Source organism: Bufo gargarizans, chromosome 2 (genome assembly GCF_014858855.1).
Source record: "Bufo gargarizans isolate SCDJY-AF-19 chromosome 2, ASM1485885v1, whole genome shotgun sequence".
Classification (NCBI taxonomy): domain Eukaryota; kingdom Metazoa; phylum Chordata; class Amphibia; order Anura; family Bufonidae; genus Bufo; species Bufo gargarizans.
In genome coordinates, this window is record NC_058081.1 from 306,124,336 (window position 1) to 306,268,514 (window position 144,179).

At 43.0% G+C, this 144,179-nt stretch overlaps 1 protein-coding gene and 1 long non-coding RNA gene across 2 annotated transcripts in view; both read right to left on the reverse strand.

Annotated features, from left to right (window-relative positions):
- Positions 1 to 6,288: 6,288 nt before the first annotated feature.
- On the reverse strand, positions 6,289 to 119,990 carry KCNMB4 (potassium calcium-activated channel subfamily M regulatory beta subunit 4). Its single transcript, XM_044277151.1, has 3 exons — positions 119,561 to 119,990; positions 72,895 to 73,022; positions 6,289 to 7,055 (listed from the first exon to the last, which is right to left on the reverse strand). The coding sequence occupies exons 1-3, from the start codon at positions 119,894 to 119,896 to the stop codon at positions 6,887 to 6,889; spliced, it is 633 nt and encodes a 210-aa protein (XP_044133086.1). The 5' UTR covers positions 119,897 to 119,990; the 3' UTR covers positions 6,289 to 6,886.
- Positions 119,991 to 141,750: 21,760 nt separating this feature from the next.
- Positions 141,751 to 144,179, reverse strand: part of LOC122926784 — a 5,242-nt gene continuing 2,813 nt past the window's right edge. The window contains exons 2-3 of the long non-coding RNA XR_006387719.1: positions 144,152 to 144,179; positions 141,751 to 141,935 (exon numbers count right to left, since the gene is read on the reverse strand). The exon at positions 144,152 to 144,179 is cut by the window's right edge and continues 10 nt beyond it. This is a non-coding gene — a long non-coding RNA (uncharacterized LOC122926784). The remainder of the gene's footprint in view (positions 141,936 to 144,151) is intronic.

A 144,179-nucleotide genomic window follows, 5' to 3' on the forward strand; every position in this document is an offset into this window, starting at 1 on the left:
TCCACTGTCTCTATCTCAAAGGGGGAATGGCTTAGGCTACTTTCACACTCACGTTTTGGCTTTTCATTTGTGAGATCCGTTCAGGGCTCTAACAAACGGTCCAAAACGGATCAGTTTTGCCCTAATGCATTCTGAATGGAAAAGGATCCGCTCAGAATGCATCAGTTTGCCTCCGATCAGTCTCCATTCCGCTCTGGAGGCGGACACCAAAACGCTGCCTAGACTGGTTTTCTGTCTGTGCTGGGATGCGGAGCAAGATGGATTCGTCCTGGCATATAATGTAAGTCAATGGGGACGGATCAGTTTTCTCTGACACAATCTAGCACAATAGAAAACGGATCCGTCCTCCATTGACTTTCAATGAAGTTCATGACGGGTCCGTCTTGGCTATGTTACAGATAATATTAAACAGATCTGTTCATGACGGATGCATGCTGTTGTATTATTGTAACGAACCATTTTTGCAGATCCATGACAGATCCGCATAAAACGTGAGTGTGAAAGTAGCCTTATTGAAAAGGCCGGTAGTTCACCATAATAATGAGAGCGGTCTAGGATATAATATTTTGCATCATAATTTTGGCATAACATTTTGTTGTAATGTAAGCCAACTAATAGTTGGAACAGAGTTTAACATAAGTGTCTAGCTCTGCACCAAATGTATCATCCAGCCTGAGCTACTGTGATAAATTTGGGGCATGTCTAGAAAACCTAAGTTTACAGTATCTATATGACAAGTGTACCTAGACCTGGAAACAAAGCATGGTAATCTGATAACTGAAATTTGCCATAGTACAGCAATGACTGCTGTAAATGAAAAGGTGATCATGCATCACTTGTATCGTTTATATAGTGTTACATAAAACGTCTGTAAATTGATAGGTTACATTTACAGTAAAAACGATCATTACAGGTCTAAAATTGTGAGCTTGGAGAGTGCATACGCCATATGTATCTCTAGGGACTATTTTCTATGCAGGGGAGGGGTTAACAACAGCTGATTGCAATGTATCCTGGGAGATATGTGGTTGACTGTTTCATGTGACAAGCTCCTGCCCACCCACAGAAAGGGAAGACCGAAGTCCTCCAGATAATGTGAATAAAGAGAGAAAAAAAAATGATAAAGACCCTGGAGAGAAGTGGTTTTTTTTTTCACTGATTTAATTAAAACAACAGTTCGCATTGCTCCAAATATTTCTCTATTTATTAAACTCATGGGATGATAACCACTTTAATATAACTGATGTCCAACAGGCTAGGTTTGCTGTTTATTGCAAAGCCATCTGGCAGTGAACAAGTTAACCTAATTCACTTCACTGTAAATTCAGCTGCAAGCCTAGAAAGGATTTTGCTAATCAGGTTTCAGGGAAAAAAAATTGTGCTATATTCATACTTACATTTCCGTGAAAAGGTAATGAATTTGCGGTGATGAAGATTCACAATGTTACTTTGCGTGATGCACTAATCCCACATTGACCATGAAGCTGAAATATCATTTTCACTCTATCCACACAATGGAGCCCAAAGGTGAAAATTTCAGCTAGATTTGAAGCGACAAGAAAGGACTGGACAATGTTGTGCCTGGTTGCTTAGCAACTGGCTCCGAAACTGAACATGGAATTTGATGTTAGGGCAATGTGCAAAAGCAAAAAAATAAAAAAGGTTTTAAAAGGTAAAATCAAATGTTAAATTATTGTTGTTTTTTATAAAACTTGATAAAGGTTATAAAAAGGTAATCTAAAAATCAATGAGCCTTTAAGAGAGACATTTAAAATGTGTGAATAATTAAGATGCAGAAAGATCAAAATATTACACATTCAGAAAGTTATTACTGCGCCACTAGGATTAATACATCAGTCACCGTGTATGTGACAGATTGGACCACTGCTGCATGTCAAAAGTAATTCAAATGTGATCGTTTAATAACTACCTAGAAGGGCTCATGCACACAAATGTATTTTTTGTCCGCATCTGAATTTTTTCAGGTCGGATGTGGACCCATTCACTTAAATGGGCCTGTAAAAGATGCGGACAGCACTACGCGTGCTGTCTGCATTCACTGCTACCAAAAAATATCCTATTCTTGTCCGCATTACGGACAAGGATAGGACTGTTTCATTGTGGGCCGGAAGCTCTGTTCAGCAAAATGCGGAACGCACGCGGCCGGTATCAGTGTTCTGCGGAACCGCAAATTGCAGAATGGAAAAATGGCTACGGCTGTGTGCATGAGCCATAATGAGAAAATTTGCTAGGGTTCAAGTTATTAAATGGATCCATATGCCAATAAGATTGCTTGCTTCATGACATCCACATGACAGGGGATAAATACCGGATCGGCTGGGGTTCGACTGCTGGGTCCCTGCTGTTTATGTAATAGAAGAGGGACACATGTTCCCCCATTTCAATGGAGCAGCCGACAGGAATGCGTGTGTGCCACTCCATTCCACTCTATGGGGCTGCTGGAGATATTCGAGTAGCATTAAAAAAAATGTTTTATAGTTGGCAAAATGGTTCTTCCTGTTCTGTATCTTTGACAGCCCAGTGGAGGTGTATAGATTGGTGGACAGGCACGCAGGTCAGCCATGCCATTCCATTCATACAGGCAAATAATAGTGATGGGCATGGTCCCCAGTGGTCAGACCCCCACCAATCAGTTACTTATCCCCTAGCCCTGTGATGGCTAACCTCCGGCACTCCAGCTGTGATAAAACTACGACTCCCAAAATGTACACTTGCGTGGCTGTTCTCAGAACTCCATAGAAATGGAGCATGCTGGGAGTTGTAGTTTCACTACAGCTGATGTGCCAGAGGTTAGCCATCACTGCTAGGGACTAGCCTGTGGATAGGGGATAAGTTATTGTCATGACGCAACTACTTTAATGAAGCCTACTTTTCTTATTTTGTTCCTTTTTTCTCCAACTTAACCTATTGGCAAAACTGATAGTGGAGAAACTGTACCTATACCTGACGATCAACATCTATGGTATCCGGATCTGGGACTCAACATCAAGTTACTTTCTGAAAACCTGGTCTGGGATCCACTGCGAATCGCCATCGGTAACCGTGAGTGGTAACAAATTTTTCTATCTAGTGTGATACACATTGGAAACACAAAAGAACCCTGTGAACTCTCCATGCTAGATACGAAACTGCAGCCAGTATAAAATATACTGCAGTCGTCATTTAATCTATATATATGTAAAAAGTATTGTTATTTGGGATTTATCTTATAAAGTATCCATTAAAAGTTAATTTTTAAAGTAGGTTTAATTTTTCAGTGAAATTTAATGAAGCCTACAGGGAGCAGAATGCTTTCTTTGAACTTTAAATTGTAGATATGTTGCAGATATCTCTGCAACTGTCCCATTCACCTGAATGCGGCTTGTAGAACTCCATGTGCTTTTGCCAAAACAACCCCACTCAGATGAAATGAAGTCAATTTTTCCATCACAGAAATTTCTGCAACAAATCTGCGTGAGAATATACCCTAACGGCTCATGCACACGACCATATGTATTTTGTGGTCCGCTAAAAATGGATCCACAAAAAATACGGATGACGTCGGTGTGCATTCCGTATTTTGCGGAACGGAACAGCAGGCCCCTAATAGAACAGTACTTTCCTTGTCTGTAATGCGGACAATAATAGGACATGTTCTTTTTTTTGTGGAACAGACATATGGAAATGGGATGCACACGGAGTAACTTCATTTTTTTTTGCGGACCCATTGAAATGATTGGTTCCGCATATGGTCTTCAAAAAAACGGAACTAACAGGGAAAGAAAATACGTTTGTGTGCATGAGCCCTAAGAGAGGATGTTGAACTAAACCCTATATTCATTTTCCATAAAAAACACACAATGTGTACAGATGCCATGTACGGTGAAGTATTTGCATCCCCCATTACAGTAGACGGCACTACTTTTGAAAATTTTCATGTAGAATTATTTCTGCTGTATATGTTATAATGGACAAAATGGTTCTTCCTGTTCTGTATACGCTGTGCTCATTGTGCGTTGGATATACAGCAATGGAGAAGGCAGAGACAGCAGGCTCCCCACTCCCACAGCTGCACAATCTCTGCAAAGATGTTCAGGGATGTCCTTGCACAGATAGGCCTCTTGCACACAACCGCCGTTTGGTTCCGTGTCCGAGCCACATTTTTTGCGGCTCGGGTGCGGACCTATTCACTTCAATGGGTCCGCAAGAGATGCGGAGAGCACTCCGTGTGCTATCTGCATCCGTTGCTCCGTTCCGTGGCCTAGCAAAAATTATAGATCATGTCCTATTCTTGTCCGTTTTGAGGAAAAGAATAGGCATTTCTATAATGGGCCGTCTGTTCTGTTCCGCAAATTGCGGAAGGCACACGGGTGGTATCCGTGTTTTGCAAATCTACAATTTGTGGACCACAAAACACGGCACGTGTGCAAGAGGCCTTAAGTGTAGACCACTTGGACATTTCTTGTCAACAGGTGATCCCCAAGTGGGGATAGGTTATCAATACCAGATCAGCGGGGTCTGACACCCGGCACTCCCACAATCAGCACGATGAGGCGGCACTCCATGCGAGCACTGCTTCCTCTTCACTACACTAAGCATTGTCTCCTGTGGAGCAGTGACATAGTGCAGTTACAAGTACTTGTCATTACACTGCACCGCTGTCATTTCCGAGACGACGGGCAATTTAATGACCAAGAAGCATTGCTCGCATGTAGCGCTGCCTCCTCTTCAAACAGCTTATCAGCAGGGGTGCTGGGTGTCGGACCCCTGCCGATCAGATATTGATGCCTTATCCTGTTGATAGGGAGAGGGTAGGTTTGTTCAGGAGCAGCAGCACAGACGGCTTGTAAAGAGCGAGAATGGTGGCCACGCAGCAGCTGGGCAGGGGATCGCAGATCCAACGCGGTCCAAGGGCATGTAGAGAAAATGGAAGGCCACAGCAGCGTCTCACCAATATTCTTCTTTATTTAGAACAACACCTCACAGCAAGGCATAAAAAATCTTTGCAGCAACGTTTCGGCTACAGATAGCCTTTGTCAAGCAAGACAGAGCTTGACAAAGGCTATCTCTAGCCGAAACGTTGCTGCAAAGATTTTTTATGCCTTGCTGTGAGGTGTTGTTCTAAATAAAGAAGAATATTGGTGAGACGCTGCTGTGGCCTTCCATTTTCTCTACTTATCCTGTTGATAGGTCATCAATATAAATGGAAGGACTATCCCCTTAAATTCATCCCCTTTAGATCTGTGTGAGACATTTGTGGGAACAGCCTGCCAGAGTTGTCCAGGTCCAGGATTGCCAGATGCTACCGGAATTACAGCCAGACCCATTAACTATAATAGGTCCAGGGGAGATCGTCCGCAACCTGCCAAATATGCCAAGAATTGGCTGGACAAAAACCACTGAGGTTATTGTCCAGCTGATTTCCTCTAAGAAGGCTGTACTGCGTATGTGAAAGAAGCCTAACCTGAATTAGTTATATTACCATTTGTACATCAGGATCAGTTTTCAGTATATTTCCATAAGGTGGATTTGTAGGAAGGTGAGCAAAGACATTCAGCCTGTCAAGTTCTGTACTAAAACTGTCTAGTAGATCGTCCTGGGAGCTGTAGGTGTAAAACGAGAAAGAGGGGAGCTCTGTCCCTCTATACCCTATGTATAGAAGTAACAAAATCCAAACCATCGTTCTTAACGAACGGTACAGGAAGCATAATCACGTGTAGTCTTATCTGTAAGTGGTCCTACTTACAGATGTTTCATCTTTGCCCTCAAGCTTCCTGTTCCTTCTTCCAGTATAAAAATGAGAATGGATAAAAAGGGAAACATAAATGACATAAATGTGTTTCAGTGTGTCATTATTAGTATTACCACACAAGGGCAAGTATTATTAAAGGGATTGTCAGGTATACAGGTATTGATGACCTATTCTCAGGATTGGTCATCAATGATCAGTTGTTTGATAGAGCCATGGTGCTCATGCGAGCGGTGCATCCTCTTCAGTGTTTACCTGCATGACGTCTACTTTTTAGTGCCAGTGCAGTGTAATTACAGCTCCCTGCCACATTTATGTGAATGGACACAATGGTGATGGCGTGCAAGTAAACTCACACGACTCCGAGTACCATGGGCCTTCAAACAGTCAATCAGCGGAGGTGCCAGGAGTCTGACCCGATACTGAGAATTGGTCAATAGCATGAAAGCGGACTAACCCTTTAAGTTGGGCTTTAAACCGAGACAAATATGATATGTAATGGTGTATTACACAATAAATAATGATAATAACAATAAAAGTAACTTCTGTAGGTATTTAATCGGCTAATCAGAAAATGAAAAGAACTGCATGTGTTTCTAAATATAAAGTATACATTATAGAGAAATATGCCTGATTGTCACTACAAGGACAAGAGAGATTTTATAAAGACATTTGTGTAGTCATCTCCGACCTGTAAAAGCAGATGAAACTGAGGGAAGGAGAAAGAAAAAAAAAAGAAAAAAATCAAGCCTATAAAAATTCTGTGCTAGGACATAAAAAAAAGCACACTTTAATATTTTAGAAGTACATGATACAAAATAAACTGAACTCTTTTGATATTTTACATACCAAATAAAAAATATTTTATCGCAAAGGTGAAATGAAACTTTTGGACTGCTTCACTTTACACTTGGCTAAGTACAAGTCATTACTTTTCTCCGTATATATCTGCCTTTGTCCTCAGCATTTCTGGGCATTCTTCCCACAGGGAGCAGTAATCTAGAAGACGGCTGAGAAAATATTCCATGTTCTGCGAATCATCAATGATCAAGTTCAGAAAAATAGTGATGAAGAGGCAACAAGAGGACTATAGGTATTTGGGGTTTTGGTTTGAACTGAAGCTTCCATCTTTAAACTCTATGAAAATTTTCTCTTCTGTATAGCCTCTGCCTTTACAGCCAGACTTCTTGCGCAAATGGTGAGAAGCACAATCAGTACACCCACCATGAAGGTGACTAGTGGCCACAAGAAACAGTGCAGAAGAACATTCTCATCGTGGGTCCGTTTTAGCAGGACATCTTCTGGCCTGAAAGACAACAATGTTGCAAAGATTACCCAATGAGTTAAAGGGAACCTGTCACCGGGATTTTCTGAATAGCGCTAAGGACATGGGTTGATAGATGGTCGCTAGCACATCCGCAGTACCCAGTCCCCATAGCTCTGTGTGCTTTTATTGTGTAAAAAAAACGATTTGATACATATGCAAATTAACCTGAGATGAGTCCTGTCCCTGACTCATCTCACATACAGGACTCATCTCAGGTTAATTTGCATATGTATCAAATCGTTTTTTTTACACAATAAAAGCACACAGAGCTATGGGGACTGGGTATTGCGGATGTGCTAGCGGCCATCTAGCAGCCCATGTCCTCAGCTCTATGCACAAAATCCCGGTGACAGGTTCCCTTTAAGTACAGTCAAAGAAAAAACAAGCTCTATAATAAATATTAATGTTATGTAGGGCTGCAGCTAACAATTATTTGAATTAGTTAGTTGTTGATAATGTCATCGATTAATCGGGAAAAAACACCAGAATGACAAGAAAAGGGGTTTATATGATTTTACTTTAAAAAATCTGTTCAAAGGCCATATTAAAACAAATTGTGGATGGCACTGTTATGGGGGAATCTGTGGATGGCACTGTTATGGGGGAATCTGTGGATGGCACTGTTATAGGGAGGATCTGTGGATGACACTGTTATGGGAGATCTGTGGATGGCACTGTTATGGGGGGATCTGTGGAAGGCACTGCTATGGGGGGATCTGTGGATGGCACTGCTATGGGGGGGATCTGTGGATGGCACTGCTATGGGGGGGATCTGTGGATGGCACTGCTATGGGGGGATCTGTGGATGGCACTGCTATGGGGGGGATCTGTGGATGGCACTGCTATGGGGGGGGGGTCTGTGGATGTCACTGCTATGGAGGGGATCTGTGGATGACACTGCTATGGGGGGGATCTATGGATGACACTATATAGCATCTTATGCTATGTGTCATCCACAGATCCCCCTGCCCATAACAGTGCCATCCACAGATCCCCCTCCCCATAACAGTGCCATCCACAGATCCCCCTCCCCATAACAGTGCCATCCACAGATCCCCCTCCCCATAACAGTGCCATCCACAGATCCCCCTCCCCATAACAGTGCCATCCACAGATCCCCCTCCCCATAACAGTGCCATCCACAGATCCCCCTCCCCATAACAATGCCATCCACAGATCCCCTTCCCCATAACAGTGCCATCCACAGATCCCCCTCCCCATAACAGTGCCATCCACAGATCCCCCTCCCCATAACAGTGCCATCCACAGATCCCCCTCCCCATAACAGTGCCATCCACAGATCCCCCTCCCCATAACAGTGCCATCCACAGATCCCCCTCACCATAACAGCCCCGGCCCCGTCGCTCACAGCAGTAGACTATTCCTTAACCGGCAGTAACTTTTACTTCAACTTTAAATCAGTGCTTCTTTATTACCTGACAATGAAGCTCCAGTAACAGGCAGACCGGGCAGTGGCGTAACGTCACTCACTCGCGTGACGTGCCTGCTCCGCCCACTTTATGAATGAAGCAGGTGGAGAAGGCGTGTCACGTGAGTAAGTGACGTTACGCCGCCCGCTCTGCTTGTTACTGGAGCTTCATTGTCAGGTAATGAAGATGCGCTGATTTAAAGTTGAAGTAAAAGTTACTGCCGGTTAAGGACCCGCAGGCCTTATCCCTGACCGCTCGCTCCCGCCCGCTTGGGATGCGATATTTTAAGGGAATTGTGCTAGAGGTCTATTTGCTTGGATTTTCAAGGCAAAAGCACACACATTACTGGTAATGCTGAAATGTAGTTATGCTCAACTCAAGAACTGAAATGCACAGTGTTTTTCAAAATAAAACATCTTTTACTAAAGTAAATAACATATTTGCTTTACTGCAAAAGTACAAAATACTAAACTTGCCATTTTCTTAATAGCACTACACAGAACAGATAAATAAAATAGAATAGACATAAGAACATGTGTTCATTAAAATAAGATTTTACGAACACTGAACAAACAGGAACTTTTTAAAGGACACCATAGTCAACAGCAGCAATATAAGGTAATATACCGTATTTTTCACCCTATAAGGCTACTTTCACACTTGCGTTCGGATCCGTCTGGTATTTGTACAGACGGATCCGCTCCTATAATGCAAACGATGGTATCCGTTCAGACGGAACCGTTTGCATTATATTTTACTAAAAAAGTCTAAGTACAATTTGTATTCAGAGGGATCCGTCCAGACTTTACATTGAAAGTCAATGGGGGGCGGATCCGTTTGAAAAATGCACCATATTGTGTCACCTTGGAACGGATCCGCCCCCATTGACTTCCATTGTAACTCTGGACGGATCCGTTTGCCTCCGCACGGCCAGGCAGACAACCGAACGCTGCAAGCAGCGTTCGGGTGTCCGCCTGCTGAGCGGAGGACAGACGGTGCCAGACTGATGCATTCGTTCGTGGCCGCTTGTGAGAGCCTTCAAATGGAACGCACAAGCGGACCCCCGAATGCTAATGTGAAAGTAGCCTAAGACGCACCTGCCCATAAGGCGCACCTAGGTTTTTGAGGAGAAAAAAAAATATATATATATATATTTTGAACCAAAAGGTGTGCTTTTGGTGGGTTTTGAACTAATGGTGGTCTGTGGATGACACTATTATGGGGGATCTGTGGATGACATTGTTATGGAGGGGATCTCTGGATGGCACTGTTATGGGGGATCTCTGGATGGCACTGTTATGGGGGATCTCTGGATGGCACTGTTATGGGGATTTCTGGATGGCACTGTGATGGGGCATCTGTGGATGACACTGCTATGGGGGGGATCTGTGGATGACACTGCTATGGGGGGGGGATCGATCTGTGGATGACACCTATGTAGCATCTTATGCTCTGTGCCATCCACAGACCCCCCATAACAGTGTCCCTGCAGTGTGAATGACCCCCAATACAGGGGCTGGGGGCCGGCATCTGGATTAGGAATGACAGTGGGGACCGGTGCAGTCCCTGTATTCTAATGCACCGGCCCCACTTACTGTTGTATAATCTTATCTAACCTGTAGGCATTGTTAAAATAATAATAATCATGTGTAATCCATATGGATGTAGATCCAATCCGTAGCAGAGAGGAGGCAGGCAGGGCAGGCGATGCGTCACTCACTACGTCACGCGCCCGCGCCTCCTGCTTCATTCATAAAGTGGGCGGCGCAGGTGCATGACGTAGTGAGTGACGCGTCGCCCACACGCCCTCCCGGCCTGCCTCCTCCCTGCTACAGAACTTAGTTGTATATAATACAGCTGGATTACACATGATTATTAGATCTTAACAATGCCTACAGGTTAGATAAGATTATACAACAGTTAGCGGGGCCGGTGCATTAGAATACAGGGACTGCACCAGGGACTAATCCAGATGCCGGCCCCCAGCCCCTCCTCCCTCTGTTGATACACCCGCCGACCGCGCTGTGTGGCATCGCGGCGGCCTTGTATCATTGTAGGTAATTGCAGCATTTTTGGGTCGGCCTACGGTAATCGCCATATCGCAATCGTCAATTATCACAATATGATTGCTTTGGTCATATATTGTGCAGGCCTAATTCCTATGGAAAAAAGTGCCAGATCCGGCATTCAGGTAAGTCTTCAGTTTTTTGGGCCGGAGATAAAACCGTAGCATGCTGCGGTTTTATTTTTTGCCTGATCAGTCAAAATGACTGAACTGAACACATCCTGAATGGATTGCTCTCCCTTCAGAATGCATGGGGATAAAACTGATGAGTTATTTTCGGTATTGAGCCCCTAGGATGGAACTCTATGCCGGAAAAGAAAAACTCAAGTGTTAAAGTACCCTAATAAAAGAAGGTTCCCACTCATCTATTATACAGTGTGCCGGCTGGCTATGAAAATGGCATTATGGAGATTAGGGACAACCTTTTTTAGCTTTGAGGACACGTCCACTCCAATAGTGAATTTTCAGCAACATTTTTAGCACCCTGTTTGAGTTACTTCAGTACAAAAAACGGTGTCACCACCAACTATTCCTCTCGACTTCTCCATACACATGCACACTCGACTGAGCGTGCATGTGCTGTCAATAGTGAGAGAGGAGTAAGCCAATGCCAGGCATTTCCCTTCAGAACAAAAGAAGTAGGCCTTGAAATTCCACATGCCTGATCCTTCTTTACCTCTACCAAAGCCTTCTTTCCCCTGACATCATTTGTCACAAAATAGTTGGGAAATGCCCAAACACATAAATAGCCAATCCTGACATAATTTGTGAGTTCCCCTAACTTTTTTCTTTTATGTATACTTTTTGCTATTATGGGACCTAGTGCTAATACGACAGCTGAGTAGTGCTGCAAAGAGAATAATAGAGATTTCAGGGGACATATTCTTTTATAGGTAATGCAAAGATGATTTTATGATGTAAATCAGAATTTAAAAAACACAGCTTCATTAACCTGCATGTTCCCTTAAAATATGAATAAATGTTAAGGTAAGCTACATATTTGAATGTAGTGTCACACATAAATGAACTGTGCTGCAAATAATGCCTTAACATCTATTAGTATTCCCTTCTAGAATAGCAGACGAGGGGGAAATCTAATTCCCCAAAGCTGCTGTCCCAAGCAGAACTATGGCAGGCACAGTTTATAGCAGCCTGTATTCTGTGAATGGAAAAGACTTATTGTTCCAATGTGTTGGGCTTTTGTAAAGCAGCTCCAGGCATGGAGAGACACATTACTCCCATTGTACTGAATGTGTTCACACTCTCTACAGCTACATCAATATGTTTCCACATAATGTAATGTACAGCTGACACAAACCAAGTGGCCTCTGGCTATTTACTGAGTGCAGTGGGAACATTACATTTAAAAGGTACCATAAACGGAGTAATATGGAGAACGTTTTTAGCATTCATTTCATATTCACCATAAATGTAAGAATTGTATTCACTTAAGCACTTGATGTTCAATGCTCTCATTTTCAGCTTGGGCTAATGATTGACAGCGGCTGCAGAATTTAAGTATCACATTACCATACGTCACTTTAAAAGGCATATATAATATACAGTATAATTCTGCACTATGCAAAACGGTAAAAAAAAACGCTCAATAAAGATTTTGTCCACAAAGCCCTGTGGAAATAAGAAGGAACATCCACAGTCTATGATGTATTTACCCACAGCTCTCCAAAAACGCTAACATTATATAAACCTCTATTCACATGTCAATAAAACCCCCCACAAAAGAACTGCACCTGAAGTGAAGACTCTATAACAGTTATTCCCAGCCAGAGGGTTCTGGAAACCTGGGTTTCTTGAAACCAAGTCACGGTTTCCCCAAAAAGACAGCAGCAGTAGTAGGAACTGTCACTTTTGCACAAAAGCTGTCAACTTGACCTCAACCTGTTTTCCATCTACAGGCTACATTTAGGTGCACCTGTGAGGCCTGGGCCATATCAGCCAGTCTTGAGTGGGACTCGCAGACTCCTCCCTCCTCCCATTGCTAGCATGGTTTCATGCTGGAGGTAACTGGTGAGTTGTCTGTGAGTCGGACCTCATGCTCCTGTAATTTGCCCACTGGCCCCTGGTATTGCCCATGCGGCACAGGTAGCTGAGTGTTAGGACCCGAGCTACTTGAGAAACCTTGGCGCGGTGCTCGGGCTCAGACATGTCCTCCTAGTAGGACATGTTGGCTAATCTCTCAATTTTATCATCAGTTTGAGGGCTTAGTAAGACCGCAGAGTGCACCTGTCTTTGCTATTATTTTATTGTTATATTGATCTCAACCTGTCCAAAGATGCCTGCAAGGCATGCAACTTATTACAGGCAGAATATAATATAAAATTAAAGATGAACCGTTTCTACACCAAGCTGCTTTGAGGAAGACAGGAAGAATAGGGACCCTCCCCTTTCCTAAATGATAGGATTGGAAATCACAGCTCTACGGTTTTGCATCTACAATAGGGGTCGCTTATAAAACTAACTTAAAGGGGTTATCGTCAGGATATCAGATCGGCAGGGGTCTGACCCCTGCTGACCAGCTGTTAGAAGAGGCCGGGTACTCAGAGCGCTGCGGCCTCTTCCTAGACCATGTGACGTCACAGTGCATCAGTCACATGGCCTAGCTGCAGCTCAGCGCCTTGGTGAGCGTCAAAGCTCCCTGAAACTCCTGATCGGCAGGGGTGACGGGACTCGGATCCCCACCGAGGATAGGTCATCATTATAATTTTTTGGATAACCCCTTTAATGAGCAATTATTAAGTAAGTCCACTATCTAGGGACACCTTAAACAGAACCTGTCACCACAAAGTGCAGTGCAATCTGAAAGCACCATGTAATAGAGCAGGAGAAGCTGAGCAGATTGATATATAGTTTTGTGGGAAAACATTTTATAAAACCTGTCATTTTTACATTGCTTTTTCTACTTCCTGTGAAGAGCTATCGGTACAGGAGGGAGGAGTTACCAGTGACTGACCCCTATCTCTATACACACAATGCCATCAGTCACTGATAACTCCTCTCTCCTGTAACGGTAGGTATTTACAGGAGGAGTAAAAAGCAGATATAAATGTATAAGTTACAGGTGATATCAATCTTCTCAGCTCCTTCTGCTCTATAACTTACTGCTTTCAGATTGCAATGCATTTTGTGGGGACAGGTCCTCTTTAAGGAACCAGCATTACAGCCCAATTTGTGCCCAAAAAAAACCTGACATACCGTACTGCCTTAGACCACATTCATTATGTGTTAGAGGCATTGTTTGCATCTCACTAGAAAAGACCGTAAGGTTTAAAGGGAGCAAGGTGTGGATAAAAATGGCAACCAATAGGAGGTGTAAAGATGGACAAAAGCAAGATGCACCAAACTCAAACAGCGTGTGCAGCTGTGATAATTAAATCTGGCACCTCTTCAGACGGCGTGTGCTAAATTTATGCTGTCTATATAATTACTGTAGACAGGATTAGTAAATCTGCTCCCACTTTTTTCTGAAAGATACAATAAATAATTCTCAACTCTGAAATTCCGCACAGACCTTGATTTAGAAGTGATGCAGTGGGGAGGCGCACTATTATTGCAATGAATAAACTGCACATAAATGACAAATAAATTAGCAGCGTTCTCAGATTCTATGGAATATATGGTTCTCACTTCATGTAATATACATAATTAGTATAAATACCGTACAATCACTTGCACAATGATTGCCATGACATAACCAGCTCGGATCAGCAGAAAGGTCACCAATAAATAGAACATCTTGGCACCTTTTACTCGTTAAATAATTATGTCTGTCATTTGTACTAAGTTTAACCTTTCCAGTGTCCTAAGAGGGCTGAGGCAGGGAGCTTGAAACTCCTACAAGTTCTTGCTGTGACTGGTATACTCTGTAAATAAGGAGGAGGCGGAGAACAAATTCCCAAAAAGAGTGTTAATCGAAGAACTTTTTGGATGGGAGTCCAAAAAAATCTTAAAGTAACCGCGGGGCGCCAAAGTGAGGAGGAACTATCACCAAGGGATGAGAGGTGGAAGGCTGCCAGTAGTGACTGTAAGCGTAGAGCAAACTATATGAATACAGAAAAGGAAGAAAAAGAAAATCACAGCCACAAAGACGGCGCCAAACCCATAGTAACCATTATGATAGGTGATCAGAATAGGGATTGAAAATAGGTGTGAATACCTATTTCTTAATTATTTCATGAATATTTTTTATTCCTATTTTCATAATGGATACTCTGTAAATAGTTGGTTTAACCACCTCCGGACCGCCTAACGCACGGATGTGTCCGGAAGGTGGTTGATTCATTCCTCCTGGACGCATCCGTGCGTCATCTCGCGAGACGCGAGATTTCGGTCACAGCCGGCCCGCGCATGCGCATCGCGGGCCGGCAAAAGTTAAAGGAGCATTTCGTCAGCAACCTGACAGCCAATGATCGCGGCTGGCAGGTTGCTGATTTTTAAAAAATCCAATCAGAAGCCACATAGCAGATCATATTAGTAAATATGATGTGTTATATGGCTTCCCTGCTCCTCTGCTGGTCCTTTTCGTCGGTTGGTCTCAGCAGAGGAGAAGGCTTCACAGTGAGTACACCAAACACTACACTTTAGCCCCAGATCACCCCCCTGCACCCCAATTAACCCTTTGATCACCCCTTTGTATACCCCTGTCAATCACTAGTTAAAAGAAAAAAAGTGATCAGTGCAAACTGTCACTTTTTTTTTCACTGGTATTGACTGATAGGTTTTAGTATAGTTTAGGTCCCTTGGTTAGGTAGTTTAGGGATCAGTTAGCGCCCAGCCCACCGCAGCGCAGTCCCTTATTCGCCGATTAGCGTATCGCTAATCAGCATTTGTACTTTTATAGTATCTGGAAGTGATCAAAACTGATCACGGTCAGATCTATAATAGTATTAGTGTCACTTTAGTTCTCCCTCCACCCAAAACGCAGTGTTTGCCCGATCAGGCCTGATCGGTCGCCCACACGTGCGTTCGCCCACGCCCGCCCCACCGCAGTGACAAAAAATATTTTTTTTTTGATCACTGCACATTCACTTTACACGCGCTGCGGCGATAAAAAAATCAGTTTTGATATTTTTTATCAACCGCAGCGGCCTCCGGTACTTCGCTAGCCTCCCATTTGTAAGACAGGCTTGCTTTTTTTCTTGGGTAGTCTCAGGGAATACCCCTAAATTTAGTTGCCCAAATGTCAAACAGGGGGTATTCTTCTGAAGAGGCCTACAGGCTTCTGACCCAGTCGGATGAGGAATGGGAACCCTCATCTGATGAATCTAGCGGGTCAGAATACGAACCTGTAGAAAGCAGTGGCTCTCTGACCCAAAGTTCGGACGAGGAGGCTGAGGTCCCTGATAGCACCAGGCGTACCCGGCCCCGTGTCGCTAGACTGCAGGTTGCGCAGGATCCGCTTCAAGAGCAGCAGAGTGGGGCTGGTGCTGTTGGATTACGTGGTGAGGCATACACCAGCAGCGCAGCCCTTCCTGGACCTAGTACCAGCACTGCCGTAGAACATGGTGAAGTAGCGAGCACCAGAAGGGCAGTTGAAGCTGGTACGGTGGCACGTGCAGTAGTTACCCCGTCGCAGCCACCGCAAAGACGTGCCCGTAGAGCCTCTAGAATCCCTGAGGTGCTGGCAAACCCTGATTGGCAGTCCCCAACTTCAGCCGCACCTGTAGTTCCCCCTTTCACCGCCCAGTCTGGAGTTCGGGTTGAGACAGCTCAGATCGGTTCGGCCCTGGGATTTTTTGAGCTGTTCTTGACTGCGGAACTCTTAGACTTAGTTGTGGCAGAAACAAATCGGTATGCCACACAATTTATAACCGCAAACCCGGGAAGCTTTTATGCCCAGCCTTTCCGGTGGAAACCAGTCCAAGTTTCCGAAATTAAATTTTTTTTGGGCCTTCTCCTCAACATGGGTCTAACTAAAAAGCATGAATTGCGGTCATATTGGTCCACGAACCCAATTCATCACATGCCCATGTTCTCTGCTGCTATGTCCAGGACACGATTTGAGACCATCCTGCGTTTCCTGCACTTTAGCGACAACACCGCCTCCCGTCCCAGAGGCTTTTGACCGGCTCCACAAAATTCGGCCCCTCATAGACCATTTCAACCAGAAATTTGCAGATTTGTATACCCCAGAGCAAAACATCTGCGTAGACGAGTCCCTAATACATTTTACCGGGCGCCTTGGCTTCAAACAATACATCCCAAGCAAGCGCGCCCGGTATGGGGTCAAATTGTATAAGCTCTGTGAAAGGGCCACCGGCTATACCCACAAATTTCGTGTCTATGAGGGAAAAGATCAGACCCTGGAGCCAGTCGGTTGCCCTGACTACCTGGGGAGCAGTGGGAAGACAGTCTGGGACTTGGTGTCACCCTTATTCGGCAAGGGGTACCATCTTTATGTGGACAATTTCTACACAAGTGTGGCCCTCTTTAGGCATTTGTTTCTAGAACGGATTGGCGCCTGTGGCACCGCGCGAACTAGTCGCGCGGGCTTCCCCCAACGGCTCGTTAGCACCCGTCTTGCAAGGGGGCAGAGGGCCGCATTGTGTAACGAAGAACTGCTCGCGCTGAAATGGAGAGACAAGCGTGGCGTTTACATGCTCTCCTCCATTTACGCAGACACGACAATACAAATTGAGCGAGCAACCCGTGTCATTGAAAAGCCCCTCTCAGTCCACGACTATAACCTTCACATGGGAGGGGTGGACTTCAATGACCAGATGCTGTCTCCGTATTTAGTTTTCCGCAGAACCAGACGCTGGTATAAGAAGGTGTCTGTATATTTGATTCAATTGGCGATGTACAATAGTTTTGTTCTCTACAGTAAGGCTGGGAGAACACGATCCTTCCTCAAATTTCAGGAAGAGATCATCGAGAACCTCCTGTATCCAGGAGGTTCCGTGGCCCCATCCACCAGTGTAGTTAGCTGTCTACACGAGCGACATTTCCCCAATGTCGTTGCCGGTACCTCAACCCACCCGTCACCCCGGAAAAGATGTTGTGTCTGTATCAGGAGTGGAATAAGGTGTGACACCCGCTATTTCTGTCCTGACCACCCTGCCCTATGCTTAGGGGAGTGTTTCCGGAAGTACCACACACAGGTACACCTAGCATAGGGATCACATCTCACCAGGACAGGCACACAGGGCTATTAGGACCCATTCACTCACACAGCTGCTGCAAACGTCTCCTTTCACCTGGGACAAAGTGCATAACGCACTTCGCCACATCTTTGGGCGATTTGCGCTTTGCACATTGACCCATGGGGAAGGAGATGTTTTTTCTATAAAGGTAAAAAAAACACCAGTAAGCAAAAAGGTTAATGTTTAGTTCAAAAAGTTAAAGTTTATAAGTTAATAAAATTATTGCGTTGCGGCCTGGTTTTTTCTTTTTTTTCACCTTCCAGGTGGACCAACCGATCGACTAGCTGCAGCACTGATGTGCATTCTGACAGAAGCATTGCGCTGCTGTCAGATTACACGCAAGTCGGTGTATGCGGCGCTGCAAGGCGAGATTTCTACTCTGCAGTAAAAGATACGTTTGCCAAGGCATACGAGCTGAGGAGGAGGTGGCGTTCCTATGCTTTGGCAAACACTTTGTATATAAAAAAAATAAAAAATCCCGGCAATGATTTATTCATCCACATCGATTGATGCGAATGGAGAAATCTGGTTTGCCAGGGCATACGAGCTAAGTGGGTATGGATGTTGGGCGGAGCTCCTATGTCCTGGCAGACACCTTTCCCCTCCTTTTTTTTTTGTTGGCAGAGATTTTTTCATCCACATTGATCGATGTGAATGAAGAAATCTGTGCCGTTCATTTTTTTCTTTCAGCCCAGAGGCTGAACGGAAAAAAATATCTCATTACCTGTATGCTCAATATAAGGAGAATAGCAGAAACTCCTAATGCTGGCCATACATGTAATGATTGCAGAGACCCTCAAATGCCAGGGCAGTACAAACACCCCACAACTGACCCCATTTTGGAAAGAAGACACCCCAAGGTATTCGCTGAGGGGCATATTGAGTCCATGAAAGATTGAAATTTTTGTCCCAAGTTAGCGGAAAGTGAGAATTTGTGAGAAAAAAATCAAAAAAAAAAATCAATTTCCGCTAACTTATGCCCAAAAAAAAAAATTCGATGAACTCGCCAGGCCCCTCATTGAATACCTTGGGGTGTCTTCTTTCCAAAGTGGGGTCACATGTTGGGTATTTATACTGCCCTGGCTTTTTAGGGGCCCTAAAGAGCCAGAAGAAGTCTGGGATCCAAATGTCTAAAAATGCCCTCCTAAAAGGAGGATAAATATCTTGTTCAAATGCCAACTTTGTATAAAAAAAATGGGAAAAGTTGTCTTTTGCCAAGATATTTCTCTCACCCAGCATGGTTATATGTAAAATGACACCCCAAAACACATTCTACAACTTCTCCTGAGTACGGCGATACCAGATGTGTGACACTTTTTTGCAGCCTAGGTGGGCAAAGGGACCCACATTCCAAAGTGCACCTTTCGGATTTCACCGGTCATTTTTTACAGATTTTGATTGCAAAGTACTTCTCACACATATGGGCCCCTAAATTGCCAGGGCAGTATAACTACGCCACAAGTGACCCCATTTTGGAAAGAAGACACCCCAAGGTATTCCGTGAGGGGCATGGCGAGTTCCTAGAATTGAAAAAAAGTGGTTTTAGAGATCCGCTCACCTCTGTTCCTCCACGGTAGGTGCACCAACCACGGTTTGAGTACACCCCTCAAAAATATAGTTTGAAATAGAAAAAATGTGGATGGGCACTCTATATGAAGGTAAATAGGACGTAATTTATTGATAAAATTTCATAAAATGCAAACAATGTATATACCAAAATAAAATAAAATATAATATACACACTCTATATCAAAATCTATAAAAATTTGGAAACAGATCAAATCATCAAGCTGCTTCCCGAAGCTGAGGCTAATATCCAATATAGATCTCACTTTTTAACAGAACTGGTTTGTTCTGAAAGTGAGGTTTTATAATGGATAGAATTGTTCGGACACACAGTCTCCGTTGTAAATGATAGTGTCTGTCCAAATATGCATAAACAAGTTAAAATAACATATATAATTTCATTAATACAAATATATGGTCCTATTAAATATAGCCACTTGAATTTCTTGTTTGGAATCCTTGATAATTTTAAATGCTATATATAACAAAGTCCTGCTCAAATTGAGACTCTTTGTGAATGGTGAACAGTCTCCTTTTGTATCCACATGGAGTTCGCTACAGATATGACCGGTCTTTCTAGTGTTAATCTTTAAGATAACGGCATCCAAGTCGAGTCGCTATAGTGAAAGTCCTTAATGGTACAATGGATCTTTCTTCCTCAATTGGTAATATGTATTGCGTCAAGAAAAGTTTTTTACCCACAATGTGGGCTTACCTTTGCCTATAGTTTACGGGAACTTGCGACTCAGTTTGTTCTCCACATAGTGCGCCGGCGTCCCGGCTGCAGAGTTGATCGCGTCCCACGTGTCTCTGCTGCTAATTTAGCAGGAGCTGGTTTGGTATAGAGAACACGTCTTTTTTCGGCGCAGGTAGATGACGTCTTTTCAATTCGTTCAAATAGGTTCGAAATATTCCTTTTTCTTCTTAGTGCACTTAAGTTCTTTGAGATCGGGGTATCTTTCAAGGTCCTACGCCAGACGCGTTTCGGGGAGATGCTATCCCCTTCCTCAGTGGCATACCCCAATCCTTTAGGTCCTCGTCTTTTATACCAATTTCAGGTATTTCTCAAAGTCCGTTCTGGATTTGTGTTCTGTGCCAAAAGACGGACTGGATCTATTCCTTTTTGTAGGATTCTGGCTTAGTTGCGATTTCGATGCGGTAATAGTGCGTTTTTTTCAATATAGCTGCGTTTTTTTCACATTATTTGCAGTTTGTTGTATATTATTAAATCCAGTGGAAAGAACTGTTTTTAAATGTTTTATTTTCACATTAATTGTAATAATCTGTCACTATCTTGTTTGTAGATAATTTTTCCAACAATCTTTTTGTTATGGATCTCCACAATATTAAAAACATAAAATATTCTAATGCAATATAAAAGAGTGGATTCCAAAATAGAATTAAAACAGACTAAAAATATAAATACATTTTCATATAAGTTTTCATACACATATTCACAGCCTTCATGGTTGGGATCATTTCTCCCTATAATGGGGTCTAATATGGGGTTATATGCGGATTTTATACACTTTATTTATACATATATTTTCATTGGTATTCCTACAGATTATTGGGACCCATTGAGGTATTTCACCTACAGGCAGATGCTTCTAATTCTAATTTGATAGATCTACACCATCTATCAAATTAGAATTAGAAGCATCTGCCTGTAGGTGAAATACCTCAATGGGTCCCAATAATCTGTAGGAATACCAATGAAAATATATGTATAAATAAAGTGTATAAAATCCGCATATAACCCCATATTAGACCCCATTATAGGGAGAAATGATCCCAACCATGAAGGCTGTGAATATGTGTATGAAAACTTATATGAAAATGTATTTATATTTTTAGTCTGTTTTAATTCTATTTTGGAATCCACTCTTTTATATTGCATTAGAATATTTTATGTTTTTAATATTGTGGAGATCCATAACAAAAAGATTGTTGGAAAAATTATCTACAAACAAGATAGTGACAGATTATTACAATTAATGTGAAAATAAAACATTTAAAAACAGTTCTTTCCACTGGATTTAATAATATACAACAAACTGCAAATAATGTGAAAAAAACGCAGCTATATTGAAAAAAACGCACTATTACCGCATCGAAATCGCAACTAAGCCAGAATCCTACAAAAAGGAATAGATCCAGTCCGTCTTTTGGCACAGAACACAAATCCAGAACGGACTTTGAGAAATACCTGAAATTGGTATAAAAGACGAGGACCTAAAGGATTGGGGTATGCCACTGAGGAAGGGGATAGCATCTCCCCGAAACGCGTCTGGCGTAGGACCTTGAAAGATACCCCGATCTCAAAGAACTTAAGTGCACTAAGAAGAAAAAGGAATATTTCGAACCTATTTGAACGAATTGAAAAGACGTCATCTACCTGCGCCGAAAAAAGACGTGTTCTCTATACCAAACCAGCTCCTGCTAAATTAGCAGCAGAGACACGTGGGACGCGATCAACTCTGCAGCCGGGACGCCGGCGCACTATGTGGAGAACAAACTGAGTCGCAAGTTCCCGTAAACTATAGGCAAAGGTAAGCCCACATTGTGGGTAAAAAACTTTTCTTGACGCAATACATATTACCAATTGAGGAAGAAAGATCCATTGTACCATTAAGGACTTTCACTATAGCGACTCGACTTGGATGCCGTTATCTTAAAGATTAACACTAGAAAGACCGGTCATATCTGTAGCGAACTCCATGTGGATACAAAAGGAGACTGTTCACCATTCACAAAGAGTCTCAATTTGAGCAGGACTTTGTTATATATAGCATTTAAAATTATCAAGGATTCCAAACAAGAAATTCAAGTGGCTATATTTAATAGGACCATATATTTGTATTAATGAAATTATATATGTTATTTTAACTTGTTTATGCATATTTGGACAGACACTATCATTTACAACGGAGACTGTGTGTCCGAACAATTCTATCCATTATAAAACCTCACTTTCAGAACAAACCAGTTCTGTTAAAAAGTGAGATCTATATTGGATATTAGCCTCAGCTTCGGGAAGCAGCTTGATGATTTGATCTGTTTCCAAATTTTTATAGATTTTGATATAGAGTGTGTATATTATATTTTATTTTATTTTGGTATATACATTGTTTGCATTTTATGAAATTTTATCAATAAATTACGTCCTATTTACCTTCATATAGAGTGCCCATCCACATTTTTTCTATTTCAAACTATATTTTTGAGGGGTGTACTCAAACCGTGGTTGGTGCACCTACCGTGGAGGAACAGAGGTGAGCGGATCTCTAAAACCACTTTTTTTCATTTCAATTACCAAATCACCCATTGAGATCAAGCTCCCCCTGTACCTACCATGGATATATGGAGTTATATGGAGACAAAACAGCTTAAGGCAGAAAGCTATATTTTTGAAGACATGGAAGGTAGAAGTAATGGTGATCAAGAAGAAAGACATATAGTGGAGTCATTTCGAGAATTAGAAGATCTAATGCATAAGAAACTAAGACAAATTTGGGAAATACGCTCTTTGAAGCTATATTTAGCTAACAATAAAATTCCCAAAGGCCTACAATTAACAAGAACTCCTGCACAAGATCTAATAGGAGAGGATTTCAATAAAGAATGGGGAGATTTATTAATCTCGCAATCTAAAGCTTTGATGGAACTCATTATTAGAAGGAGGACCAAAATATTAGACGATTTATCAGAAAAAATAATGAAATTAAAAATCAAAATAGAAAAATTCCCAAAAGACCAAACATATGAAACATGGCAAGAAAGACTACAGAAAAGTCTGGACAAAACAGAACAGGAAATTATAGCGAAAAAAAGTAAAAAATATAAAAATATCACTAGGAAAGAAGAGAAAAAATTCATTAGAGAAGACCATATAGAAATAATTCCCCAACCAAAAATAAATGAGTATAATGAAGGGAGAGGATATAATATACCAACACAAAACAGATATGAGACTTTAGCTGACAATGCTTTTTTAGACCAGACTCCCCCTCACCACTCACCAAGATTGAAACAGAGATCGCCTCAACCAATGGATCACGGGCGAATAGCGCCCCACATATACAGGACACCATACAATTTGAGACACAGAGCACTACAGGATCAGAGGAAATCAACACATCCAAAAACAAACACAGGGAAACACGAGAGATGGACACTGGAGACTCAGGAAAATCACAACCCAGGGAATACACGAGAGAATTATCAACACAGGGAAAACTATCAAAAAAGAGGAAGACACGAAGATCCCAGAGAAAGAGGAGAGTACAGGAATCATCACTGAATTTAAACGATAATATCATAAATATAAGTAAAATTAATCTTACAACCACACAGATTGCACTTCTTAATAAAGGCTTAAAATTCGCACCGTCAGCTTCCCTAAATAAATTTGACACCTATATAGGGATTCAAAAGTTCATTAGAAAAGTCTGTCTAAAGAAATATTTTATCAAAAACCCACCAATTATAGAACAACCTAGAAAAGATCCCTATATTCATACTGATCTAAAAAATAAATCAAAAAAATTCCCTAGAGCTGAAATCAGCCCAGAGATGTCTACATTCCAAAAAAATGTAGAAGCGGATTTGGAAAAACTAAAAATCAGAAAAGGATATAAAAATAATTTAACAAGTGGGGAGATAAAAGCTATAAGAGAACTACAAAAAAACAAAAAAGTAGTGATCCGTCCAGCAGATAAAGGGGGGGCTATTGTTGTCTGGGGAGAGGACCAATATAATATTGAATGCCTCAGACAATTAACAGACCAAACCACATACATCCCCCTAAAAAAAGACCCAACAGAGACCTATAGACAGTCTCTTAGTCTTTTCTGTAAAAAAGGACTACAAATGGGAATTCTGACACAACAAGAATATAACTTCATTATAAATACACCAGGTAGATTGCCCATTTTTTATTGTTTACCAAAAGTTCACAAGAATATTGTAGACCCACCAGGACGTCCCATAATTTCGGGCATTGGATCTCTAACAGTTAATTTGTCGCAATACATAGACACTCTACTCCAACCTGAAGTGAAAAAAATCAAATCCTATGTACGCGACACAACTGAAATCGTGAGCATCCTGGAGGGCCTGGACGCCCAGAACCATTGGATTATGGGTACCCTGGACGTCCAGTCCCTCTATACCATTATAGATCACGATCAGGGCATACTAGCCCTGAGAGAACAACTATCCCGAAATGAATCATGGAACATAGATCAGATAAACTATGTATTGGAGGGAGTAGATCATATTTTACACCACAATTACTTTCTTTTCTCTGAACAATTTTATTTACAGAAGAGGGGGACCGCCATGGGTACCAGGTTTGCCCCCAGCTATGCCAACCTTTTTCTGGCACATTGGGAATTAATGAACATCAATCCCAAGCTGGGGGCAGACCTGGTACTATGGCGGAGATATATAGACGATATCATTTTTATTTGGGGCGGAACAAAAGAAAATCTTGAAAACTTTATTAAAGAAATTAATGATAATAAAAATAATCTGAAATTTACTTCCAACTTTGGGAATGAAAAAATTGAGTTCTTGGATATTGAAATTGTACGGGTAGAGAATAAATACATGTGCAACACATTCCACAAACCCACGGCCAAAAATGGATATATTCCCTTCACAAGCTGCCACCTACCAAGGTGGTTAACCAATATTCCTTTCGGGCAGTTTCGTAGATTGAAACGAAACTGCACGGAAGAAAATAAGTTTGAGGAAGAGGCCAGTGCGATGAAAAATCAATTCAAAGACAAAAATTATCCGGAACCTATCATAAATGACGCACTTGAAAAAGTAAAAAAATTGGATAGGAAGACCTTTTTTGAACCCATAGAAAAAACACAAAAACAGGAAGAATATTTAAATTTTCGGATTATTCTACCATATAACACCCAGGCAAGACAAATTGAGCGGATCATAAAGTTACATTGGCATCACCTGCACAATGATAAAATTATAGGGGCATTCCTGCCACCTACCCCTAAAATAACATACTCAAAAGCACCAAATCTTGGAATTCAAGTGGCCCCTTCAGTAAAGGAGAAATCTAAGAAAGGCCCAACAACAAATTGGCTTCAGCCAAAGGGCTTCTTTAGATGTGGGAAATGTCAAGGATGTAGAAAAACTAAATTCCCAAGAAAAACACTATCAGTAACTTCCACACAAAATTCTCACTCAATGATGATTAAACATTTCCTCACCTGCAATTCCAATAACGTTATATACTTGATCCAGTGTCCATGTCGGAGACAATATATTGGCCGAACCAAGCGCACCTTGAAAGTCAGGATAGCGGAACACCTAAATAATATTGTTAAAGGTTATGACAAACATTCGCTGTCCAGACATTTCAAGGAAGCACACAACCAAAATCCGATGGGCCTCTCCTTCATGGCACTGGAAAAAGTTGACAGACATTGGCGGGGAGGCAACCAGATTGAGAAACTGTCAAGGGCAGAATCCAGAAAAATCTACGAATTTGGTAGTATGTTACCAAAGGGCCTCAATGCAGAACTTGAGATATTTGGCTTCTTATAGAATTTGGGTGGTCCATGTGGGTGTCGATGTAGAGTTGTATGTCAGGCTGCTTTTTCCAGCACTACAACTCTCCCTCTACCCCACATGTGCCCCCCCCCTTTCTCTACACCATCTATCAAATTAGAATTAGAAGCATCTGCCTGTAGGTGAAATACCTCAATGGGTCCCAATAATCTGTAGGAATACCAATGAAAATATATGTATAAATAAAGTGTATAAAATCCGCATATAACCCCATATTAGACCCCATTATAGGGAGAAATGATCCCAACCATGAAGGCTGTGAATATGTGTATGAAAACTTATATGAAAATGTATTTATATTTTTAGTCTGTTTTAATTCTATTTTGGAATCCACTCTTTTATATTGCATTAGAATATTTTATGTTTTTAATATTGTGGAGATCCATAACAAAAAGATTGTTGGAAAAATTATCTACAAACAAGATAGTGACAGATTATTACAATTAATGTGAAAATAAAACATTTAAAAACAGTTCTTTCCACTGGATTTAATAATATACAACAAACTGCAAATAATGTGAAAAAAACGCAGCTATATTGAAAAAAACGCACTATTACCGCATCGAAATCGCAACTAAGCCAGAATCCTACAAAAAGGAATAGATCCAGTCCGTCTTTTGGCACAGAACACAAATCCAGAACGGACTTTGAGAAATACCTGAAATTGGTATAAAAGACGAGGACCTAAAGGATTGGGGTATGCCACTGAGGAAGGGGATAGCATCTCCCCGAAACGCGTCTGGCGTAGGACCTTGAAAGATACCCCGATCTCAAAGAACTTAAGTGCACTAAGAAGAAAAAGGAATATTTCGAACCTATTTGAACGAATTGAAAAGACGTCATCTACCTGCGCCGAAAAAAGACGTGTTCTCTATACCAAACCAGCTCCTGCTAAATTAGCAGCAGAGACACGTGGGACGCGATCAACTCTGCAGCCGGGACGCCGGCGCACTATGTGGAGAACAAACTGAGTCGCAAGTTCCCGTAAACTATAGGCAAAGGTAAGCCCACATTGTGGGTAAAAAACTTTTCTTGACGCAATACATATTACCAATTGAGGAAGAAAGATCCATTGTACCATTAAGGACTTTCACTATAGCGACTCGACTTGGATGCCGTTATCTTAAAGATTAACACTAGAAAGACCGGTCATATCTGTAGCGAACTCCATGTGGATACAAAAGGAGACTGTTCACCATTCACAAAGAGTCTCAATTTGAGCAGGACTTTGTTATATATAGCATTTAAAATTATCAAGGATTCCAAACAAGAAATTCAAGTGGCTATATTTAATAGGACCATATATTTGTATTAATGAAATTATATATGTTATTTTAACTTGTTTATGCATATTTGGACAGACACTATCATTTACAACGGAGACTGTGTGTCCGAACAATTCTATCCATTATAAAACCTCACTTTCAGAACAAACCAGTTCTGTTAAAAAGTGAGATCTATATTGGATATTAGCCTCAGCTTCGGGAAGCAGCTTGATGATTTGATCTGTTTCCAAATTTTTATAGATTTTGATATAGAGTGTGTATATTATATTTTATTTTATTTTGGTATATACATTGTTTGCATTTTATGAAATTTTATCAATAAATTACGTCCTATTTACCTTCATATAGAGTGCCCATCCACATTTTTTCTATTTCTTTTTCGAGTTCCTAGAATTTTTTATTTATTTTTTTGTGGCAAGTTAGTGGAATATGAGACTTTGTAAGAAAAAAAAAAATATAAAATCATCATTTTCCGCTAACTTGTGACAAAAAAAATAAAAATTATAGGAACTCGCCGTGCCCCTCACGGAATACCTTGGGGTGTCTTCTTTCCAAAATGGGGTCACTTGTGGCGTAGTTATACTGCCCTGGCAATTTAGGGGCCCAAATGTGTGAGAAGTACCTTGCAATCAAAATGTGTAAAAAATGGCCTGCGAAATCCGAAAGGTGCACTTTGGAATATGTGCCCCTTTGGCCACCTTGGCTGCAAAAAAGTGTCACACATCTGGTATCGCCGTACTCAGGAGAAGTTGGGGAATGTGTTTTGGGGTGTCATTTTACATATACCCAGGCTGGGTGAGAGAAATATCTTGGTCAAATGCCAACTTTGTATAAAAAAAATGGGAAAAGTTGTCTTTTGCCAAGATATTTCTCTCACCCAGCATGGTTATAATATGTAAAATGACACCCCAAAACACATTCCCCAACTTCTCCTGAGTACGGCGATACCAGATGTGTGACACTTTTTTGCAGCCTAGGTGGGCAAAGGGGCACACATTCCAAAGAGCACCTTTCGGATTTCACCGGTCATTTTTTACAGATTTTGATTACAAACTACTTCTCACACATATGGGCCCCTAAATTGCCAGGGCAGTATAACTACGCCACAAGTGACCCCATTTTGGAAAGAAGACACCCCAAGGTATTCCGTGTGGGGGATGGCGAGTTCCTAGAATTTTTTGTCGCAAGTTAGTGGAATATGAGACTTTGTAAGAAAAAAAAATATATAAAATCATCATTTTCCGCTAACTTGGGACAAAAAATAAAAAATTCTATGAACTCACTATGCCCATCAGCGAATACCTTAGGGTGTCTTCTTTCTGAAATGGGGTCATTTGTGGGGGTTTTCTACTGTCTGGGCATTGTAGAACCTCAGGAAACATAACAGGTGTCAGAAAGTCAGAGCTGCTTCAAAAAGCGGAAATTCACATTTTTGTACCATAGTTTGTAAACGCTATAACTTTTACCCAAACCATTTTTTTTTTTTTTGCCCAAACATTTTTTTTTTATCAAAGACATGTAGAACAATAAATTTAGCGAAAAATTTATATATGGATGTCGTTTTTTTTTGCAAAATTTTACAGCTGAAAGTGAAAAATGTCATTTTTTTGCAAAAAAAATCTTAAAATTTCGATTAATAACAAAAAAAGTAAAAATGTCAGCAGCAATAAAATACCACCAAATGAAAGCTCTATTAGTGAGAAGAAAAGGAGGTAAAATTCATTTGGGTGGTAAGTTGCATGACCGAGCAATAAACGGTGAAAGTAGTGTAGTGCAGACGTGTAAAAAGTGGCCTGGTCATTAAGGGGGTTTTAGCTAGCGGGGTTAAAGTGGTTAAAAGTCACTTTATAAGCAATCTTGCATCATCCAAAGTGGACCTGAGATGCCAGGAGGATGGAAAGGTAAGTATTCTCTCCTTTTCGCACAACACTCGCTCCCCTCTGCAAAGGCTCCGCTGCCACCATGATTATTTATCTATCACAATTATGCATTCCTAGGGGAAAGTTCTCCTGGGAAATAAGCCACCGCCAGAAGTGTCTGGCAACGGCTTTCTCCGCTCTCCCCATTGTATACACATAATAGTTTGGCTGAGCTGAACATGTAAGTGTATGGGGAAGCCGAAAGAGAGTCAGGAGATAGTTCAGCAAACATATATTGAATGTTTATGGGCAGCTTTAGCCTTCTATGTTGTTTAGTTTTCTATTGCTGCTTAAATCTAATAGGAGCCTTAGACTGATAAAGAGGTGGGACCCGCACCTATCAGACAATGGGGGCATATCCTAGCGATATGCCCCTTTGTCTGTGATGGGAATAACCTAGGGGTGCGCGATATATGGCCTAAAATCTATTTTGCAATATAATTTGAAGCATGTGCGATATTCGATATATATTGAGATATATTATTTTCTTCTGTATGTATACAAAAAATACTAAAATTAATAAACTCTGCAAGAAATGTCATCAGCCCCATGCCATTTGCCATCAGTCAGCGTCAGCTCCATGCCATTTGCCAATTGACATCATCAGACATGTCCCCCAGAGCAAGTGCCATCAGGTGTCTTATGATGGCAAATGCTATGGGGCGCTGATCTGATGGCACTGGCTCACTGCTGGGGGACACATGTCTGATGATGGCAAATGCCATGGGGCGCTGATCTGATGGCACTGGCTCACTGGGGGACACATGTCTGAATAAGACATGTGTCCCCCAGTGAGCCAGTGCCATCAGATCAGCGCCCCATGGCATTTGCCATCATCAGACATGTGTCCCCCAGCAGTGAGCCAGTGCCATCAGATCAGCCCCATGTGGCATTTGCCATCATCAGACTCTGTGTGTCCCCCAGTGAGCCAGTGCCATCAGATCAGCGCCCCATGGCATTTGCCATCATCAGACATGTGTCCCCCAGCATTTGCCATCATCAGACTCCATGTGTCCCCCCTGCTATAAATTCAGACAGAGCAGCCGGTCTCAGTGCCATCAGAAGATGATCAGGTTCTGGCCCTCCTTTGCAAAATAATCCTTTCCTTATCCACTCCCCCCCCAACCCCGATCCTCCAGCAAGAGTCCCAGTCCCCCCACAAGAGTCGCTGTTATTATACTTACCTTTCCTGCAGGGTGCTCGGCAGCGGCTGGCTAATGGAGCCCGCAGATGTGGCGTCTTCTTCAAGCACTGTGCGGGACCTGACTGACGTCACATACAGCATCAGCAAAGCGGGCTGACGCTGTCTGCACAGCGCGGTGCGGAGTCGGGAGGCCAAGGAGCGGTGAGCCAGAAGCTTCTGCACAATCATTCACTACCGCTCCGTGGTCATATCGCGGGGCGGCTATATAGGCGATATACACAAAATCCATATCGTGGCACATATCATATCGCCAATTTCGCAATATCGCCCACCTCTAGAATAACCCTTTAATTTGTAAAAAAAAGAAAAGAGTTTACCCCTAAAATAAAATAAAATAATCCTGGCAATTCCTTAGATGTCAAGTAGTACAATAACTTTTCATTCATTCGCCTGCACCTCTGATCCAACAGATGCTAGCTTTCAAAAGGTGACAATAATGACAATAACAATATTCATAATTCATTAAACTCCCTCCCCCGTTAATCTTCTGGTTCAGGAACTAGAAAGTGAGGGATATATAACATAGCTACTACATAATGGTGTGGGTGCGATCACTGCGATGTGCTGTAGCGCAGGAAATTAGGAGAGGCCACAGAAGAAAAAAAAATATTCAATTGTAAATAAAAGTAAATGAATACATGTTTATGAGAAAGTAATCTTGCATCTATAGCGGCCATTTCTGGGGGCCTTATCTATGAGCACTGAAGAGTAGGCTGGAAATCACATATAAAGACTTTTTAATCACAGCCCAATAATGATATCAGTTCAGACAGTAATCAGACGGATGAGAAGGATTTAGGGCCCATTTACATGTTATTGCCTCCTGTGACCTAAGACAATGATCAATGAGGAACAACAAAAATATTCATCAGCGACTGAAAGGATAATCTATCATACATGGAAGCTGTTCTGCTAGACCACTACTAGTGTACAACTAGCTCGATTTATGGAGCCACGGAGGACGTTGTGCTTATTCCATTTTCATTGTGATAAAGTATATATAACAGACAAAAGAAAGTACAGTATCCTTAACCCTGAAAATAGCAAATCACTTTACAATGTAGCTAAAGAAAGGCATTATCTAGGGCTGTGCGAGGCTAGCGAAGCTTCAGTTACAGCCTTGTATAATGTATAACTGTGTAGGCTTCACTTACCTGTACACTCCGGATTATAATGGAATTTCACACTGCGCTCATAATGGGACACAGGTAAGAGAATAGAAGCCACCCAGACACATACACTATACGCCTTTATTTTAGACCAGGTTGTCTGTAATACATTTCACTTCAATCACATATATGTATTGGGTCTTGGAAATAACTAAATATATAAATTATATCTATAACTACAGTGTCTGCCACAAAAGGGAGATCTCATGTACATAGAGGAAATCAGTAGTGCCATTTCCCTGGCCGATTCTGAAAATATTATACAAGGTGAGAAGGCATTCTTGGATATCTGCTACCGCAGACAGCTCCATGCATTTTTAAAATGATAGCAGCTTTCTAAGACTGGCTGGCGACCTGAGCGCTCAACTCCCTGAGTGTTCACACAGCAGTCCTGGGTATACAAGAAATCAGCCAGTGCTGTGCGTCATCCTCATATCTTCCTCTATACTGAAGCCTAATAAATCAAGGTGATCGTGTTAAGAAAAAATCCCAATGATTAAGATTTTGCTAGCTCATTAAACTGCATTCTTTTACAATCACCTACCGGTAAGTTTTATTTTTAGTTTAATGAACATAGTTGTATAGTATAGACAAGGAGCGTACACAGATCTCATAGGGGCAATATTTATCATGCCCCCTGCAGTGAGATTTATGCTGAATTTACATTTGTCTTTATTAAGTGGAGGAAGTTTATATAAAAAAAAAAAAAAAAAAAAAAAAAAAAAAAGGGCCCTGCCTCACCTACCTTACCCTCACCACGCTACACCAGGACTACTCCAAGAGGTAGCGGCCTGGAGGCTCACTGCAGCGAAGTCGAGATCCCTGGGGTTAAACAGTGAATACCAGGGAGAGGCTACGATACTGCCCTTAGGTCTAGCCCAAAGTCAAGCCAGTTGGTAGACACAGTGGTTCCACACCCGCTGATGCAATGGTCAGGATAAAATCCGATCCATAGACATTGCATTGCATCTGATAGCAAACAAAATAAGGCTGAGTTCACACCAGCGTTCACCAGGACGGATTCAGCACATAACTGAGCCGTACAGAGCCTACGGACCCCATAGATTATAATGGAGTCCGTTAGGTTTCTGCTCAGAAGACGATTTTGGAGCGGAGACAAAAGTCCTTCACGCTCAACTTTTGTCTCCGCTCCAAAATCATCTTCTGAGCGGAAACCTAACAGACCCCATTATATTCTATGGGGTCCGTAGGCTCCGTAGGGCTCAGTTATGTGACAAATCCGTCCTTTCCGTTCTCCCGCTCCTATAACGGAGCAGGAGAACGGAAAGGCTGAACGGTGATGTGAACGAGGCCTAACATTGTATAATGACACTAATGAAATCAGGGTTCCTAAAAACATCAGGGGTGTGAGTCTCTTGCTCATAAATAAAGTGACACAATCTAATTTTACTGATTTCAACAATGATGCAGAGATACTAGTGATTCATTTCTAAGTTGTCTTTTTCCACTTTGGATGCCGTGGTCACAAAAGAGCTATGATGCAGCCATTCTCTCTCCCATTACTCCTGAAATTCTAATTGTGCAAATTGGCAGCAGCTGGTGGCACGGCACTACAATACCTAGTGCCCCTCCTCCTCAGAATCCTGGGTGTGACCAATAAACTCTATAGAACACAGAATAATACTACAGAATAATTACAGAAATTATTATGTTTCTAATGTCCTAAGCTTTTAAATTTATAAAACTGCATTAAAACTGGTTTAGGTTATTTTCATTAAAAACGTACCAAAAATGAACCGTGGACTTGTCATAGATACAAGACAGAAGATAACATTGGTGGAGTCTGTTCCCTCAGACCACCACCTACAGCATATCCAAAAAATAACCCAAATGCCTATGGTGTTCCACAGAGCAGGCAAACTCCTTTAGGATGTCTCAGAGATTACAGTTACTAGGTGAACCTTGGAAGATCACTTTAGGGTGGGCACAGAAAAGAGGGTACCAGTAGAAATTTTAGAACAAATTGGTCCAGAGTTACTAATGTGTGTGGGCAGGTAATCTGTCTACAAAATGATGCAACTATTTTTTTTTTATAATTTTTTCCGAGAAGCGGGTTTGGCTGGAAGAGGTGTGGCTTTGTAGATAAGGGGAGTGGCCTAATAAGTGCCTTTTGCAACAAAACTGTGCCACAATTTTGTCCCCCCAAAAAATTCTGTCTTATAGTAAGCCAACCAATAATTGCTATGCAATTATGCAAAAGTTACACAAAGCTTACGCAGTGGGCTATAGGTTTAGTAAATCTTCCCCACTGAATTTTCACACATGGCAAATGACATATGTTAATATATACTATATTTATTAGCATTTTCTGTGCAAAATGAACATTTTCTGAAATGGATACTCCATGTTACAAACAGAATACTTTTATCCCTCAGAAACTATTTAGAACCTAGAAGTATATATATTTTAAGAATGACAGCAAGATAAAAATAATGTACAGTATGCTCAAATCTTCCCTAAGGTTTTATGTCTCAAGCCAAGAACAGAAACCCAGACACGACAAAATAAATAAGTAAATTAAATTAAGACTCCAAGCAAAACTGATATACTGTGTCATGCCTGGTGAACGGCCGAAGGGGTCATGACACAGGGATGATCTCTTTGGTGTTTTTTGACACAGAGCACTTCCCCCCTCATTACGGCACTAGACATAACATAGTATGAGTTTTGCCCATAGTGTTCAGTAAGATGAAATATGTTTATGTAAATTGAATAAAATTACATTTTCCCTATGTCGGAGACAGCATGCTGGCAATGCCCTACAAATGACATTAGAACGAGGTGAAATATGATCAAAAGCATCATGGAAATTTCATTTATGTAATGGATATATCATTACAATTGATTTGCTGTGAACAGTCACTGTAAAGTAATGTATACAATAATGTATAGCACACAGAACATACAAGTACAGAACAAAAAAAAAAAACTTGTCTTCGACAAGCATGAATATCTTTCGGAGCAGAGATAAATACAATGATAAAAATCTGATGATGAACATAAAAAAACTCTTTTATATAATAAAAGGGGTTGTCCCATCTGGCCATTGCACAGCAAGATGGCACTAAGCTCCGGTCACAGGCAGTCGAGCTTATGGAAACCATAGCAGACTGGACTTCTTCCGTAGCTCCCATTGCAGTAAATGGAAGCTAGGCAAAAAATGTAGCACAGGAAGCTATAAGTCTGGGCGTTATGGAAGCCATGTAGCTTCTTCTGCTATGATATCTGCGTAGTTACATTCACTGTAATGGGAGGTAAGAAAACAGCGGACCAGCTGGCCTGCACGGATGTTTCCTTAAGCCCAGCCACCCAGGGCTGGAGCATAGTCCCATCTCATTGTGGAAACATCCAGATGGGACAAGCCCTTTAATAATCGATGGATACTGGTTAATCAATGGGTCCAATCACAATATATTAACATTAAAGGTAGGGCTGAAACGATTACTCAAATGAATCGATTAACTCGACTCAAAAAAATCCTCAATGCAATTTTTTTGCTTCGATGATTCCTTTGTGCCATGTGACCACGGAGCAGGAGTGAAGAGCTTGCTATTACTCACGCTCCAGGGTCACCCACCTGCCCACACAGCGCTGCACTGGATCCTGTGGTACACACATCGTCAGGACATAGAGCACGTAAGCAAGCACTATGTCCTGGTGTTGTGTGACGTCAGGTCCCAGTGCAGCGTGTGAAGAAGAGGATGGAAGATCTCTGGAGTTTCGCAGTGCCCCTACAGGAAAAGTATGTTAGTTTATTGGCGCTGCGGCTGGGCACTGATGGTTACGAGGGGGATTCGGGATGCTGGTGGTACAGGGGATGAGCTGATGGCATGGGGGGAGCTGATGGCATTGGAGGGGGAGCTGGTGGCAGTGCTGGAGGAACTAATTGCATTGGAAGGGGAACTGGGGGGAGCAACTGATGGCACTGAGGGGGAGGAGTCTGATGGCAGGGGGGATAATGAGTTTTTTTTAATAGAAAACATTCTTTTAATTTGTTTTTTCTTATTAGAGTACTCGATTAATCGTTGGATTAATCGGTAGAATACTTGATTACTAAAATAATGGAAAGTTGCAGCCCTAAGTAAAGGTAATTTCAGAAATGCATCATGAATGTACCCTATGATGGAATGGGGACCTCAGCAGCGGCCAAACAGCAGTGGTGGGGGACTGGTAAAGCGAGTAATGATCGTTTCTTATTTAAACTCACCCTGACCCAATTTTTTTTAATGAAAATGATTCCCCTGGAAACCCCCTTTAAAGAGATCCACAAAATTGTGACCTTCAGAATACAAATCTTTAGGTTAAAGAAAATCATTAAAAAAAAAAAAAAAAAACAGTTCCTTGCAAGGACTCTTATGGTGACAGACAGCAGATGCAGGAAGCTGTTTTTGTCTCTGTTGTTTTCTCTTTGTACTAATTAGATATGGAGGATATTAAATTGTCCACACAAGTGGAATGGTGTAACTGTAGCAATAGATAATTTACCGATTCTGCAAGGTTGAATGTATGATGCAAAGCTGCTGGAGAATAAGATGCTACATCTGCACAGAAACATGGGCTACAGAAAACACTAAATCATATCTAGTTACACATAGAAAATCTAAACCAAACCTCCAGTGCGTGCGAGTGTCCTGCTATAGGTGTATATGATGATCATTTAGCTGCAATCAACACACTAATAATCATTTCAGCATATATATGTGTATTTACACTCAGGTTATGGCTCTTATATGTGGCCAGCGAATGACAGATATATTATTTATTATCATGACTTATTGATGTGCGGTAACTTAGCTGTGCATACAAAAAGGTCGCTTCAGACCGCTAATTATTAATATATGGCACCATGACAGTATGTGAAAGTGACGTAATCCCTCAAAACTTGTAATTAAAAGTTGACTTTGTTTAGCTCTGAACCCCAGAGACCTTCAGCATTCTTACAGAATCTGATAGATGTTAATTACAAAGCAAGCTTAAATGAAAGCAAATACCCTTAGCAATTGAATCTGGGGTTTAATTTGGTTTCCAATGTCTTGAAATTTCCAGGGACAGTACAAATTGTGAACCCATTATTCTCAAATCCGCTCATATTTTCTATTTAACGCATAATAAATGATTTGTCTGGGCTTGTAGACAGTTATTCCTATTTAAAGGGGTTGTAACCCGGATATATGCTCCTCTTCACTCCTTTACCATGTACGAGTAGAGCATGCTCCCTCTTGCCTCGCGCTGCATCGCGCAGGCGGTTGGGGGCCACATTGCCATACTGAACCAATATACCGCCCATTTGTGTCGTTGACACCACCAGGCTCCCTGCTAGGCAGAAGTCTCTACCTAGCATACTGAGGTGAAGCCAGGAACGTCATGGCTCACAACAAACAGACATTGTGTCACGAGGGTGGCAAGAGCCACGTCTGACTCCGTTATACCCGGGGTCAGGAAGTCGCAGCGGGTGGCTGCGCGCTCTATGTCTAAAGATCACGGTGTTTCTTAGTGTTTGTTTTCTGTGTTTGCCTTGCTATCCTTTTTGTCTCACTCAGGGATCCGTAGCTTCTCCTCCTCAGCTGTTTCTTGTCTGCCACTCCCAAACTCCTTATATTCTCCTCTCACACTTCTCTTGTTGCCAGTTATAGAGCTTCCTGCCTGGACATCTATGCTGACCCACTGGAGCTGAGAATCTGGTTGTTGTTCCAGAGTGCTACCCTCCGGATCCCTGTTGGGCTTTTGTTGTCTCCTGTTGTTGCCCACCTGGGATTATATGTTTAGTTTGTATTGTCTGTCCTCCCCTTGGTGTTTTCCTTTAGAGCTAGTGGTGCGGACTAGTGTTCCCACCGCCCTGTTCACTATCTAGGGCTCATCCTAGGGAAAGCCAGGGTTTTAGGCACGTGATCGGCGTACGGGTGAGGAACCCGTCTAGGGACGACAGGGCAGCCAGGCGCCAGCCGCAAGGTGAGTCAGGGGTCACCACCTTCCCTCTCACTAGGGCAGGGCCTCTTTTCCTCCCTCCGTGTCACGTATGTGACAGTTACGCCGATCGTGATATTATAACTGGCCCTTCTTTTTTTTTGAGAAAAAATAAAAAATATATATATATAAAAAAAAAATTCTCTACTTAGAATCCAATATGGATCCTATTGCTGCTTTGGCAAAACAGCTTCAAGGCCTGTCTTTGGAGGTGGCAGGATTGAAGGCGTCTGTCCTCCAACAGCAGCAGCAAATGCAGCAGACCGTAAGCCCAGCGGTTGCTATGGGTAACCAGGTTGTTACAGAACCCAAGGTTGTTCTTCCTGACAGATTCGCTGGGGGAAGGGACAAATTTGTGTTGTTCCGTGAGGCCTGCAAATTATATTTTAAGCTGCGCCCTTACTCCTCAGGTAATGAAGAACAGCGGGTGGGGATTGTTATTTCCCTGCTTCAGGGGGACCCGCAATCCTGGGCGTTCTCGTTACCCCCTGGTTCCCAGGCTCTCCGGTCAGTGGAGGGATTTTTTGGGGCTTTGGGTCTCATATATGATGACCCTGACCGTGTCGCCCTGGCTGAGTCGAAGTTACGGAGACTCCTACAGGGAGATCGGCCAGCAGAGGAATATTGCTCAGAGTTCCGCAGGTGGGCTACGGATACTCAGTGGAACGACCCGGCTCTCAGGAGTCAGTTCTGCTCTGGGTTATCTGAAAGGGTTAAGGATGCGCTGGCGCTGTATGAGACCCCCCTTTCCCTTGATGCTGTTATGTCCCTCTCTATCAGGATAGATAGACGTCTTAGGGAGAGATCGAAAATTCCTGAGCAATCGGTAACCTCTCCCAAGCAGCAGTTAGTCTGTACTGACTTGGATGAGCCTATGCAGCTAGGAGGAACTTCTCGTCAGGTCCCTCCTCCTGAGGTTCGCCGTAGGTGGGGGGCTTGTTTTTTCTGTGGGGGGAAGGGTCATTTCATTAATGTCTGTCCCTCCTTTCCCAAAAACAAAAGACCGTCGGAAAACTACTAACCCCAGGCTGTGCGGAGGATGTCAGCCGGGGGGTATACGTTTCCTCCATACGAACATCTCAATTTGTGTTGCCAGCGGTTATTGTTTTTGGTGTTAAGACGGAGTCTATTTCTTTTTTTCTAGACAGTGGTGCAGGGGTAAATTTGATAGATGCCCATTTTGCCCGCACTATGGGTTTGTCTCTCTGTATGCTGCAGAGACCCATTCCCATATTCGCTATTGACTCTGCTCCTCTGTCTCAGAGAAACCTCACTCACGTTGTCCATAACTTACATCTGATCATGGCCGCAAAGCTTTTGATCCCAGTAAAATGGAGATCAACTGATCCACCATCATTGGGGATGTGGCGGGATAGGGTCCATCAGATGTGCCAGATGGAGGAATTGATAGGGTGGACGTACCATAGCAGAGACAGGTTTCTGCAGCTATGGCAACCTTGGTTAAAATACAGAACTGATCTCCTCAGCTCCCAGCTATGGGACTCTGAAGAAGATCTGTAACAGATGGTCACTTCCTCAATCACCTCCCGCCCGATTTCTGCTTAGCCCGTTATAGAAACCTACCTTGGGGACACACAGCCAGTATATGTTTGTACCATATCTTTGACATTATGAATGGTCATGCCTTCACTACTGATGTGAGCAACTTTCACAATGCTTAGGGTTGACACAATGTTTGGGCCCTGTTTTTCCCTAACGTTATTGATGTTTGTTTGTTTTGTAAGATCGATCGCTTTCAGGGCCCCTTAGCCCTAGACAAGCGGTGATCGCATCCTAGCTTGTATTGTCAGGCAATGCCTTTGATGCTCTGTACTTAAATATGATTGTGATGTGATACTCGCTTTATTGCGCTTATATTATCTGATGATCTTTGTTTATCTGATCAATAAAAAGAGATTTCAAACATAACTTACATCTTCGGGTAGGGGACCACCATAAGGAGCGTCTTTCATGTTACGTTCTGGAGGGCCTTCCCTCTCCTGTGGTATTGGGTCTTCCCTGGTTGGTAGCGCACAATCCAGTGGTGGATTGGCAGGCCAGGGAGATATTGGAGTGGAGTGAGCATTGCAGAGAGAATTGCTTAAATAACAATTGCTTAATCGCCTCCATAGCTTCCCTACCTACATTTATTTCGGACTTTGAGGACGTTTTTTCTGAAAAGGGTTGTCAGAAGCTACCACCTCATCGTCCTTATGATTGCCCGGTTAACCTGATTCCCGGTGCAAAATTACCCAAGTCCAGGTTGTATAATCTTTCGGGTCCCGAGAGACAAGCCATGAAAGATTATATCTCCGAGAGTCTGGCCAAGGGACACATCAGACCCTCTTCTTCACCCGTGGCTGCAGGGTTTTTCTTTGTTAAAAAGAAAGATGGGGGCCTGCGTCCTTGCCTAGATTTCCGTGAGCTAAACCGGATAACCGTCCGAGACCCATACCCTCTTCCTCTCATTCCTGACCTTTTTAATCAGATTGCGGGTGCTAGGTGGTTCTCCAAACTTGATCTTAGGGGGGCCTACAATCTGATTCGTATCAAGGAAGGGGATGAGTGGAAGACAGCTTTTAACACCCCTGAGGGGCATTACGAAAATTTAGTCATGCCTTTCGGTCTGACCAATGCCCCTGCTGTCTTCCAACATTTCGTTAATGATATTTTTAGTCATCTCATCGGCAGGTTTGTAGTCATATACCTAGATGATATCTTAATTTATTCGGCTGATCTGAAAACACATGAAGTACATGTCAGGCAAGTACTGCAGGTCCTACGGACGAATAAATTATATGCGAAAATTGAAAAATGTGTCTTCGCCGTTCAGGAAATACAATTCCTGGGATATCTATTATCTGCTTCAGGTTTCCGTATGGATCATGGGAAGGTCCAGGCAATTTTAGATTGGGATCTTCCTGAGAACCTTAAAGCTCTACAACGGTTTTTGGGTTTCGCAAATTTCTATAGAAAGTTCATTAAAAATTATTCAGTGATCGTTAAACCCCTTACTGACATGACTAGGAAGGGGACTGATTTTTCTAAATGGTCTGACGCCGCTAAAATTGCATTTTCCTCTCTTAAAGAGAGATTTACCTCGGCACCTGTCCTAATTAAACCTGATGTCTCCCAGCCTTTTATTGTTGAAGTTGATGCGTCGGAGGTGGGAGTGGGGGCTGTATTGTCTCAGGGTCCGTCTCCTGGCAAATGGCGTCCTTGCGCTTTCTTTTCCAAAAAATTATCTGCAGCAGAAAAGAACTATGATATTGGAAATAGGGAACTGTTGGCGATTAAACTGGCGTTTGAAGAGTGGCGTCACTTCTTAGAGGGAGCAATCCACCCCGTCACGGTAATTACGGATCACAAAAACCTTCTGTACCTAGAATCGGCTAAGCGTCTCACCCCTAGACAAGCTAGGTGGTCGCTATTCTTTACCAGATTTTACTTTGTAATCACCTATCGTCCTGGGGCAAAAAATACCAAGGCAGACGCATTGTCTCGTAGTTTCCCTGGAGGGGGTAATGTTAGTGATCCGGTACCTATTTTACAAAGAGGAGTGGTTGTCTCTGCTGTACACTCTGTTCTAGAGGGAAAGGTGTTAGAGGCCCAGGGGGACGCCCCGGCCTCTTGCCCCTCAGAGAAATTGTTTGTACCGTTAAACCTGCGTCTTGAGTTATTGAAGGAACATCATAATTCGGCACTTGCTGGGCACCCGGGTAGTAAAGCAACCTTGGAGCTATTGTCTCGTCGTTTTTGGTGGCCAAGGTTGCGTCAGGATGTAATAGATTTCGTGTCTACTTGTTCTACTTGTGCACGCGCGAAAGTCTCTCATACACGTCCAGCAGGGTCTTTATTGCCACTTTTCATCCCCAATAGACCATGGACACATCTATCAATGGATTTCATCACTGACTTACCTTTGTCTGCGGGTAAAACAGTTATCTTGGTAGTAGTAGACAGGTTTAGCAAAATGGTACACTTTATTGTGCTACCCGCACTTCCTAATGCTAAGACTCTTGCTCAGGTGTTTATCAGTGAAATCGTGAAGCTTCACGGGGTCCCTTCCGATGTGGTTTCGGATCGGGGAACCCAGTTTATTTCTAAGTTTTGGAAAGCTTTTTGTACCCGTTTAGGGGTACACTTATCCTTTTCCTCAGCTTTCCATCCTCAGTCGAATGGACAGACTGAGCGTACCAACCAAAACCTAGAAACATATTTAAGGTGTTTTGCGTCTGAAAACCAAGAGGTGTGGTCATCATATTTACCGTTAGCCGAGTTTGCCATAAATAATCGCCGTCAGGAATCCACTGGCAAGTCACCATTTCTTGGTGCATACGGTTTTCATCCCCAATTTTGTACTTTCAAAGAGGGGGGGTCTTCTGGGGTTCCCGAAGAGGAACGGTTTTCTTCATCTCTTTCATCGGTATGGCAGAAGGTGCAAGCTAACTTGAAAAATATGAGTGGTAAATACAAATGCATGGCCGATAAGAAACGGTCGCCAGGTCCGGACCTAGGAGTGAATGACTATGTGTGGTTGTCTACTAGGAATATTAAGTTGAAGGTTCCCTCTTGGAAACTGGGTCCTAGGTTCATTGGTCCTTATAAAATTGTAGCCGTCATTAACCCTGTGGCTTTTCGCCTGGAGCTACCTCAGACTTTTAAGATCCATAACGTCTTCCATAAGTCGTTGCTCAAGAAGTATGTTCCACCTCTAGAACCATCACCGCTGCCACCTCCTCCTGTTGTTGTGGATGGTAATCTGGAGTTTCAAATATCCAGAATTGTTGATTCTCGTCGGGTCCGCCGCTCTCTTCAGTATCCGGTGCATTGGAGGGGTTACGGTCCCGAGGAAAGAATGTGGGTTCCAGCGTCAGAGGTAAACGCCAACAGGTTGATTCAGGCTTTCCATGTCTCTCATCCAGGGAGACCTGGTCCTGAGTGTCCGGAGGCCCCTCGTGAAAGGGGGGGTACTGTCACGAGGGTGGCAAGAGCCACGTCTGACTCCGTTATACCCGGGGTCAGGAAGTCGCAGCGGGTGGCTGCGCGCTCTATGTCTAAAGATCACGGTGTTTCTTAGTGTTTGTTTTCTGTGTTTGCCTTGCTATCCTTTTTGTCTCACTCAGGGATCCGTAGCTTCTCCTCCTCAGCTGTTTCTTGTCTGCCACTCCCAAACTCCTTATATTCTCCTCTCACACTTCTCTTGTTGCCAGTTATAGAGCTTCCTGCCTGGACATCTATGCTGACCCACTGGAGCTGAGAATCTGGTTGTTGTTCCAGAGTGCTACCCTCCGGATCCCTGTTGGGCTTTTGTTGTCTCCTGTTGTTGCCCACCTGGGATTATAAGTTTAGTTTGTATTGTCTGTCCTCCCCTTGGTGTTTTCCTTTAGAGCTAGTGGTGCGGACTAGTGTTCCCACCGCCCTGTTCACTATCTAGGGCTCATCCTAGGGAAAGCCAGGGTTTTAGGCACGTGATCGGCGTACGGGTGAGGAACCCGTCTAGGGACGACAGGGCAGCCAGGTGCCAGCCGCAAGGTGAGTCAGGGGTCACCACCTTCCCTCTCACTAGGGCAGGGCCTCCCTCTTTTCCTCCCTCCGTGTCACGTATGTGACAGTTACGCCGATCGTGATACATTGTCCTGCACGATGCAGCACAAGGCAAGGGGGAACATCAGAGCAAGGAAATGCTCCAATACTCCAGTCCTACGTGGTAAAGGAGTGAAGGGCAGCTTATATCCGGGTTCAACCCTGAATATGGAAAACCCCTTTAAAGAAAAACTCCAGGCAAAATGACGCTGGGACACTGTGTAAAATGTAAATACAGGTAAATAAAAGCAGAATTCAATAATTTGCTAATTTCATAGACCCATATTTTATTCACATAGAACACATATCAGGTGCTGAACGTGAGGCTTTTAGACATTTCATGAAAAAATAACTAATTTAGAATTGATGACAGCATCTCATAAAAGTTCGATATATGCAACTGCTACAGAAAGCTGTTTAGCAGATATCCTGCAGTCATGGAAGTGTCTCCTTACTCCCAGCGCCTCCATCTTGGTTTGAGGACCGGTCATGCACTAGTAAAAACAGGAAGTACAAGGAAAGGGGTGGGGCTTTTTTTTTTTTTTTTGCTGCATTCCCCTGGACACCCAGAGCACTGTGAAAGAGGAAGGAATTGCAAAGCTTAGCCACTTATTGTGTGTGTGCAATGTGCATGTATACTTTACAACAAGGGCCCTGACACTACAGAAAGTGCTACCCAGCTTTCTCAGGGGCCTGAATGTCAAGTTTGCCTATATAGGCAGGAGGGATTTCTCACTGTCTGCCTAGGCAAAGGTGATGTTCATTGCTGAATTAAAAGTTTTGTGGGTATGTGCATAATGTCCATATAATCTTACCCTTACACTGTTCAACTAACTCAGCTTTTACAGGATCCTGAATGGTAAATTTGCCTAGAACAGATATTATGTATATAGGAGTGAGAAGGGGGATTTGTCTTGGTAGAGTTAATATTCCGTCGTCTCTATTACAGCTCCGCATGCTGGTAACCCAGCTTCCCCAGGACCCTAAGGCCTCTTTCAGACAGGCGTTGCAGGAAAATGTGCGGGTGCGTTGTGGGAACACGCACGATTTTTCAGCGCGAGTGCAAAACATTGTAATGCGTTTTGCACTCGCGTGAGAAAAATCCACTTGATCGTGCAGCCGGTATCTCCTTCTGTCTTCATCTTAGCGGTGTGCAGTAACAGGACTTGTGGTGACGTCACTCCGGTCATTACATGATCCATCACATGATCTTTTACCATGGTGATGGATCACATGATGACCGGAGTGACGTCACCACAGGTCCTGTTACTGCACACAGCTAAGATGAAGACAGAAGGAGATGCCGGCTGCGCGATCAAGTAGATTTTTCTCCTGCGAGTGCAAAACGCATTACAATGTTTTGCACTTGCGTGGAAAAATTGCGCGTGTTTCCGCAACGCACCCGCACATTTTCCCACAACACCTGTGTGAAAGAGGCCTTAGTATTCTGCAGTTTATTACAGTTGAACATGGTTTTAACTCTGCTTTCCCAAAATCTTGTAAAGCAAATTTGCCAACTATGGCACTGTTTAGGAGAGAGGAGAAGGATTTATTTAGGTAGACTTAGTTAGAAATCTGTACTACAGCTCCATTTCATTTGTTAGCCAGATTTTAAAAGATTCTCAATGACAAATCTGTCTAGTTATGCTACAGTATGGAGGATTTGTCACAGGGATTCTTACAGAGCTTTTCCAGTCTCTTGGCTATCTAATCCAGGTAGGTATTCTATAATACTGGGGATTTAAAATACCCACAATGCTGCCCTGATTGTGTGAATATATCATATGGTACCAGAGCAATATAATCTGTTGTCACTAAAGCAGCTCTACAGTGTTGTCACCCAGCTTTTCCAGGACCCTGAATGGCAAGTCATACAAAGGGATTTATCACTACATAAAACTAGGCAAATTTGGAATTCAGCAGTCTGGGAAAGATGAGTAACAACCTCTGCAGAGATGTAATGGAGGTCACACTTGGTACATACAGGGAGTGCAGAATTATTAGGCAAGTTGTATTTTTGAGGATTAATTTTATTATTGAACAACAACCATGTTCTCAATGAACCCAAAAAACTCATTAATATCAAAGCTGAATATTTTTGGAAGTAGTTTTTAGTTTTAGCTATTTTAGGGGGATATCTGTGTGTGCAGGTGACTATTACTGTGCATAATTATTAGGCAACTTAACAAAAACTAATATATACCCATTTCAATTATTTATTTTTACCAGTGAAACCAATATAACATCTCAACATTCACAAATATACATTTCTGACATTCAAAAACAAAACGGTGACCAATATAGCCACCTTTCTTTGCAAGGACACTCAAAAGCCTGCCATCCATGGATTCTGTCAGTGTTTTGATCTGTTCACCATCAACATTGCGTGCAGCAGCAACCACAGCCTCCCAGACACTGTTCAGAGAGGTGTACTGTTTTCCCTCCTTGTAAATCTCACATTTGATGATGGACCACAGGTTCTCAATGGGGTTCAGATCAGGTGAACAAGGAGGCCATGTCATTAGTTTTTCTTCTTTTATACCATTTCTTGCCAGCCACGCTGTGGAGTACTTGGACGCGTGTGATGGAGCATTGTCCTGCATGAAAATCATGTTTTTCTTGAAGGATGCAGACTTCTTCCTGTACCACTGCTTGAAGAAGGTGTCTTCCAGAAACTGGCAGTAGGACTGGGAGTTGAGCTTGACTCCATCCTCAACCCGAAAAGGCCCCACAAGCTCATCTTTGATGATACCAGCCCAAACCAGTACTCCACCTCCACCTTGCTGGCGTCTGAGTCGGACTGGAGCTCTCTGCCCTTTACCAATCCAGCCACAGGCCCATCAAGACTCACTCTCATTTCATCAGTCCATAAAACCTTAGAAAAATCAGTCTTGAGATATTTCTTGGCCCAGTCTTGACGTTTCAGCTTGTGTGTCTTGTTCAGTGGTGGTCGTCTTTCAGCCTTTCTTACCTTGGCCATGTCTCTGAGTATTGCACACCTTGTGCTTTTGGGCACTCCAGTGATGTTGCAGCTCTGAAATATGGCCAAACTGGTGGCAAGTGGCATCTTGGCAGCTGCACGCTTGACTTTTCTCAGTTCATGGGCAGTTATTTTGCGCCTTGGTTTTTCCACACGCTTCTTGCGACCCTGTTGACTATTTTGAATGAAACGCTTGATTGTTCGATGATCACGCTTCAGAAGCTTTGCAATTTTAAGAGTGCTGCATCCCTCTGCAAGATATCTCACTATTTTTGACTTTTCTGAGCCTGTCAAGTCCTTCTTTTGACCCATTTTGCCAAAGGAAAGGAAGTTGCCTAATAATTATTCACACCTGATATAGGGTGTTGATGTCATTAGACCACACCCCTTCTCATTACAGAGATGCACATCACCTAATATGCTTAATTGGTAGTAGGCTTTCGAGCCTATACAGCTTGGAGTAAGACAACATGCATAAAGAGGATGATGTGGTCAAAATACTCATTTGCCTAATAATTCTGCACTCCCTGTACATTCTGTATACACTATATCTATAAATGTAATATCAGGACAACCATGAGTATAACTATATATGTAGTTTGATCTCACATCTTCACATGCTGCCTTTCTGAAGCTGCTGAAAGATAAATCTACACTATTAGGGCTCATTTACACGGCGATAAGTGTTTTGTGGTCCGCAAAAGACAGATCAAGAGCTAGTGCGTGCTGCCCTTTTTTTTTTTTTACTCCTGTAGAAATGTCCAATCCTTATCTGCAAAACAGACAAGCATAGGACATTTTCTATTCTTTTGCGGGGCCGTAGAAGGGACTTACGGAAGCAGACCCGCAAATCTTTTGCGGCCCCATGGAGATGAATGGGTCCACATCTGATTCACCCCAAAAAATGGATCCAAAACTAAGGCCGTGTGTTTAAGCCCTTCTGCAGTAAAGGGAGGCATAATCACTGCATATTAGATAATCAGGTGGTGTACTATGGGTAGTACTATATATAAATACAGCTGGCAATATTGCTGGCACTGTTACCAAATCTATATTTTTATTATTAGTAACTTGGAGATTCTTTCCTACAAAATGGCCATGCTCACGGTGTAGACACACTATGCAGACTAAGGCTAATTTCACATTAGTGTTAGAGAGATCCGGCCGGCTGTTCTATCAGGGAACAGCCTCTCAGGTCTCTCTGGATCCGGCATTAATGGAAACTATATGATTGCCGTCTGGTCCCATTAAATATAACAACCTGCCGAGAATCGATGGAATAAAACTGGACTAAAAATGTGACTGCTGCAGCCAATCACTGGCTGCTGTGGTATCCTAAGTGGTGTTAATATGTTACTTGTATTACACCATCTTTGATTTTATACCATTGTCAGCCATTTGTAAAATAATTCATGGGGCTGAAAAGTCCCTCCAAGTAAATGCTGCATTATTAAAGAACCTCTCTAAGCATGATCAACCTTGCTAAACCAAGCATATAGCCTGGCAGGGTTGATTATGCTGACGAAAATGATACCCTGATTATGTATTTCTATTGTCCCAGTGACGAGAAAAGCAAGTTTTTATTGATATGTAATTTAGCTTAGTGGAGGACTAAGGGGCCGGCCAGAGCCCTCAGTTAGTAACATCCCTACAGTTTTAGTCCCTCCCTCTTTCCCTGGATTTGCAGGGCTAGACATCTTGTTTAGCCCCATGTTCTTGAGTCTGTCCCATACCTACCGATCTCAGAGCTTGTGCAGTGGATCTGCTGCTGCTCTACAAGAAGGTAGATTCAAACTGAGCATGCGCTGTGACCAAGAAAAAAAGGCGCATGTGCAAGAATCTGGAACTTGATACTTGCTCATTTGGGACCTCAGCTGCTTGTAGAGCACCAGCAGATCCACTGTGCAAGCACCAAGACCGGGAGGCATGGTGCAGGGGCAAGAACACAGAGCTAGATGAGAGGTCTAGCTTTTATAATCTGAGGGAAGGGGGGAGGGAATAAAGCTGTAGGGGTGTTACTAACTGGTGCTCTGAGACCTCTGGCCAGCCCCTCGGTGCTCCAGTAAGCTCATATACATATGAATAAAAAGTACTTTTCTCAGGAATGGGACAACAGAAATACATAATCAGAATATCGCAATATTCCTGGTTTAATAGGGTTGATCATGTCGACAGATGCTTTAATATATGGCTGCCAAGCATGCCAAGAATTGTAAGCTTCTTAGGATAATTTGCTCTTTATGAAGATATGAAGAAGTTTACATTTGCCATGTGCCACTTAGCAATGTTACTTTTTAAAATATAAATTCTTCAGCTGTGTGTGATGGATAAAATAGAACAGAATATCATTTTAACAAAAAGTTCTCTGAGTCAGCTATATAGAAAACATCACTGGAACTGTTAATGAAAAATACTGGGTCATGATGCTCATAAATTGTGACTTTTTAGCATTTAGACTTATACATATACTATTACAAAATTCTAAAAGTCTAGAAATATTCTACATTTGGAATTCAGAGCATGGTTTCTAAAATAATCCAAAGCATTATGATGAACTGGGAGGGGGAGGGGGGGGGGGGGATTTATCATGCCCTGTATTCCAGCATTCTACAAAAAGTAACAAGGCATTTCTGACTTTTTAAAGGTCACTTTCGAAAAAAGATTGCAATTGTATTATAACATCACTCACTCCAGTTTTGAAAAGTGGGAAAGTGGGCTTGGCTAGCTAGGTTAATGAGTTTCACACTAAATTTATAACTGGGACTTTTTTTACAGAGTCACAAAAAAATCCCAATGCCACTCCAGTTGGGGGTGGTGTAGAAAACTTAAGTAGCATTTCTAGACATAATAGGTTTAAAAATGCACTAATTTTAACAAATCATTTGATAAATGTGGCACAAAGTACTCCAAATCAGAGTAAAACAAAATTCACTTTAAGTATTACCCTCGTGATAAATTCCCTCCTATGTCTACAGCATTGCCCTTTGTGATAACACTTTGAATAAGCAGACTAACTTCCATAAAAGATTAACCAGCTTGGTACGTGTGTGAACTAGACTCAACAGATCCAGCTACCTCCATCCACTTATTTCAGGAAGTGCCATGTATTAATTAATTTCAGAGGCATTTGCCCAGCATTATCACATGAGTACAGTGGATCTCAGCACCAGGCACCCACCCTCAGATGATCAACAATACAGAATTTGTAATACAAAATCATAAACCAGAGCTGAATTCCAAATTCTGCTGGTTGCTATTTAGAAACAGTCAACAAGATATTGACAGGCAAAGTAGGGCTGTGGAGTTGGTAAGCCAAAGCTCTGACTTTAACTGCATTTTATCATACTCTGACTCCAGTTCCAACTCCTTCATAAATGGCCAATAATTTAGTAAGAAGTAATAAAAAGTTTAGGCTACTTTTACATTTTTAAGGGTACTTTCACACTTGCATTAAACTTTTCCGGTATTGAGTTCCGTCCTAGGGGCTCAATACCAGAAAGAAACTGATCAGTTTTATCCTAATGCATTCTGAATGGAGAGCAATCCGTTCAGGATGCATCAGGATGCATCAGTTCAGTCACTGTACTGTTTTTGGATGGACAAAATAGCGCAGCATGCTGTGCTATTTTCTCCGTCCAAAATTCCGGGAACACTTGCAGGAATGCTGGATTTTCTATTGAAATGCATTAATGCCGGATCAGGACCCAAGTGTTAAAGAAAAACTGAACCGGTTTTGCAATCTGCGCATGCGCAGACCTTTAAAAATGTGAAAAATATATATACCAGATCCATTTTTCTGGATGACAACTGGAGAGACGGATCCGGTATTGCTCTGCATCCGGATCCGTCTACAAATGCTGTCCGTTTGCATACAGATTGCCGGCGACGGAACTGCCTGCCGGAATCCAGCAACACAAGTGTTAAAGTACCCTTATTCAGGTTTTGAGATCCGGCAGAGGATCTCAAAACCTGAATTAAACGGATCAGTTTTGTCACCATTCTTTGTCAATGGGGACAAAACTTATCATGATACATCAGTATGCATCAGTTCAGTTCAGTTGTGTTTTGAGGCCAGACACAAAACCTTGCCGGATCTCAAAACCTGAATTAAAAACGTAGATTTGAAAGTAGCCTAAAGCTGGATCAGTCAGGGTTCAGCAAAAATGCTTCTGTTACTGATAATACAACCATCTGCATCCGTTATGAATGGATCCGGTTGTATTATCTTTGACATAGCCAAGACGGATCTGTCATGAACTGAATTGAAAGTCAATGGGGGACGGATACGTTTTCTATTGTGTCAAAAATGGATCCATCCCCATTGACTTGAATTATGGGTCATGACGGATCCGTCTTGCTCCACATCCCATGATGGAAAAAAAACACAGCATGCTGCAGTTTGCTCTTCGGTACGAAAACGCAACAAAACGGATAGGAATGCATTTTGGGTATTCTGTTCTGTTCAGTTAAGTTTTGTTCCAATTGACAATGAATGGGAACGAAAAAAGGAAGCAGTTTTTTTTACGGTATTGAGACCCTATGATAGATTTCAATACCGGAAAATAGAAGCACTAGTGTGAAAGTAGCCTAACTGTAGTACAATGGTAACATCAGGCTTTTTCTTACTATCATGTAATTTAAACCATATTCATTGGAATACAATTTCTGAAATTGCTGACATTTTCTAAATTCCTTTAAGTAAGGCCTCTTTCACACGGGCGAGTATTCCGCGCGGGTGCGATGCGTGAGTTGAACGCATTGCACCCGCACTAAATCCGGACCCATTCATTTCTATAGGGCTGTTCACATGAGCGGTGATTTTCACGCATCACTTATGCGCTGCGTGAAAATCGCAGCACATTCTATATTCTGCATTTTTCACGTAACGCAGGCCCCATAGAAATGAATGGGGTTGCGTGAAAATTGCAAGCATCCGCAAGCAAGTGCGGATGCGGTGCGATTTTCACACATGGTTGCTAGGTGTCTATTCACTGTATTATTTTCCCTTATAACATGGTTATAAGGGAAAATAATAGCATTCTGAATACAGAATGCTTAGTAGGTGATCAATTGAGGGTTAAAAAAAAATAAAAAATTAACTCACCTTCTACACGGTGATGGACCATGTGATTGGAGCATGTGATCTGACGTCACCACAGGTCCTAGCCGGTAGTTCATCATTAAAGAAGTAAAGAAGAGACCGGGAACTATGCGATCAAGAGGAGAAGGTGAGTTAATTTTTGTAATTTTTTTTTAACCCTCAATTGATCACCTACAAAGCATTCTGTATTCAGAATGCTATTATTTTCCCTTATAACCATGTTATAAGGAAAAATAATACAATCTTCAGAACATCAATCCCAAGCCCGAACTTCTGTGAAGAAGTTCGGGTTTGGGTACCAAACATGCGCGATTTTTCTCACGCGTGTGCAAAACGCATTACAATGTTTTGCACTCGCGCGGAAAAATCGCGCGTGTTCCCGCAACGCACCCGCCTCTTTCTGGGCCAAAAATATGAGGCCCGTGTGAAAGAGGCCGAAATATGTAATGCACTATACATTGAATAACTGTAAAAAAAAACTGTTAATAATTGTAAAAAAATCTATGAATTTGTCCTCAGAACAAGTTAGAAAAGCTATATACAGTCAGGTCCATAAATATTGGGACATCGTCAAAATTCTAACATTTCTGGCTCTATACGCCACCACAATGGATTTGAAATGAAACAAACAAGATGTGCTTTAACTACAGACTGTCAACTTTAATTTGAGGGTATTTACATGCAAATCAGGTGAACGGTGTAGGAATTACAACAGTTTGCATAAGTGCCTCCCACTTGTTATGGGGCAAAAAGTAATGGGACAATTGGCTTCTCAGCTGTTCCATGGCCAGGTGTGTGTTAGTCCCTCATTATCCCAATTACAATTCATTTCACGTGTGCTATTTGCATTTGGAATCTGTTGCTGTCAACTCTCAAGATGAGATCCAAAGAGCTGTCACTATCAGTGAAGCAAGCCATCATTAGGCTGAAAAAACACAACAAACCCATCAGAGAGATAGCAAAAACATTAGGCGTGGCCAAAACAACGGTTTGAAACATTCTTAAAAAGAAGGAACGCACCGGTGAGATCAGAAACACCAAAAGACCCGGAAGACCATGGAAAACAACTGTGGTGGATAACCAAAGAATTCTTTCCCTGGTGAAGAAAACACCCTTCACAGTTGGTCAGATCAAGAACACTCTCCAGGAGGTAGGTGTATGTGTCAAAGTCAACAATCAAGAGAAGACTTCACCAGAGTGAATACAGTAGGTTCACCACAAGATGTAAACCATTGGTGAGCCTCAAAAACAGGAAGGCCAGCCTTCACAGTTCTGGAACAACATCCTATGGACAGATGAGACCAAGATCAACTTGTACCAGAGTGATGGGAAGAGAAGAGTATGGAGAAGGAAAGGAACTGCTCATGATCCTAAGCATACCACCTCATCAGTGAAGCATGGTGGTGGTAGTGTCATGGCGTGGGCATGTATGGCTGCCAATGGAACTGGTTCTCTTGTATTTATTGATGATGTGACTGCTGACAAAAGCAGCAGGTTGAATTCTGAGGTGTTCGGGCAATATTATCTGCTCATATTTAGCCAAATGCTTCAGAACTCATTGGACGGCACTTCACAGTGCAGATGGACAATGACCCAAAGCATACTGCAAAAGCAACCAAAGAGTTTTTCAACGGAAAGAAGTGGAATGTTATGCAATGGCCAAGTCAATCACCTGACCTGAATCCGATTGAGCATGCATTTCACTTGCTGAAGACAAAACTGAAGGGAAAATGCCCCAAGAACAAGCAGGAACTGAAGACAGTTGCAGTAGAGGCCTGGCAGAGCATCACCAGGGATGAAACCCAGCGTCTGGTGATGTCTATGCGTTGCAGACTTCAGGCTTTTATTGACTGCAAAGACTTTGCAACCAAGTATTAAAAAGTAAAAGTTTGATTTATGATTATTTATTATGTCCCATTACTTTTGGTTCCTTAACAAGTGGGAGGCACATATGCAAACTGTTGTAATTCCTGCACTGTTCACCTGATTTGGATGTAAATACCCTCAAATTAAAGCTGACAGTCTACAGTTAAAGAATATCTTGTTCGTTTCATTTCAAATCCATTGTGGTGGTGTATGGAGCAAAAAATGTTAGAATTGCGTTGATGTCCCAATATTTATGGACCTGACTGTAAGTATGTCCTAGAAACACAGAGAATCCTGTGCAAGTCTAAATGGCAATGAAACATTTATAAAGCATTTATTTAGTGCTTGTCATAAAAGGGTTGTCTGGGAATAAATAACTTCTCAATGTTGCTTCCAGCCTGCCTCTGCTATGGAAAGATTCATACTTACCTGCTCCCTGTAGCTCTGAACCTGTGCACTGGCTCACGTGTGTCTATCTTCTGGTTTGCTTACTTCCTCTTTACCATGAGCGTGATCATCTGCTTTGCTGCAGCCAATGACTATATTCAGCTGTGACATGTCCACAGAGGAGACACCATTGCTGAAGCCAGTTATTGGCTGTGGCAGAAGAGAAGATCATGCCCATGGCAGAGAGGAAGTTAACAGATCACAAACCAAGAAGATGGACACAACAGAGCCAGCACGCTGGACCAGGGAGATGAAAAGCGGGTAAGGGTACTTTCACACTTGCGTTTTTCTTTTCCGGCATAGAGTTCAGTCACAGGGGCTCTATACCGGAAAATTACTGATCAGGCATATCCCCATGCATTCTGAATGTAGAGCTTTCCATTCGTTTTGACTGATCAGGCAAAAGAGAAAACCGCAGCATGCTACGGTTTTATCTCCGGCAAAAAAAAAAAAATCCCATAGGAATGTATTAGTGCCGGATCTGGCATTCAGAATATGCGCATGCGCAGACTGAAAAAAAGGTGAAAAAAATAAATGCCGGATCCATTTTGCCGGATGACACCGGAAAGACGGATCCGGCATTTCAATGCATTTTTTTCGACTGATCAGGATCCTGATCAGTCTTACTAATGCCATCAGTTAGCATACATTTTGCCGGATATCTCTGCCGCAAGTGTGAAAGTACCCCAAGTATGAATCTTTCCATAGTGGAGGCAGGCTGTGAAAAGTTAATTATTCCCAGTGAACGTCTTTAATGCTGTCTTTCTGTTCTGTCTGGCAGTTCTGAGTTGAATGCAGGTATGCCCAGTAATGAGCTTCCTACTATGGCCTTTGGAACACAATTTGAAGCATTGCAACTAAGGCCTCTTTCACACTTGCGTTGTCCGGATCCGGCATGTACTCCACTTGCCGGAATTACACGCCGGATCCGGAAAAACGCAAGTGTACTGAAAGCATTTGAAGACGGATCCGTCTTCAAAATGCTTTCAGTGTTACTATGGCACCCAGGACGCTATTAAAGTCCTGGTTGCCATAGTAGTAGTGGGGAGCGGGGAAGCAGTATACTTACAGTCCGTGCGGCTCCCGGGGCGCTCCAGAGTGACGTCAGAGCGCCCCATGCGCATGGATCATGTGATCCATGCGATCACGTCATCCATGCGCCTGGGGCACCCTGACGTCACTCTGGAGCGCCCCGGGAGCCGCACGGATGGTAAGTATGCTGCTCCCCGCTCCCCACTACACTTTACTATGGCTGCCAGGACTTTAGCGTCCCGGCAGCCATGGTAACCATTGAGAAAAAGCTAAACGTCGCATCCGGCAATGCGCCGAAACGACGTTTAGCTTAAGGCCGGATCCGGATCAATGCCTTTCAATGGGCATTCATTCCGGATCCGGCCTTGCGGCAAGTGTTCCGGATTTTTGGCCGGAGCAAAAAGCGCAGCATGCTGCGCTATTTGCTGCGGCCAAAAAATGTTCCGTTCCGGAACGGAAGACATCCTGATGCATCCTGAAGGACGGACTGTCCATTCAGAATGCATTAGGATAATCCTGATCAGTATTCTTCTGGCATAGAGCCCCGACGACGGAACTCTATGCCGGAAGACAATAACGCAGATGTGAAAGAGCCCTTAGGTTACTTTCACATTTGCGGCACTGCGATCTGGTCAATTTCATCAGAGAAAGCCAGCAATTGGATGGACTCAAGCTGCAGTGTGCAGCATATTCTGTCTGGCTGATTCTCGTCATATTTTATATATAATAAGGCAGGCAGGCATTGCAGTTGCATCTGGTAGTACCTGATCCGGAGAATTCTGGCAGGCTGTTCTCTGCCGGAACAGCCTGCTGGAATCCATGCAGCAGATGTAAAAGTAGCATAGTAGCATAGGAACCTTGGAGAAGCATGAAGATACCAATTATAAGGGACAGGATGTAACACAGAAGAGGTGAGAACTGATTCTCTATCACCATCAGAACACCCAGCTTATCACGGTTTATTGTATGGGACAGTAAGGGACAGGAGGGAACACAGGACAGGTGAGGACTGATTTCCCATCTCCTGTCCTTATACTATAATCAGTGATAAGCAGGGTATTCTAGTGGTGGCAGGTAATCAGTTCTCCTCTCTCCTGTCATTATATTATAAACAGTGATAAGCAAAGTACAGGAGTGGGGAGAACTGATTATCTGCCACCACTAGAACACCCTGTGTATCACTGACTATAGTATAAGGACAGGAGAGGTGAAAACTGATTATGACCACTAGAACACCCTGCTTATCACTGTGTATAGTATAGGGGACATGAGAGAACACATGAAAGTTGAGAACTGATTTTCTATCACCACTAGAACACCCTACTTGTCACCTTTTATAGTATAGGGACAGGAGAGAACAGAGTAGAGGTGGGGACTGATTATCTATCACCACTAGAAGACCCTGCTTCTCACTGTTTATAGTATAAGGACAGGAGAGAATACAGGAGAGGTGAGAACTGATTATATATCACCACTAGAACACCCTGCTTATCACTGCTTAGTATAAGGGACAGGAGAGGACACAGGAGAGGTGAAAACCGATTATCTATCACCACTAGAACACACTGCTTATCACTGTTTATAGTATAATGACAGGAGAGAATACAGGAGAGGTGAGAACTGATTATATATCACCACTAGAACACCCCGATTATCACTGTTTAGTATAAGGGACAGGAGAGGTGAGAACTGATTATCTATCACCACTAGAACACACTGCTTATCACTGTTTATAGTATAAGGACAGGAGAGCATACAGGAGAGGTGAGAACTGATTATCTATCACCACTAGAACACACTGCTTATCACTGTTTATAGTATAAGGACAGGAGAGCATACAGGAGAGGTGAGAACTGATTATCTATCACCACTAGAACACTCTTCTTATCACTGTTTATAATATAAGGACAGGAGAGGTGAGAACTGATTTTCCACCAGAACACCCTACTTATTACTGCTCTTGATAAATGAGGGCCTTAGATTGATAGAACCTAAAATATATTTCTGATGGACAATTCTAATTTCTAAAGTTATATGGAAGTTAACAAACTAATTAAATAATATAAATAACATAGAATATTTTTTTTAAGCTGGAGTCTGAATATTTCTACATTTTGATTCCGACTCCACCCAAAACTAGCTTTGACTCCGACACCACAGCCCTGCTTAAAAGCTTAGTTGACTTCCTATAATGCAAGCTGTTTATTTTTTCACATCAGATTACTGTAGAGTGGTGTAAAGAGGTCCAATCTCAAAACATGAATCATCAGATAAAGCTATGCAGCAGCCACAAAAAAATACTAAAAATATTTTGGTCTCGGAAACCAACAGAATAGCAAAGGTACTTTAAAGATATAAAATACACAATTTATTTAATTAAAATGAAACATGAGACCACATCTAAATAATTGTCACTCTTCCCTGTGAGGAACACTTGTTTCTTAAAATCAATACTTGGAAATGTCACATAACTGAAAGATAACTCAATAAAAGCTTGTAGTTCTGTACTGGCAGAGACAAGGATCCACACTGCAACCTTCCAGCATATTTATTTGGCACACATTTCTTGGCAATCTGCAATTTTTAAAGCAACGAACTAGGTGGAACCATGTCAGGTTCAATGCATTTTGATTGGTTGACCTATTTAGATTAATAGCAAAATGCCTCAAAGAAGATTAAATTATTCCAAGCAGATTTGACCATAAAATGTATTAAGGAAAACAAAATCACAAATAGAATGATGCAATACAATATCAGCCCCCACATAGAAGCTTAAATAATAAGAGAAAATGGCTATTATGTGTTTTAGTAGATGTCACCTCCGCAAGCATTGAGAGACTGAAAATTTGCCAAAAGGAATTATGAGCTTCATGCTCCAGTTGACACCTAGGTATACTGTGACTAGGTTCCATAAAAAAATGACAGAATGGCTTATACCCATGGATGCCTTCTTTATGCGCAGTCTCTGAAAGGTTTCTCAAAACTGCAGCCCCTTCCCACTCCCAATGTCAGCTCAGATATGCACCAAACCAACAAGAAATATACTCTGATTAAAGTGAAGCTCTGCCACGTCTATGTAAATAGCACATATAAAAGCTGGGATCTTGTCATATATCCCTCTTTATGTCTTAGTCTCTTGAATAATGATGATTAATGGTGTTTTTCTATGGATGGATTGGGGGAGGACTAGTTTAATACTCTCCCCATCCAAATTATGAAAGGGTTTATACAAGATTAAAGTCCGATTTTTTTTTTTATCAGAAATTGTACCACTTCTGACCATGGGCTCTGTCAGGAAAAGTGGCTTTACCGTATTAGGGTTGCGCTCCTTTACCAGACACCTCATGTGTGGCACTGTTTCTGCAATTGAAGCAGACTCTTTTTTTCTAATCCTAGACAACACCTGCAGGGCTGGCCATAGGGTGTGCAACCCAAGCACATGATGCCTCCTTAAAGGAGGAGCTGCCACCAGCACCTGCACACATGCTCTCCTTCCTTATAGTTGTGCCCACAAAAGAACATACCTTCCTCAACACTTGCTGTACAATACTTGTCGCAGCTCTTTCCGGCAGCCTTAATAGCTCCTCTCTCTCGTCATATAATGTCAGAACCGCTGGCAAGACATGCTGCAAGTGTAACAACTGTTTAAGTAAGGGGGGAACTAACTCTCCTTAGGGAGAGAGCACCTTAATCAGTGTGGGGAGACATATAGGCCATACATGCTCCTCTGGAATTCAAATGAGCTCTTAACAAGCTCTGCCTCTAATGCCACCAGATGTAAGGAAGCTATCCTATAAGTCAATGTTCAGCTCCTAAAATAAGCCTTGAGACATGACTTGGATATTAAATAAGCCAGCACCTCATCTGCAGACAGATGATTCAGGGTGATTGCCCTTCATCAGTGCAGAGCAGAGAGTACTGGTTTAACTGGGTCAGAGGCCTGTGTCCAGGTAAGGGGGGGAACTAACCCTCCTTACCCAGTTCAGCCAGTACTCTCTGCTCTGCACTGATGAGGAGCAATCACCCCGAAACAGCTGTCTGCAGATGAGGTGCTGGCTCATTTAATATCCAAGTCATGTCTCAAGGCTTGTTTTAAGAGCTGAACATTGACTTATAGGATAGCTTCCTTACATCTGGTGGCATTAGAGGCAGAGCTCGTTAAGAGATCATTTGCATCCCTTCCCTAACAACTGTTGAGGAATATAATGAGGTATGGGTGGAGATGTGAGAGGTAGGGCTTTCAACACAAAAATTTTTTTTGCATCGAGGATTTGTTTGTGTCATGTGACCATGGAGAGTGAGTGAAGCCCTTGCTATTACTTACCGCTCCGTGGTCACCCGCCAGCCTGCACCGCGCTGCACTGTCCTGTCAGGACATGTACGCACTGGGGGCAGCTGATGGCACTGGGGGAGCAGCTGATGGCACTGAGGGGGCAGATGATAGCACTGAGGGGGCAGATGATAGCACTGAGGGGGGCAGCTGATAGCACTGGGGGGAAGCTGACGGCACTGAGGGGAAGCTGACGGCACTGAGGGGAAGCTGACGGCACTGAGGGGGAAGCTGACGGCACTGAGGGGGAAGCTGAAGGCACTGAGGGGGAAGCTGACGGCACTGAGGGGGAAGCTGACGGCACTGAGGGGGAAGCTGACGGCACTGAGGGGGAAGCTGACGGCACTGAGGGGGAAGCTGATGGCACTGAGGGGGCAGATGATAGCACTGAGGGGGGCAGCTGATAGCACTGGGGGGCAGCTGACGGCACTGGGGGGCAGCTGACGGCACTGGGGGGAAGCTGATGGCACTGAGGGGGAAGCTGATGGCACTGAGGGGGAAGCTGATGGCACTGAGGGGGAAGCTGACGGCACTGAGGGGGAAGCTGACGGCACTGAGGGGGAAGCTGACGGCACTGAGGGGGAAGCTGATGGCACTGAGGGGGAAGCTGATGGCACTGAGGGGGAAGCTGATGGCACTGAGGGGGAAGCTGATGGCACTGAGGGGGGAAGCTGATGGCACTGAGGGGGAAGCTGATGGTACTGGGGGGGGGGGGGCAGCTTATGGCACTGACAGGGCAGCTGATAGCACTAGGGGGGAGCCTGATGGCATGGGGGGAAAGCTGATGGAATGGGAGAACTGATGAGTTTTTATAAAAAAATGTTCTTTTAATTAGTTTTTTGCTATTAGAGTACCCGATTAATGTTTGGATTAATCGATAGAATACTTGATTACAAAAATAGTCGATAGCTGCAGCCCTAGTGAGAGGTGAAGATAATTCATAAGGAGGGGTGGAAATGGGACTAAGCTATACTAATATACTATACCAAGAAGCAATACTATAGAGAGATGGACATCTGCGGGGGCTGTGTTCAACATCAGCAACATAGACAATGAGAGGCGATGTGCAGGAGGCTCAATCTGTGCCACTGAGTATGATGAAAATGCCAAGTGTCACCATTGCTGGCAATAAAATATACGTGCAATTGAAGAAATGTAAGTGTAGGTACATGTAGTGTCCTGACAATGTGGTATAAGAACAGAATGCGGCAGCACTGCTACAAATTCAGGCTTAAATCCAGCCACTACTTCTAGCCAATCGCCAACACTGCGGTAAATCAAAGCTTCGTGTGTGGTGCTCAGCACTAAGAGGAGGAGCTGGTTCAAATGCGACAATGTAGAGAAGATAAATAAGCAACATGCGGCACTCACCGAAGTAGCAAATAAGTTTCTTCTTTATTCTTCCTTCATAGGAAAGGTTACATGTGGGATGCTGAGGCGGACACTCTGTTGCAGGTGGTAGCGGCTACGGCCGTTTCGCGCGTACTGTTGCGCTTCTTCCGGCCGCTGTAAACGTCATCGCGCCTTGTTGCGCTTTTTAAAGGCGGCGCTCTGCAGCCGGAACCATCAGCAGCAGCTGCTCGCCGCAGGTTAGTGACATTAAAACCATCAAAATGCGGAAAAGGACAAACGGCATTAAAGCCAGTACCGAAAATGAATACAGAATTCACTATCGTGGTGCATTTTGCTATGCAATGACGATGCTCCATCATATGGCATATGTAAACAATCGCTCAGCAACAAGAGATCTAACTCCCTACGAGGTCAGGGAGTCAGGAATTACCTAATAGGGACACAGGTACATAACACGTAATCCCACTTAAAGGAAAACTGACATGTAATTTCTGTCGCTCAGCCCCGCTGCTCCCATGACTCCAGTAAGTAGAATCCACCTTGCTTCCCTCTGCAGGAGCAGACGGTGCCGATCCCCTCCCCTGGGGATGGGTCAGACCTGTTCCACTCATGCAAAAGAAAAGACAACGCGGACGGGCGCCATGGGCGGCTCCAATATGCTCTATCAAGTGGGGACATCCTTTCCCTGAACGAACAGAATTGACATGTTCACGGATTCGCTCAAAAAGTGGGCGGATAGTTTTTCCAATGTAGAATCTCTTGCAAGGGCAAAAGACAACATAGACGACATAGGGTGTGCGGCAAGTAATGAAATCGCGCACTACATGTTTCACTCCTCCTATCTGCAGCCATTTGCTGCATACATTTAGTTAACAAAAAGAACAATGCCCACACTTATAGTTTCCTCCGGATTTTTTGCTCGTAAGCCAGGTCTCCACCTGGAGTTTGCTGAGTACACTATTAACCAACTTATCCTTGAGGGTTGGGCATTTTCTAAATGTGACCAAAGGTCGCTGACTAGAGAAATTGCTCAAAGAAGGATCCCCTTTCAATAGGTCCCAGTTCTCATTGATAACTCGCTTGATCACTTCTGCAGCGGGACTGTATTTAAAAGCGAAGGCGAAGCAAGGTGGTTTCTTGTTTCTTTCCCTTTCCACCAGCAAAGAATTGCGGTCGAGTTTGGCTGCCCTACGGAGCTTGGCTGCCCTGCAGCAAATGGCTGCAGATAGGAGGAGTGAAACATGTAGTGCGCGATTTCATTACTTGCCGCACACCCTATGTCGTCTATGTTGTTTTGCCCCTGCAAGAGAATCTACATTAGAAAAACAATTCGCCCACTTTTTGAGCGAATCCGTGAACATGTCAATTCTGTTTGTTCAGGGAAAGGATGTCCCCGCTTGATAGAGCATATCAGAGCCGCCCATGGCAGTTGCCCGTGTTGTCTTTCCTTTGCAGGAGTGGAAACAGGTCTGACCCATCCCCAGGGGACCGGCTACTCCTGCAGAGGGAAGCAAGGTGGATTCTACTTACTGGAGCCATGGGAGCAGCGGGGCTGAGCGACAGAAATGACATGTCGGTTTTCCTTTTAAGTGGGATTACGTGTTATGTACCTGTGTCCCTATTAGGTAATTCCTGACTCCCTGACCTCGTAGGGAGTTAGATCTCTTGTTGCTGAGCGATTGTTTACATATGCCATATGATGGAGCATCGTCATTGCATAGCAAAATGCACCACGATAGTGAATTCTGTATTCATTTTCGGTACTGGCTTTAATGCAGTTTGTCCTTTTCCGCATTTTGATGGTTTTAATGTCACTAACCTGCGGCGAGCAGCTGCTGCTGCTGATGGTTCCGGCTGCAGAGCGCCGCCTTTAAAAAGCGCAACAAGGCGCGATGACGTTTACAGCGGCCGGAAGAAGCGTGACAGTACGCGCGAAACGGCCGTAGCCGCTACCACCTGCAACAGAGTGTCCGCCTCAGCATCCCACATGTAACCTTTCCTATGAAGGAAGAATAAAGAAGAAACTTATTTGCTACTTCGGTGAGTGCCGCATGTTGCTTATTTATCTTCTCTACATTGTCGCAGTGTCCTGACAATGCCCGCAGTGTGACTCCAGAAAAACACCAGCTATGTTACCAGAAGATTCCGACAGATACCATTTTATGCTGGGTCAAGGTTCCACCAAGGCTTCTCGCACTTTTCAAAATAGCCTGTGTTTGTTTTCTTTGGGTTTAAAAAGCATAGTATACAATCACAACAATGTGCTGCCATATCACCACCAGTAATAGCATTTTAACTAGAATACTGTATGTAATTGTGTTTGCTGAGAAAAAAAATAAGATTAAAATCAATAATCATCCATAAGGTTGTAAGAAATGGAAGATGTATCACCCAGCATACATGGAAATTAGAGATGACTGCTAGGGTGGAGAGGAAACGGTGATGATAAGTGTAAATGTTCAGCCGATACTAAAAACGTACCAGTTCTGCAACACCACGTTGGGAAAATACTGAAAGGGGTTCTCCGGGAAAGATAATAATTAAAGTACTGAAAAAACATGTTATTATAAATAAACCCTTAAATGTCTTAAATTATTTAGAATGACTCATTTAGTCTAGGGGACAATCAGGGAAGGAGATAAAATGGCGGCTCTTAGATTTATGATCATAAAATCCGTCCTTCACGTGACACTGTAAGAAAGCACAGAGCCCTATGTAAAGTCTGTCGGTCTCAGCACTGTGAAGTTGTATACAGAAGACAGCTGAGATAACTGCTCCGCTGTGTCCGTCTGCTTCAGAAAGGAGTTTATATCATCCCGTACTGGCAGGCTGAAGGATAGGAATGAGGACCAGATAAGATGCTGTGGGGGAGGAGCGCCATTAAAAAAACACTTCAGACTGCAAGAACAGGATGAGGTAAACTCCTTTTCAAAGCAGATGGAAACAGTGGAGCAGTTATCTCAGCAGTCATCTGCACATAATAAACCGCTTCATAGCGCCCATACCGGCAGACTTTACATAGGTCTCTGTGCTCTGCAGTCTCACACAGGCCATGCTGCAGTGTCAGAAGGAGGACGGATTTCATGCTCACAAATCTGAGAGCCGCCATTTTAACACCTTTACTGATTGTCCCCTAGACTAAACAAGCAATTATAAATAATTAAAGGCAATTAAGAGGTTATTTATAATAACATGATTTTTTCAGTAGTTTCATTATTATCTTTACCAGAGAATCCCTTGAATGTCTGTGACAAAGTTAACGGGTTGGGGTCGTTAAATAGAGGAGAGAAGAGGAGGCAGGATTAGCTCTGTAATGTCAGCATCCAATGCTAATATTATGGATTTTCAGCATCATAGCTATAGGGAGTGTATAGCTTTAAACATGTTATCATATGTCATTATCAGAATAAGCTTCACTAATGGAAATCTGTGTGAAACTGGTAAGGCACCCCAGGCCTGCTTCAGCAATCAGTGGGGGCTTAAGCTCACATTTGGTGTGAGATGTCTCTTTTTCTTGGGAGATACCTCTGCATATTCGTTTTCCCGTGGAGCATTGCCAATAAGTCTCCGTACCATGGTGTGCTTCCAGTAAGTCTCCATACAGGACTGGTCTTTTTATGGAGATTCAGTCCCCTGCCTAAGCTGCCTCCAAGGCAACACACTAAACCAGCCAGGATCCCACTCCGTACTGCTAAGGGGCAAGCACCCCGAAACAGCTGCCTACAGAGGGATATATTCCCTTGTTAAAACCCAAGGCTTGTTAGAAAGTCAATTCATAGGGCGCCACTCCTAGGTGGTGCTAGCGAGATGTTTCTCTTTCTTTGAAGATGCCTCTTTGGACTCTTGGCTACTTGTTACTCATTTAGTTTGTAAGTAAATTTTCCTCCAGATCCTCTTACGGCCCCTTTACACAGACTGATGCACAAAGCAATGATTAGAAATGAACAGTTTCCTCACGCTCATTGCCCGATCGTTTAGTCGCACTAGAACCATGTCAATCATCCCCACTGTATCGTGACGAGCAATCACTCCTGCGATCATTCACCCCCATAAAGATTCATTATTTGTTAGGCTTCATTCACATCACCGTTCAGCCTATAACGGAGCAGGAGAACGGAAAGGACGGATTCGTCACATAACTGAGCCGAACGGAACCTAAGGACCCCTCAGACTATAATGGGGCTGTTAGGTTTCCGCTCAGAGGAACATTTTTGAAGCGGAGACAAAAGTCCTGCATGCTCAACTTTTGTCTCTGCTCCAAAATCTTCCTCCGAGCAGAAACCTAAAGGACAATTATTGGGAATGAGCAAATTTAAGAACACCCATACTGGATCTGCCCTCTGCTGAATCCCAACAAACGTTGACACCCATCTGTAAAAGGGCATACATGAATAGATGTGTCCCGCGGTACAAATTCTTTGGAAAGCACTTCAGATGCTTCCCAGTGCAACAAACAATATAATAGCTGCATTTACCACACCCGACTGGCTACGTTTTGACTGAATGCAAAATTCTGATACAATGGAGTGTCAGCAACAAGTAGGGTTGGATTTCTTGCGACTGTTGTGTTGTGGGCACGGCGACCTGCGGTTTGCAAAGAGACCTCATTCATTTACATTAGTTGCGATTATTTGTGAAGTAGGCAGCGCTACATTGCGATCTTTGGTAGTGTGATGTGTGTCACTGCAAACGTTGCCTTGTAGTTCCAGCCTAACAAAGCACATGTCTGTTATATTACATAATATCGGAGTCTTGGAAGGAAATGAAACAACACTTCCTAGATTTACATTTTTGACTTCCATAGTATAGAGCAGGGGTCAGCAACCTTCGGCACTCCAGGGGTGGTGAAACTACAACTCCCAGCATGCACACTTGCTTGGCTGTTCCTAGATCTCCTATAGAAATGAGTGGAACATGCTGGGAGTTGTAGTTTCACAACAGCTGGAGTACCGGAGGTTGCTGATCCCTGGTATAGAGGAACAAATTACAAATATCATAGAGTGAACTTTTAAGCTGCCAACATCATACAGACAAGTCATGCATGAATGGTTTATAGCGAAGCTTAGGATGCTCAAAAGTTAAATGAAAATGCAAACGTAGGCGGAAGAGAAGTAAGCACAGAATCTTTTGCCGCCACTGGCCTGTAACATCCACCTCTTATAAAAGGGCATGTGAATAGTGATCGACACTGAACCAGGTTCCCCTTTTAAAGAGGTATTCCCAACAAGGACTTTTATGACATACTGGCAGGATATGACACAGAAGTCTGAAAGAAAACATAAAAGTTGTATTAATGTCTATGGAAGTTATGGATTTACATTGAGACCCGCATCTATCAGATATTTGTGGCATATCCTGTAGGAATGCCATAAATATCCCTTTGATATTATAGCATAATATAAAACCACCTTTATAGAGTGTCTTTGTAACTGGTCGTGCGAACAGATAGAAACCAAAAGTCAAGTCCATGTAAAACACCTGGAACTTGACACCTGCCAGACCTGCAAATCTGAGTAGAAAAGCTATACTGGCATCAGTGCGCTTCATCCTTTCACAAAATATTCTGCGTTTTAGGAAAACCATCAGCAGTGTAACTTCTGGCTCTTTTGGTCGTTGCAGCTTAACGCACGCTAATCAATCACTGCAGACTGCAATGGTTTGCCGTCAATGCAGCTTGTCTATTGTTCTTCCTTCAATTACACCCCCGATAGCTGAAATACAGCAGCAGCGAAATCACACTGCCTGCAGATCCTCACTATACATTCAGAATGAACCTAAAACAAGAAATTGATTCACGCTAAGAGGGGAATTTATCATTCCCCCACTCCACTTTTCTAGCGTAAAAACCTGCAAAACCCAGTGTTTGCGGCTTATTAAATACTGATGCGATAAAATTTTGACAAGTGGCATTTCTATGCCGTCCTCATCACTTTCCAAAAAGGGGGCATGGAAAGGCTACATCAGTTTTCTGCCATAAATGAAGACAGGAATCTACAGGAGATCCACACCGAATATATGACGAGACCTGCACCTAGTCATCCTCCAGCATTGCCAGTCTATGATATATTCCCCCCTAAATTAGTCGTGGTAAGCAGCAGGCAGGTTCTGAATAGACTGTTTCCCTACTCAGACACAAGCCTTACTGTATAATATATAGTAAGCAGTAAATGTCTTTTATGAATAGAAAAGCATATGGTCGCACTTAATTTAAAGGGTTGCCAACATTTTGTCAGCTTTTCTTAGCGGACCTCGGAAAACACAACTTCTCATACAGGTCTCCGATACGTCAGCAGATGGGCAAAATTAGTAACCACCACGTGGTGAGCGCGGTTACGTCATCAAAGGTCCTTTTCAGGTCCTGAAAGAAGAAGAAAGAAGACTATGCCGGCTGTGAGAACAACAGGATGAGGGGAGTTAATTTTAGTTCTTGTTTTTAACCCCTCAAGCCACATTTTAGAAAGCATTTTTCATTAAGAATGCTATTATTTTCCTTTATAACCAGGTTATAAGGGAAAATAATACAGTAAATTGACTTTTATCAATTAACTTACATCATCTCCTAGCAACCATGTGTGAAAATCTTATGTGATTTTCACGCGTCCCCATTCATTTCTATGGGGCCTGCGTTGTGTGAAAAACGCAGAATATAGAACATGCTGCGATTTTCACGCAACGCACAAGTGATGCGCGAAAATCATCGCTCAGCTGAACAGCTCCATTGAAGTGAATAGGTCCGGATTCAGTGCGGGTGCAATGCGTTTTCATCATTGGACTGATTGTGAACAGATTTTTTCATTATTGGATCAATTTTCTGTGTTTGAAAAAGTTTATTGCCTATATTCCGATTGTGATTAACTTAGAAGGGGGGTTATATCTGTATCGTTTTCCTTCGGGCTCTTAAACCGTCCTGGTATTGAGAGAGGGAGGGAGAAGGAAAAAGGAAGGAAGAGAAAAAAGGGAAAGAGAGGGAAAGGAAAAGAAGGAAGAGAGAAAGGAGAAGGGAGGGAAAAGGGAAAGGAAGGGAGAGAGGGAAAAAAAAAAAAAAAAATGTGGAGAACTGAAATGCCGTCCAAGAAAAGGGAGGAACCGCGTGGCCCTGCGGGAAGCACCGCTAGGAGATCAGCCGCAGGTTTGGAAAGTGGGTCTAAACAATCAGGCCTAAATAAATACCTGGTCCCGAATTCACCAGGGCTAAGATCTCCACAAAAAGAAAAAACTGTGGATTCTAGACCGCAGGGTCTAACGCATGAGACGTCAGTTGAAGGGGGAGAGGCAGAGAGGGGACCCCCATTGACATATACAGAAACAGATGTAAAAATGGTGCAGGATATACTCTGTACGGTCTCACGGATGGAAAATTTAATGGGGAATCTGGTAACCCAGCTTGGGGCAGTACAGACAGATGTCATGGTTATACGAGCGGAGATGGAAAAAGTAAGACAGCGGTTGCAAGAGATGGAAAAAAAGATCCCCCCCCCCCTAGAGAAATCCGTTCAGAAATTAGAGAAGGAAGTGATATCTTTAAAACAGATAAACGTTAAGATGGAACAAAAACTGGTAGACCAGGAGGATAGATCAAGAAGGTCAAATATAAGATGTGTGGGGATTCCAGAGCGAGCGGAGGGAGATAACTGCACCGATTTTATGGAGAGGTGGTTAAGGGAAAACAGTAGAGAAGGTACTCTTTCTCCCCTGTTTTCCATCGAAAGAGCACATAGGGTCCCCACAAAAAATAGGGTACCAGGAGACTATCCCAGACCGATACTGGTGAAATGCCTACTATCCAAGGACAGAGATGGAATATTAGCTGACGCTAGAACCTCGGAAAGATATTATATACAGGGGGTAAAGATTAAACTTTTTCCAGATTATTCATTTAGTACTAATGCACAAAGAAGAGAGTTTATATCGGTAAAAAAAAATACTAAGGGAAGCAGGTATAAAGTATAGCCTATTTTTTCCAGCAAAATTAAGGGTGGAACACAATGGCAAGTTCGTTTTCTTTCAGACTCCGGAGGAAGTTAGCGAATGGGCGGACGGGGAGGGTCTCTGAGGTTGGGGGGGGGGGGTGGTGATAGGTGCTAATATGCTAAGATATGGAGTCGCCCGGACTGCCGACCAGCAGAAGGGGGGACTATTTGGATGGGAGGGTGTGGAGAGAAATATATATATTTTTTTTTTTTCTCTTTCTCCCCTTCCAGGATAGATGGTTAGGGTTCTTTCATTGAATGTGAGAGGGCTCCGTGAGAGGGTTAAAAGGTTTGCTATCCTCGAGTGGATCAAGAGGTTCCTGCCAGCCGTCGTCTGCCTCCAGGAGACACATTTAGATAAAGAATCAGTAAGGTGGTTGGAGAGGAGATGGATGGTGGCGGGATATCATTCGGTATATACTACCTACTCTAGAGGGGTCTCGATTTTGATACACAATAAGATTAAATTTGAGGCTCTGGCATGCGAGGCCGACGATTGTGGCAGGTACCTCTTTTTATACTGCTATGTAGAGGGGAAAAAAACCGTACTTGCAAATATATATATTCCACCACCATATAAATCAGATGTTTTGTACCAATTGTATAGATTTATGTTGAATAAACAGGAATGTATGTTGATCGCGGTCGGAGACTATAACGCGGTTATGGATCCACTCAGGGATAGGATGTCTAGTGGAAGGGGAGGAGCACAAAATGTAGAGTTATGCAAATTAGTGTATGAATTCAATTGGGTAGATGTCTGGCGGGTGCAGAACCCGGACGAAATTAATTATTCTTGTTACTCAAAAACACACCAAACCTGGTCGAGAATAGATATGATTCTGGGAAACAAAAATTTAATATCTCAAAATAGGATTAGGATAAAGTATATACCCATGGCTTTATCGGACCATAGTGCAATGGTAATGGAGTTGGACCTGAACAAAAATAATACTTTGCCGTTGTTTAAGTTTAATCCCCATTGGCTATTATTAATCTCAGATAAAGAGAGTATAATAGAAGAGTTGAAACTTTTTTTCATGGAAAATAATGGTTCTGCCGGTAGACTTGTGGTCCGAGACACCTTTAAGGCATTTTTGAGGGGATTACTGTTCAAAAAAGTAAACTATTGGAAAAAAAAACACTAGAGAGAACGGGAAGGCATTGGAAAAAAAATTACAAGAGGCTGGAATGGTATGTATGAGACATCCTACTGTACTTAATAAGAGAGTTTGGGAGGAAGAACAAGAAAAGTTGAGGTTATATCAATTAGAAAAAAGCAGGAAAGAATTGCTCCTTCAGGGGATTAAGTTGGCCTCGGAGGGTGAAAAGGTCGGTAAAATATTAGCAAATATAGTGAGAAATCAAAAAGGGAAATCATGGATTGGCGTGATTAAAGATAAAACGGGAAAATTACTCACCGTACCTGAAGATATAAAAAAAGTGTTTTGGGACTATTTCCAAGAGCTATATAAGTCCAGGGTACAATACTCAAAACAAGAGTTAGATTCCTATTTAGATAAGATTGCTTTTAATAGGATATCTGAGGTTCAAAAAGAATTTCTGGAAAAAGAAATAACGGTGGCAGATATAAATTCAGCTCTGGGCAAGGTTAAATCCGAGAAAGCACCAGGTGGAGATGGGCTCCCCTTTGAAATATATAAAACCTTCGCACAGGTATTAGTTCCAGAATTAAAAATAACATTGGATGAGGCTCGAAAATTAGGTGATCTACCGAGCTCTATGAAGGAAGCAATTATTACATTAATCTTAAAAAAGGGGAAGGAACAAACAGACCCCGGCTCATATAGGCCTATATCCCTCTTGAACACGGATGCAAAAATTTTGGCAAAAGTTCTAGCAGACAGGCTCTCTAGGGTTATTAAAGAAATAATAAATAAAGATCAAACAGGTTTTATACCGGGTAGAACAATATACTCCAATATAAGAAGGCTATTCCTTAATATTGAAGCTAATAGATCAGATGCAGGGGAAAAAGCGATTCTCTCATTGGATGCCCAAAAGGCGTTTGATTGCATTGAATGGGAGTATCTATGGACAGTATTAAGGAGATTTGGCATAGGGGAAGGATTTATAGGGTGGATTCAGCTAATTTATCGTAACCCCAGGGCTAGAGTGGTTGTGGATGGGAGCCTATCCCCCTCGTTTGCCCTATCACGCGGCACAAGGCAGGGATGTCCTCTCTCCCCATTGCTATTTGCAATTGCAATTGAACCCCTGGCAAATATAATAAGAAATGATAGGGAGATTAAAAGTTTTACATATGTGGGTGGAGAAGAAAAACTGCTGATGTATGCAGATGATATTTTACTTTTTTTGCAAAACACCGGGGAACAGTTTAACAAAATAGTAGAGATAATAGATAAGTTTGGGTTTTATTCCGGTTTAAACATTAATCGGGGTAAATCACACATATTATTAGGAGAGGGGCAACTACAGAGAGACACACGGGTCGGGAATGGGGTGAAAGAAAGAAAAAAATAAAAATGAAAGATGAATAGTAATCACTATCTGTTAATAATTTTTCTTATGTACTGTTGGGATAATGTTTTGTTATGGATGTATTTATTGTACGAAATCGAAATAAAAAGATAAAAAAAATAATAATAATTTTGCGAAAAAAATTGAAAAACGCTGAATATAGAACATGCTGCGATTTTCACGCAACGCACAAGTGATGCGCGAAAATCATCGCTCAGCTGAACAGCTCCATTGAAGTGAATAGGTCCGGATTCAGTGCGGGTGCAATGCGTTCACCTCACGCATTGCACCCGCACGGAATTCTCGCCCGTGTGAAAGGGGCCTAACAAGTTAGCCCCACTAAAAGGAGGTAAACCGCCAGCAGGCGCTCGCCACAGTTTCCCATAGTGTTCGAAAAGAAACCGCACCAAGAACGGGCATGTCCACTACACATAAATAATCCACAGCCCCATGAACGATGGCAGATTTACACTGAAAGCAATGGGCAGCGTTTCAGAGCAGAGTTACGGTGTGGATCTATGAAATCTATAGCAAAAATCCACCATGTGAACACAGCCTTAGGGCTATGGCAGATGAGCAAAGTACAACTTGTCCATGTTATCTGCTAAAAATGGATGATTTCCTATCCATGAAGAATCAGAATTGTCTCCGACTGCATTGTGTCAGTGTTTTCTGTTTGTATGGTGTCAGTATGTCATGTTTTTCACATCCGTCCCCAAAAAAAAAAATATGCTTTCACTTTTTTTTAGCAATCAACCATCTGTGTGCCATCCCTTTTTTTTTTTTTTTGCCGACTATTGACTTGACTGGACAAGTCTAGCGGGAGAATCAGACCAAAGTAGTGTGTGCTGAGATATTCTGTGCATGGACCAATGGTCCATGTGGAAAATCGGACATGTGAATTGGCCCATTGACTAAAACGCTGCATGTAAAAGCAGTGGTCTCCTTCGCTAGCTTGCAGGCGATTGCCGGATGGGAACGCTTCGCTACAGACAATCGCTTTAGACAGGCTTTAAGCCAGCTCCAAGATTTAAAGGGATTGTATAATCTCCTAGCGATATGCCCCCAAAGTCTGAAAGGTGTGGAGCCCGCAAAGTGAAGGAGAGTGTACTGCACATGCGCGACCATCCTCTATTCATTCCTATGGGAGCACTAAATATAGCCAAGTCACATTGAAATAAATGGAAAGGGCACCGCACAAGCACAGCCACTGCTCCATTCACTTCTATGGGGCTGAAGGAACTATTTTCAGCAGTCCCATAGAAGTGAATGGAGGACAGCGGTGCATGCGTGGTGCACCCTCCTTCACTTTGGGGACCCCGTTCAAAAGACACGTGTGGGTCCCAGAGGTGGGATGTGCACCTATCAGACATTGGGGGCATATCCTAGCGATATTCCCCCAATGTCTGAGATGATACAACCCCTTTAGGCCCCATGCACACGGCCGTGTTTCACAGCCGTGTGCGGGCCGTGGAACCGCGGCCTGGATCCCTCCTGAGAGCAGGAGCGCACGGCGTCACTGGTTGCTATGACGCCGTGCGCTCCCTGCTGCCGCCGCAATACAGAGATACACTGGTATGATCTATACCAGTGTATTACTGTACTGTGCCGGCAGCAGGGAGCGCACGGCGTCATAGCAACCAGTGACGCCGTGCGCTCCTGCTCTCAGGAGGGATCCAGGCCGCGGTTCCACGGCCCGCACACGGCTGTGAAACACGGCCGTGTGCATGGGGCCTTAAGCCGGTGTTCTAACTGCCTAATTTGCATAAATATAAAAGTCCCCATTTTTCCGCAGTGGTGCAAGCTAAAAAGAAAAAAGTGTCAGCGTGATCAACCTTACCAGGCAATATGTCTGGTTTAATAGGGTTGATCATGCTGACAGGGTATCTTTAAGGCCTCACTCGCACCTAGTGTAATTAGGTCAGGATTTTGCATCAGTATTTGTAAGCCAAAACCAGGAACGGAGGGTTTGTGTCTCTTCCACATTGTGGACACACTCCTGGTTTTGGATTACAATTACTGAGGCAAAATGTATTTATTTTACGCACTTATATAGCGCGGATATATTCCGTAGCGCTTTACAGATATTATCAAAATTCGCTGTCCCCAGTAGGGTTTACAATTTATGAACCCCATAAATTTTTGTAGTGTGGGAAAAAACCGACACAAACACAGGGAGAACATACAAACGCCATACAGATGTTGTCCTTGGTCAGATTCAAAACAAGGACCTCAGTGCTAACCACTCGACATAATCTGCGTACCTTCTATGCTGGTTAAAATAGCAGGTAAAGGGCTGGAACCCAATCTCCTTGTTCCAATACTTCTCCCACTGTAGAACATTCTCCGAATTTTTCTGGTTTTCTCGCTCACAATGAGGAATGTACGAACACTGTTGGGATAAATGTAAAATACAAATAAAATCTCCGCTTAGGCAAAAGTGATACTTGTAAATACAATCTTTGATGAGTATACTGACAGAGGATAAGAATGTGAGCTGCTACTCCGTTATAAGTCACACATACTGCGTAAAAAATATTTTTAAAGCATCCCGTTAACCCCTTAATGCCCAGCTAATGTTTTCAGTACTTGCCTCTCTATATCATATACAGGTCCTTCTAAAACAAATTAGCATATTGTGATAAAGTTCATTATTTTCTGTAATGTACTGATAAACATTAGACTTATATATTTTAGATTCATTACAGACAACTGAAGTAGTTCAAGCCTTTTATTGTTTTAATATTGATGATTTTGGCATACAGCTCATGAAAACCCCAAATTCCCATCTCAAAAAATTTGCATATTTCATCCGACCAATAAAAGAAAAGTGTTTTTAATACAAAAAAAAGTCAACCTTCAAATAATTATGTTCAGTTATGCACTCAATACTTGGTCGGGAATCCTTTTGCAGAAATGACTGCTTCAATGCGGCGTGGCATGGAGGCAATCAGCCTGTGGCACTGCTGAGGTGTTATGGAGGCCCAGGATGCTTCGATAGCGGCCTTAAGCTCATCCAGAGTGTTGGGTCTTGCGTCTCTCAACTTTCTCTTCCCAATATCCCACAGATTCTCTATGGGGTTCAGGTCAGGAGAGTTGGCAGGCCAATTGAGCACAGTAATACCATGGTCAGTAAACCATTTACCAGTGGTGTTGGCGCTGTGAGCAGGTGCCAGGTCGTGCTGAAAAATGAAATCTTCATCTCCATAAAGCTTTTCAGCAGATGGAAGCATGAAGTTCCAAAATCCCCTGATAGCTAGCTGCATTGACCCTGCCCTTGATAAAACACAGTGGACCAACACCAGCAGCTGACATGGCACCCCAGACCATCACTGACTGTGGGTACTTGACACTTCAGGCATTTTGGCATTTCCCTCTCCCCAGTCTTCCTCCAGACTCTGGCACCTTGATTTCCGAATGACATGCAACAGTCCAGTGCTGCTTCTCTGTAGCCCAGGTCAGGCGCTTCTGCCGCTGTTTCTGGTTCAAAAGTGGCTTGACCTGGGGAATGCGGCACCTGTAGCCCATTTCCTGCACACGCCTGTACACGGTGGCTCTGGATGTTTCTACTCACGACTTGGTCCACTGCTTCCGCAGGTCCCCCAAGGTCTGGAATCGGTCCTTCTCCACAATCTTCCTCAGGGTCCGGTCACCTCTTCTCGTTGTGCAGTGTTTTCTGCCACACTTTTTCCTTCCCACAGACTTCCCACTGAGGTGCCTTGATACAGCACTCTGGGAACAGCCTATTCATTCAGAAATTTCTTTCTGTGTCTTACCCTTATGCTTGAGGGTGTCAATGATGGCCTTCTGAACAGCAGTCAGGTCGGCAGTCTTACCCATGATTGCGGTTTTGAGTAATGAACCAGGCTGGGAGTTTTTAAAAGCCTCAGGAATCTTTTGCAGGTGTTTAGAGTTAATTAGTTGATTCAGATGATTAGGTTAATAGCTCGTTTAGAGAACCTTTTCATGATATGCTAATTTTTTTAGATAGGAATTTTGGGTTTTCGGGAGCTGTATGCCAAAATCATCAATATTAAAACAATAAAAGGCTTGAACTACTTCAGTTGTGTGTAATGAATCTAAAATATATGAAAGTCTAATGTTTATCAGTACATTACAGAAAATAATGAACTTTATCACAATATGCAATTTTTTTTTAGAAGGACCTGTATTATATGCAGCTATAACGTTTTCTCATTGACACGGCTGTAAAGTCTAGTTTTATGAAAGAGAATTTTTATTTTCTTTTCTTGTGCTGTTTAAGGGTTCACACAAATTACTTTGCAATTTATATACATTTTTTGCATTGTAAATATAGAAAAGGTGATTTTTTTTTATATTGCTATTTATGCAGTACATATATTTCACATGGAATAGCCTGTAAAATTTGTATGGGTTATCTCATTCATAAGTATAGTTTTTTGCTTTTAAATAATGTATGCTCAATAAAATGTATTTTTTGAAAAATAATTGCTTATTTTTTGCAAGCTTGTTTTTACTACTTAAATTCATTTTAAAAAGTTAGCATAATGGCTGTGCTTCTTTGTACAATCATAGCTGTAAGGGAACAGTTAAGTTTGGGCTTCCCTAATGCCTTTTTTAGCCATATTAATCCCTGTACACAGCTAGATGCATTTCTCTCACAAGCAGGGGGCATTTCCCTTCTGTAGAATCTTCCAGCACTGTACTGCTGTGACATCCTTTCCACTATGTTTGTTTTCAGCTCCAGAGCTCACAAAACAAATACAGAGGGGGAATTCTCACACTAAGGGATCATGCACACGACCGTATGTATTTTGTGGTCCGCAAAAAAATAAGGATCCGAAATCCGTGTGATTTACGTATTTTGTGGAACGAAACAGATGGCCACTAATAGAACAATACTATCTCTGTCCGTAATGCGAGACAATCATAGGACATGTACTATTCTTTTGTAGTAGGACATACGTAAACATAATGCACACTGATTAATTTCCGTTTCTTATGCGGAACGGATACGGAAAGAAAATACATTTGTGTATATAAGCCCTTACAGAAAGGAAGGATGATCCTGTCATCTTCAGAAGCCGTGCGGATGCATTCATTTTATCAGGCTCAGAATTTTGGCTAGTTTTGATACCCCCACTTCCTCTCTGCCTTCTTCGGTGTCTTTGTTACTAGGCATGGTGGACAGGCAGTGGACGGCAAATTAGGTGGAAACGAGACCCCTAGTGTCCATGACTTTACAACTTTTTCAGGTTGATGCAGGCATTTTTTTTTTTATGAAGTGATATAGAAATTTGTTAGTTACACCATCCACTATTAAATTGTGGAACGGATCCGGACCCAAGTTGCGGATGTGTGAATGGACCCTAAATGAAAGCACAAACTGCATGATTACTGAACGTACAGTCCTGGGGCAGAGTCAGAAGCCCCCTACTCTATTTTACAATTAGTCTTTTGACTACCATTTGCCTTAATTTAACATGTGCCTATATAATCTCATGTAAAACTTAACTTTTATTATCTAAATAAATCCCTTCTCAAACCATTAAACAATTCCCTTTTAAAATTATCAGTTGTGTCGCCTCATTATTTATAAGGTTATATCTCAGTACTATAGTGCTTGGTACTGTAATAATGTGGAGAGAGTCTGATGGCCGCGCGCTGGCTCAGGCTCTTATTCTCTGATCATTTTCTTTCTACCACATACATTTAATCTTATTTCCCCAACATACAGGCGTCACTTCTGTATTAAAGATAGTCCTTCAAACACTGGGGGGCAGCAGCTGGGTGCCTGCTCCCTTACTTGACTATATTTGAAAGTTCCACAGTAGTGAATGGAAGAGCTGTAAATACATGACCACAGAGTAGCTAGACAGAACCGCATTCTAGAGATAGGAGCAGGTCCAAGAGGTGGGGCACACACCTATCCAACAATTATGGCATATCCTGTGGATTTGAAATAAATGTCCAGATAGGACAACCCCTTTAAGGGTGCATACTGTTTTGGGCCTTTAGAACGTGGTCATTTTTTTATTTTTTATTGTTGCAATCTATGAGCTGTAACTTTTGTTTTTCTGAAGACAGCTACATGAGGGCTTGATTTTGTGGGAAGAGATGTATTTTTTTCGATGTCACCATTTTGGAGTACATATAATTTAATGTTTAAATAGATTATCCAGGAAAAGGTATTGATTACCTATTCTCTGGTCCCCCCAATCACCTGCCAGGTGCCCAGTGAGCGCAGCAGCCTCTTCCTAGGCCAGTGACATCACAGTACATCGATCACATAGCCTAGTTGCAGCTCAACCCCATTCAAGTCAATTGGGCTGAGCTGCAATACCAAGCACAGCTGCTATACAATGTGCGGCACTGCGCCTGGTAAGCTGCCGGGAGGCTGAAGCACTCACCATCCGTTGAGCACTGCGGCTCCCTAAAACAGCTGGGGGTGCCAGGACTCAGACTTCTGCTGATGTGATCATGATAATATCATTTCCCAAATAACCCCTTTAAAGGGGTTGTCTCATCATGGACAATAGGAGCATATTGGAGCCCAGCAAGTGAAGGGGGACGCACTGCGCATGCGCAGCCGCCCTCTATTCATTTTCTATGGGGCTGGCGAAAATACTCGGCTATTTCCGTCTGCCCCATAGAAAAGAATAGGAGCGGGGACAGCGCATGCACGGTATGCTCCCATTCACTTCTATGGGGATCCGGCTTGGTGGTGGCCGGATTGGAGTCCTCCAGCCACCACCTTGCGGGGCTCCGTTCTCTATATAGGTGGGGGTCCCAGCGGTGGGACCCGCACCTATAAGACAATGGGGTCAGATCCTAGAGATATGCCCCCATTGTCTATGAGACAACCACTTTAACTTTCCAAAAGAAAAAAAAATTAAGTGCAGTGGAAAAAAACTGCAATTCTGACACCATACTAAATTTATATAGTTTTTATTATGTTTTACTACTTTTGCACAATAAATAGCTTAGGGAGGACTTGTGCTTTGTGGGCTAAGCTGTGGTTTGCATTGCTACCATTTTGCGGTACAGGATAAACAATGGCAGCAATTCTGGCATGGTTTTTCTATTTTACGGAATTCACTGTGCATGATAAACAATGCCATCACTTTATAGTGCAGGTAACTACGAATGCGGCAATTCCAATTATGTACAGCACCGTTTTCTGGCAGTTTTTTACATAATAAAGCATGTTTAATATTGGATCTTTATTATTCTCATTTTTAAACACTACTTCTGTATGCAATGTATTCTACTGACAGGTAGGCTATTACATCTGCCTCTGGCAAGGGCTAATAGGCTTCTGCACATAGCAGACCTAGATGCCAGTGACATAGTGACCCAGCAGGACCTGGTGACCATGCAAGCTGATGTGTTTGGTACTGCACCTGAGACCCGCTCACTTCAATCAAGATAAACACAGACAATGGCCAAGAGTGGTGCTGTTGCTGGGGAAAAATGCATATCCTATTTTTTCAAATCCTGGACAGCATCTTTAATGAAGACAACTGATCCCCTATCTACAGGTCATGAGAATGGTGGCCTGTTCCCCTTTATTTTAATAGAGCAGCAGTCACGATCTATTCAGCTATATGGGGCTGCCAGAGATAGCTGAGCGCTTGTTCTCCGCTACTTCCGGCAGTCATATAAAGTTGGGTGGGGTGGCGGACATGCATGTGTGTCTGCCGCTCCATTCACACTGGCTCCCATTCTCATGATTGGACTCCTGCCGATCAGACACTTACTCCCTATCCTGTGGATAAGGAACAAGTTGTCTTCATGGCCATTTTGTTGACAGATCCAACCAATTGCAAAAGTGAAAGCAACCCTCCGGTTCAAGGAAATAAATACAGATAAAGTGTGGAATGAACAGGTGACCTCCTTTTCATCTTTTCAGCTGCAGATCTATCAATCCATAGCTCCACTTCTGCCATCCGACATGGCTGCACTACTTCTCAGGCCTGATGCATGTTGTGCATCGGTAGTTCAAGAGACTTCCTGCTTGTCCAGCCATTGGCCAGCACTGGTCACATGAGCAGTGCTCGCCAATCCAAAGTAAGTAGGAAGTCTCTTCAGCTACCAAATGCACAGTGTGCACCAGGCAGTCTGAGAAGCCGTGTGGCCATCTTGGATGGCAGAAGAGGAGCCTGGGAATTGGCAGAGATGCAACAGAAAATATGAAAAGGAGGTCACTATGAAAGTGTTCTGTTTGTTCCCCAGTTAATGGGGAACTTGAAGAAACATTGTAGGGCACTTTTGAAGCAGTAAAGTATTACAGTGTCAATGGATCTATAGTGTCTAGTGTTTGCTTATGTAACAAGAGAACCTATAGGCCCCTTTACACTGCCAGAACATTAGGCACGCCTACTGAGCTGTGATAGGGCTGAGACACGCCTACTGAGCTGTGATAGGGAGAGCTGAGACACACCTCCTTGTTGTGATGGGGAGAGCTGAGACACGCCTACTGAGCTGTGATAGGGAGAGTATGGACACACACCCTCAGCTGCAGCAGAAAAGACACTCCCCTTGAGCTGTCAGCTTGATGTAAATCTAGCAGAGCAATGAATGGGGAGATCTCTGGATCCATGTGAGGTACAGAGCTGGCTCTAACTTTGTTAGAAAGATTATCATGTGCTATATGATGTCATTTCTTACATTAGTCATGGGATAACCCCTTTAAGTCTTTGTCTCTATCTGCCATATTTCATAGGTTGACTAGCTTTTTGAACTTTACCACCAATCAAACCTCTCCTCCTAGACCCCTTTGTTTTTCTTATATTAATCTGTCCATGTTATGTTCCCTCCTACTCTTTTTCAGTCACCTTGTTTTCTCTCTGAAGCTTGCTCTGTCTTCCTCCTACACACCTCGCTTCCATCTCATTCTGTTCTCTTCTGCAGTCCATACTTTTTTCCAGGTCCCTTGCTGCACTTCTTTGTGGGCTCATCTGGCTACTGCAGACTCTAGCAATGCCATACTTACTGTTATGCAGAGGTCAATCCTGATTTTCAGAATTGTTTAATGTTAAACTGACTGTACATGCCCAGTTTTTTTTGCCTGAGTGTCTAGCAGTATATGTGGAGAGATCAAGTTCATGTTCTATTTAATTGTCAGAAGCACTTAATATCTCACAGTAGAGGTCAAAGTACAAGCAGCCATGTCTTGCAGTATACGGTATAACTACTATTTCTTTTTATTTTTGTCATCTTTTTGAGGAGGTATTCTTACCCTCTAAATCAGGGGTCAGCAACCTCCGGCACTCCAGCTGTTGTGAGACTACATTTCCCAGCATGCTCTATTCATTTCTGTGGGAGTTCTGAGAAGAGCAGAGCAATTATGCATGCTGGGAGTTGTACAGGGTGGGCCATTTATATGGATACACCTTAATAAAATGGGAATGGTTGGTGATAATAACTTCCTGTTTGTGGCACATTAGTATATGTGAGGGGGGGAAACTTTTCAAGATGGGTGGTGACCATTGCGGCCATTTTGAAGTCGGACATTTTAAATCCAACTTTTGTTTTTTCAATAGGAAGAGGGTCATGTGACACATCAAACTTATTGGGAATTTCACAAGAAAAACAATGGTGTGCTTGGTTTTAACGTAACTTTATTCTTTAATGAGTTATTTACAAGTTTCTATTTGTTTACAGCCATTGACATGTCGCCGAGGTTAACACGTGCGGATAGAAATTGTGTTGATGTCTGGTGAACGCAGTAACAGGGTCATTGCAGAAGATTTCAATGAAAGACAGCTTACGAGACCACCCATCCCCATGCTACAGTTAGCAAACTGCTTGCTAAGTTTTGTGAAACTGGTTCAGTGTTGGATTTGCCAAAATGTGGACGCATGAAATCTATCACTAATGAAGAAACATCAGTGGCTGTCCTAGCTTCATTCAGCAAGAGCCCACAGCGTAGCACTCGCCACATGTCACTGGAGAGTGGCATTAGTCGAACATCCCTTCGGCGGATATTAGCTACTCACAAATGGCACCCTTACAAACTCCAGCTACTGCAGCATCTCAACGAGGATGACCCAGATCAGCGCACTGAATTTGCAGAATGGGCAAAACAAAAATTGAAACAGGACCCTCAGTTTAAGCAGAAGATTTTGTTCAGTGATGAGGCAAACTTTTATGTGAATGGTGAAGTTAACAAACAAAACCACCGCTATTGGTCTGACACTAACCCACATTTGATAGATCCCTCCAAGACTGTTGGAACCCAAAAATTTATGGTATGGTGTGGTATATGGGGTACAAGGATAGTGGGGCCATTCTTCATCAATGGAAACCTCAAGGCCACTGGATATGCGAAATTGCTACATGATGATGTGTTTGCCTCTTTATGCACTGAAGCTGGCACGTCCCCTGAGTTTTTCCAGCAAGATGGTGCACCACCACATTATGGGTGTCAGGTCCGAGCATTCCTAGATGAACAGTTTCTTGGAAAGTGGATTGGTCGTCGTGGGCCAGTTGAATGGCCCCCAAGGTCTCCCGATCTGACCCCCTTAGACTTTTATCTTTGGGGTCATCTGAAGGCAATTGTCTATGCTGTGAAGATACGAGATGTACAGCACCTGAAACTACAGATACTGGAAGCCTGTGCTAGCATTCCTCCTGCTGTGTGTGAAGAGTGGGAGAAGAGGGTTGCATTGACAATCCAACACAATGGGCAGCACATTGAACACATTTTATAAGTGGTCAGAAACTTGTAAATAACTCATGAAAGAATAAAGTTACGTTAAAACCAAGCACACCATTGTTTTTCTTGTGAAATTCCCAATAAGTTTGATGTGTCACATGACCCTCTTCCTATTGAAAAAAAAACAAAAAGTTGGATTCAAAATGTCCGACTTCAAAATGGCCGCCATGGTCACCACCCATCTTGAAAAGTTTCCCCCCTCACAAATACTAATGTGCCACAAACAGGAAGTTATTATCACCAACCATTCCCATTTTATTAAGGTGTATCCATATAAATGGCCCACCCTGTAGTTTCACAACAGCTGGAGTGCCGGAGGTTGCCTACCCATGTTCTAAATGATGCAATATACTAGAGTAAAATAAAAAAAATAGATAAAACTTTAAATTCTTAAGGGCAGGTTCACATGGAGGATTTTCATTAAAAACTTGGAAACTGCAGCAGAAATTTTGGGCTGATGCCACGGATGCGCACGTGGATTAGCCCTATTCAGTGGTTCTACCCACCGCAATCTGTGCACAAAATCCGCTTAAATAGATTTTTTTTTTTACCATTACCCAGACTTAAAATCTTCAGCAGAAAATTCCACATCTGTAAGGCCCCTTTTACACGGGCGAGAATTCTGTGCGGGTGCAATGCGTGAGGTGAACGCATTGCACCTGCACTGAATCCAAACACATTCACTCCAATGGGGCTGTTCACATGAGTAGTAAATTTCACACATCACTGGTGCGTTGCGTGAAAATCGCAGCAAGCTCTATATTGTGCGTTTTTCACGCAACGCAGGCCCCATGGAAATGAATGGGTTTGCGTAAAGATCAAAAGCATCCGCAAGCAAGTGTGGATGCGGTGCGATTTTCATGCATGGTTGCTAGGAGACGATTGGGATGGGGGATCCAATTTTTATTATTTTCCCTTATAACATGGTTATAAGTGAAAATAATAGCATTCTTAATACACAATGCTTAATAAAGTAGTAATGGAGGGGTTAAAAAGTAAAAAGCTGTTAATAAACTCACCTTAATCCACTTGAACGTTCAGCCTGGCATGTCTTCTTTCTTTTTTGATGAAAAGGACCTGTGGTGACGTCACTGTGCTCATCACATGGTCCATCACCATGGTGATGGACCATGTGATGAGCGCAGTGACGTTATCAAAGGTCCTTTAGCCAGGTCCTGAAGAAAGTAGAAATCAAGTGGATGGGGTGAGTTAAATTTCTTTGTTATTTTTAACCCCTCAATGGACATTTTACTAAACATTCTGTATTAAGAATGCTATTATTTTCCCTTATAACCATGTTATAAGGGAAAATAATAAAATCTACTCAACACCGATCCCCGAACTTCTGTGAAGAAGTTCGGGTCTGGGTACCAAACATGCAGATTTTTCTCCCGTGTGTGCAAAACGCATTAAAGCGCTTAGCACTTGCGCGGAAAATTTGCGCATTTTCCCGCAACGCACCCGCATCTTTTCCTGAAACGCCCGTGTGAAACCAACCTAAGAACGGCAACACAATTTTACACCGGAATACACACAGACTTTCTCATGAGAAATTTGTAGGATCTCAATACTGGAAAACAACAACGCAAGTGTGAAAGTAGCCTAAGTCGGAGTGAATTTATAAAATATTTTTCTCAAAGTCTGTTAAAGGAGTGGAACTAGAAATAGTAGTGATGCCTTTGAACCTTTGCACAGACTTTTGATAATACTGGATGCGGAAGAGAGAACAAAACATATGAATCCCCACTTGTCCTTAAAATACAGAATGCTCCACTACTATACTCTGTGTGAGGAAATAAAAGAGTTCGAACATACAGTCATGAAAGACTTGTAATGATGTGGCTCACAGCTTTCTTCACCAGCACTTTGTTTATATCAGCTGGGTATCCCACAGTCATTCATGACAGAAGCAGCCAATCAGGCACAGTCTTTTAAGTGCAAACCTCTGCATTCTAAACTGAGGACCGCCCAAGAAGAGCTGCAGGGCACAAAGAAAAAAGTATTTCACAACTGTAAACTGAAATATTTTTTATTTGCCCCATTGCATAAAACCAAACATGTCTACCTTCCTGATAAATAATACAAATGTGTTATCTGCTTTATGACCTCCTGCCAATTAATCAAGGCTTTACTAGCCATCATGCTTTTAACAGAGATCCTGTAGAATGTGACAATGTAAAATTACTCCACAATACTGAGAATTGAGCTTTTCCTTTATGCAAGGACTGAAGAAGATCTCAAATTAGCTTTCATTAGAAGGGAATTAGCTGCAATTCATGGGTGGTAGGAAACCCATTTGTAATACTGTAGACAGTACTTGAAGGGGTACTTTGGTAATTTTAAGTTATCCCCATATACCCTGTACTTGACCATCTCTAGATGTCCCATACAGATGAATGGAGTCACAGTGCACATGCCTATCCTGCCATTTTATTCATTTTGGCAGTGTATGGGGGCCCTATTCTCATATTCGGTGAGGGTCCCAGCAGTATGACTCCCATTGATCTACAAGTTATCCCTTATCCTGTGACTAGAGGATAACTTGAAATTGCCGGAATACCCCTTAGCATTATAGGTTCTGGTCATAGCAGTAACAATACTTGGCAAGACAGTAAGACATTTTCACTGTGGAGTGCAAAGGCCTCCTCCACCAAGCTGACAGAGGAGCACTGTGCTCCAATAACAGCTATGCATTACTGCCAATTTAGCCTTTTACCTGATTAAAAACATAGTCAAAATTATTATTTAGTTTATAAAATATCTTCTCAGAACTGAAAGGATCATATCAGACATAGTCAACTATGTAGAAGAACGTGGCACCTTACTCTATACAAAACTTCCACAATGGAGCCTGGAAAAATATGATGGACATTTATCCTTCCACTTAACTAATGGATGGAATGTGAGGGGAGTACTGTACTATAGTTTTATCCTATCTACAGAACTGGACCTCATTAATGAAATCTTACTTATAGGATGGATTTTCACAAACGAAGAAGCCATTCAGTTATTGAAAGCTAGAACTCTCATTTGTCATTTCCACATGTAAAGATTCTGCATAAATCCATGGAACATTATATTTTCTTTGTTAACTACATTCAAAATCACACTGGATCCAGGACTCTCTAGGACTGCAGCCTGTTACTTTTATACGGAGACTGGTTTTAATGAAATATCTACTTACATATGCATACTGTACAAAGAGCAGAGGAAAAGGGTATTCAAAATGGCTCATTGTTTTATTAAGTCCCGAATTTTCATGTTGAAAGACTAAGACATCATTAGAATAGGGGGCAATAAAACTTCCTCTAGATTCCTGAGTATTAGGAGTATCAGCATTCCTGGTTTCACTATAGTCTCAAAATGTCAAAAACAGAGTCTTCTTCAGAAACGTACTATCAGTCTATATAGTGCACTGGAGCAGGGGGTACTTTGGCGTTTGGACATGTGCCCATTTTCCCTATGCAAAGTTAGAAACTTCTTATTTTATTTCTCTTGAAAATGTTAACTTGCACTGTATAATACTGTGTAACTGTATTTTATATGTTGCGATATATATCCTGTTCATTATCACTGTATTTACATGGCTCTGTGGAAAGGGTTAATGAATACTGAGAGACTGTTAGGACTTTGAATGAGAAGCTGGTAACTTTCCACTGTTGCCATAGAGTTTAAAGGGTTTCTGTCATCAGAAATAACGTTATGTAGCTGACTGACATTAGCGATGTGCTAAATGTCAGCAGCACATAACAGTATGCTTTATACCTACCCGCCTGCCGCTGTTCTCGAAAAATAGACTTTTAAAATATGCTAATGAGCCTCTGGGTGCTACTGGGGCGTTTCTTTAGCACCTAGAGGCTCAGTCTACTCACCCTTTGGCGCGCCCAGGTCCCGTTGATTGACTGTCGAGTTCACTTCATCGTCACGTAAATCCTGCTCCTGTGCCATCCCGTTTAATATTCTGCTCAGTGAGTGAAGAACGTGCTCCTGATGCCGGCTTACTTCCTTCAGCACAGTGAGGAAGCTGGAAGCAAGATCGCGTCCTTCAATCACTGCGCCGAATACTAAACGGGATGGCGCAGGCGTGGGATTTACATGATGATGAGGAGAACTCAACGGGACCTGGGCGTGCCAAATGGTGAGTAGATCGAGCCTCTAGGTGCTGAAGCACCACCTCAGTAGCACCTAGAGACTCATTAGCATATTTAAAAAGTCTTTATTTTATGAGGATGGGGGCTAGGGATCAACCGATATAGATTTTTTAGGGCCGATACCGATACCGATAATTTGTGAACTTTCAGGCCGATAGCCAATAATTTATAGCGATATTCTGGGAATTTTTATTTTTGAAAAAAAATAAAAAATTCCCACAAATCTGCTGGAAATTAATGTTTATTGTTAATGTGTAGTTTTTTTGTTGTAAATCTTTCTTTTTCATTTATACTTTTGTAACTTTTATTTTTACTAACTTTTAGCCCCCTTTGGGACTAGAACCCTTGTCCTATTCACCCTGATAGAGATCTATCAGGGTGAATAGGAGCTCTTACTGTCCCTGCTGCTCTGGAGCTTACTATGGCAGCCAGGGCTTCAATAGCGTCCTGGCTGCCATGGTAACCGATCAGAGCCCCAGCATTACACTGCTGGGGCTCCGATCGGAGGAGGAGGGGAGAGGGGATCCTGTGGAGGGGCGCACTGCGCCACCAATGTTTTTAATACTGGGGTGGGGGGGGCGCACTGCGCCACCAATGCTTAATACTGGGGGGGCTTGGGGGGAGGCGCACTGCGCCGCCAATGCTTAATACTAGGGGGGAGGGGCGCCACCAATGTCTAATACTGGGGCTGGGGGCGCACTGCGCCACCAATGAAGATTAATCTCTCATTTATTCATATACAGGAGGCGGGAGCTGCAGAATCACATAGCCGGCTCCCGACCTCTATGAGCAGTAGCTGCGATCCGCGGCACCTGAGGGGTTAACTACCGCAGATCGCAGCTACCGCTCATAGAGGTCGGGAGCCAGCTATGTCATTCTGCAGCTCCCGCCTCCTGTATATGAATAAATGAGAGATTAAGCTTCATTGGTGGCGCAGTGGCCATAGCTCCTCCCCTCCTCTTGTCCCCTGTCCTTTCATTGGTGGCAGCAGCACAGGGGGAGGGAGACACTGCTTCCTTCTCCCCTGTGCTGCTAAGGGGAACACGGAGAGCGCTGTCAGCAGCGCGATCTGTGTTCCCCATACGCTATCGGAATATCGGCAAAATAAATGCCGATACCGATAGCGTTCAAAATCCTGAATATCGGCCGATAATATCGGTAAATCCGATAATCGGTCGATCCCTAATGGGGGCAGGCAGGGAGTTATAAAGCATACTGTTATGTACTGCTGACATTAGCACATCGCTAATGTCAGTCAGCTACATAACGTTATTTCTGATGACAGAAACCCTTTAAAGAAGAACATGTTTTGGAAAGAAAAAGCCAGACGTTGTTTACCACCAAAACCAGACAGTCTGACCTTTTGAATGTCTGGTTTTAGCTCTGTTGTTATGTCTGAAAACTTGTTTTTGCCTGAAAAAACTGCTGTGCCATTGCCATTGAGTAGCATTGAAGCTCTAACGCAAGTCTATGAGAGACAGAAAGTGTTACAATGTACTGTTTGTGCTGAGCTTCTCCATTCCACCCCTCATACTAGAAGGTTCTAGTCTAGCTAAAACTGTATATATGGAGAGCAGTCAAAGCCCCTAGTATGCTGCAGTTAGGGACCAGTGCTTGGAGGAGGAGACTCATGCCAGTCTGCATGAGTGACCAGATGAAGACGCTGAGAAGGGGACGCTGAGCCACAGACCAAGGAGCCACCCCGACTACTGAGCTACAGACCGTGAGCCTTTGACCAGGATACCAGCCTTCTGATAGAGAGAGGGACAGCTAGCTCAGGCCTTTCCTCAGCATCAAACCCTTCTTCTGCCAGGGAGGAGACTGGAGAACCCAGCTCAGTGCACTTCCTGTACTGTTTTACACCTGAATCCCTCCGGTAAAGAAGCACCCTGGTTTACTGCAGATCCAGACTATTTCCAATTGGGGTGCACCACACCTTACCATCCCTTCCAGAAAGCAGCAACACTTGGTGACACTTCGACCGTGTAGCGCTGGGGCCACCCCAAACCCAGCCACTGCATCTACTGTTCTGAAAATTGAAGGCTATTCCATGCAACCAACCTGAAAAGGATGTGTCCAATTTATGATGAGGCCTGAGCATCGTCATAAATGTGGTGCATTTGGAGATATCAAGATCGGTCCACAAAGCACCCATCTTGATAAATCTCCCTCATAGCCTTATGTGTACGGCCAGTTCTACTCCCTTCATTAAACAGCACACAACTGGTGGACTTTCTCCATCATGGATTTCACTCTTTGCATTGACATAGTTGAAAATCCCATCCAGCTGTTTTGTATTGTTGATTGCCGTGTGGATTCCATACCACATCCGCAGCAACGTGCCTTGTCTGAACATGGCCTAAGAGGCTCCGGCGGACAACTGTACTGGAGGATTAACACATCAGTCTCTAGTTTAAGAAGACCGATGCCTCACAGGTCTTCAGCTAGCAGCCTTAAATCATTAAAAACCTATTGTGTCATTATTGCTCCTAACTTTTTCTTTCCTAGCAAATATTCCAACTTTTCTTCCAAACCTTTGAGTCAAATGATCCAATAGTGACCTGGGAGCTTTTGTTGTTTTTGTATATGGATGGGGTCGACATCTAATGGCATGACCTATATCCAGCTGCCACGATGTGTATGTCAGTCCATTGACACTGCTTTTTTCATTGAAGGCTCTTCTCTCTATAGCTCTTCTTCCCACCCCTTATAAGAGGGCGCGCTCCCTCATTGAGATATAGAGGAGGAAGCTGCTCCCAAGATGGCTGATGACGTGGAAAAACGAGCATGATACCTTTATGGTATGCAATGATGTTAAGATAATATCATTGCATTACACTATCATACTGGAATCAAGCGGGGTAAAGATCTTCAACAGTGAAAAGGCTCAGCCACTGAGAGGATGAAGTTGAATCCAATATGAGAATGAGTTTGCAAGTGCCCAGTAGGTCCTCCTACCTGGTCTTAATTCAAAAGTTCCAGCGCTGTCTGATGCCACACCCTTTTCCCTGAAATCTAGACCAAGGCGAGGCACAGAGCAGGATGTAAAGGAGATCTGTCAGCAGATTTGTACCTATGACACTGGCTGACCTGTTACATGTGCACTTGGCAGCTGAAGGCATTTGTGTTGGTCCCATGTTCATATGTGCCCGCATTGCTGAGAAACATGATGCTTAAATATATGCAAATGAGCTTTTAGGAGCAACGGGGGCGTTGCTGTTACACCTAGCGGCTAAGCAATTGCCATGCCCACTGCACTTTGATTGACAGGGCCAGACAGTGAAAACATTGAAATGCTTGGCCCTGTCAAAGTGGAAAGAGCGCGGTAGTTGCAGAGAGAGCAGAGCCTCTAGTTGTAATGACAACGCCCTTGTTGCACCTAAAGGCTCATTGCATATATTAAAACATTATTTTTCTCAGTAATGTGGGCACATTTGAACATGGGACCAACACAGATGCCTTCAGCTGACAAGTGCCTATGCAGTTTCATAGGGACAAATCTGCTGATAGATGCCCTTTAATGAGGCGTGCAAGAGCACTCGCCAGCCATGGGGCCACCAACTAATCACTTGCAAACTAATTTGCATATTGAATAAAACTTATTTTTCTCAGTTGCTGGACACATATGGCAAGCTTGCACAAGTGTTTTAGTCCACCACCCAGCAGTGGAGTTAGCTTAATAGGCAGAAAGGAACTGACGGACTGTCTTTATTGTATACGTGATGTTTTCTTGCCTAGAAATAATCAGATTCCAAACCTTATACTGTGAAGCCAAGTCACCTTACTCTGCACAATCCATTATTGATTGCGAGGTTTTTTAATAAAGTGCTTCTAATCCACCTGCAGTGGGTGAGTCAGCTACATGTAATTAAAAACTAAAATACAACCTTCATTAAGTCCTGTCATTTTTATTATTTATTTTTTTGGGCAGAATCTATGTTCTTTTTTGAACATCTCCAAAACTATTCTCATTTGTAACATCATGTTGTTGCTGAATTGCACAGCTTATTGACTGACAACATCATAAACTGAGAATGCAGAGAGTTATAGTGCAATTACTGGGGATGGCTTCAATTACCCTTTTCAGACAAATCAAATTGATAAGACAGCCACAAAGCAAATCAATAACTTAAAGGGGTATTCCTATAACATACAATGGGGACATATGCCCCCATTTTCTGATAGGTGCGTGTCCCTACAAGGAGAACGGAGTGGGGAGAGCTGTGGCTGCTCTCACACAAGTGAATGGGAGCGCACCCCGCATGCGCGGCCCCTGCTCCCAGTATTTCTATGGGGCAGACGGAAATAGCTGAGCCAGTGCTCGGCTATTTTCGGCGGCCCCATTGAAATGAATGGAGGGCGGCTGTGCATGCACCTTCCATTAATTTCCACGCTCCATTCTCATTGCAGGTGCGGGTCCCAGAGATGGGAACAGCACCTATAAGACAATGGGGGCATATCCTAGCGATATGCCCCAATTGTATGTGATGGCAAAATCCCTTTAACTATCTTGACAACTGGTACAAAATCTTTCAGACCACTATGCCCCGCATCCATACTTATCATATAACATGTCCTGAAACATGATGATATGTTTTTTTCCTCAAACTACTGTACTGTAACTACTAAGGCTTCTTTCACATCTGCGGTACTGCGATCAGGCCTCCAGTTTTGTCAGAGAATGCCGGGAACCAGACAAACCAGAGCGTGCAGCGGTTTCTGTCCAGATGATTCTCGTCATATTTGCCAGATTGCAGCTGGATCTCCGCTGGACCACATTCTAGTTAATAGGGTGGTGGGCATTCCAGCTGCACCTGGCAGTGCTGGATCCAGAGATTTATATCAGGCTGTACTCTGCTGGAACATCCTGCTGGAATCCATGCCGCAGATGAAAGTAGCCTATGTCATTTCCAAAATTAATTTAAAAAAATGATTGCATGATGTAATACAGGTTAGTAAAACAGCACTTAACTAATGTAATGTGTAAACTGGTCTGGGAATACGACGTAACTAAACAGTTCATTTGAAATTCATTTTACACCTCATTAACAGCATAACCTCGAACAAGCAGAGAACAACTACTTTCTTCCATTACCTTGCCCTCTATAAACAGGACTACTTAGCGGTCTATTGTAAATGTGATATAGAAGGAACCACAATAGCATTAAGTAACTAGAGAGATCCCAACTCTCCATGTGGAAGGCTCATTGCACACCATGCTTTTAAATATCCCCGTGACAAAAAAATGTGTATACTGAAAAATGTGTGATTGCATACTGTAGGTGATGTCTGCATGCTGAAAAATGTATTACACACGGATGCATACTGCACATTTAGTGGAAACCTAAGGAATAACTAAGGAATTACTAACTAAACCTAAGGAATTATTTATAAATGTTTGGCTATGGTCCCACCCTGATCCAAACATAGCCACAGGCTTCCATTCATACAATAGAGACCAAAAGAATATTCTTTTGTAAGGTCATGGAATAAACTCTGGCTGGGAGGTCATAAAGGCAAACTCTGGCTGGGAGGTCATAAAGGCAAACTCTGGCTGGGAGGTCATAAAGGCAAACTCTGGCTGGGAGGTCATAAAGGCAAACTCTGGCTGGGAGGTCATAAAGGCAAACTCTGGCTGGGAGGTCATAAAGGCAAACTCTGGCTGGGAGGTCATAAAGGCAAACTCTGGTTAGGAGGTCATGAACAGAAGTCAAATTATGGGGTCATAAAGAAACATCTAGCAGAGTGGTCATGAAGAAAAAAAGTGTATGGAGAGAATGTATGAAGCCTTGTATGACTTTTCTGCTGTAAAAAAAAAAAAAAAAAAAAAGTTGTATATTTTGTCACATGGCATGTTTGCTTAAAAACACGTTTATTGTGATTTTATGCTGCTCTTGCCATCTCTGAAAAAGGAGTGGAAAAGTAAGCGTGGTTAGCTAGGCAAGTAGGTTAAAATCTCCAGCTGTCCCAGAGAAAATGAATAGAGCAGCACAATGTATATGCAGCCTGCTGCTCCATAAAGACGGGGGAACGGCAACCTCATTCTCTCGGGATCGGTGGGATTCCCATTGGTCAGACCCCAGTGATCAGCTAGTTACTCCCTATCCACAGGATATGAGAACTTAAAAACTTGGCACAACAATGTTAAAATCTGCTTCATATGCATAAATAAATTGGTCCTTTCACTTGATAAATTAGTTCTACTTTAAGAAATTGTCCTGGAAATATCCACTTTTTATAGGTATAAAAACAGTAAAATGACATAAAAGCAGATGACACAGCTTTTTGTTTTGCTACAGTCTAAACACTATGGAAATGGTCAGCAGTTATACGTTACACTGGGGGAATATTAAGAGTCTTTTTATTCCTGGTTGCTGTTTATGGATGCATAATCATGGCGAATTTACTGCAATGCACGTTACTTTGGATCTTCTCTTCATTCCAAGAATGTTGTAACCCTGATCCTGAAGTAAACTGATTAATATAAAAAACATATAAATGATTAAACTCATTTAGAATATATTTCAGTAACACAACGGTAAACACGCTGCACTGTTTTAAAATGACGGACAAACAAGCATTTGTGAAAATGTGAACATTTTTACCAATGAAAGTATCAACAAACTGCTGTTGGTGGATCCGCCTCAACATGTCCTGCTGTTTAAAACTAAGTGCACAACTATGTATATTTACACAAGGCCGGTGCATTTCAGAGGCCTATGAAATCAGTCAACAGCAGCTTGTTTGTGGTTTCCAGGAGCAAGTTATTTATTTCTGTAATAAGAGTAAAACTACATAAGGCTAGACACATTGGCGCAGAAGACAAAAACTTAGGGGTAATGTATCAAGTACGCTGCATCAGAAAAGTGGAGTGATTTTGAAAGTTTTGCCAAATTTATAATGTATTTGCACCATTTTTAGGGTTGTTTGTGCCCTGACAATTTTAGAAGAAATATGACTAGACTTTAGACTGAAAAATTAGATATTTCATGAACCAAATTAAAAAAATTGCTGCCCATCGTTTAGTAAATAGTAAATTTGCTTCAAAACATGCTGGCTCCCCCCCCCCCCCCAAAAATAGAGAGGAAAAAGTTGCATCTTGATACATTACCACCTGTCTAAACCTGCACCAGATGTATTACAGGGACTCAGGCTGGATGATAAATTCGCTGCACAGATAGACACTTTTCTCCAACACTATACTAACTATTGGTCGCCTAGTTGGAAAAATAATTTTGCACCAAAATGGTAGGGCTACTGTGGCTCAAAATGTTGCATCTTAGGGCATGCTCCTTCCCATCTTTTCTGCAAAGCCATGTCGGCCGAAAAGGGCTAGGAGAAATGTATTTTTCTAAAACTGGATGCGGCAAATTGCACCAGAAATGTGCTTAAAATTCGGCTCAACGTATGCCAAAGTCTAGGTGCTGTAGGGTCTGTATAGCTTGACAGTTCAGAAGCATTGGATATTGAGCTGTGTACACTAAAAAATCTGAATGCCTGCCAATAAATACAGAAAGTTTGTGTTCTGCACATAAAAACTCTGTAAAGCAGAGAATAACTGGAAGGGAGGGACAAGTCACCGTACAGGAGACTATGCGCTACCTCATTTACTATCAGATTGCTGCATAGGGTCTTCTAGAAGACCTGAAGAAACGAGGACACCTCCATGCTATTTCTAGGACTGCTGTACATCTGACCTACCAGTATTAGAGCATTTCAATGATATATGGAGCATTTCAATGATATATGGAGCATTTACTGATGATCAGTGGAGCACAATAAAGCACCCATCAGACAGTCATTTATAAAGGGAGCCCTTCAAGGGACGGACCCCCATAAACATCACTCGGCAGTCTGGTACCAGGCGACGATTATTACAAATTGGAAACTGATCATGTTCATGTCAGAACTGCAGAATTTACTGATTGATTTAGAGCAAACCTGCGTTACTGAATGTGACTGATTTACTCATTCTGTGGTGAAGAGTCATGGAGGTAAACAATGCCAGTCATTGATTCATCAATATTAACTGATTTAAAGGAGATTCTCAATATAAATTGGAGAATGATAACAAAAAAAGGTACAATAAAGAGGTTATGTGAGATTAGAATAAAACTAGCCGCCTTTCTCTTTCTATAAATGGTGCCACTTCTGCACATGTCCTGTGAATGGGGCTGAACAGCAACACTGAACACAACCTAGAAAAAGATATTGTCACACATTCAGGACTTGCAAAGGACAAATCTGACTTGCATTTACAGGAGGATCAGCCGCAGAAATCTGCAGGTTAACACTTGAATTGCTGGCACGGATGTGCAGCAGATGTGTCACCAGATCTGCATGAGGATCAGCCCCATTGGCATTAATAGGGATTAGTTGTGGCCTTTCCCGCAGAATTCGCTAGAACAATAAAAATGCTCATTCAGGTCGCATAGATAAATATCTGCTCTTTTTTTCCTGATGATGTCAATGGGATATAAAATAAAATAGAAAAACATAAAAATTCGACACGTGTCCCACAGCAGAAACCTCTGCAGTTTCTGCCATGGGATTTCATTTTGTATGGTAAAGAACTGCAAACAGGCTCCCGCTGTGACTTTGCAAGGGGTCCGCACAGTAACCATGTCAAGAATGGATCATTCTTGGCGCAGTCTGGAAAACTGCGCAGCAAAAAACCTTGGCCACATGAACTGAGGCACGGCTTATCATTGAAAACAATTCCTCGGTCTGAACATGCCCTTCACATACAGATCAGTTCCATTCATCCCATTCAGACGGCCGTATGATAGAGTCCGCATCTGTAATGCAATTTTGCGGAACGGGTGTAGACCCATTCATTTCAATGGGGCCGCAAAAGATGTAGACAGCACACCATCCGTGGTTCTGTTCTGCGGCTGAGCGGAAAAGATAGAGCATGTCCTATTGCGGACAAGAATACGCAATTCTACTATGGTTGCACCCTTGTGCAGTCCGCAAATTAACATAGTAATATAGTTTATAAGGTCGAAAAAAGACATTTATCCATCCAGTTTGGCCTGTTATCCTGCAAGTGTCACCACCAGTTCTGTGAGAAGTTCTGGCAGACGTCATTCTCTACCTCTTGCATGACGTTCTTTGTTTTGGTTTCACTTTGTCATCTCCTTTCCTTCTCCCAGGTGTCACCTATTTATATTCCCTCCCATACTGCCTCACTTTGCGGTTTATACTACTTCCTGGATGAAGTGTTCACTGCTGGAGGCTGCTGCTGCTGCTGTTTGCTCAGATAAGTCTTTTCATGTATTGTGTTTCCTTGCTGGCTTGATTCTAGGTGACCCTGACTCTAGGGTTTTCAGGTGTCACACAGTCTTAGGTACGTGGGCATGCAATAGTCTACCATTGAGACCCTTGCATGGGCATAGCAGTCAGGGAGAGCTCTTAGGGCAGGCATCCTCAAACTGCGGCCCTCCAGCTGTTGTAAAACTACAACTCCCACAATGCCCTGCTGTAGTTTGATACCTGTAGGCTGTTCAGGCATGCTGGGAGTTGTAGTTTTGCAACAGCTGGAGGGCCGCAGTTTGAGGATGCCTGTCTTAGGGTGTTATAGGGCTCACCTATATGCTCCTTAGTTTGGGATCAAGCCAGTCGGACGTTTATTCATAAGTTCCAGCTATCTGCAACATCATCCATGACAGTAAGTTGATCCAGAGGAAGGCAAAAAAAAAAAAAAAAAAACACTGAGATAGAAGCAATTTTCCCCACTTAAGGGGAAAAGAAATTCCTTCCTGACTCCAATAAGGCAATCAGAATAACTCCCTGGATCAACGACCCCTCTCTAGTAGCTATAAGCTGTAATATTATTACACTCCAGAAATACATCAAGGCCCAGCTTGAACTCTCTTATTGGATAAAAACAAATATACAATATGCCTGAGCGCTGACCGCATCCACGCTTGGCCCGTTACACCACCTAGCTTACTGATTCCAAGATTAAAACAAATGGCCAGCTATTAATACAATAATTCAATACACTTTAATATGCACATGTGCAATACCCACAAAAACAAGCAAATGACTAATAACTTCACCATATATATTCGTATTTAGTCACAGTCCCCCTCTTCTTACATGTACTGAGCTCTCAAACTATTAGTAAGAGAATAGTCCCATAGCTGCTTGATGTCAAGAATCACTTCCCCGAATGGGGTTTACACAGGTTTATATAAAATCAATTAAAGAGTCTCTCGAGCTGATTTGTGTTAGTTTGAGCCAGTTTGTATCACTGCAATTGGGATAGATTATCTTATTGGCCTTGGCAGCAGCTGCCTGACACTGGTTTTTACAGCTAAGGCTACTTTTACACTCACGTTTAGTGCGGATCCGTTCAAATAATACAAACGTCTGCATCCGTTCAAAATTGATCCGTTTGTATTATCTTTAACATAGCTAAGATGGATCAGTCTTGAACACTATTGAAAGTCAATAGAGGACGGATCCGTTTTCTATTGTGCTAGATTGTGTCATAGAAAAAGGATCCATCCCTATTGACTTACATTGTGTGTCAGAACGGATCGGTTTGGCTCAGTTTCGTCAGACGGACACCAAAACGCTGCAAGCAGTGTTTTGGTGTCTGTCTCCAAAGTGGAACGGAGACTGAACTGATGCATTCTGAGCGGATCCTTTTCTATTCAGAATGCATTAGAGCAAAACTGATCCGTTTTGGACCGCTTGTGAGAGACCTGAACGGATCTCACAAACGGAAAGCCAAAACACCAATGTGAAAGTAGCCTTAGTTTGCTGTTCACTAAAATTCCTAGGTCCTTTTCCATTTCAGTGTTACATCATTTATTATGTACGGGTGACTTGCATTATTCCTTCTCATGTGCATACCCTTACATTTGTTAGTGTTAAACCTAATCTGCCACTTCTCTGCCCAAGCCTCCAATCTATCCAGATCCCTCTGTAGTAGTATACTGTCCTCTTCCATGTCTATTACTTGACACTAAACTGTGTCACCTGCAAAAATTTATATTTTACTGTGCAAGCCTTCTACAAGATCATTAATAAATATATTGAAGAGAATATGGCCCAATACTGACCCCTGAGGTACTCCACTAGTGACAGTGACCCAATCTGAGTGTGTACCATTAATAAGCACCCTCTGTTTTCTATCACTGAGCCAGGTACTTACCCACATACAGACATTTTCTCCCAGTCCAAGCATTCTCATTTTATATACTAACCTTTTATGCGGTACAGTGTCAAATGCTTTGGAGAAGTCCAGATATACGACATCCATTGATTCACCCCTGTCAAGTGTAGAACTTATCTCCATATAGAAACTGATTAAATTGTATGCCATAGGGTGTATGCCATCTGGTCCTGGCGATTTGTCTATTTTAATATTTTTAAGACGCCGCTGTACTTTTTCCTGGGTCAGACAGGGCACTTTTAATGGGGAATTAACTTTTACATTCTGCATTTCATCAGTTTATTTTCGTCAGTGAATACAGTGAAGAAAAAAATATTTAATAGCTTTGCTTTCTCCACATCACTCTCTGCAACTTCCCCCTCATTACTCTGTAAAGGGCCAACACCTTCAGATTTATACTTTTTACTATTTATATAATTGAAGAACATTTTAGGGTTAGTATTACTCACTTTGGCAATTAATCTCTCGGTCTCTAGTTTGGCTGCTTTTATTTGTTTTTTACATATTCTATTTTTTTACTTAAAAAGTTTTTCAGTGCTTCTTCGCTACCCTCCTGTTTTAGTGATTTAAATGCTTTCTTTTTTCATTTATTGCTTTCTTTACAGTTCTATTTATCCACATTGGCTTTTTCTTGTTCCTTAACCTTTTATTCCCATAAGGTATGTACCTCTCACAATTAGATTTTTAGGATGCTTTTAAAAATATCCCATTTTGTGGCTGTATTTTTAATTTTTGAGGACTTTGTCCCAGTTAATTAGGCCTATGGCCTCTCTTAGTTGGCTAAATTTAGCTTTTTTGAAGTTTAGTATTTTTGTTCCTCCCTGAAGAAACACTCTTTTGAATGACAATTGGAGGTCATTACTTTATGGTCACTATTTACCAGGTGTCCCCCAACCTGCCTGTCTGTTGTTCTGTCAGGTCTATTGGTTAATACTAAGTCCAGTATGGCTGTCCCTCTAGTCGCGTCCTGAACCAGTTGGGAAAGGTAATTGTCTTTGGTTATTGCTAAGAACCTGTTTCCTTTATGAGATGTACAGCTTTCAGTTTCCCAGTCTATATCTGGGTAGTTGAAGTCCTGTGTGTAGAGTAATGGTAGTTAGATAGGGGCACTCCCACTGGCAGTTTAGAAAACAATTATGGATATGAGGGAGCTTTAAAATATAACTTGTACTAATATACTTTTTAAGAGAAAAAGCGCCACGTACAAACAATGAAGATATGTCTTAAAAAGTATGGAACAGTCTTACCAGTCCGACGCAACCCTGATAGAGACCAACCGAGCGTGGTGGAAGGAATACACCTGTGCCGGTTGCTGGATGTGGTCATTGGTAAGTTGGAGCTGTAGACAGTGCAGGGAACCAATGTCCCTAGTAATCCCTGATTGGGGATGGGGGCATTGCTACTGTGCATATGCCTGTCTACACAGAGTTCCTAACCCGCAAGGGGCGGCCCTGTCCGGATACCTTACCCTAAAATGGGGAGGTATCCCTAATATGCCCAATATGATACATTTAAGAGGTTTATGTATATTTTTTACCTTACCCTACACATTTCCTTCTGAGCTGTTCTAGTCCCTCCTTCCATTCCTCCCCCAGTCCCATTACCTTTCCCCTGGTCTCTATCTGCACTTCCTATAACGTAATTACCCTCCCCCCAGTCCCTAGTTTAAACACTACTTCAACCTTCTAGCCATCTTCTCCTCCAACACAGCTGCCCCTTCTCCATTGAGGTGCAGCTCATACTTACGAAAGATCCTTTAGCCGACAGAGAAGTTGGCCCAGTTCTCCAGGAACCCAAACCCCTCCTTCCTACTCCACTTGTTAACCTCCCTAATCTCCCGCTGCCTTTCTTGCGTGGCTCGTGGTACAGGCAGTATTTCGGAAAACACTACCTTTGAGGTCCTTGCCCTGAGCTTGTGACCTAAATCCCTGAAATCATTTTTAAGGACGCTACACCTACCTCTAACTTTGTCATTGGTTCCAATATAGACTATGACTGCTGGATCTTCTCCAGCCCCTGCCAGTAATATGTCAACCAGATCCGCGATGTGTCGAACTCGAGCGCCAGGAAGACAACACACCGTCCGACGATCCCGGTCTTTGTGACAGATCGCCCTATGTGAACCCCTAATAATTAAGTCTCCCTTTTTTTTTTGAGATCCAGAAATAAATCTAGAATATATGGGATGAAATCCACAGAAAGGAGACCTGAGCCATTTGAAGTTTCAACCAGGCGCAGGTTGACAGTAGGTAGAGCACAGAACCCATAGGAGGGGTGGCCTTCCAACCTAAACATGCTTAGTTCATGTCTAGCATCTACTGCCTTCAGATAGGATTAGGAATGTCATTTGTACAGTCCTGAACAAAAGTTTAAGACCACTTGAAAAATGGCAAAAAATCCAATTTGGCATGGCTGGATCTTAACAAGGTTCCAAGTAGAGCTTCAACATGCAACAAGAAGAAATGGGAGCGAGACAAAAAAAAAAAATTGAGCATTCAATTTAATGAAAACAATGAATAAAAACTGAAACAGGCTGTTTTTCAGCTGATCAAAAGTTTAGGACCACACCTCCAAAAGAAAAACTAACCCTTCCCCCCCCCAAAAAAAACTGAAATCCAACTTCCAAACATAAACTCAGTAATGAGTAGCTCCGCCGTTATTGTTTATCACTTCAAAAATTTATTTCGGCATGCTTGATGCAAGCGTTTCCATGAGGTGAGTGGGAACATTTCTCCAAGTGGTGAAGACGGCCGCACGAAGGCCATTTACTGTCTGGAACTGTTGTCCATTTTTTGTAAGCTCACCTTGCCTTCGATCCCCAAAGGTTCTCAATTGGATTTAGATCAGGAGAACACGCAGGATGGGCCAAAAGAGTGATGTTATTCTCCTTGAAGAAGAAGTCCCTTGTTCTGCGGGCATTGTGTACTGTAGCGTTGTCCTGTTGAAAAACCCAGTCGTTACCACACAGGCGAGGGCCCTCAGTCATGAGGAATGCTCTCTGCAACATCTGGACATAGCCAGCGGCCGTTTGACACCCCTGCACTTCCTGAAGCTCCATTGTTCCACTGAAGAAAAAAGCACCCCAGACCATTATGGCGCCCCCTCCACTGTGGCGCGTAGAAAACATCTCAGGTGGGATCTGCTTGTCATGCCAGTAACGTTGGAAACCATCAGGACCATCAAGGTAACATTTTTTCTCATCAGAGAATAAAACTTTCTTCCACCTTTGAATGTCCCATGTTTGGTGCTCTCTTGCAAAGTCCAAACGAGCAGTTCTGTGGCGTTCAAGGAGAGGAGGTATTTGAAGACGTTTTTTATTTTTGAAGCCCTTCAGTCTCAGATGCTGTCTGATGGTTATGGGGCTGCAGTCAGCACCAGTAAGAGCCTTCATTTGGGTCGAGGATCGTCCAGTGTCTTGACGGACAGCCAATTGGATCCTCCAGCTCAGTGCTGATGAAATTCTTTTGGGTCTTCCACTTGACTTTTTTGTTCCATAACCCTCAGGATCATTTAAGAAATTCCAAATGACTGTCTTACTGCGTCCCACCTCAGCAGCGATGGCGCGCTGTGAGAGACCCTGCTTATGCAGTTCAACAACCTGACCACGTTCAAAAAGGGAGAGTTTGCCATCACAACATGTGACTACCTGACAGAAAATGACAATGAATCCACATCTTTGCACAGATTTGGCCCTTTAAAAGGCATGTGGTCCTAAAATTTGGATCAGCTGAAAAACAATTAATTGAATGCTTCAAAAATGTTTTGTCTCACTCTCATTTCTTCTTGTTGCATGTTGAAGCTCTACTTGGAACCTTGTTAAGATCAAACAATGTAAAATATGTTTTTTTGCAATTTTTCAAGTGGTCTTAAACTTTTGATCAGGACTGTATATCTCTCCAAGAATACCACAGGGGCATCGCCTGCTCTAGAGTAAGTCATGCACATACTCAGTGTAATAGCAGTTTGCCATCATGGGGAAAGAGACATGAACCAAAGTACACCATAGCAAGGACCAGAACATCTGTAAAACCAGAGACCAACATATAAAGCATAACATGAAACCCCTAAAAATAAAACACTGGCCATTCTAACACCTAGCAAAGTGGAGAAAGACAGCAAAATGAAAAATACAGCACCCACATAAACACTATATTACCTTATGACAGCTGAGTGGCAAAGACACTAAACATGCTTATGGAGCAAAGCTAAACAACCTGAGCAGCTAGCTACTCCAGCACAAAAAGTCCTACATCACAGCATAGCACATGAGAACATGTGCCAGTATCCGTGTTTTTCGGATCCGCCAAGTAATACGGCCATCTGAATGAGCCCTTAGAGGAATGGATCTGATTTTTAATCACAGAAGTTTTCTGACAAAATCCACTGCATGTGAAAACATCTCAAGGGTATATGCACATGTATTATGTGCGGATATTTGTTTGAAAAATCTGCAGCGTAATATAATACCAGCAGAAGATTATATTTTCAAAATCTTATGTGCAAGGCACAGAAATTAACCAGTGGTGTGGATTCCGCAGCATGTCAATTGTATGTGCAGATTTCACTCTTTGCAATGCAAAGAGGGAGATCTGGGGAAAACGCATCAAAATCCGCAACATAGCAAAAATCTCACAAAAATCCACATAAACTACACAGAGGTGTGCATATACCCTTAGGCCCCTTGCAGACGAGCGTGTCCGGATGCGTTGTGAATGCGTTCAGTGAAAAATGCGCAATTTCGCAGGCAAAGTCATTCAGTTTTGCCTGCAATCGCGTTCAGTTTTTATAGCGCAGGTGCAATGCGTTTTGATACATTTTGCACGCACGTGATAAAAATCTGAATGTATAGAAAACATCTCTTAGCAACCATCCGTGAAAAACGCATCGCATCCGCACTTGCTTGCGGATGCGATTTTTACGCAACTCCATTCACTTCTATGGGGCCAGCTATACGTGAAAAATCGCTGAATATACAACATGCTGCGATTTTCACGCAAAGCACAAGTGATGCGTGAAAACCAACGCACGTGTACACAGCCCCATTGAAATAAATGGGTCCGGATTCCATGCGGGCGCAATGCGTTCGCATCACACATTGCACCTGTGCAGAATACTCCCTTGTGTGAAAGGGGCCTTAGGGTTACCTGCCCACAGTTAAGATTAGGTGCGGTTTTTCTGCACCAATAAACTGCTGTGTAATACAGCACCAGCAAAATTAAGGAGATTTCTTAAATCTTATGTACACATTGGCACAAATATACTAAGATTACAAATCAAAAGTGCTGATTTGTTTCACCTAATGTATCAAAAGGCGCACACCAACATTTTAACGCCAATAGCACTAAAACGCAACTATTTCAAACTAAAATGCGCCATTTCAGCCAACCCTGCCAGACCGTACTTGCGACTTTTGAAACATATTTGCGACATTCCCTATGGTAAATTGCGACTTTTGTCTCAGAACGTTTTTATTGGATAAAAATAAATTCCTCCTGTTTTAATGCTTACCGATTACTTGTTCCCACAACGAGTTGGTTTTTCTTTTCATGAATGTGACTTTTTGACAAAAAGTTGCATCTTTCCGCCATAAATGCGACTTTTTACACAAAAAAAAAAACACAAAAGCTGAATTGTCCACAACAATTTGAGCTATTTCTGCCGATGAGGATGATAAATGAGGTGTAACATGCACCAATTTGATAGTCCCGCCCACTTTGACATTTATAACTAATTTCTGGCGTGATGCATTATTTATGGTGAAAATTCTGGAGAAAACAGTTGATATATTTGGCGCAAATCAAAACACCATTCTTTTGGATGCATTTTTACGCCCAACGTGCTTAGTAAATATCCCCTATTGTGTATTTTGTACATGCATAAATTGACCTGCCATGCGGATTTTAACCTCTTAAAGGGACACTGACAGGCCAAATAAGCATATTTAGCTCTATATATATATATATATATATATATATATATATATATATATATATATACACACACACACACACACACACTAGGCCTGCACAATATATGGCCAAAGCAATCGCAATTAAATCGCCATATCGCAATCGCCAATTGGCCGACCCAAAAATGCTGCAATTATATTACCATATTTTTCGCTTTATAAGACAAACTTTTCCCCCCCAAAAGTGGGGGGAAAATGTCAGTGCGCCTTATAAAACAATGGTTGACTTTTTTTACGTGGCTGACACGGATGTATCGCCGGCCGCTATGCTGCAAAGCGCGGCCGGCGATACATCAGTTACTGTGCGGGGAGGGAGGAGGGGCTGGAGGCAAGTCGTTATTTTAATGAACAAATGTTCTTCTATTTAATGTATCTGTTCTGTGCAGTGCTATTAAGAAAATGGCAAGTTTTTGTATTTTGTACTTTTGCAGTAATGCAAATTAGGGCTGCAGCTAACGATTATTTGAATAATCGATTAGTTGCCGATTAATTTCTACGATTAATCGATTAATCGGAAAAAACGACAAAATTACCAAACAGAGAGGTTTATATGATCTTACTTGAAAAATTATGTTCAAAGGCCATATTAAAACAAATTGTGGACGACACTATTATGGGGGATCTGTGGACGACACTATTATGGGGGATCTGTGGACGACACTATTATGGGGGATCTGTGGACGACACTATTATGGGGGATCTGTGGACGACACTATTATGGGGGATCTGTGGACGACACTATTATGGGGGATCTGTGGACGACACTATTATGGGGGATCTGTGGACGACACTATTATGGGGGATCTGTGGACGACACTATTATGGGGGATCTGTGGACGACACTATTATGGGGGATCTGTGGACGGCGTAGTTATGGAGAGGGGGATCTGTGGACGGCGTAGTGCACAGACCCCCCTCCCTATAGCAGTGCCATAGACAGATCCTCCCCCCTCCCCATAGCAGTGCTATACACAGACACAGACCCCCCCATAGCAGTGCCATAGACAGATCCCCCCTCCCCCTAACAGCCCCGGCCCCGATGCTTGCATCTTTATTTTACCTTTTTACAATGACGCTCCCGCTCCTGTAACAGCCAGGCAGAGCGGACGGCGGCGTAACGTCACTCAATCACGTGACGCGCCTGCTCCGCCCACTTCATGAATGAAGGAGGCGGAGCAGGCGTGTCACGTGAGTGAGTGACGTTACGCCGCCGTCCGCTCTGCCTGGCTGTTACAGGAGCGGGAGCGTCATTGTAAAAAGGTAAAATAAAGATGCAGCGACCGCCCACCCGCCCGCCCGCCCGCCCGAATAGCAACGAATCGGCGATTATTCGATAACTGGATTCGTCGACAACGAATCCAGTTATCGAATATAATCGATTACATCGATTAATCGTTGCAGCCCTAATGCAAATATGTTATTTAATTTAGTAAAAGATGTTTTATTTAGAAAACCACTGTGCATTTCAGTTCTTGAGTTGAGCATAACTACATTTCAGCATTATCAGTAATTTCTGTGTGCTTTTGCCTTGAAAATCCAAGCAAATAGACCTCTAGCACAATTCCCTTAAAATATCGCATCGCATACCGTTATCGCAATCGCACAAAATTCCCATATCGTGCAGCTCTAATACACACACATGCATAGGTCTTCTAATGTGCATTAAAAACAAAGGTATAACCCCTGTCCACCTTATAAATACAGCAAAATCATGTTCGATATTCTATTCTTCTTTCTGCCCAAGGGGCGGCGTTTCAGCTCCACATGGGCGCACACACGCGCCCCAACTGCCGTTTTCAAGCGCCGCCCAGCTCATTAATATTCACTTCGCTGGGCGGCTTCTGCTGTCCCCGACGTTCCGAGATCCCATAGCTTTCTATTGGGCATGCTAGGGCTGTTAACCCTTGCTTTGTAACTGGAAAAAAATTATTAAAATGGAAAATCACACCAAAAGGGTAAACAAAGTTTGTAAAATCAGTTTTGAATACCTTGAGGGGTGTAGTTTCTTGAATGGGGTAATTTTTGGGTGGTGTCTATTATGTAAGCCTCACAAAGTGACTTCAGATCTGAACTGGTCCTTAAAAAGTGGGTTTTTTAAAATTTCAGAAAAATTTAAAGATTTGCTTCTAAACTTCTAAGCCTTGTAACATCCTCAAAAAATAAAATATCTTTCCTAAAATGATCCAAAACATGAAGTAAACATATGGGGAATGTAAAGTAATAACTATTTTTGGAGGTATTACTGTGTATTATAGAAGTAGAGAAATTGAAACTTAAAAATTTGCAAATTTTTTGGCAAATTTGGTATTTTTTTATAAATAAAAATGAATTTTTTTGACTCAATTTTACCAGTGTCATGAAGTACAATATGTGACGAAAAAGCAATCTCAGAATGGCCTGGATAAGTCCAAGCGTTTTAAAGTTATCACCACTTAAAGTGACACTGGTCAGATTCGCAAAAAATGGCCTGGTCTTTAAGGTGAAAATTAGCCCGGTCCCTAAGGGGTTAAAATCAACACATCTATTGTTTGTACGATTCTGCTCCCCATGTATAGAGCTTTTCCCCCATAGACTTCAGCGGGGTTCTTAACAAACAGAAAATTTGCACCAGAAACCACAATAAATAACTTGTTTAATGCGGGTGTTCTGCACACAAATACGCAACATGTGCAGGTATGATAATAGTAACACTGTCTCTGGAACTAACACTTTTTTCTACTCCCATGTAATACCAGCATCCTTGGGGCTGCCTGCACTGCCAACAATCGTCGGTAAATGATCAAGGAGCAAATTACTATAATTATACTTTCCATACAATGCCAGCACTACACCACATAAAACGTGGGCAACAATCAAAACCTAACATAGCTGTATTCACCTATGTAGTCCTTCTATCGGCCCTATCACCAGTTCTTGCCTATAGGGGTACTAGCCCTGTCGTCCATCAGCCTCTGCACTTGCCTGCAGCAACCAGAAAATGCAGCAACATAACAAACCCTGTGCAGTGCTCACCCTGCGCAATCTACATCATGTGTTCTGGGCTGTAATTAGAATATGCACGAGAGTGTGTCTTCTGTTGGCGGTTCTCTTTTGTTATAACATTTTCCTGCTTTAATTAGAAACTTATTGGGCCATGACCATCTTATTTCACATATGCCCCTGGCAAATATCAAAGAAAAATGGAATTATAGAGTACAGTATGTCAATAATCTACATATCGACGGCCATACTGGTGTCTTTAGGTGTTAATTACAGCTGAGACTCCATCTATGTGATGCCCCCTTATATAGCTCAATGAACCCACTAAACAACACATTGCTCATACCAATGACTACTGTTGAGCGAGGCGAAGCATTCAAAGCGGAATTCGGTGTTGAGTTTAGAATAAATTCAGTTTGCAACAAATCCGAATTTCTTCACGGTTTGTGGTAACGAATCAGTTTTTACTAAAATGGCGGCTGCATGTGTTACAAAGTGAAAATAAGAAGAACACGAGATCACCTATAATCCTGTGCAACCAGCCAATTCACAGGTAGGTATCCCCTGTGATGTCACAGCCCTATAAAACCCTCATGCTGCACGGTCTCCGCCATTGTCCTGTGAGCTGAGAAAAGGGAGAGACGTGTTAAGTGCTCATATACTAGGGACCGTGTTGCTGAAAATAATTAATAAAAATATTGGCGAGGGAGAGTGCAGGAAGAGCGCAGGGAGAGTGTAAGGAGACTTATTCTGCGTCAGTTTTACTTAATTATTCCTACATCAGCCGTAAATGTAATTCAATACCAGTAAGATGGAAGCCTTTATTATTCTGGTGCCAGCTTGCCAACCAATACCATCTAGTCTGCACCCCTTAGGAGGGGCCAGGTCTTAATGATGACCATCCTTTTCTTCTGCTGGCTTTACATCTTCCAAATCATCCTTCAAAGTCTCCATGTCCTAGAAAAGTCATCAAGATGCAGTGAGAGGAGGAGTTGGATGTTCCTGATGACAAATTCTCATCGATATTAGATGATCTGGAAAAGGAGGAAAAGCAGATGACAGAAGAAGGGCTCGCACCTGTAGGGCAGGAGAGCGCTGGGGTTGGAGAAGTTGGTATGCCACAGCTGATTAATAGTCTGTGTCTACTGTCAAATAACCTGCAGGAGATTGCAAGCCAAAACATCAATAATATGCATATTGTGCCCCCACCTAACCAGCCAAACCCCATACCAGCAACAGCCAATGTTTAAAGGTGCCGTGCGGCCATTAACAATGAAGAAGGACTATACAGGGCAGTCTTTATTATTACATCAAATGCAGCTGTGGGCTAATTGGTCGTATGGTTTTTCGCCTTAGCATGGCAGCAACCCACCTGCAGCACGGCCTCTCCAGAGTGGCCTGGGTATACCCGATTTACACCAATTTCGTGATGAATTAATTTGTAACAAATCAAATTTCTTGGCTACCTTCGGCAAAGTTGCTGAATCAAATTTTTCAAAACTTCGATCATCTCTACCAATGACCATGTGGGGGTCCTATCCCACAATAATCCCTCTGACCCAGTTAGCAGTAGCGGGATGTGAAAAGTTGAGGACAGGTCATCAGTTATAAGATCTTGGAAAACCCCTTTAAGACTACTATATTTGTGTGAAGGAACATGCATAATAAGCTTCTTATACATAACGTTTATTAGTATCAGATTAAAAGCTGTAACTTTGTGATAGGATTAAAAAAAAAAAAAAAGCAACCAAGTGTCGTAGATCAGTTACCGGTGTTCAAAAATGTTCCTTTTTTGGCATCAGAGAGGGGTCGTTCAAATTCCCTGTCTGCCATAGAAGTCTTAAGCCCTGCAGCCAGACAAGATCACATCACCCGCCCTAAGAAAGTGACACCTGGTCCAGCACTGGAACCTAATCCCTAAACCTAACATAACTAGTCCTGTCTGCTGAACACAACTCTCCAACGCGTTTCACCTCTGAAAAGTGCAGCAGGGTTATCAGGGAGCCTTCCAGCAGCATGACAGCATGGGCAGAATGAAAGACATTGGCTCTGTTTCTCCGAAGTTCACAGCTTTATAAAGCACTCCCTAGCCAATCGCTTTGCTTAGATGCATAAGGACTTTCCTTATAGTGACATTGGCACCATATTGTCTGCATCTATTGGACAAAACGAGGCAAGCCTCATATGGGTGTAACATGTTGAACTAGGCCTGTCGGCACATCTCCATGCAAAATAAATTGTAAGACATACAGTCAAATCTGGTGGATCACAGCACGTTACTATATGTAGGGTAATTTCCATGTAAAAGCTAATAATATCACAACAACATAATACTGTGTAAGGTCATGCCTATAACATAGCTAATGATCACATAGTATATCAATGTAACACAGATTATCGTCTCACAGGGCTTTTATGCATAGTTAGCTGGTGACATGATTGAAGGACCTTGTACATAGGGGAGGTGTTATCAGTGATTGATAGCATTCTCTATGTAAGTGTGTATACAGAGATACCTGTCAGTCACTGATAGCTGAACATGGGGGAGGAGTTATCAGTGATTGATAGCAGTTTTTGTGTTAGTGTATATACAAAGATAGTTGTCAGTCAGTGATAGTTGTACACAGGGGAAGTGTTATCAGTGATTGATAGCTATCTCTGTATATACACTTACACAGAGAATGCTATCAGTCACTGATAGTTGTACATGGGGCAGGTGTTATCAGAGATTGATAGCTTTCTCTGTGTAAGTGTGTGTATATAGATAGCTGTCAGTCAGCGATAGTTGTACACAGTGGAGGTGTTATCAGTGATTGATAGCTTTCTCTGTGTAAGTGTGTATACATAGATAGCTGTCAGTCACTGATAGTTGTACACGTAGGAGGTATTATCAGTGATTAATAGCTTTCTCTGTGTAAGTGTGTATACATAGACAGTGCTCCAGACAAAAAAATAAAAATATAAAAAATCAAGGAGCCATTGGCTCCTAATCTGAAAAATTTTGGAGCCAAATTACATTTTTCAGTCGCCAAATTTTTGTTGTAACATAAGGGCCAGAAACGGGGTTTTCTTTAGCCTCTTGGCTATTCGTTTTTCCATTCATAAACCTCCACACTGAGCTCCCAGCAGCAGATAGAAGCCTTCAGGGCACGCTGGCACTTCTGGTGTGACATCACCTGGGCACATGGTCTATACTCAGCAGAGGCTCCGTTCCCGCCATGCTGCCCCTGGCATTTCATGAGCAGTCGGCAGTGGCGCGTGCTCCCCTGTTCCATGAATGGCAGTTAAATTATCGTGCGTATTCATACGCATTAGATATTTTTTAGGGAGAAAAACTGTACAGGCGTCCATGACGCTTGTACAGTCATTATTGTGACTAGGGATGAGCGAATCGACTTCGGATGAAACATCCGAAGTCTATTTGCATAAAACTTTGTTCCCCAATTGCGACCTCTCCCACTCACCATGTCTGCGATGCTGTATGCCCTAACTCTGCTGTTCTGTCGAGACTCCACCTGAAGCCTGGCAGGTAACATTCAAATTTTAATGAGGAGCGCCGTTGGACCTCTCTTGCACATCAGACGTACTGTGCATACAAAACGGATGGACTAAGTGCAAAAAAGAAATCCAGAACTGTAAGGGTTACATAGCATCATAAATCAATTAGTATTATTAGTAAGGTATTGTCTTGATGAAGGGCTCATCACTATAGCCCGAAACGCGTCACAATTACCTTGTGTCTCTCCATGTGATGTATGTTGGATCTTAAATTTTGGAAGCCAAATAAAGAAAAAACTATTTTATACGTCAGAAACTTGAATTGATCCTTTGTTTTCTGGATATCCTAAATGTGGCTGGGTTCAAGCCTTATCTTCCGTGCTTCACAAGGGTGATCAGAGGTGAGAGCTGCAACTTTCTTCTTTTTCTCTATAATCATAAATCAATATAATGCTATGTGACTCCTGGCAGCGCTGGGAGGTCAGGCTGGGAGCTACGCTGCGGACTCGCTGCGGGAGGAACGCTAGTCTGCAAGGGGCCTTTGGCTGAGACAAACATCACATGGCCAGAGATCACAGTGTAGCAGTGCAGCATTGCCACTAGTGAGAGTGGTCATTTTGGGACCTGCACATTGTCATGACAGCCCCAATAATTCTCACAACTGTAGGGTTGCAATGCAACCCCATTCACTGTCACGATTTGAAACCCTGCACTACATTACGATGATTGGTCATGCTGGCAACAGTGCATTCCTTTCTTTTTATTTAGCACACAGACAAAGTGCACCAGGCCCTGTGACAGAATTGCGTAAACCAGCTATGGAATCAGTTTAATCTTCTAGTGTGAGGAGACATAAAGCCCAGCGCTACTCGGCATTCTGTGTGTGGCTGAGCGCACTGCAGCTGTCCACCATCATTGCCCTCTCTTCTCCACCACTTACCCCTTACATGGGGGGCACAGGGCACCCTCAGCACATGGCGCAGTGTACGCAGAACGCTCACCTCCGTGCGTCACATGGCTGAAAAACTTGTCTACTTTAGCTGCCCCTTGTCTATGGAGCAGTGGGCAGTGAGCGCACTCCCCGTTTTCATAACTACGGACGTGTGAATGGACCCTAAGTGTGTATACATATATAGCTGTCAGGTGTCACAGATATCTGTACACAGGGAGGTGTTATCAGTGATTGATAGCATTCTCTGTGTAAGTGTGTGTACAGAGATAGCTGTCAGTCACTGATACTTATACACAGGGGAGGTATTATCAATGATTAATAGCTTTCTCTAAGTAAGTGTGTTCATAGAGATAGCTGTCACTCACTGATAGTTGTACACAGGGGAGGTATTATCAGTGACTGATAGTATTCTCTGTGCAAGTGTGTATACGGAGATAGTTGTCAGTCACTGATAGTTGTACACTGGAGAGGTGGTATCAGATATTGATAGTAATCTCTGTGTAACTGTGTATACATAGATAGCTGTCAGTCACTAATAGTTGTACACGGGGGAGGTGCTATAAGTGATTTGTAGCATTCTCTGTGTAAGTGTGTATACATAGATAGCTGTACACAGAGGAGATATTATCAGTGATTGATAGCATTCTATATGTGTGTGTATAAAGATAGCTGTCAGTCACTGATAGGTGTATACAGGAAAAAGGTGTTATTAGCGATTGATAGCTATATCTGTATACAAAGAATGCTATCAGTCACTGATGGTTGTACACAGGGGAGGCGTTATTAGTGCTTGATAGCATTCTATGTGTTAGTGTATATACATAGATAGCTGTCAGTCACTGATAGTTATACATGGGGGAGGTAGCAGTGATTGATAGCATTCTCTGTGTAAGTGTGTATACAGAGATAGTTGTCAGTCAGTGATAGTTGTACACAGCAGAGGTGTTATCAGTGATTGATAGTATTCTCTGTGTAAGGCTACATGCACACGACCGTGCCGTTTTTTGCGGAAGCTGCCCGTGTGCCTTCCGCAATTTGCGGAACGGGCAGTCCATTGTAGAAAAGCCTATTCTTGTCCGCAAAACGGACAAGAATAGGACATGTTCTATTTTTTTGCGGGGCCACGGGAGCAACAGATACGGGCAGCACACGGAGTCCGCATCTTTTGCGCCCCCATTGAAGTGAATGGGTCCACATCTGAGCCGCAAAAACGACGACTCGAATGCGGACCCAAACAACGGCCGTGTGCATGAGGCCTAAGTGTGTATACATAGCTGTCAGTCACTGATAGCTGTATACAGGGGAGGCGTTATCAGTAATTGATAGCATTCTCTGTGTAAGAGTGGATACAGAGATAGCTGCCAGTCACTGATAGTTATACATGAGGAGCTGTTATCCGTAATTGATAGCAATCTCGGTGTAATGTTTTATTACACAGATAGTAGGGCTGCACGATATGGGAATTTTGTGCGATTGCGATTAGGGCCCTAAAAATTGCGATAACGAGATGCGATGCAATATTTTAAGGCTACTTTCACACTGGCGTTTCTGGGTCCGCTTGTGAGATCCGTTTCAGGGCTCTCACAAGCGGGCCCAAAACGGATCAGTTCAGCCCCAATGCATTCTGAATAGTTAAGGATCTGTTCAGAATGCATCAGTTTGGCTCCGTAGCGCCTCCATTCCGCTCTGTAGGCAGACACCAAAACGCTGCTTGCCTGACAATGCGGAGCCAAACGGATCCGTCCTGACTTACAATGTAAGTCAATGGGGACGGATCCGTTTTCACTGACACAATATGGTGCAATTGAAAACGGATCCGCCTCCCATTGACTTTCAATGCAAGTCTGGACAGATCCGTTTTGACTTAGACTTTTTTTTAACAATCCGTTCTGAATGGATACAAGCGTTTGCATTATCGGTGCGGATCAGTCTGTGCAGATACAAGACGGATCTGCATTGAACGCAGGTGTGAAAGTAGCCTAAGGGAATTGTGCTAGAGGTCTATTTGCTTTTCAAAGGCAAAAGCACACACAAATTACTGATAATGCTAAAATGTAGTTATGCTCAACTCAAGAACTGAAATGCACAGTGTTTTTCAAAATAAAACATCTTTTACCAAAGTAAATAACATATTTGCATTACTGCAAAAGTACAAAATACAAAACTTGCCATTTTCTTAATAGCACTACACAGAACAGATAAATAAATAGAAAAGATATAAGAAGAACATGCATTCATTAAAAAAAGATTTTCCAAACACTGAAGAAACAGGAACTTTTTAAAGAACACCATAGACAGCAGCAGAAATGTAAGGTAATATACCGTATTTTTTGCCCTACAAGATGCACCTGCCCATAAGACGCACCTAGGTTTTTGAGGAGGAAAATAAGAAAAAAAAATATTTTGAACCAAAAGGTGTGCTTTTGGTGGGGTTTGAATTAATGGTGGTCTGTGGATGACACTGTTATGGGGGGGGGGGGGGGGGGAATCTGTGGATGGCACTGTTATGGGGAGGGGGGGAATCTGTGGATGGCACTGTTATGGGGAGGGGGGGAATCTGTGGATGGCACTGTTATGGGGAGGGGGGGAATCTGTGGATGGCACTGTTATGGGGAGGGGGGGAATCTGTGGATGGCACTGTTATGGGGAGGGGGGGAATCTGTGGATGGCACTGTTATGGGGAGGGGGGGAATCTGTGGATGGCACTGTTATGGGGAGGGGGGGAATCTGTGGATGGCACTGTTATGGGGAGGGGGGGAATCTGTGGATGGCACTGTTATGGGGAGGGGGGGAATCTGTGGATGGCACTGTTATGGGGAGGGGGGGAATCTGTGGATGGCACTGTTATGGGGAGGGGGGGAATCTGTGGATGGCACTGTTATGGGGAGGGGGGGGAATCTGTGGATGGCACTGTTATGGGGAGGGGGGGAATCTGTGGATGGCACTGTTATGGGGAGGGGGGGAATCTGTGGATGGCACTGTTATGGGGAGGGGGGGAATCTGTGGATGGCACTGTTATGGGGAGGGGGGGAATCTGTGGATGGCACTGTTATGGGGAGGGGGGGAATCTGTGGATGGCACTGTTATGGGGAGGGGGGGAATCTGTGGATGGCACTGTTATGGGGAGGGGGGGAATCTGTGGATGGCACTGTTATGGGGAGGGGGGGAATCTGTGGATGGCACTGTTATGGGGAGGGGGGGAATCTGTGGATGGCACTGTTATGGGGAGGGGGGAATCTGTGGATGGCACTGTTATGGGGAGGGGGGGAATCTGTGGATGGCACTGTTATGGGGAGGGGGGGAATCTGTGGATGGCACTGTTATGGGGAGGGGGGGAATCTGTGGATGGCACTGTTATGGGGAGGGGGGGAATCTGTGGATGGCACTGTTATGGGGAGGGGGGGAATCTGTGGATGGCACTGTTATGGGGAGGGGGGGAATCTGTGGATGGCACTTATGGGGGGGGGGGAATCTGTGGATGACACTTATGGGAGGGGGGGAATCTGTGGATGACACTTATGGAGGGGGGGAATCTGTGGATGACACTTATGGAGGGGGGGAATCTGTGGATGACACTTATGGAGGGGGGGAATCTGTGGATGACACTTATGGAGGGGGGGAATCTGTGGATGACACTTATGGAGGGGGGGAATCTGTGGATGACACTTATGGAGGGGGGGAATCTGTGGATGACACTTATGGAGGGGGGGAATCTGTGGATGACACTTATGGAGGGGGGGAATCTGTGGATGACACTTATGGAGGGGGGGAATCTGTGGATGACACTTATGGAGGGGGGGAATCTGTGGATGACACTTATGGAGGGGGGGAATCTGTGGATGACACTTATGGAGGGGGGGAATCTGTGGATGACACTTATGGAGGGGGGGAATCTGTGGATGACACTTATGGAGGGGGGGAATCTGTGGATGACACTTATGGAGGGGGGGAATCTGTGGATGACACTTATGGAGGGGGGGAATCTGTGGATGACACTTATGGAGGGGGGGAATCTGTGGATGACACTTATGGAGGGGGGGAATCTGTGGATGACACTTATGGAGGGGGGGGATCTGTGGATGACACTTATGGAGGGGGGGGATCTGTGGATGACACTTATGGAGGGGGGGGGATCTGTGGATGACACTTATGGAGGGGGGGATCTGTGGATGACACTTATGGAGGGGGGATCTGTGGATGACACTTATGGAGGGGGGATCTGTGGATGACACTTATGGAGGGGGGATCTGTGGATGACACTTATGGAGGGGGGATCTGTGGATGACACTTATGGAGGGGGGATCTGTGGATGACACTTATGGAGGGGGGATCTGTGGATGACACTTATGGAGGGGGGATCTGTGGATGACACTTATGGAGGGGGGATCTGTGGATGACACTTATGGAGGGGGGATCTGTGGATGACACTTATGGAGGGGGGATCTGTGGATGACACTTATGGAGGGGGGATCTGTGGATGACACTTATGGAGGGGGGATCTGTGGATGACACTTATGGAGGGGGGATCTGTGGATGACACTTATGGAGGGGGGATCTGTGGATGACACTTATGGAGGGGGGATCTGTGGATGACACTTATGGAGGGGGGATCTGTGGATGACACTTATGGAGGGGGGATCTGTGGATGACACTTATGGAGGGGGGATCTGTGGATGACACTTATGGAGGGGGGATCTGTGGATGACACTTATGGAGGGGGGATCTGTGGATGACACTTATGGAGGGGGGATCTGTGGATGACACTTATGGAGGGGGGATCTGTGGATGACACTTATGGAGGGGGGATCTGTGGATGACACTTATGGAGGGGGGATCTGTGGATGACACTTATGGAGGGGGGATCTGTGGATGACACTTATGGAGGGGGGATCTGTGGATGACACTTATGGAGGGGGGATCTGTGGATGACACTTATGGAGGGGGGATCTGTGGATGACACTTATGGAGGGGGGATCTGTGGATGACACTTATGGAGGGGGGATCTGTGGATGACACTTATGGAGGGGATCTCTGGATGACACTGCTATGGGGGCATCTGTGGATTACACTGCTATGGGGGGGTCTGTGGATGACACTGCTATGGGGGGGTCTGTGGATGACACTGCTATGGGGGGGGGGGGATCTGTGGATGGCACATAACAGTGTCCCATTCCTAATCCAGATGCCGGCCCCCAGCTCCTCCTCCCTCTGTAGATACACCCGCCGACTGCGCTGTGCGGCATTACGGCGGCCATGTATCATTGTAGGTAATCGCAGCATTTTTGGGTCAGCCAAATCGCCATATTGCAATCGTTGATTATCGCGATACGATTGCTTTGGCAATATATTGTGCAGGCCTAATAGATAGCTGTCAGTCACTGATAGTTGTACACAGGGTAGGTGTTATCAGTGATAGCATTCTCTGTGTAAGTGTATATACATAGATAGCTGTCAGTCACTGATAGTTGTATACAGGGGAGGTGTTATCAGAGATTGATAGCATTCTATATGTGTAAGTGTGTGCACAGAGATAGCTGTCAGTCACTAATAGTTGTATATAGGGGAGGTGTTATCAGAGATTGATAGCATTCTATGTGTAAGTGTGTATACAGAGATACCTGTCAGTCACTGATAGTTGTATATAGGGGAGGTGTTTTCAGTAATTGAAATTATTGATAGCATTCTCTGTGTAAGTGTGTATAAAGAGATAGCTGTCAGTCACTGATAGTTGTACTTGGTTCAGAAACAGCAGAGACATAAATTATAATATATTTAAATTTTTATTGAATCATTTCCCATAAAACTATACATCAATCTGCTCAGCTCCTCTTGCTCGATTATCTGCTGCCTGCTTATTGCACTGCATTTTGTGGTGACAGATTTTCTTTTTCTTGCATCACAAAAATCTGCAGTGTTTCTGCTGGAAATCATCAGCAACAAACGGAGGATTATTTGCATTGAAACAGGTAAAATTCTCAATGAAAATTTGCGGCACAGATTCACATGCTTTGAATTCAACATTTGAAACACAGAATAATTTTTTTCTGCAGATTTTTCTCAGTAGTGTGTCAATGAAAACTTTTACAAACGTGTTCACTTTACTGGTTCCTTACAACTATGTTAATTTGCCACAAAAATACACAACAGCAAATCTGCAACATTCCAGTCGTTTGGTTGTACCCTTATCCTGCCAGATTCCACTGCTGCCAGTGCACTGGAGGAGGAGCTTCACTGAAATGCATCCTGCATTCAGATGCTTCACAAGCCCTCCTATCTGCTCTGAGTGACAGCTGTAGCAGCCAACCAGAAGCCCACTACAGCCGCCAGAGCAGGGGACAGGGGCTGTGAAGCAGCTCAATGCTGGAGCAGAATTTGGCAGAATAAATCTTCCCATTCACACTACTCCTGATAATAAAAGCTCCACAAAAGATATGTCTGTTCTGCTCTCTCAGGCTTGTTTCAAACTTGCGTGAAACAACACCTGGCAGGCTGTTCCGGGTAGGGAACAGCCTGTCGAATCAGTCCTATTCCGTCCGGCTCAATTTACCGTACCATAGAGGGAGCCAGCGAAGATTCAGCCGCAACCTGGCAAATATAGTTTTCGTCTGGTTGCTCCGTGGCATATTTGCCGGGTTGCGGCTGGATCTCTGCTGGGCCCCATTATAGTCAACGGGGCAGGACGGAATAGGATGGATTCGACAGGCTGTTCCTGTGAAACAAGCCTCAGCCCCTTTGCAGTGCTGTCAGCAGTTTGGTATCATAAAAACTGCTGACAGACTCCATTTAAAACATATGATTTGTGCCATGCATTGCACCTGCAGCAGTAGGGAAACATTTCCATGAATCTCTACAGGGAGAAAGTAACTGAAATGCGTTAGCCTAGACAAAACGTCCATAGCAAAGTTTCATCAGATTTTCTGCCCTTGATTCAACGTATACAATACGATCCACCCAGATAAGTGACCTAGAAAGACAATGCTATCTTCCCGATTATGTGATGCTCAGGTGACAAAACTCATGAAGCGCAATGTGGGGTGAACAATGATGGCTCCAGTCTACCGTATGGCGGCACAGGACTCTTCCGCCGTCATCTGGAAATACATTTTACAGTCCCTTGTTCAGAAACTACAGCAAATCTCATCCCCTAGGCAACAGAGCTTATCTCACAATGGCAGCAATTGTATTAACTCCTTCATCATTAGTCTAAAGCGCCCAAGCACACAGGAAGCGAGACGAGCTTAACCCTTACAGCTCAATTCTAAGTCAACTCGCACCTGAAAATAATGGGGTACTGTATCACTATGGGCCGTGTAATAGTGAGGTAGCATGAGACCGCTCCGTGTAATCTGGCACACGGGGAAGAAACAAATACATTATTTACATGTTACTTAACCTCAACATGTCGGGTACGGTGCCAACAATGCAATGCTATCCATTCAGAACACTGCAATGCTACAGCACACTGCCAAGGGCAATCTAGCCATACCGGGCCCCATATAGCAGCCACAGGGTGACGGCACTGCTGGTCAGAAGGTATAGGACGGTGGCGCTGGTCACTTGTATGGATGTGGGTCTTGGTGTAAAACTGCCAGCTTTGCCATTCTGTGTGCTATACCCACGCCTCTGTATGGTACACGTATGTGATTACAGTACAGGATGTATGTAAAAGTGCTGACATTTACCCAAAGCAATGGCAGATCGGTGCAATAAACCTAACTAGACAACCACACCCCGTCCAGAAATATGGCGTGATATGGTGATAGATATGGTACCCTTTATCTGTGGTGCCATCACGTCATGGAGTGTGCCACATATTGGAGCAAGCTGCTAGTTAAGGCTAGTGGAATAAAATAATGGCTACACCTGATATCTATGAGAGAACATAAAAGTAAGAAAAGTCATTTCCTATAATATGCCGTGAGCTGGGAGAGGGCACATTTGACTTTGGGAGTCAGTTAGGCACTTTTAGGAGTCAATTTTTCAGTGGCCAAGAACTGTACTAGACACCAAAAATGTAGGTGCCCCCTGGATCCTGAGATCTGTCCTTCCCTCTAGTGTAGTCAGTAAAAGTAATCTGGGACATATAGAGAGTAAGGGGAGCATGGGGTGTGGAGACTGAAGGGTGGCATAAGCCATGTAGGATGAACACGGAGGAAAGAAATGGACGTATACAGCACGCAGGGCGACCGGAGAGGGACATATGGAACAGGCTTATGGAAAGGATCTGGAACACACAGGTGGGCATTATGGACACCCCCGTATAGAGGGAGAAGGAGGAATATAGGACACAGAATACAAGCCGTATATAGACTGGTATTGGAGGGACAGGGACAGACATAAACAACATAAATCTACAGATATCCAGAATGAGAAGGATGGAGATGGACAATATAACAAGATACAAAAATGTATAAAGTGGTATCAGCCATGTATGTCATGAGCATAAGGGAGGTGGGACATACAGATTGAGTAGATGGCACACAGGGTGGCATGGAGTAACAAGGAACCTATAGAGAGAAGACAAATGGAGTGGTACTAAGGATATATAGCACACAGGATGGCATGGAGTAACAAGGAACCTATAGAGAGAAGACACATGGAGTGGTACTAAGGATATATAGCACACAGGATGGCATAGAGTAACAAGGAACCTATAGAGAGAAGACAAATGGAGTGGCACTAAAGGATATATACAGTAAGTTGGACGGTATAGGACACATAAAATAGATGGCACACAGGATGGCATGGGAAAGAAGCAGGCGTAACAAGGAACCTACAGAGAGAAGACAAATAGAGTGGTACTGTGGATATATACAGTACATAGGAGGGTATAGGGCACATAGAATAGATGGCACACAGGGTGGCATGGAGTAACAAGGAACCTATAGAGAGAAGACACATGGAGTGGCACTAAGGATATATACAGTAAGTAGGAGGGTATAGGATGCATGGAATAGATGGCACACAGGGTGGCATGGAGTAACAAGGAACCTACAGAGAGAAGACAAATGGAGTGGCACTAAGGATGTATACAGTGAGTTGGAGGGTATAGGACACATAAAATAGATGGCACACAGGGTGGCATGGAGTAACAAGGAACCTACAGAGAGAAGACAAATGGAGTGGCACTAAGGATGTATACAGTGAGTTGGAGGGTATAGGACACATAAAATAGATGGCACACAGGGTGGCATGGAGTAACAAGGAACCTACAGAGAGAAGACAAATGGAGTGGCACTAAGGATGTATACAGTGAGTTGGAGGGTATAGGACACATAAAATAGATGGCACACAGGGTGGCATGAAGTAACAAGGAACCTACAGAGAGAAGACAAATGGAGTGGTACTGTGGATATGGGACAAATACAAGGCAGCAATAGCAGCACAAGGGGTGACCTATGGGGCCACCAGATATTTGGATGTGGAAATCTGGGAGCAGGACATGAGAGCAGAAGGCAGAGTGTCTAGGCTGTGGCATAGGGCACGCTGTACCTTGGGGTTGCTGATGAGCTGCTGCTCGTCCTCGTGGAGCAGCGCCCGGGAGTTGGACTCGGAGTTGTTGACGTAGATCTGCAGGCACGGGTACAGGGACGTGCCCTTACAGTCACTCCCGCAGGTGAACGTGCACTCGAACGTCTCCCCGATCTGCTGCACCGACAGCACCGTGCAGTTGGCCGTCTTGCCCTGGAGGTCCTGCAGCGCCGGGTTCAGCCAGCAGAAGCCCAGGATGAAGAGGGAGACCACCGCGGAGATGATGAGGAATAAGCCCAGGCGGATGCTCTTGTCCTCGGCTTCGGAGTATTCATAAGCCACCCGGAGCTTCGCCATGGCAGTCAGCAGAGCGCGGCTCCCGGCACACACCCTCCGCTCACTCTCAGGGACATGCCGCCTCTACTTCTCACTCACAGCGTGGAAATCAGGCGGCTCCAGTCTACCGCTGCCCACCCCCGGCTCCGTGCCAGCCAATGGCGGCCGGGCTGTGCGCCTCACACGTGCGGCCACCCAGTGACTGCAACTTCGGAATCTAGGCTACTGTGCAGTAGCCTCTGCCACCACCACCATGCAGGAGATTGCAGTGCCACCCATGGGTGCCAAGGGCACCCTAAAAATGTAATAATAAATACAGGCAAATAAAAATGGCCGCACTGCTTTATTAAGGGTAACCTTAAAATAGTAACATACTTTAATAATTGAATACATTTATTAATTAAAAAAAAACATTAAATTCAATAAATAACCATTTGAAACTCTAATAATCACCGAAATCCGCTCAGCAATAGCTGTGACACAGCCCCTCTAAGGCCTATTTCACACTTGCGTTGTCCGGATCCGGCGTGTACTCCACTTGCTGGAATTACACGCCGGATCCGGAAAAACGAAAGTGTACTGAAAGCATTTGAAGACGGATCCATCTTCAAAATGCTTTCAGTGTTACTATGGCACCCAGGACGCTATTAAAGTCCTGGTTGCCATAGTAGGAGCGGGAAGCGGTATACTTACAGTCCGCGCGGCTCCCGGGGTGCTCCAGAATGACGTCAGAGCGCCCCACTCGATCACGTCATCCATGCGCCTGGGGCGCCCTGACATCACTCTGGAGCGCCCCGGGAGCCGCACGGATGGTAAGTATGCTGCTCCCCCGCTACACTTTACCATGGCTGCCAGGACTTTAGCGTCTCGGCAGCCATGGTAACCACTCTGAAAAAGCTAAACGTCGGATCCGGCAATGCGCCGAAACGACGTTTAGCTTAAGGCCGGATCCGGATCAATGCCTTTCAATGGGCATTCATTCCGGATCCGGCCTTGCTGCAAGTCTTCCGTTTTTTTGGCCGGAGCAAAAAGCGCAGCATGCTGCGGTATTTTCTCCGGCCAAAAAACGTTCCGTTCCGGAACTGATGACATCCTGATGCATCCTGAACGGATTTCACTCCATTCAGAATGCATTAGGATAAAACTGATCAGGATTCCTCCGGCATAGAGCCCCGACGACGGAACTCTATGCCGGAACAAAAGAACGCAAGTGTGAAAGAGCCCTAACAAAGCAAAGCGACATAAGCAATAAAAAGGGGGGAGGGTGATGATCCGATCTTCTTAGGCTATGTCTACACGATTGTCGCGCGACAATTTGTTGCACTAATGTTTATAATGGCAGTCTATGGTGTCGCACTGCAACATACTGCGACGCAACAGTCGCAGAAAATCCATTCAAGATGGATTTTTCTGCGACTGTTGCGTCGCAGTCGCAGCATGTTGCAGTGCGACACCATAGACTGCCATTATAAAAATTGTTGCGCGACATTGGTGCAACAAAATGTTGCGCTACAAATGTTGCAGTGTAGTTGTGCCCTATCTGTCACGCGACTTATTGTCGTCGTGTAGACGTAGCCTTAACACTGGCCCAGAAACGTCGCTGAACCCGCAATTTAAGGACCAGCCACTTCCTGACACAGCCACCAACCAGGGCGCTGGAATCAGCAACAGCCAATCAGCTGTGATCCTAGCTGTCACTACGGCTCACAGGTAAATAAAAACAAGACCAGCTGATACCGGATTACACAGACTGAGGTAAAAATCTGTAAAAGAAAGAGCGGGAAAAAGAAGTGGGGGGCCAACCTAGCAATATACATATTATGTAAGGTGCCATTGCCCCCATGTGTCCCCCAAGCGAAACGCTCTGGGGGGCCCGCACATTCTGTTACAATGTGTATTCACAAAAGCTGACCTTCTCTGGGTATACAGTGCTGCCAATAATTATTCATACCCCTGGCAAATTTTGACTTAAAGTTACTTTTATTCAACCAGCAAGTAATAAGGCACACAAAAGCTTGCTTGGCCTTTGCAAAAGCTCATCTGGACAAAGAAGAAGACTTCTGGTCTTCTGTGTTATGGTCAGATGAAACAAATTGCTCCAAGTGATATCCCGAATATGATAGATATATTGGGACAAGAACTCCTCTTAAAAAAGGGATAAATTCTTACGTGGGGTCAATAAAGTGCTGACTAGGTAAAAATTGGGGGTGGTGGGTAGACGGATGGGAAAGACGCTTTCCCTAGATGACCCTCAAGATCTAGAGTCCTGTGCACAGGGATGTCCCCTGAGGGTGGAGACACCCTGCCCCCATACCTAAGTCTCTTTATTGCCCTAAAAAAGCCCTACTAAAGAAACTGGATTGGAAATAAATAAATCCAGGGGAAACAAAAAACACACATACAGATGGAATTATGTATAAACAATAAACATAGAAACATAGAATGTGTCGGCAGATAAGAACCATTTGGCCCATCTAGTCTGCCCAATATATCTGAATCCTATGAATAGTCCCTGGCCCTATCTTATATGAAGGATAGCCTTATGCCTATCCCATGCATGCTTAAACTCCTTCACTGTATTTGCAGCTACCACTTCTGCAGGAAGGCTATTCCATGCATCCACTACTCTCTCAGTAAAGTAATACTTCCTTATATTACTTTTAAACCTTTGCCCCTCTAATTTAAAACTGTGTCCTCTTGTGGTAGTTTTTCTTCTTTTAAATATGCTCTCCTCCTTTACCGAGTTGATTCCCTTTATGTATTTAAAAGTTTCTATCATATCCCCTCGGTCTCTTCTTTCTTCCAAGCTATACATATTAAGGTCTTTTAACCTTTCCTGGTAAGTTTTATCCTGCAATCCATGGACCAGTTTAGTAGCTCTTCTCTGAACTCTCTCTAGAGTATCTATATCCTTCTGGAGATATGGTCTCCAGTACTGAGCACAATACTCCAAGTGAGGTCTCACCAGTGATCTGTACAGCGGCATAAGCACTTCACTCTTTCTACTGCTTATACCTCTCCCTATACATCCAAGCATTCTGCTGGCATTTCGTGCTGCTTTATTACATTGTCTTCCCACCTTTAAGTCTTCTGAAATAATTACTCCTAAATCCCTTTCCTCAGATACTGAGGTCAGGACTGTGTCAAATATTCTATATTCTGCCCTTGGGTTTTTACGCCCAAGACAATCCCAATGCGTTTCAGCTGCAGGTAGCAGCTCATCAGGAGGTGATGTAAAATCAATGGAGGCTATCCTGAATCCACTCTAAGGGAAGCATTCAAGACAGCCGAAAATAGTTATAGGGGAGTCCTACTGGTACCTAGAAATAGAAAAAAAGGGGACACAAGTGTGATTCGCCTGGTAGGTAGAGACCTACGATGTTGCTAATAGAGAAATCACAGCTATTTTGAAAAATCACTGGCCCATCTTAATGATGGACGACGATCTGTCTAAAGCCATTTCCCCCTTCCCACAAATAACATATCGCAGGGGCAGGAGTTTGAGAGATAGACTCGTGCATAGCCACTATACTGGCGTCAAGAAGGAGGGCACATGGCTTGACAGACAACCAAAAGGGGTATTTAGATGCGGGACCTGTAAGGCCTGTAAATTCATATGTACCTCTAAAACAATGACTTGCTCGATGACTAATTTTGTCCACACCATCGGTACATTCGCCAACTGCAGAACACGGGGGGTTGTGTATATTTGCCAGTGTTCCTGCCCCAAAGATTATATTGGCAAAACCTACAGAGAGCTTAGGCGCAGAGTGTGTGAACAAATAAATGATATAGCCAAAAAAAAGGACACCTCTATAACCAATCATGTCAACGATCAACATGGAGGCGATCCTAGTTTCATCAGGTTCTCTGTACTTGAAGTCGTCCCCTCCCCCCTGAGGGGAGGTGACTGGGACCGGAAGATACTCCAAAAGGAGTCCGAGTGGATTTATCGCTTCCGGTCGCAGTCACCGGGAGGTCTAAATGAACGGCTGACATATACGTGCTTTATTTGATAATTCTATAGGATATGGCCCGTTCTTCTTTTCTTTGTCTTTGAATTAGTCCCAACCTCCGGGTTACAATAGTGGGGGCCAAGACTGGCTGTCCACTAACTTTCTAACATAAAATGTACATCTATAACTTTTGATCTTTGCCCTGATGATCTCCCAGCGTGTCTGGCCGCATTTCCTGGTCCATGCGGTCCAAATACCAGAAGTGACGTATCGCATCACTGCTATGCGTTCCACCAACCGGAAGTTCACTATTTCGGTGTCCGGAAGTGTCACCATACACCGGCGCTTAAATACCGAATGCTGCCAGACCCACTTGAGCCCTTCAGCCTCCTATACCCTGGATGTATCTACTCCAAGGGCCCCCCTCTGATCAGTGAGTGTTTTCTGACATGGTGAGAGATATTTACCTGTCCCCCACCATGCAACTTATACCTGCTTCATTTTGTCTCTATCCACAGGTAATTTCTCTATTGACAGAGGTTGTTTCTCATCTTCAATAGAACCTAACAGGTTATATATATATAGGAGCTAAGTATCATTTTGAATTTAATTTATCTGTCTGTTTTTCTGTTATTCCCTACATCCATTGATTTTACATCACCTCCTGATGAGCTGCTACCTGCAGCTGAAACGCGTTGGGGTTGTTTTATTGTTTATACATAACTCCATCTGTATGTGTGTTTTTTGTTTTCCCTGGATTTATTTATTTCCAATCCAGTTTCTTTAGTAGGGCTTTTTTAGGGCAATAAAGAGACTTAGGTACGGGGGCAGGGTGTCTCCACCATCAGGGGACATCCCTGTGCACAGGACTCTTGAGGGTCATCTAGGGAAAGCGTCTTTCCCATCCATCAACCCCCCCCTCACCCCCCAATTTTTACCTAGTCAGCACTTTATTGACCCCATGTAAGAATTCATCCCTTTTTTAAGAGGAGTTCTTGTCCCAATATAGCTATCATATTCGGGATATCACTTGGAGAAAACCTTTTTGCTCTATAACCCAGTCGAATAATAAAGGTATCGTTTTTAGTTAAGCACGTTAAATTCTATACTCTTTAAAACTAAAACTTGGTACATGTAGTCTATCTTCAATTGTAACTTTTTCAAGTCTGTTCCTCAGATGAAACAAAAATTGAATTGTTTGGTCACAATGATGTTTACTTCATTTGGTGTAAAAAAGCAGAAGCTTTCAACCCAAAGAACACCATCCCCACTGTCAAACATGGTGGTGGGAACCTAATGCTTTGGGGTGTTTTTCTGCCATCGGACCAGGGAACCTAATCACAGTAAACGGCACCATGAAAAAAGAGCAATACATGAGGATTCTCAACGACAACATCAGGCAGTCTGCAGAGAAACTTGGCCTTGGGCACCAGTGGACATTTCAGCATGACAATGACCCAAAACACACAGCAAAAGTGGTGAAGAAATGGTTAGCAGACAACAACATTAACGTTTTGGAGTGGCCCAGCGAGAGTCCAGACTTGAATCCAATTGGGAATCTGTGGAAGGAGCTAAAGATCAGGGTGATGGCAAGAAGACCCTCCAACCTGAAAGATTTGGAGCTCATTGCTAAAGATGAATGGGCAAAAATACCTGTGGAGACATGCAAAAAGCTGGTCTGCAATTATAGGAAGCGTTTGATTGCTGTAATAGCCAATAAAGGCTTTTCTATTGATTATTGAGAAGGGTATGAATAATTGTGGACTGGACACTTTTTGCTCAAATGTAAGTAAAAGCTGAGAAGTGTTTTTTTCCACAATAATGCCTCTTGTACATCGTCTTATTATCTTTTGGGAGACACCTATGTCATTTCCTGTCAAAAAAATACTTGCTGGTTGAATAAAAGTAACTTTAAGTCAAAATTTGCCAGGGGTATGAATAATTATGGGCAGCACTGTATATATACACAGTATACAATAAAGCCTGACGGACTAGATGGTTATATCACAATAAAATATAACAGTTCCCTGTCTATGATGGCTACCCGTGTGTGTTTAGTTTTGCCCTTGCCGGGGTGTGCACTCTCCCTGCTGAGGTCAATGACTTTCTGATAACATAACACTCATTTCCAGTTGCTGCCCTAAACCCCTGAAGAAGTCAGGTAAGGCTACTTTCACACCAGCGTTAAAGTTTTCTGGCATAGAGTTCCGTCCTAGGGGCTCAATACCGGAAAAAAACGCATCAGTTTTATCCCCATGCATTCTGAATGGAGAGCAATCCGTTCAGTATGCATCAGGATGTCTTCAGTTCCGTCCCTTTTACGGTATTTGGCTGGAGAAAATACTGCAGCATGCTGCGCTTTGTTTTCCGGCCACAGTTCCGGAATACTTGCCGGATCCGGCATTAATTTCCTTTGAAATGTATTAATGCCGGATCCGGTACCAAGTGTTTAGGAAATTGCCGCATTAACGGATACGGTTTTCCGGTCTGCGCATGGACAGACCTTTAATAATGTGAAAAAAAAAATACCGGATCCGTTTTTCCGGATGACACTGGAGAGACGGATCCGGTATTTCAATGCATTTGTCAGATGGATCCGGAAACAAATGTATACGGATTTCCAGATCCGGCAGGCAGTTTCGGCAACATAACTGCCTGCTGGATTCTTCTAACGCTAGTGTAAAAGTACCCTTAGCTGGTGAAACATGTCGGGGGGCAGTTCTTAGGTTTTAGGTCTTCTGTTCACCTGTCATTTGAAGCTAAGACACTGGTAGTAATATGCCCAAGTGGTAGATTCAGAACTATAGAGAAACCAGTGAAGCAACTGGAAATGAGTGTTATGTTATCAGAAAGTCAGTGACCTCAGCAGGGAGAGTGCGCACCCCGGCAAGGGCAAAACTAAACACATGGGTAGCCATCAAAGACAGGGAATAGTTTATTTTTTATTCCTTTTTGTCTGTCTCACACAGTTTTAATATTATATTTTACTGTGATATAACCATCTGGGTCAAGTTGGTATTTGGTCCGTAAGGCTTTATTGTATACCCATTCTGTTAGAAACTTTTGCCAATGTCAGGACTGCTAGTGGAGCCTAAATTCTGCTTTTAAAGGGGCAGTGCCAAGTTACAAAGTTGTCCCCTGTTCACAGGATAGGGCATAAGCCATACCCCCAGCTGTCCTGCATGGAACAAGACAGTCCCAGATTTCAGCAGATGTCCCGTGGTCCCGGGTGGACTGGGGCATGCTGTCCCAGACTCCCAAATCCTAAGGAAGCAGAGACAGTTGAATGCAATGGTGAAGCAGGGATCTGTCCACACACTGCGTCACCATCCACCCGGCCGGTAGTCTCCACAGCAGCAGGCGCCAGGCAGTGACATATCATATCTGCTGGGCTAAGTTAGACCAGGGAATGATGATCCTCCGCCAGGCTGTGCGCTCTTGTGCCCAGCCGAGCAGGAGAGTTATGATGTTCTCCATTCACCAGGGGAACGGGGCTAGGTGAGTGTTATTTTTATTTTATTAATAGTACTGGCTTCACTGATGTAAGGGGGCAGCAGAGCAGCACTATTGTGATGGACACTAAGGGGGCATTTTACTGTATGGGGACATAAATATTGTGTTTGGGGACACTAAAGGGGCATAGCGTGTGTGTGCAAAACTATTGTGTGCGGGCACTTAGGGGGCATAACTACCGTGTGGGGGTACAAAGCGCATGACTACTGTGTGGGTGCTCAAAGAGGGAATAACTACTGTGTGTGGTCACTAAGGGAGCATATCTACTGGGGCACTAAGGGGGTATAACTGCTGTGTGGGGGCACTAAATGGGGCATAACGTGTATGTGCATAAGTTGTGTGTGAGCACTAAGGGGGCATAACTTCTGTGTTGGGACACAAAGAGGGCATAACTTCTGTTGGGGCACAAAGAGGGCATGACTACTGTGTGGGTGCTCTAAAAGGGAATAACCTCTGTATGTGGTCACTAAGGCAGCATATCTACTGAATGGGGGCACTAAGGGGGCATAATTAATGTGTGGGGCACAAAGAGGGAATATCTACTAAGTAATTGCACCAAGGAGACATAATTGTGTGTGGGCTCTAAGGGAACTGGACGGTATTGGGCACTGGGTCGAGTTAGATCCATGGAGTAACATAAAATTATTTGCCATGGTGCACTAAGCACAGATCTGATAATGTTCCTCCTTGTGTTTTTGAAAGTTGGGAGGTATGCATAAGCATCTCATTGGTGAGAATGTGGGTCCTGTTCTACCCAAATGAATGGAGCAGAGGTCGCTTATGTCACTTCATTAATTTTCTATTGGACTGCCGGAGAACCCCAAGAACAATGCTCAGCTATCTCTGACACCTTCATGAAGATTATGCATAGAGTGGCAGTGGTCATCCGCAACATGCCGCTCCATTGATTTTCTATGGTACTGCCTAGAGATCCCCACTGGGCTATCTCTTATAAAGATGAATATAATGGCAGTGGTAATCCGCTAACCTGCTGCTTCACTCATTTGGGGGAATGAGCATATGCTCATTCATCGGGTGATCAGCAGCACTGGGAATTGATTAGGACCCTGATAACGGTCCTGTTCCTTGGCGTGTGTTAAAGACCTTACACAAAGGAAAAATGGTGTAACGATAGGGCTCCCTACTGCAGTCTGGCCACAAGCCTGGAGGCCCACAGGTCCATCTGGCATCCAAAGTATCGTAAATATGGACACTGTAGAAAAGACGGAGAAGAAGATCTCTGATGTTGGACATCACCCACTGTCAGGAGGATTCAATTCTATGGGGCTGAGCTGCACCTAGGCGAAATAACCAATGAATGAGTCGTCACTGAGCCTAGAGAAAGCATTAAGAAGGCCACGGCACTGCTGCCTTCTCAAACAGCTGATTGGCGGGGGCCCAGTTGTCGGACCCCCACCGATCAGATACTGATGGTCATCAGTATTAACATCTCGGAAAACCCCTTTAAGTAAAGGAAGCTGTGGAGAAAAATGTAGATGGCCAGCTACAAGGGTTACAGTGTTCATATAGCACATGCCTATATGAAAGAGACTGCTTAGGCGTGCAGGAGATTATACTAAAATTTTTAGAATTAGTCCAAGACTACTATATTACCCTACTTTAACATATGTCTTGTTTTGACTTATTAAACGTAACTTTTATTATCAAGTATTAATATTTCATTGACCATTAGACACCTTTAAAACTGTCAGTTGTTTTGCCTGTTTTGTTTGTTATGTGTTTTAGCAGCACTGTACACTTATTGCTACTTTATCTGAGGAGGACTACTGGTAGCCGGCCGCGCGCTGGCTCCAGATTTTCCCTAAACCTCCTTTAACTACCAATATTAACTAACCCAAGGCATCACTCCTGTCTCTAAGAGCTACCCCAAACACTGCCCCCCAACATGTTTCGCCAGATACCCCGACTTCGTCAGGGGATCGGGCAGTGAGTGTTTGGTGGAAGTGGCAGGGACCTTTTATTGTTTCTCATCGTGACGTAATCACCGCTGACCAATCCTATTTGGTGTACTTATTCCTAGGACCCGTGTTGTTGTTATACCACTTCTCATTGGGGCCAGGGTACTTGATTCTCCTCCCATATTTCTTACCTACCTCCATTCCGTGCCGTCCCCTATTCTCGCGATCTCTAGACAATATAACGGTCAAGTAATCGGACTTAGGCTACTTTCACACTGGCGTTTTGGCTTTCCGTTTGTGAGATCCGTTCAGGGCTCTCACAAGCGGTCCAAAACAGATCAGTTTTGCCCTAATGCATTCAGAATGGATAAGGATCAGCTCAGAATGCATCAGTTTGGCTCCGTTCCGCATTGGAGGCGGACATCAAAACGCTGCTTGCAGCATTTTGGTGTCCGTCTGACGAAACTGAGCCAAACGGATCCATCCTGAGACACAATATAGGTTAATGGGGACGGATCCGTTTTCACTGACACAATCTGGTGCAATAGAAAACTGATCTGTCCCCCATTGACTTTCAATGGTGTTCAAGACAGATCCATTTTGGCAATGTTAAAGATAATACAAACAGATCCGTTCTGAACGGATATATGCAGTTGTATTATCGGTGCGGATCTGTCTGTGCAGATCCATGACGGATGCGTACCAAACGCCAGTGTGAAAGTAGCCTTAGATGATCTCTCGTATCGGCATCACATTGAGCATGTCCAGCTCATTCATCTCATGATTGTGCATGTCTAGAGACTTAAACTTTCAGCTTCTTCACTTGTTGGCAATAATACATTAGCTCTACTTAATACCTTCTTAATATTAGGCTAATTATTATTGTGGTAACTTGTAGTGCCAATGTGAATCCTGGTCTGGATTGCTTGCATGCATGATTTTACTCCCATTTATTATTAGTGTATTATTATGATTCTAAAACCAATTATATTTATAATTAATACATGATTTACAGTACCATTATTCACAAAATCATGCATGGAGATCCAGATCAGTTCACTCCGTTTTTACATGGCACTCATCCAATAGCGGCCAATTGGCCCCTCATCATGTATTTAAGTTTTGAGCACAATGAATTACGGTATGTTGTATCATTTTGTATCAAGTATTTTATATAGCTCTACATGATACTTTCTTAGGGCTCATGTACACGACCGTTGTTGTTTTGCGGTCCGTTTTTCACGGATCCGTTGTTCAGTATCTGAGGTTTTTTTTCCTCTGATTTAAGTCCTCTTCTGTTCCGTTATTGCACAAAACATATCTGTATGGTTTCCGTATATGATTTTTTTTTTTGCGGATCATATACAGAAACAGTAACCTTTTAATCACCAAACACATGAGCAATATGGGCTGGGCATAGCATTTCTACAGTATGGATCCGCAAAATACGGATGAAATATGGATGACATACTGATGTGTGCCGTGTGCGTTCCGTATTTTTTGCGGACCAATTGACTTAAATGAGGCCTCGGACTGTGATTTGCAGACAATAATAGGACATGTGCTACTTTTTTGCAGAACGGCCATGCGGACAAACGGAAACGGAATGCACACGTAGTAACTTCTGTATTTTATACAGCCCCATTAAAGTGAATGGTTCCGCATACGGTCCGCAAAAAATACGTTCATGTGCATGAGCCCTTAGGCTCATTATTATTGTGGTAATTCGTGGTACCAATGTGGATCCTGATCTGGCAAATTTGCATGTTTGATTTTACTCCAATTCATTATTAATTTAATACATTTTTATTAATCTAGCGTTCATGATTCTATAAGCTAAAAACCAATAATATTTATATTTAATACATGATTTTATTATTTATTCATCTAATTATATATTTATCTTATTTATAATGATTCTCAATACTACTGATTAATTTGTATTCCATACTAGTCATGTGTTTATAGAGCTAAAAATTCACAGTATATTCAATCGTGTGCCTAAATTATCTACTTGTATTTATTAGTTATACCAATCTGCATAGAAAACCAGATCAGTTCACTCTGTTTTTACATAGCATTCGTCCATGACGACCAATTAGCCCTTCATCCTTTATTACATTTTTGACCACAATAAATTATTTTACATAATTATGTCTCTTCTTTTTGTTTATCATATTTGTGTAAGGGGTAGCTCTCTTTCACTGGGGTTGCAACCACACACTTATTCATGGACACTGGGATTTAGAGGCCAAACTGTGCTTTATTGTGGCACACAGCATAACTAAAAAACATACAAAGACAAAATAAAACACCTTGCTGGTCTGGGCTCTACCTAAGCACATAGGTTTCCATGACTCACCTCTAAGTACCACTTAGGGCCAGGGTCTCAGGCTCCAAGCCTTAGCAGGTTCCGCTCATCAAGCGCCAGTCCACACAGTGGAGAGATCAGGCTTCGCATAGCCTTGTGGCCCCTTAGTTCTCCTGACTGAGACCACACACAGAGCCTCTGCTCAAGGATTGTACACACTTCCCCAGACTGACACACTGAGGGTGGATTTATGCCAGACTGATTAGGGTAGGCTTCATCTGCGCTCACTTTAGGCATGAGGGAATACCCATGCTGGAAGGGTATGGACCGGCAGCTCCCACTACCAAGCCTAACTGCCAGTCCAATTAAAATCCAGGCCAGAATACAACGTAAACAAAACTGTCTCAGCAAACTATCCTTTGCTGAGACCACTGCACACTTCTGGATTTTAGTTATCTCACCTAGCTGAGGTACAGTGTTGCCCATAATTATTCATACCCCTGGCAAATTTTAAGTTACTTTTATTCAACCAGCAAGTAATTTTTTGACAGGAAATTACATAGGTGTCTCCCAAAAGATAATAAGAAGAGGTACATTAGGCATTATTGTGGGGGGGGGGGGGGAACATTTCTCAGCTTTTATTTACATTTGAGCAAAACGTGTCCAGTCCGAAATTATTCAGAACGTTCTCAATAATCAATAGAAAAGCCTTTATTCGCTATTACAGTAATCAAAGCTTCCTATAATTGCAGACCAGCTTTTTGCATGTCTCCACAGGTATTTTTGCCCATTCATCTTTAGCAATGAGCTCCAAATCTTTCAGGTTGGAGGGTCTTCTTGCCATCACCCTGATCTTTAGCTCCCTCCACAGATTCTCAATTGGATTCAAGTCTGGACTCCGGCTGGGCCACTCCAAAACATTAATGTTGTTGTCTGCTAACCTTTTGTTTTGGGGCATTGTCATGCTGAAATGTCCACTGGTGCCCAAGGCCAAGTTTCTCTGCAGACTGCCTGATGATGTCGTTGAGAAGCCTCATGTATTGCTCTTTTTTCATGGTGCCGTTTACTGTGATTAGGTTCCCTGGTCCATTGGCTGAAAAACATCCCCAAAGCATTAGGTTCCCACCACCATGTTTGAAAGTGGGGATGGTGTTCTTTGGGTAGAAGGCTTCTCCTTTTTTATGCCAAATGAAGGAAACATCATTGTGACCAAACAATTAAATTTTTGTTTCATCTGACCATAACACAGAAGACCAGAAGTCTTCTTCTTTGTCCAGATGAGCTTTTGCAAAGGCCAAGCAAGCTTTTGTGTGCCTTATTACTTGCTGGTTGAATAAAAGTAACTTTAAGTCAAAATTTGCCAGGGGTATGAATAATTATTGGCAGCACTGTATCTGGGTGAGATATACACGCCCTCCTGCACTGTATGCCTTGCCACATTTGTTACAATTATGTCTCTATTTGTTTGTTTCTTATTACAATCATTAATTACCATAATTTAGAGGGGAGAAAGTTTTGAAAAAAATATATACCAGAACTTCGGGAAGATGGGTGAGAGTTAGTACTATAAGGCTGTACCTAAGTGTATAATTGTAATACAGGCATTTTAATGGCCTGGATACTCAATATTATAGTATTTACTGGTATACTAATCTCATCTTTAATACTAGGCCGCATCGGTTAGTTGTTACCCTAAGTTGTTATCATTTGTTAAAGAAACGATGCAAAGGTGAAACCTTCATTAAGTCTAGACTTTTAAGGCGATTAATCCATCTCGCTTCTTCTTGCTTCTACTCTTATCTATATCCATTTGTCTGGCACCTAGCGTAAGCTTACTTATGCCCCAAAATATGAGGCTGCTAGCGTCTTCTTTTATGTATATCTCTAATATGTCTGGACAGGGATGTTTTGGTTTCAATATTTATATCACTCAAGTGTTTGGATATACGCCTTCTCAATTCTTGTGTAGTTTTACCAAAATACAGTCCTGATCAAAAGTTTAAGACCACTTGAAAAATGGCAAAAAAATCATATTTAGCATGGCTGGATCTTAACAAGGTTCCAAGTAGAGCTTCAACATGCAACAAGAAGAAATGGGAGTGAGACAAAGCATTTTTTGAGCATTCAATTTAATGAAAACAACGAATAAACGGAAACAGGCAGGTTTTTTTAGGACCATGTGCCTTTAAAAGGCCAAATCTGTGCAAAGATGTGGATTCATTGTCATTTTCTGTCAGGTAGTCACACGTTGTGATGGCAAAGGCAAAAAAACTCTGTTTTTGAACGTGGTCGGGTTGTTGAACTGCATAAGCAGGGTCTCTCACAGTGCGCCATCGCTGCTGAGGTAGGACGCAGTAAGACAGTCATTTGGAATTTCTAAAATGATCCTGAGGGTTATGGAACAAAAAAGTCAAGTGGAAGACCCCAAAAAATGTCCTCAGCACTGAGCCGGAGGATCCAATTGGCTGTCCGTCAAGACACTGGACGATCCTCGACCCAAATTAAGGCCCTTACTGCTGCTGACTGCAGCCCCATAACCATCAGACGGCATCTGAGACTGAAGGGCTTCAAAAATAAAAGTCTTCAAAGACCTCCTCTCCTTGAACGCCACAGAACTGCTCGTTTGGACTTTGCAAGAGAGCACCAAACATGGGACATTCAAAGGTGGAAGAAAGTTTTATTCTCTGATGAGAAAAAATTTAACCTTGATGGTCCTGATGGTTTCCAACGTTACTGGCATGACAAGCAGATCCCACCTGAGATGTTTTCTACGCGCCACAGTGGAGGGGGCGCCATAATGGTCTGGGGTGCTTATTCCTTCAGTGGAACAATGGAGCTTCAGGAAGTGCATGGGCGTCAAACAGCCGCTGGCTATGTCCAGATGTTGCAGAGAGCATTCCTCATGACTGAGGGCCCTCGTCTGTGTGGTAACGACTGGGTTTTTCAACAGGACAACAGTTCTAGACAGTAGATGGCCTTCGTGCGGCTGTCTTCTCCACTTGGAAAACTGTTCCCACTCACCTCATGGAAACGCTTGCATCAAGCATGCCGAAATTAATTTTTGAAGTGATAAACAATAATGGCGGAGCTACTCATTACTGAGTTCATGTTTGGAAGTTGGATTTCTGTTTTGGGGGGGTTACGTTTATTTTTTGATCAGCTGAAAAACAGCCTGTTTCCGTTTATTCGTTGTTTTCATTAAATTGAATGCTCAAAAAATGTTTTGTCTCACTCCCATTTTTTCTTGTTGCATGTTTAAGCTCTACTTGGAACCTTGTTAAGATCCAGCCATGCTAAATATGATTTTTTGCCATTTTTCAAGTGGTCTTAAACTTTTGAACAGGACTGCATAACTTTGGACATCCACGTTAAATGGCATAATCTGATACTTCTTGTTATCGGTCGGATAATTATTAGATTATACACTGTGGTACAGTTATATCAGAAAATAATCCCTGGACATTTGTGAGATCCACACCCCGCGCCCCTGGTAACCATAGACAACATATATGTAAATAGCATGATAGTGATATATTCACAGCCTAGTCTATGAACACAGCATAGTGATGGTATATTCTTTATTGAGGTTATTTCACTCTACCTTTTCTCTTGGGACAAGGTGGGAACGGATTTATTTAGTGGCCATGAGAAGATGATCTTCGAATACGATAAAGAAGAATTGGAGCCAATATGAACACATATATACGTGGACGTATGGCATGAATGATTGTCTATATGGGATGGGCCCTTTCTTTCCTGGGGGGCTGTTGCCCCACTCTCCTATAGCGAAGTGTTTAGGGGAGGATCTATTTATAGATATTAGTAGGACATCGTTATTGATGTGATGGTTGGTGACCCATGGGCCAACAACCAACCCTATGGGTCATTAGTGCCACAGGTGACTGCATGAGGAAATATCTGGACTGGCCATTGCCCCGACTGTAAGCGGGGATGTCCCGAAACATGCAGGGTCACCTTTGGCACTGATGTCCCACAATTGACATTGTATGCACTTTATATCACCATGCACTAAGCATCACCTGTTTGGGCCCGTATGTGGACCCAGCACATTATGAATTATGTAATATTTCTTAATATGAATTGTATTTTTTAATTCCTTAATTTTTTTTATTTTATTTACTAATTGCACGTATTATCACTGGATTTCAGGTGTTGATATAGTATAACAAAATCTGGATTTTAGTATGTTTTATCTAATTATGTTGATTGTGAGTCTAATATGGAGTACTGTTATATATAGAAGTATTAATCATGCTGTGTATCACCAGTAACCCCTGAGATGTAATCTTAGCCGTTCTGTTTATGTGAGCTCCTCTGCTTATGGCCATGATTTTGCAGGTCACATGCGTGCCACTGGGTCGCAATTCCGCGCATGCGCTGCCCGGCTCCATCTCAATGTGCTCCTTGTCATCATAACGCCCTGTGTGGTGGCGTGGACGCGCTGGGAGATGGCGGCGGCGTACAGCATGGCGGCAGTTTGGTTAGAGCACAGATGTCCGCAATCCAGGTATTTCACCCAGGGCTAGATCATGTCTTCAGGTACGTCCCCGGTTGGGTGACTCTATTAGACACTGCTACACACAGTATCTATATTAGGCCTATGATATCGACTAGGCTGTGAATATACTATGGCTATGCTGTATTCATAGACTAGGCTGTGAATATATCACTATCATGCTATTTACATATATGTTGTCTATGTTTACCAGGGGCGCTGGCTGTGGATCTCACAAATGTCCAGGGATTATTTTCTGATATAACTGTACCACAGTGTATAATCCCCTATTGGGGTGCTTTACACATGGTATCATCTTCTGTGGTACACAACTTGCTGTTGTGAGACCTGCTACCCGGAAAGTGCTTACTAGCTCTGTGGGGATACATGGTTGTCCAGTTGAGGGAATGCCCTTAGTTTCTCTGTATACCTTTTCCATCTTGCCCATTTTCCTTCATATTTTTATATGCAATAAAGTTGATATTTTTTATATATTATTTCCACTGGCTCTTTTGTTAAGCCTACAGCTATCAGCCTACAACTTGGCATGGTGGGAGTTGTAGTTTTACAACAGCTGGAGGGGCGCAGGTTGGGCATACCTGCCTTAAACACGATGCTAATAAGGTACAAACACTGTGCAGCTGAGAAGCATGAGGAAAAGTTTTGGATGAGGGTCCAAGCTGCACCTTTTGCATCAGGGCCCCCTGAGCCCTTAGTTAGGCCTCAGCAAAGGAACCATATGGCGGCATTCTGTACTTTGCGTATGAGGTTGTGGATTAGATAAGGATGGCTTTACTTTTATCAGCATTTCATGTGAGATTAAGTCTCTGTAACATAATACTGAAGCAGATGCACAGGATGTTCACACTGTGATGACAATGGGCAGGGCCTGTGACCTAAAAAAAGCTCAGGGATGTGCTGCCTGGCGACATCATGTAAAAGTATGTGGGATAAGAGATCACAGAAATGATCGTACTTCCCCTTGTGCACTTTCCATCAGCCCATGTAAAGGTCTTTCGAATGAGAACCAGTCAACTGATTACATTGGCAATCAGTGCCCTCTATGGCCTGGAATCGGGTCATGGAAAAGACCCCTAAGAGGCACGGATGCACACTACACCCATCAAACTAAAGAATAAATTACATGAATCAATTATTAAATAAAAACCAACAGACTCCAAGTTTGGAATGAAAAGGCTGCAATGCTTTATTATGAGTTACCCATTAAATTACCATAACATCCATTACTCACTCAATAAATTAGAATACATAAATAATTAACCATTAAAATCAGTCCATTAACCATTAAAACCACAAACCACTCAGCTATAGCTGAGCGATAAATCCCACTAATAAAGCATGCGACAATGAAATAAAAAAATTATTTCAAGGGAGGGAGGGCGGGCGCAGATCAAGGTCCTCTTCAGACTGGCACTTCAGCACAGCCAACTGCCGCATTATAAAAGGTGTCAGTTTCCCTCCACAACAAATCAAGATCCTGGATTTCTCCTCCAGCAACCGATGACAGACAATCAGGAGGGACCTGGACACTTCACCTAGGACCGCTTCAATCCAGATCCTGCCGGCCTTCTTTACTCAGGTAAAATTCCTCCTGAGGTAGATTTTACCTGATAAAATACAAAAAGGGAGGAGGGGGGAGAAGAGAGACCCAAATACCCCCAAAAAATCTATCTAAACCCTATAGGTGTATGTGTCCCCCAAGCTAGGTGCTCTGGGGGGCCTATACATTCAGACTCCATTTATACATACGTTGAAAAAAAAAGAAAAGGGACATTATGTGTAGTGCACTTTGCGCTCCGCAGCAGTTTTTTTCCTGCACTAGGCTATGCCTCTAAATCCATACAAAACATAGCTATACACCTAATCCCATCCCCTACATAGTAATTATTCCTCCTTTATGCCACCACACAGTATTTATGTCCACATTGTGCCTCCTTCACAGATTATGCCCAGATATATGCCCCCTCACAGTAGTTATGTCCAGATATGTGCCCCATCACAGTAACAATGCCCATATGTGCCCCCTCACAGTAGTTATGTCCAGATATGTGCCTCATCACAGTAGTTCTGTCCAGATATGTGCCTCTGGACAGTAGTTATGCCCAGATATGTGCCCCCTCACAGTAGTTATGTCCAGATATGTACCCTATCACAGCAACGATGCCCAGATGTGCCCCCTCACAGTAATGTCCAGATATGTGCCTCCTCACAGTAGTTATGCCCAGATTTGTGCCCCATCACAGTAACGATGCTGTCACGGCCATGGTCATGGTCGTGACTCTTGAACCGCAGGCTGTTGCCTGCGGTTTGTATGTAGGTGTTCAACCACAGGTGAGGGCCGCTAGTGTGCTGCCTCACTTGTGGTTGCCGCGGGCAACAAGTTATGTTGTACTGTTGTAGCATAGCAGCCTGAGCTGTTAGGCAGCTTGCTGTAAGTGCATGCGGTTATATTTGGCAACTTGGTTTGTATGTGTGCACTTTCCTTGTTTGGTGTGCACGGGGTTTGTGTGTATTCCCCTTTAAGTTGCTGTCTTCCCTTCCCTGGTGTTGGAAGGGTTAATTCCCTTCTGTGTGTGTGAACACTGGGTGTGTCTCTATGTGGGTGTGATTACTTGGCCCTATAAAGCCTCAGTGTATAGTGCAGTTCAGGGGGGTACTTCAGCCATGGTTAGCTGGAGCATCCTCCTGTGTATTCCATCTGCCAGTGGGGGCCACCCTTGTAGTCATAAACAAATTGTGACTCTTAGGTTTATGTTGATGTCCACTTGATGTTTTCCTTGTTATGTTATGCACCTATGGATCTGGGTTCCTGTGTGTTTGTGTGTGTGCTGTGTCCATTGGTGTTTGGGTGTGGACACTAGCTTGTATTGCACAGGATCCAGTCTGTGTGTCTGTGGCAGGTAGGTGTGGAAGTGCTTTTCATCCTCCTGCCATATCCATAGGCTGTTTATGTTCTTTTCCCTTTGCAGCTTGGCTAGTGAGAATCCTGTTCCTCCGTGCCTAGGAGGAACAGGTCGTCTTACCCTGCTCCTTGTTCCAGGGCAATCCTGAGGGCTAGCAGGGACCCCAAGGCATCTGGTGTATGAGTCCTCCCACCTTCAGGGTTGACTCATTTGATTAGGAGTCAGGGTCAGGTTAGGGACGCGATAGGAGGTGACCTGCTCCCTAATTCTGTCGTCCTGGCCAAGCAGTCTTAACATCTCTGGGCATCGCACGGCTGAGGGTTTTCCCCATCCTCAGCCGTGACAGATGCCCTGATGTGCCCCCTCACAGTAGTTATGTCCAGATATGTGCCTCCTCACAGTAGTTATGCCCAGATATGTGCCCCCTCACAGTAGTTATGTCCAGAATTGTGCCCCCTCACAGTAACGATGCCCAGATGTGCCCCCTCACAGTAGTTATGTCCAGATATGTGCCTTATTCACAGTATTATACCCAGATATGTGTCTTCTCACAGTAGTTATGTGCACATATGTGCCCCTCACAGTAGTTATGCCCACAATATGTGCCCCTCACAGTAGTTATGCCCAGATATGTGCCCCTCACAGTAGTTATGCCCAGATATGTGCCCCTCACAGTAGTTATGCCCTGATATGTGCCCTCTCTCAGTAATTATGCCTAGATATGTGCCCCCTCACAGTAATATGCCCAGTTATGTGACTACTCACAGTAATATGCCCAGAGACAGCTGCCTGAGGGTGGGACATACCTTCCTCTCTGGGACCACAGGACAGCCACTGAAATCTGGGACTGTCCTGCCAGATCCAGGACAGTTGGGAGGTATGCTTATATACAGTACATGAAGTCTTTACTGCAGATAAAATGGGATATAAGTAAATGTATTTGTTTGCTGTAGTTTTACCACAAGAAAAACACATGTATTTATGTGTTGCGTGATAATATACCCGTAGAATCCAGAACAAAAACACAGATGGATATAAAAGCACACAGAGCTATGGGGACTGGGTATTGCGGATGTGCTAGCGGCCATCTAGCAACCCATGTCCTCAGCTCTATACATAAAATCCTGGTGACAGGTTCACTTTAAAGGGAACCCTACAGAGAACAAGGCAGACATAGCAGAGCTGGAGAGGGCTCAGAGGAGGGCAACTAAAGTAATAACTGGAATGGGTGGAGTACAGTACCCTGAAAGATTATCAAAATTAGGGTTAGTCGCTTTAGAAAAAAGATGACTGAGGGGAGATCTAATAGCTATGTATAACTATATCGGGGGTTGGTACAGAGATCTCTCCCATCATCTATTTATCCCCAGGACTGTGACGAGGGGACATCCTCTGCGTCTGGAGGAAATAAGGTTTGTACACAAACATAGAAGAGCAGTGAGACTATGAAACTCTCTCCTGAGGAGGTGGTGATGGTGGAGTCACTAAAAGAGTTCGGGAGGGGCCTGGATGTATTTCTGGAGTGTAATAATATTACAGGTTATAGCTGCTAGAGAGGGGTTGTTGTTTTTTCATCCTTATAAACATGTTACTATATGTTACTAATCAGATAAATCAGATAAACACGGCAAAAATAAATAAAAACTTTGCCAAAAAAGCCATTTTTTGTCACCTTACATCACAAAAAGTATAATACCAAGCGATCAAAAGGTTGTATTTACCCCAAAATAGTACCAATCAAGTCAAGTCATCCTGAAAAAAATTAGCCCCTATATACATGTAAGAGAATCGGCCCCAAAAAAATAAAAAATAAATATGGCTTTCAGAAAAGAGAGACACTAAAACAATTTTTTTGTTTAAAAATTTTTATTGTGTGAAATTGAAATAAATAAATATAAATATTAGGTATCACCGTGTCCGTAACAACCAGTTCTATAAAAATATCACATAACCTACCCCCTCAGGTGAACGCTGTAAAAAATAAAAATAAAAACTGTGCCAAAAAAGCTATTTTTTTTCACCTTACATAACAAAAAATGTAACTCCAAGCGATCAAAAAGTCATATGTACGCCAAAATAGTACCAATCAAAAAGTCACCTCATCCCACAAAAAATTAGCCCCTACATAAGACAATCAGCCCAAAAATTTAAAAATATGTCTTTCAGAAAATGGATTTTGAACAAGATGGAGAACCGCACTCTACTTGTTGAGTTCTGGTGCCAGTCAAGGGCTGCAAGCAGCCAATATACACAAAGTAAAATTGAGGCACACAATTTTCGGTATTTGCAATTTTAAAGGGGAATTTATTCATTCAAATCATGTAGTAGTGTCATCCGTTTGCCCAATGTATATCTTAATATGAACAGTATTCTTAAACCGGACGTTTCGGTCACGCAGGACCTTCATCTGCGGTTTTATCTATAACACAATAATCGACATGAGCAGGATTATAACTACTGTAACAATAAAGTTAGATACATATAGGGATATATATTTACACTGTAAGTCCTAAGGGATAGGTGCTATATAACAAATACGACGAATATACATGGAATCTGAAGTCCACAGAGTCCATGGTAGGGAATTCTTGTTATTCTTATTACATATTGGCCATATAATACATGTCTATGGTATATGCGATGCTAGATCAAAGGAAATGATTTATATATCCATATAGTACCCCACAATTTCACTATAAATACATGCTGAGATTATGATAACTGCCACCTGGTAAGTAATAAGCGTCTGGAGTTAGTTTAAGCCACATCTATGCCCAAGTATATTTTCTGAGAACGTGGTATAAATCAACATTATGGAAATCAATAGCATTAAATGAGTAATCTAATACACATAACGGTTTTCACCCCTAGAGGCCCGCTTTGTAATCTTCTATAGTGGTCCAGTGCACAATGTCAGTAACCTGTAAGGAATAAAAGTCTCATTAGAACCAGTTAGTGTCGGCAATATCTGCTCAGACAGGTGTGTAAGCTTGTAGGGCGCTGGATGCGTGGCTTCTTGGTCGCACTGCCGCTATTTAAGAATGTATGGGTTTGATGGTGATTCCGGTCACTTGATCGAAAGTCACGTGACGTCTGGGACTTTCGATCCAATAGTGACGTCACATGTGAGCTGCGTTCCACTATTATGTGCGTGGGCATAGCGCTGGTTCTAGTCTGGGGGAAGGAGGTTAATATTCATAGCAATTACATATGGGCACTGCATATTATATTCTGTATATGGGGACTATCTGGAATCTGATTTGAGGAGAGGGGGCGATTAGTGGCTAAACTAACGCAGTATGATCAAATTTTGAATAAAATGGAAGTATACTATCTAATAGAGGTATATAATATATATATATATAATATACAGACGTGGACAAAATTGTTGGTACCCTTTGGTCAATGAAAGAAAAAGTCACAATGGTCACAGAAATAACTTTAATCTGACAAAAGTAATAATAAATTAAAATTCTATAAATGTTAACCAATGAAAGTCAGACATTGTTTTTCAACCATGCTTCAACAGAATTATGTAAAAAAATAAACTCATGAAACAGGCATGGACAAAAATGATGGTACCCCTAGAAAACACAGAACATAATGTGACCAAAGGGACATGTTAATTCAAGGTGTGTCCACTAATTAGCATCACAGGTGTCTACAACCTTGTAATCAGCCATTGGGCCTATATATATGGCTCCAGGTAATCACTGTGTTGTTTGGTGATATGGTGTGTACCACACTCGACATGGACCAGAGGAAGCAAAGGAAAGAGCTGTCTCAAGAGATCAGAAAGAAAATTATAGACAAGCATGTTAAAGGTAAAGGCTATAAGACCATCTCCAAGCAACTAGATGTTCCTGTGAGTACAGTTGCACATATTATTCATAAGTTTAAGATCCATGGGACTGTAGCCAACCTCCCTGGACGTGGCCGCAGGAGGAAAATTGATGACAAATCTAAGAGACGGATAATCCGAATGGTAACAAAAGAGCCTAGAAAGACTTCTAAAGAGATTCAAGGTGAACTTCATGCTCAAGGAACATCAGTGTCAGATCGCACCATCCGTCGTTGTTTGAGCCAAAGTGGACTACATGGGAGACGACCAAGGAGGACACCATTGTTGAAAACGAATCATAAAAAAGCAAGACTGGAATATGCCAAACTACATGTTGACAAGCCACAAAGCTTCTGGGAGAATGTCCTGTGGACAGATGAGACAAAAATCGAAGTTTTTGCCAAGGCACATCAGCTGTATGTTCACAGACGAAAAAATGAAGCATATCAAGAAAAGAACACTGTCCCTACTGTGAAACATGGAGGAGGCTCTGTTATGTTCTGGGGCTGCTTTGCTGCGTCTGGCACAGGGTGTCTTGAATCTGTGCAGGGTACAATGAAATCTCAAGACTATCAAGGAATTCTAGAGAGAAATGTACTAGCCAGTGTCAGAAAGCTTGGTCTCAGTCGCAGGTCATGGGTCTTGCAACAGGACAATGACCCAAAACACACCGCTAAAAACACCCAAGAATGGCTAAGAGGAAAAAATTGGACTATTCTAAAGTGGCCTTCTATGAGCCCTGACCTCAATCCTATTGAGCATCTTTGGAAGGAGCTGAAACATGCAGTCTGGAAAAGGCACCCTTCAAACCGGACACAACTGGAGCAGTTTGCTCATGAGGAGTGGGCCAAAATACCTGCTGAGAGGTGCAGATGTCTCATTGACAGTTACAGGAAGCGTTTGATTGCAGTGATTGCCTCAAAAGGTTGCGCAACAAAATATTAAGTTAGGGGTACCATCATTTTTGTCCATGCCTGTTTCATGAGTTTATTTTTTTACATAATTCTGTTGAAGCATGGTTGAAAAACAATGTCTGACTTTCATTGGTTAACATTTATAGAATTTTAATTTATTATTACTTTTGTCAGATTAAAGTTATTTCTGTGACCATTGTGACTTTTTCTTTCATTGACCAAAGGGTACCAACAATTTTGTCCACGTCTGTATATAATAGAGGTTAGTACATTATAACAAGGGGAATGAAAGGCAAGTAAGTAAGATGGAAGGAAGGGAAACTGTAACCAGGGACAGGCAGTGGGGTAGAGAAAAGGGGGGGGGGAAGGGGAAGCAACTCACCCACACCCGTTGCGGACAAAAAATTATT

What these genes read in the sequence shown, in the direction of transcription:
- KCNMB4 (XM_044277151.1), bottom strand. Translation starts at nt 119,896, where the DNA reads ATGGCGAAGCTCCGGGTGGCTTATGAATACTCCGAAGCCGAGGACAAG. An exon ending in AGCTCATCAGCAACCCCAAG is followed by an intron (nt 73,023 to 119,560) that starts GTACAGCGTGCC and finishes TTATCCCAACAG; the next exon opens with TGTTCGTACATTCCTCATTG. An exon ending in TATTTTAACCAGCATAGAAG is followed by an intron (nt 7,056 to 72,894) that starts GTACGCAGATTA and finishes GTTGTCTTTCAG; the next exon opens with GCCAGAAGATGTCCTGCTAA.